This window comes from Apis laboriosa, unplaced genomic scaffold, assembly GCF_014066325.1.
Source record: "Apis laboriosa isolate Shangri-la unplaced genomic scaffold, ASM1406632v1 scaffold38_cov145, whole genome shotgun sequence".
Classification (NCBI taxonomy): domain Eukaryota; kingdom Metazoa; phylum Arthropoda; class Insecta; order Hymenoptera; family Apidae; genus Apis; species Apis laboriosa.
This window is the reverse complement of record NW_025223092.1, coordinates 1575086-1719264: the sequence shown is the minus strand read 5'-3', so window position 1 is coordinate 1719264 and position 144179 is coordinate 1575086. Positions and strand designations below refer to the sequence as shown.

The 144179-nt window shown below is 25.1% G+C and overlaps 16 protein-coding genes across 42 annotated transcripts; 4 read left to right on the top strand and 12 right to left on the bottom strand.

The window, feature by feature from the left end:
- Positions 1-1385: 1385 nt before the first annotated feature.
- On the bottom strand, positions 1386-5687 carry LOC122715549 (segmentation protein even-skipped). The gene is made up of 3 exons (XM_043937819.1): positions 5536-5687; positions 3489-3670; positions 1386-2141 (listed from the first exon to the last, which is right to left on the bottom strand). Exons 1-3 carry the CDS (start codon positions 5681-5683, stop codon positions 1386-1388), a joined length of 1086 nt encoding a protein of 361 aa, XP_043793754.1. The 5' UTR covers positions 5684-5687.
- Positions 5688-36562: 30875 nt separating this feature from the next.
- On the bottom strand, positions 36563-38029 carry LOC122715584 (coatomer subunit zeta-1). Of its 4 annotated transcripts, XM_043937868.1 has the most exons (6): positions 37949-37984; positions 37751-37860; positions 37291-37536; positions 37091-37224; positions 36921-37011; positions 36563-36687 (listed from the first exon to the last, which is right to left on the bottom strand). In XM_043937868.1, exons 2-6 carry the CDS (start codon positions 37835-37837, stop codon positions 36640-36642), a joined length of 606 nt encoding a protein of 201 aa, XP_043793803.1. In that variant the 5' UTR covers positions 37838-37860; positions 37949-37984; the 3' UTR covers positions 36563-36639. The 4 variants fall into 4 exon arrangements, with proteins under 4 accessions (XP_043793803.1, XP_043793805.1, XP_043793804.1 ...); XM_043937870.1 differs by lacking the exon at positions 37751-37860 and having other exon boundaries at positions 37949-38029; XM_043937869.1 differs by lacking the exon at positions 37949-37984 and having other exon boundaries at positions 37751-37924.
- Positions 38030-38317: 288 nt separating this feature from the next.
- On the bottom strand, positions 38318-41342 carry LOC122715582 (sulfide:quinone oxidoreductase, mitochondrial). 2 transcript variants are annotated; one of them, XM_043937865.1, is made up of 9 exons: positions 41119-41342; positions 40350-40464; positions 40131-40239; positions 39824-40048; positions 39553-39753; positions 39194-39403; positions 38930-39116; positions 38625-38871; positions 38318-38526 (listed from the first exon to the last, which is right to left on the bottom strand). In XM_043937865.1, exons 2-9 carry the CDS (start codon positions 40460-40462, stop codon positions 38454-38456), a joined length of 1365 nt encoding a protein of 454 aa, XP_043793800.1. In that variant the 5' UTR covers positions 40463-40464; positions 41119-41342; the 3' UTR covers positions 38318-38453. The 2 variants fall into 2 exon arrangements, with proteins under 2 accessions (XP_043793800.1, XP_043793801.1); XM_043937866.1 differs by lacking the exon at positions 41119-41342 and adding an exon at positions 40671-41050.
- A 3907-nt stretch (positions 41343-45249) lies between these two features.
- Positions 45250-64446, bottom strand: LOC122715581 (cyclin-T-like). Of its 4 annotated transcripts, XM_043937861.1 has the most exons (8): positions 63482-64446; positions 61371-61581; positions 61170-61293; positions 60932-60977; positions 59283-59373; positions 58994-59191; positions 55974-58904; positions 45250-46091 (listed from the first exon to the last, which is right to left on the bottom strand). In XM_043937861.1, exons 1-8 carry the CDS (start codon positions 63625-63627, stop codon positions 46020-46022), a joined length of 3819 nt encoding a protein of 1272 aa, XP_043793796.1. In that variant the 5' UTR covers positions 63628-64446; the 3' UTR covers positions 45250-46019. The 4 variants fall into 4 exon arrangements, with proteins under 4 accessions (XP_043793796.1, XP_043793795.1, XP_043793798.1 ...); XM_043937860.1 differs by lacking the exon at positions 45250-46091 and having other exon boundaries at positions 53314-58904; XM_043937863.1 differs by lacking the exons at positions 45250-46091; positions 60932-60977; positions 61170-61293; positions 61371-61581; positions 63482-64446 and adding exons at positions 60456-60580; positions 60786-60883 and having other exon boundaries at positions 53314-58904.
- Positions 64447-64635: 189 nt separating this feature from the next.
- LOC122715583 (KAT8 regulatory NSL complex subunit 2) lies at positions 64636-68126 on the top strand. The gene is made up of 7 exons (XM_043937867.1): positions 64636-65194; positions 66396-66504; positions 66588-66756; positions 66980-67280; positions 67371-67493; positions 67562-67702; positions 67786-68126. The coding sequence occupies exons 2-7, from the start codon at positions 66405-66407 to the stop codon at positions 68032-68034; spliced, it is 1083 nt and encodes a 360-aa protein (XP_043793802.1). The 5' UTR covers positions 64636-65194; positions 66396-66404; the 3' UTR covers positions 68035-68126.
- A 3377-nt stretch (positions 68127-71503) lies between these two features.
- LOC122715513 (zinc transporter foi-like) lies at positions 71504-80125 on the bottom strand. 5 transcript variants are annotated; one of them, XM_043937764.1, is made up of 12 exons: positions 79797-80125; positions 77349-78067; positions 76393-76457; positions 76007-76247; positions 75734-75903; positions 75353-75565; positions 75010-75139; positions 74626-74895; positions 74378-74554; positions 74125-74312; positions 73841-74017; positions 71504-71525 (listed from the first exon to the last, which is right to left on the bottom strand). In XM_043937764.1, exons 2-11 carry the CDS (start codon positions 78055-78057, stop codon positions 73871-73873), a joined length of 2310 nt encoding a protein of 769 aa, XP_043793699.1. In that variant the 5' UTR covers positions 78058-78067; positions 79797-80125; the 3' UTR covers positions 71504-71525; positions 73841-73870. The 5 variants fall into 5 exon arrangements, with proteins under 5 accessions (XP_043793699.1, XP_043793698.1, XP_043793696.1 ...); XM_043937763.1 differs by lacking the exon at positions 71504-71525 and adding an exon at positions 73403-73700; XM_043937761.1 differs by lacking the exon at positions 71504-71525 and having other exon boundaries at positions 73403-74017.
- A 2005-nt stretch (positions 80126-82130) lies between these two features.
- Positions 82131-84076, bottom strand: LOC122715498 (40S ribosomal protein S9). Of its 3 annotated transcripts, none has more exons than XR_006346844.1 (5): positions 83953-84076; positions 83412-83645; positions 83021-83207; positions 82467-82625; positions 82131-82350 (listed from the first exon to the last, which is right to left on the bottom strand). XR_006346844.1 is itself a non-coding variant. In XM_043937730.1 (4 exons), exons 2-4 carry the CDS (start codon positions 83632-83634, stop codon positions 82179-82181), a joined length of 582 nt encoding a protein of 193 aa, XP_043793665.1. In that variant the 5' UTR covers positions 83635-83645; positions 83953-84076; the 3' UTR covers positions 82131-82178. The 3 variants fall into 3 exon arrangements, 1 of the variants encoding a protein (XP_043793665.1); XR_006346843.1 differs by having other exon boundaries at positions 82467-82547; XM_043937730.1 differs by lacking the exon at positions 82467-82625.
- Positions 84077-84637: 561 nt separating this feature from the next.
- Positions 84638-88270, top strand: LOC122715558 (mitochondrial glycine transporter-like). Of its 6 annotated transcripts, none has more exons than XM_043937834.1 (8): positions 84638-84690; positions 85191-85283; positions 86597-86715; positions 86804-86888; positions 86964-87143; positions 87332-87503; positions 87590-87849; positions 87943-88270. In XM_043937834.1, the coding sequence occupies exons 2-8, from the start codon at positions 85230-85232 to the stop codon at positions 87967-87969; spliced, it is 897 nt and encodes a 298-aa protein (XP_043793769.1). In that variant the 5' UTR covers positions 84638-84690; positions 85191-85229; the 3' UTR covers positions 87970-88270. The 6 variants fall into 6 exon arrangements, with proteins under 6 accessions (XP_043793769.1, XP_043793767.1, XP_043793770.1 ...); XM_043937835.1 differs by lacking the exon at positions 87943-88270 and adding an exon at positions 85420-85457 and having other exon boundaries at positions 84648-84690; positions 87590-87921; XM_043937832.1 differs by lacking the exon at positions 87943-88270 and having other exon boundaries at positions 87590-87921.
- On the bottom strand, positions 85708-92821 carry LOC122715557 (luc7-like protein 3). Of its 5 annotated transcripts, none has more exons than XR_006346859.1 (9): positions 92281-92600; positions 91924-92172; positions 91585-91791; positions 91351-91512; positions 91096-91277; positions 90918-91006; positions 90154-90829; positions 88654-88724; positions 85708-85947 (listed from the first exon to the last, which is right to left on the bottom strand). XR_006346859.1 is itself a non-coding variant. In XM_043937831.1 (8 exons), the coding sequence occupies exons 1-7, from the start codon at positions 92383-92385 to the stop codon at positions 90756-90758; spliced, it is 1068 nt and encodes a 355-aa protein (XP_043793766.1). In that variant the 5' UTR covers positions 92386-92600; the 3' UTR covers positions 88461-88724; positions 90719-90755. The 5 variants fall into 5 exon arrangements, 2 of the variants coding, with proteins under 2 accessions (XP_043793766.1, XP_043793765.1); XR_006346862.1 differs by having other exon boundaries at positions 90719-90829; XR_006346860.1 differs by lacking the exon at positions 85708-85947 and adding an exon at positions 92661-92821 and having other exon boundaries at positions 88461-88724; positions 92281-92395.
- A 765-nt stretch (positions 92822-93586) lies between these two features.
- Positions 93587-96479, bottom strand: LOC122715561. Its single transcript, XM_043937839.1, has 5 exons — positions 96108-96479; positions 95285-95386; positions 94631-94822; positions 93888-94124; positions 93587-93802 (listed from the first exon to the last, which is right to left on the bottom strand). The coding sequence occupies exons 1-5, from the start codon at positions 96333-96335 to the stop codon at positions 93587-93589; spliced, it is 975 nt and encodes a 324-aa protein (XP_043793774.1). The 5' UTR covers positions 96336-96479.
- A 7906-nt stretch (positions 96480-104385) lies between these two features.
- On the bottom strand, positions 104386-107733 carry LOC122715593 (DNA-directed RNA polymerase III subunit RPC5). The gene is made up of 8 exons (XM_043937888.1): positions 107405-107733; positions 106908-107167; positions 106638-106831; positions 106384-106556; positions 106014-106218; positions 105689-105891; positions 105442-105605; positions 104386-105359 (listed from the first exon to the last, which is right to left on the bottom strand). The coding sequence occupies exons 1-8, from the start codon at positions 107453-107455 to the stop codon at positions 105092-105094; spliced, it is 1518 nt and encodes a 505-aa protein (XP_043793823.1). The 5' UTR covers positions 107456-107733; the 3' UTR covers positions 104386-105091.
- A 330-nt stretch (positions 107734-108063) lies between these two features.
- LOC122715592 (vacuolar protein sorting-associated protein 18 homolog) lies at positions 108064-113246 on the top strand. Its single transcript, XM_043937887.1, has 18 exons — positions 108064-108257; positions 108378-108561; positions 108637-108794; positions 108910-109086; positions 109479-109668; positions 109815-109936; positions 110029-110244; positions 110360-110476; positions 110603-110715; positions 110792-110903; positions 110973-111155; positions 111233-111550; positions 111624-111759; positions 111823-112038; positions 112107-112258; positions 112507-112604; positions 112667-112978; positions 113049-113246. Exons 1-18 carry the CDS (start codon positions 108177-108179, stop codon positions 113110-113112), a joined length of 2949 nt encoding a protein of 982 aa, XP_043793822.1. The 5' UTR covers positions 108064-108176; the 3' UTR covers positions 113113-113246.
- A 111-nt stretch (positions 113247-113357) lies between these two features.
- Positions 113358-116002, bottom strand: LOC122715505 (putative 3-methyladenine DNA glycosylase). Of its 3 annotated transcripts, none has more exons than XM_043937748.1 (6): positions 115797-116002; positions 115336-115490; positions 114920-115070; positions 114630-114839; positions 114356-114565; positions 113358-113765 (listed from the first exon to the last, which is right to left on the bottom strand). In XM_043937748.1, the coding sequence occupies exons 1-6, from the start codon at positions 115852-115854 to the stop codon at positions 113377-113379; spliced, it is 1173 nt and encodes a 390-aa protein (XP_043793683.1). In that variant the 5' UTR covers positions 115855-116002; the 3' UTR covers positions 113358-113376. The 3 variants fall into 3 exon arrangements, with proteins under 3 accessions (XP_043793683.1, XP_043793682.1, XP_043793684.1); XM_043937747.1 differs by having other exon boundaries at positions 113712-114252; XM_043937749.1 differs by lacking the exon at positions 115797-116002 and having other exon boundaries at positions 113712-114252; positions 115336-115543.
- Positions 115959-118387, bottom strand: LOC122715506 (putative odorant receptor 92a). Its single transcript, XM_043937751.1, has 5 exons — positions 117703-118387; positions 117299-117602; positions 116853-117113; positions 116330-116693; positions 115959-116098 (listed from the first exon to the last, which is right to left on the bottom strand). The coding sequence occupies exons 1-5, from the start codon at positions 117920-117922 to the stop codon at positions 116045-116047; spliced, it is 1203 nt and encodes a 400-aa protein (XP_043793686.1). The 5' UTR covers positions 117923-118387; the 3' UTR covers positions 115959-116044.
- A 235-nt stretch (positions 118388-118622) lies between these two features.
- On the bottom strand, positions 118623-122049 carry LOC122715511 (facilitated trehalose transporter Tret1-like). 3 transcript variants are annotated; one of them, XM_043937759.1, is made up of 5 exons: positions 121283-121390; positions 121009-121042; positions 120486-120682; positions 119673-119979; positions 118623-119282 (listed from the first exon to the last, which is right to left on the bottom strand). In XM_043937759.1, exons 3-5 carry the CDS (start codon positions 120675-120677, stop codon positions 118654-118656), a joined length of 1128 nt encoding a protein of 375 aa, XP_043793694.1. In that variant the 5' UTR covers positions 120678-120682; positions 121009-121042; positions 121283-121390; the 3' UTR covers positions 118623-118653. The 3 variants fall into 3 exon arrangements, with proteins under 3 accessions (XP_043793694.1, XP_043793692.1, XP_043793691.1); XM_043937757.1 differs by having other exon boundaries at positions 118624-119282; positions 120924-121042; positions 121283-121397; XM_043937756.1 differs by lacking the exon at positions 121009-121042 and adding an exon at positions 121884-122049 and having other exon boundaries at positions 118632-119282; positions 121283-121462.
- On the top strand, positions 121380-124108 carry LOC122715512 (the record flags this gene model as incomplete). The annotated part of the gene is given in 5 exon segments (XM_043937760.1): positions 121380-121506; positions 122922-123037; positions 123173-123362; positions 123486-123779; positions 124025-124108. Coding segments are annotated over 4 exon segments (666 nt in total), but the record flags the coding sequence as incomplete, so codon positions are not given.
- Positions 124109-144179: the final 20071 nt, after the last annotated feature.

Below are 144179 nucleotides of genomic sequence, written 5' to 3'. Positions count from 1 at the left end.
ATTATTCATTTACATTTATTGGTTATAAAATGGTCACATTATTCGATATATTTGGTACAAAATAGTCGAGGATCATAACAACCAAAAATTTATCAGGTATATTTCTATTTTCTTTTTTTTGAAGGTAGACTATACAACTTAATGATTTAACAGCTTAATAACTTAATGATTTCGTGACGTTTTCGTATAATTATATATATATATATATTCTTTTTCTTTTTTTTTTTTATGCTTATCTTACATATATATCTTATATATTTATATTTATTTTTTCTTTACGATGTTGCCTATTTTCGAACGAACACGGATACTTAATTTTAAATATTAACAATATTGTGATATAAATACTTTGGTGTATAGACGATTGATTGCGAATATACATATATACTCTAAATAATGAATGAATGATACAACGTATTCTAATTACAAAGACTTTCTACAAAAATTTATCAAATAGATAAATTGATAAATTAATTAAAATTCTTACATTCTTATCAAAAATCAAAATTAAAAAAACATTAAGCATCTAATTATATTGAAACATTTAAGTACTACTTTTATATATTACAGATTCTACCTATATAAAATTCGGACGCAGATTTCATTTAAAATTATTAACAGGTACAATTTTCATTTCGTACGATAAATCCTTAATATTATTTACATTTGCATTCAGTCTCGGTCCTATTGGCAGTTCAACTCCCAAATGTTTATGTTTCACATAAAACAATTTAATACATTTCATTAAATTAAGAATAAAAAGTTCTCGTTTCTATTATATTTCGGCTACGGTTCAATTTTTGTTTCAAAGAAACATCCCACTTATCATTCTTAATGTAAGAAATTTCAATATAACCAGATTAAAAACAAAAAAATAAATTATTCTAAATTCTAGATCTTGCTAAAAGAAATTTCAATACGAACGAATTAATAAAAAATAAAATTCCCGATCTGATATATTAACAGTTCAACTACCATCGTTACGCTTCGTTAACAGTCTTTTCGCGTATTTCTTTTTTTTTTTTTTTTTTTTCTGTTTTCTTTAATAGAAGAAACTTATAATATGACCAGATTAAGAATCAAATCTTATTTTTTAAATTTATACTAAGATCGATATTTATACGATATATACTAAATAAACACCGACTATATACAATACAATTATATATACATTTAACACAACCAGCTTTGAAGAACTTGATTTTTTTCTTAAAAAAAAAATCTCCTAAATTAATTTAAAAACTATTCAAAAATTCAACGGGAATCCCCTTTGAATTTTTCCCTTCAATTTCTCTTGCCTATTTGGTTATTATCCGAACCGAAAAAAAAAAAAAAAAAAAAAAAAAANAAAAAAAAAAAAAAAAAAAAATTTCGTCCAATCGTTCTTACGCCCTCTCGGATATATCGTTCTTGTATGGCTGGAATAACTTGGGTGGTTCCATTTTGGTGGGCGATGCCATTATAGCACTGTACGAATTCTTTCCTTCGAATACACCGATTGTTTGAATGCTGCTCGGCAAACCGTTGATACTGATTCCCGTTGGCTGTACTTTGGATGATATTTGTTGGTTGGCGTGAGTTATATTGGGTGACGGGCTCTTCCCATCCATGTGCTGCTGTCCGTTGTGGTGTGGTTGCGTCCCGACGCAGTCGCAGTCGCTCGACGCGTCGGAATGGACCGGACTCATCTCCGAGTGCAAGGTCGGTCTATAGGTGGTGGAGGCGCTCGAGGGTGGGCTGTTCATCTGGAAGGCGGTGTTCCCGACCGTGGGAACGCCCAGGCCGGATAAATGCAGGGGTTGGAGCGATGGATGAGGTTGAAGTATGTGAGGGTGCGCCGGATAAGCGGCCGCTGTGCGCGGATGGGGCCTGTGGAGGGCCGACGAACCCGTGCCCGTGACCGGCGATGGGTACGGCGTGTACCTCGCCGCGTAGTAAGCCGCAGCTGCAGCCGCGGGGTAACTCGGGGCCAGGTGGGTCGGTGGTATGCCCGGTGGCCCGTGGTAAGGGGGCGGTGGCAAGGACGCCGTCGCCGCGGCCAGGAGAGTCGCTGCGAGCGCTGGGTCCGTGTACATGGCGTAGGGCCATGCCATTGCCATCCTTTGACGTTTATCTTTCATTCGACGATTTTGAAACCAAACCTGGAAAATTCGATAGAATTGCTTGCTTGAAGTTGGAGTTGGATAAATTTATTAAAATTGAGTATTGTAGTGTAATATGTCTGATAAAGAGAGTATTTGAATTTTTGAGGTCTTTTTGTTTTTTCTTTTTTTTTTTTTTTTTTTTGGAAAGTTAAAGTATCGTTTTATGATATATTTGGAGATTTTGTTGTAGAGATGTTGTTGTAGCTAACGTTTCTATCATTTAACACCTCGATCATTTCCATCGGTAGATGGTTTTATAGCTATTGTGCGGTCAAGGTAGCGCGAGATGAGAAATTAAGGGATCCATTAAAGTCAAAGGTAACCCGGGAAAACCGCTAATTAAAGTGCTTAACACCTCGAACCGGATCGACCGGTCCTGGTCGAAAGAAATTAAGAAGTCACGGAAAAAGGATCAAGGGGGATCGAAGGCGAAGAAATTTTTGTTTGCCCTTCGTGATTGACTGTTTGCTCGCCCGTTGGAGAGAGAGAAAAGTAAAAAAAAAAAAAGAAAAGAAAAAGAATCGATAACGGACTTTTACTCTTCTTCCTCATCTCCACCTCTTTTCGAATCATAATCAATGGCCGTTTAAAAATAACTAAAATAATGTTCTCCATTCACGAAACTCGGCTCGATAATTAATTGTCTCGATATATCCTTTCATTTTAAAAATTATTCAACAACTACAATAATTTGTCTATAACGTTTCTCTTTATTAAAATCTATTTGATATCAATATAGCGATTCGTAAAATTATTTTTAAAATTTAAAATGTATTTAAAAATGCTATTGTATGTATTTAAAAGTGCGCTTATGTTTCTAATGAAATTAACATTTTTAATAATTCTAATATGTATATGAATAGCTTCATCGTTTTGAGTCTTTGATTTCTGTTGAAATATATTTATAATTTAATATAAAATATTATATAAATATATAAATATTATAATATTATTCGAAATATATAATATAATATATCGAAGCGAAATATCTTTTTTTTTATCGTTTGATTAAAATATATTTAAACAAATGAAAGAAATTTTATTCTTTCGAACGAAGGTTCGTTCGACGAAAAATTGCGTAAAAGGAAACGAAAAAAAGGAAAAAGATCTTCAAAGATTTATCCTGTGTATTTTCGTCACTATCGATTACAGATATTAATTAAACATGCTTAGGTGTTAATAAAACATTTTTCTATGTATAGGCCGGAAGATGAGCTCATTGTTTACTTCATACTTTACACTGAACTTCATTACATTTACTTATCCTCGATAAATATTCTGTCGTAGTGGATGGTATGAAACGATTTATCTAATTGATCGTTCGATAATTAAACTCTAAGCTACCTTGATTGTGGATTCCGGCAGGTGTAATTGTGCGGCTAATTCACACCTCCTTGGCCTGCTCACGTAATTCTCTCTGTGAAATTCTTTCTCTAATCTCGATAACTGTTCCCTAGTGAAAGCCGTCCTGTACCTTCTGATATTTGGGTCCATTGAGGACAATGATTGGTTCTGCGATGGTGAATCTGAAGAAATTGATAATAATACACTTGTTAACTAGATGTGTCATAATGTAAAAATAAATATCTGTAACATTATTACAAAATTAAATTTTTAAAAAATTTCAAAAATTTTAAAATTCGTGCAACGATCCTCTAAACAAAATAATCTTATTTAGAGATATTAAATTAAACAGATTCGAAAAAACCGAATCTCTTCGTCGAGAAACGAAAAAGAGATCTATAAAATATTTGGGAGAAAAATTTGGGAGAAAATCGAAAAATTTTCAGGAATATCGAGCGAATATCGTCGGACACGCTACAAAATTTGTCTCGGAAGGAATGCGGTATTGTCACGGGGGAAGTTTTCGCGATGCGGTTACACGCTGAACGCCACGGTAAATAGCAGGGGGGCCGTTATTTAGAGTCGTGTAAACGAGATGAAAAAGGACGAGAGATTGAAAAGATTTCAGAGGGGCGTTAAACCTCACCTGAACTCATTTTCGGCAGTCCCACAATTTCTTTTATCACAATTTTCCTCGGTTTGCCGATGCATTTACTCGTTTTCTGTTTCATGGGATAAGAGGATAAATGTCCCTTCTTCCATTTCCACGACTAGGTATAAACCTAAACAAATTTCTCGTAAATCTTCGAAAACAAATTTGAAATAATGACTATTCGAATAATGATATTCATCATTGAGATATTTGAAAGAGTTTCGAAAATTTAACGATTTAATAAGAATGAAGAAAAGAAAGAGCGAGAGCGAGAGAGAGAGAGAGAGAGAGAGAGAGAGAGAGAGAGAGAAACGCGAATATTTTACGTTTCAACGTCTATTTAAGAAATTATTATCTAAACAAACTTCTTGTAAATCTTTGAAAAAAAATTTGAAATAATGAATATCCAATGATACGATATTTGTCATCGTGACGTTCGAATAAATTTCGAAAATTATCTAACGATTTAAATAGATTAAGACAAAAGAGAGAAAAAAAAAACGCAAATATTTTATATTTCAACACGTATTTAACGTGTTATTATTTAAATAAACTTCCATTATCGCGAATCTCCGAAAAAAAATTTGAAATAATGAATATTCAATAATATTTGTCAACGTGATGTTTGAATGATTTTCGAAAATTAACGATTTAAATGGTTGAGATGATGAGAGATAATAAATAATGATCCCCATTAGAATGGGGAAAAAAGACTATTAATATTTTAATGTAAATCTCAAGTGATGAGAAGCTTCTCTTTGAAGACGGAGAGAGAAACAAAGGCATCGTAATCCGATGAAGATTTATTAACGTTTATACTCGATCAATTCTGGTATGACAATAAGCTAAAATTTTGAAAAGGACTTTCCATGATCAACCATAAAATAATAACTTATAATCCTACTTTTAGACGAAGGGATTATACAGTATTCGTTAACAATAAGAAACAGTATTCGTTTATTTGTTTTCATGACCGTTCTTACGATGAACAGAAAGGCCACTAGAACCTTGAAAATATATCATCATAATGTATTACAGTCAGACCCATTAACGACAAAGCATTAACGACAAATTGGATTAACTTTGTGATTAATTAACGCTTTGGTAAATATTTTATTAGCTTAAATACAAACGTCCCGTACTTATTACAGATATTATTATATAAATAAGAAGATATTTTTCTTGAAAATATTTTTACCTGCGTCGAAAGAGAGATATTTATTGTTCTTGTACCTGCCTGTCATTTGTTGTTGGAAATCGAGACATTTTTAGCGAGCCGACGAAAGAGGAGAGACGATTCTTTTCTTTTTCTTTTTTTTTTGAAAACGAATGAAATCAAAATCGATTTTCTCCTAAACTTTTTAAAACATGTCATGCGAAAATTCGTCGACTAACCTTTTTCAGGTGTTTTTGGCATATTCCCCGGCGGCGGACTTTCCGGAGGACTGAGTTGATACTGAGAGGGTACAAGGTCCACCACTATCGTCTCCTCCTCCTTCTGATCCCTTTGTTCATCTTCAAAATTCCTTTGATAACCTTGCATTCTATCCTCAGAATCAAATCGTCTCACACACACCCCCCGCACACGTTTCTTGAGATATCACTGTTTTTTTTTTTTTTTTTTTTTACTCTTTTTTTTAACTTTTTTAATTAAATACACTATCGTTTCGAATGAAATACTCGATAATGTTATTTACCTGAGTATGTCATTTCACTATTGAAAACTTATGTTAAAGGGTTATTTTTGTGAAAAAAAAAAAAAAAAAGAAAATGAAAACCCTTTCGAACGATGGACTTTTAAACTTTTTAAAAAAGCAAATATCGACGACGCGAACGATACTCCGAGAAGAGAACTGATATGAAATGAAGGGACCAACCAGGGAACCACGCAAATTTATACAACCTTGCCGTCGCTGAGGAGCCATCGTTTCGTCACGGTTCGTGATTGGCCGCTACCTTGTGCACTGACGCCTCATTGGTCGCGAGAACCCGCGGCTCTGCCTATTTTCTCCCATTCAACCCTGCTCTTATCTCCCTCTCTCCGACCAAGATGCATTTTTCTCACGAGATGAGCCAACAGCAACGGCTTATGCATGCAAGCTCACGGAAATTATCTGTCGTTATTTCCTTGCGCAAATTCGGTCGAATTGGCCCTCCGTGAACTTCCAACTTCCGCTGATGAACTTCAATTTTGCAAAGGGATGCTATGCGCATATATTTTCCTCTCTATGTAGTAAGTACACTTACCTTGGATTATACATCAGGTTCTTATATTATAAGAAGAAATTTGAAAGTTGATGTTTGAATTTGACAGATTTGATTTGAATAATAATTTAGGATTTAAAAGGAAAATATCCTTTTCTCTTTTCGTTTCAAATATTTAGAGGAAATGAATGCAGATTGATTTTGACAAAGGTTGACTTAAGAATTTAAGAATTGACAGAACTATATAATAATGATTTATAAGGATATTTAAAAGAAAGGCTTATTAGAACGTTTCATTATTCTTCATAAATGAATATTTTTTTTATTTCTTTTTCTTTGTATTATATTATAGCTTATAATTTATAATCTATAAATTAAGATATGTATCTTAAATGTCTAATCTATATTTGGATTATTAGAGTTAGATTTTGGAACAAATAGATTTAAAACTTTAATAATGAATATCAAATTTTTAATTAGAAAAATTAATTGATTTTTATATTTCGAAAATCTATAGATTAAATATATTTATTGTATCATTAAATGTGATTGTTATAAAATACAATTTCGTTATAAAGTATAATGACATTTATTATTAAAAAAATTATGAAGCTATTTAGGGCTTTTTATTAATATTATTAAATAGATCTTTCATTTATCTTATTTTGTTTATATAAAATTAAATTATATTTTCAATTAATAATTCGAATATTTTTTTATCTAGAAAATAAAATAATTTTATAATATGTTTGTATTTTTCTCTATTTTTAAGATTTTTAAGATTTCTTGGGATGATAATTCTCTAATTTGAAAGCAATTTGACATTTTATACGGTACTTGTATATAATAATTGAAAAACGATTATTGGCATGACTGTTAACTTCAAATTATCTCAAAACAAGAAACACCATATAAATATATATAAAGTAAATATGATCGACCTTTTGTATTCTATAATGCAGAATCCGTTATTACATCAGTATTTCTGTATATTTCTTCATGAAACTTTATTTCTACAAAATTTTTTCCTTTTTTTCATTTATGGATCATATTCTTTCCTTTATTAAACGTTAAATAAATAACATAAATAATCCATATTTGCCTCGTATTTTTATTTATTTTTAACTAAGCTTCATTTATTTATCGTATAAATATGAATTTTAATAAATCAAAAATCTTTATAAGACTATAATTTTATTTATTTGTTTTGAATCTATTGTGTACATTTCTATAAATCGAAATGAATTTAATTTAATTGAATTGAAAATTTATGTTAATTCGAATTATTTGCCGCGTATTCGGACTTATTTTAGCTTAAATTTACAATAATTATCTTCAACAAATCAAAATTTTTTTACGAACTTCTCCACAATTCGAAATTTATAGCTATGTATCACAAGATGTTATCATAAATCATTCGATCAATCAATTTCTTTTCAATTATCTCAGACATTATGAGATAAATAAAAAGCATAAAATATAAAAACGAGCCATATTTTTATTTTTTCATCTTTTTTTTCATTTTTCACATGCATATTCATAAAAAGCAATCGTTTTTCATTAATTTCATGATTATATTTATATTTTTATGTAATATTTATTGTATGTATATATATAATTATCATTTAAAGATTGAATTTTCCTTTCTTGAAGCAATTATAATTGAAAAATTATTAACTTTTGTACGTCGAATTTTCATTTGTTAAGTTCGAAAATTTATCGATATAAATTTCGATAAATTCTATATAACTTAGATTTTCTTAAATTCTATCTAACTTTAGATTTTAGAAGCTCTGTCTTTGAAATTCGTGATACCCACATATCAATTCTAATTTTTTCAAATTTGAAATTTCAAATTTTCAATTGAACATTAATTTAACATTCAAATATTTAAATTAGATTATTTGGAATAAAATATTTGTGTCAAAAAAATATCGACTTCATATTAATAATTTAATATTTCAATATAAAAATATGGATGAAATTGATAATTATTTTCTTATAAAGATATATTTTATTACATTTTATATATTTTATTAAAAATCATATATTATCAAAATCATATATTAACAATAAAAAAATTCGAAAAGTAATTATTTTCAATTCATAAATACATTTCTCTTTGAAAAAGCATCAAACAGCTGCAGCTATTGTAACAAAGCTAGCCTAAAGATGGTAAATTTTTCTCTAACAAATTCGACGTGCAATAACATCATAAAAAACAAAGAATTTCTGACTTCCTACCACTATTACGGCGTTTTCTTCAAGCACGATTGTCCTCGTAAAAACTTTGCTCTATTTTAAATGACTGTACGATTGTAAAAATTGCATCGTTTCGTTCCTCTGTTACGTTTCCTTTTCCTTTTCCGGTGCATGCAAACGAACTTTCGTAAAACATTTATTTTGTCTACCAAAATTTTCGTGGAAATAACAGCAACGTTAGGTAAGACGAAATAAAAGGTTGATTACTTTCAGTTGGAATAATTTTATTATATAATTTACAATGGAAAATTGTTATTTATAATATTTTTACTTATCTTGTTAGTTGTTTGTATTTAAAAATTGAAAATAGATTTTATAAAAACAAAAATTCGAAAATTAACTTCATAAAATGTAGTATGTGATAAGATATTATTGATTGTTTATCAGAATTAAATTGAAACAATATATAATGTTTTGTTACTATTACTATTTATTATTATTTTATTATATTTTATTATAATATTTTAAAATTTAAACAAACTTGTTCAAAATTTACGTAACTAATTCAAAAAATCTCGCCATTTTTTTATCACACTTCTATTATATGTTTATATAGTCTTTGTACAAGAATCTAAAAATCAAATTTAAATAAAAATAATGAGAAAAATGTGACGTCACAAAAGATAACTCAAAATATTGTTTCAAATGTATTATAATAAATATTCTACGTACAAATGAATATTATTAACATCACAAATGAAATTTAATTTCTTTGAAATTATAATTTTCGTGATGAATGAACAATATTTAAATTATAAAAATAAAGTAAAAATTAATTGATAATAAAATAAAATATATATTTCAGATTTAATTAAATTAATTAAATTATATATTCATAAATGTTATATATTGATTTGATAATAAAAACTTTATTATCACATGTGATGTCACGTGTTTATGATTTAAATCGTTAATAATATTTTATTGTAAATAAAATATATTCTAACAAATATATACATTCTAAAAAATACTAAGTTTATTGTATTTTTAAATATTCTAATTTTTTATTTGACTATTTTTATAACAGTTTTTACAGTTATTATAATGTTTTGATAATTTTGATAGATAAATTACACGATAATATTTATTAATATATTTATTGACGTTATATTTCAAAAATTTTTACCATTTATTTCATATTTAATTATAAAAGTTATATTCATGTGCGATTCATGGTCATTATAGAAAATACAATTATAGAAAAAAGCCAGTTCTCTAGAAATATTAATATTGAGATAAAATAAGTACTTAGTCGAAATTCATTAATAGGCGAAATTTCTAATAAATCTTTATTATTATTATTATTAGTTTTTTAACGATAATTTGAACATTATAATGATATTGATGATATTTATAATAAAAATTTTATTAAAATTTCGTTTTAATTGGAGGAAGTAAAACTATGCGATTGCTACGCCACCTACCAGAATGCGTACGTATTAAAATCTATTTTCATTTTCACGTGACATTCTGCAAGTCTAGAGTCAAGCATCAAGCATCTATGAACCGTTATTCACTATTTAAGAAATTTAAAATTTTTTTCTATTTTGTAATCTTTAATAAATTTTTTTATATAATAATTATATATAGTGTATTAAGTACGAATGTGCAAACTGTTTATTCCAGAATTTATAGTTTTTGAAAAAATTTAATTAATAAAAAGTAATTTTTTAAATTTGGAAATATTTTTGTGTTTTTACAGTAATACATAGTTATTCATTTGTTTTTAAAAATGATTCCATGGATTCTCTAGAATAAAATGATATGTAAGTAATTATTAAATTATATACATGTAAATATGTCAGCCATTTTTACTGATATTTCAATTTATTATAAAATTTAATACATAAAGGAAAATTTAATTATATCGTGTATATAATAAAATAGATTTTTCTACTAAAAAAACATCAAGAAAAATGATATAATTATTTTTATTTTGATATAGAATATAGAATATAAAAATAAAATATTTTGGTAAAACACGTGGTGATATTCGATAATGGCGTTGTAGCAGATAAATATGGTCGCTAATATGCCATGTGTTTTTAAATTATTTCTATCTCTTGTATAACAAAATTTATTATTGATATTAATTATTATTTATTATTGAAAATAAAAATGATTTTATAATTTTTTTTGATTGTTTTCTTTAATAAGGAAGTTTGTTCTATGATGAAATTTTCTTCTAAATTATTTATTTTAATTTTTAAAATAAATTGAAATATTAATAAAAATGGATATATTTTCTGCGTGATTTTAACTTTAATTATTATTTAAACATATTAACATATATATAATTTTATAAATTTAAAACATTTTTAATATATGCGTAAATATATGTATATTTCTTTTAATTTTCTTTCATTAAAAGTACGAGAACGAAATTGGGAATTTTTTCGACTTCTGATAAAACGTATCTTTTTATTTATATATATATATTTTTTACTTTATCTATATGAATTTTTATAAAAAAATTAATTACTCAATTTCGTTATTAAGATTTCGAGATAATTATATTAATTTTTTTAGATTAAAAAGTTAATTGAATAAATATTAAAAAGCCTTGATTTATTTAAAAACAAATCTTAAAATATTTTTTTTTTTTTTTTTGTAATAAATTTTTTTTCTAATTTTTGTACATAGAAATCACTATAATTTTTTATATTATATTATATATTTACAAAGTGAATAAAAGAATTATTTTTTTTATTTTTATATTTTTTTTATCCTTATATTTAATAAATTATACAATGATTCACTTATTTATGGATAATATTTACAATAAAATATCTTTCCATCAGACATCACAGAATAGCCTAGTTACTTTTATTTTTATTACCAAAATACAAGATAGTGTGTATATATATATACACAAGATATTACAAGAAATTAGATCAATTTTTGTTTTCTATTCTTCTGTCCTGTTTTCAATAGAAAGAAAAAAAAATAACACGTGTCACGCATGTGTCAATAAATCATCGATGAGAATTCAGATATGGAGTGGCAATTTCTAGGAAAACGAGCGCCATGTTCAAAATTGGATCAGAGATTGCTAATAATTTTTGCACGACCGGGACCGTTCGACGTTTACGACGACACCGAAAACTCTACTTCGCGTTAATCTTTAATCAGCCTTTTTCACCATCTACAAACTACGAAATACGGTTTAATTTGGTTTTAATTCCTTGGTTGCAAGAAAAATGATACATCATACTATGTCAATGGATATTTAAATTAACTGCCTATTTCGAAATAAAAAATAAAAAATAAAAATATCCGATGATCTAAAAAGTAGAATCATGACTGTTTTTTTTTTTTTTTTTTTAAATAAAAGTCATCGATAAAAGAATGTTTTTATAAGAAAATTTATGTTAAAGATTCTAATGTACATGAAATCTTTCATTTGAGAAAATTTGAATAATTTTTAAAAGAAGAAGTTTCGAGTTTATATTAGTGTCAAAATAAATTACTTTTATATTTAATATAAAATAGATATATTTTATGTATAAGGAAAAAATAGAAATATCTTTTAATAGGATAATTTATTTATTTGTTTTTTTTTTTCTTTGAAACAACTTGAAATGAGCGTCTAAAAATTCAAAATTCAACAAACAAGATGAATAGTCAGTTTTTAATTTGAAATTGGCAATTCTCTATCGCGTCGAGAAATTTTATTAATATCAAATTTTTTCAATTTTGTAATTTCATTTTTCAAGATATATATATGATTCTCAAATATATTTCGAAAATTTTTCTCATATATTTCTTATATCTACTTCCATTCCGCTTTATGCTCAATAAGTATTTATATTTGAAGTAGATTTTAGTTGTATCCTTATTATATACCTGGTGATATAACAACAAAGTGAAGAAGTTCATTTCAAACCAAATCTAGAGCAGCAGTAAGTACCATAATTCATTCTCTGGGTAAGAAAACTTATCAACCTTTAAAAAGACCGATCGATAGGCAAAATGGGATCGATCTTTTTTTCAAAAATGAGCATTATTTTCGTGCATATTTTACAGCACAATAACTTTTTGTTTTTAGTTGAAATACAGCTAACAATTAAATTTGTAGCATTTTTTCGTTGTTCTGTTTTGTTTGTTCAGTTTCTCTCAATATTCGAAAAGAAACATTTCTGCTTTCGTTGGTCAAACTTGAAATGGACGATGACCATGAAAATAGAAATTGCGAAGCCATTAAAGCCACACATTTTATGAAACTTTTATGTCAGAATAAACTATGGATTTAATAGCGTTCTAGATGAAACGGTTGAATTATTAATGAAACTTTTGATATTTACAGAGGAGAAGGTGATAATATGTCAATTTGATTCTATAAAAGTTATATTTTTAGTTTATACAGTATATTTTAATACTTGTATTGTAATACTTGATTGTATTATATAAAAAAAAATAGGAATAAAATTTTTTGAGATATGGATATTAATTGATAGAGTTAATAGAAATAGTTGAGTTAGTCAGGTTAAAAATAATTAATTTATTGGAGAATTTAAAAAAAGGAAACAATGACTGCTATAAAATATTTCTAGCTCAGCAAATTCTCCATTATATTACAAAAAAAAATTTTTTTTCAAAAAAAATAATGAAGTAGCATTAGCCGCAACGACGACATTTTTAAGAGATAGTTATACAATAATATTTAAAGATGAAGAATGATTTACAAAGATAAGAAAGATTAACTAATAAAACTATTTAATTTACAAATCTTTATTATATTATAGAAGTTAAAAGTTTTTTTTCCTTTGAAAGATGTTTAAAAAATTAATTCAATAATTTTAAAACTAAACATTAATGGAAAGATACCAAAGCGACACAATCCTTTCCAATTTTTTAATCTATTTATACAAGAAATAATTGTTTTTTATCTAAAGATTTCTTTATAGTTGAAGAAAATTTCTTTATAGTTGAATAAATTTTTAATGAATATAATTAATCATACCATTAAAATAGAAATTATGAAAATTAAAACGTTATTATATGTATACGAATACATATTGAATCTGATCGATATTTTTCTATTGGTATTGAAAAAACTTTATTTGAGATAACTTTATATAGAGATATATGTGAAATTGTAGAACAATTGGTTTGCGAAATTTGTGAAACCAGCATGGATTTCAGAGCATTTTATGTGTCAGATAATCTATAAATGAATTGATCTTTTTTAAGCGTCATAGTCATTCGAAATCGATGACAAAACGAATTTTTCAGGGGATGATTAACAGGATGCTGCATGTGAGAAGTCAAGATATTTTCAAGCCTTTATTAGAGACATTATTTTTATTCCCTTCATTGTAGATTATTATGGAAATTATAAAATAAATTATTGCAAAATTATTGGAAACAATATTTTATATTTTTTGTGCAAATTACTTTTAAATATTATTCTATTTTAACAAAAATATGAACGTTAATTCTTTTCTCTCCATTTTCACAGATTTAATAAATCTTTGTATGAAATATTTACATTAATATATATTTTTTTAAATGTAAATTTGAAAAAGAAACAGAAAAAATTAAATCATTATTTCATAATCAATACAAAATCAATACAAAAAGTGAAATAATAATTAAAAAATTGATAATAGAGAAAAAGAAGATTTTATGAAGAAGATTCTTATTATTCTTATTAAATAACCTAAAATTCTTATGTATTTAAAATAATAATATATCTATAATGCTTTACAAAATTTCATTAACGAATCATAGAAAAGAAAAAGATTTTTATAATGATGAATAAAATATCATCCTTTCTTTATCCATGAATATTTATCAAAATGGAAAATTAGCTAAATCATTATTTATCATCAATAAATTTTACAAGGATACGAAATAATAAATAATAACGAAAAGAAATCGAATCCAATAGAGATATTTGAAATTTGGAAGCGACTGTAGGTATCCATAGTAGATAATTGGTGTGAACAGCCGGTGCAGATGCGGTCGCAATCATGCCGCTGATTAAACGGTTTGATTAAGCGCCTAATTTACTTGCGTGTGCGGTGTAACGTTGGTTTATGCGAAATCTATACACCACCCCCCTCGCCATCTCCCCCTCCCATCCTGTGCGTGAAAATTACGTCCACAACGAAGATCTATAGCCATCGACCATCGGTGTGATGAGCTCGTTTTACGTGTTTTACGTTCTATCGAATAATGTTACCTATTCCGATCTATCTCCTGATCATTGTACCTCCAATGCAGTATTGTATACTTCCATAAGCGTATGTGAGTCGTATCTATTCATAAAAAAAAAAGATCGTGTATGCAGATATTGATTGCAAATATTTAAATGTTTAAAAGAAAATTTATTGAAGTTTAGAAATATTTGAGTATAATTATTTGATAATTATTTACGAAAGAGGGCTTCAATTTTAATTTTGTTAGATTTATGTTGTAAAAGGAAAAATTTTGAATGTTCTGAGTTATGGCAAAAAAAAAGTTGTACATCTTACGTTATATTTATTTGAATATAATGTACCATGTATTCTTTTGAATCACAACGTTTTATAAGATTCTCCTGCTACAACATAGCCAAAATTAAGTAAAATTGTGGTCTTTTTTTGCAAATAAGTATCAATACTTAGAAGAATGATGTTATGGATTATGTATTGCTATTCAAAACGAGTTTTATATCAATTGATACAATTAGAAGAAACATATGATATTTAAAAGAATAATTATTGGAGAAAATAAAAGAAAAGGAAAACCTAAATGTTTTGAAGATATATGTTATATATATATATATATATATCAAATTTAATATTGGAAATTTAGTATTGATAAAAAAAATGTACAATTGGAAATACTTAATGGAGATATTTTTTTAAAGAATTTTTTTGTTTGAATTTTAGATATTTTTTTTTTCTTTATTTACTCAAATAGAAATGATCAACCATTGAAGATTACACCTGCTAATACTCAGGTAATATTTTCTAAGGTCAAGCTTAGGTAATATTAGGTAGTAATAACGAGTCAGTAATATAAAATTGACCAGTCTCAACAAAATTGCCTTTATTCGACAAATCGGATTAGCTAACATCGTTTACAAACACAATAAAATTGAAAAATTTTACACGAATTTTATTTTTTGCCTCATCTTTTAACATTAAATCGGATAATAGCCGTAATTATCAACCGAAATTGCTCTTACAACAAAGGAACATCCTAGAACAAATTTCAAAATCAATATAATATATTTAAAATCCTTGAATATTATTTAGGTAGTTACTAAAAAAAAAAGAAAAATCTCCATTATCTATCCTTGAACATTTTCAGTACTTAAATAGTTTCTACTAGATTGAAAGCTGAAAATTACTTTTTACTTTAATCACTTTAGAAAAATGGAAAGATTATTCAACAATTGTAAACTTAAATATGCTATAATTAAAATATTTCAATGAATTAAGTTTTAACATTTGAATTTAAGTTTGATTCTGATGCTCGATCCGAAAATGTAAATGTGAATTTTTTGGTCCTATTACATTAAGTTATGGAGCAATTGGAGCAATTAGAAAAAGAAATAGAAAGAAGTATGATATATAGAATGAGATTCTAAATTTTCAGAGTTTGATATCAGATTCTGATCTGATAAAAAAGAAAAAAGTGGAGAGAAATTAATATCATGTGTGTTACATGATGTATTCGTGTAACTTTTAAGATAAATGTCATGATTTTTGTCATAGCATTGAATTCAGATCTAGACTTAAAAATCTAGACTTTTCTATTCAAACGCCCAAAATATACTTTAAATATTAATGAAAATGAAATTATTATAATTCAATTATTGACATATTTATATATATCCTTTATCCAATCACTTCAAAAAAAAAAAAAAGAGAAAATCATTTCTTAAAGTTCATTATCATTATATGATAATCATTATATCAAATATCATTCAAAATGATTTAAATTCTAATACAATTTGCTTATATAAAAATAAAACCATTTTAATCTATTCCTTGAATATTTCATACTTGTTACTAAAAAAAAGTAAAAGAACAAAAACTAATATCGTAAATTTAATTACAAACCCGTACGAAATTAAAAACGTTTTAATCAAAGTTCGATTAAAATCTCGGGTACGTTAAATCCATGGAAAAGCCGAAAATGGAAAAAGGAAGAAAAATACGCGAGCAATTGAGAAAGGACAGGGCAATTTGACCAGAGTGAAAAAAGGCCGATAACATTCACAGAGAACAGTTTTCGAATTAGCCGCGCAAACAACGCCTGATACACACGTATATCACGGTGAAAGCGTGTACGGTGCATCAGTTGTTCCAGATTATTGGCTGGGCACGTGGTGTAGAGTTGAATTAAGCCAATTATCGGCGAATATCGAGAAATTAGTGTATCACGTGGCAGAGGGAGGTTTATTGGGCCAATGAAATGCGGCTTTATGAGCATGCTAATGGCTTTGTAAATGTCGGACAGGTGGAATACATTGGACACAAGTCAGCTGTTTCCCCGATAAACGCTCGAATTAACGCGTTTCACGCGCAATCGACGTGCAACCCCCATAGAAACTCTTTCTCTCGATGGCCAATCTATGCGTCCACTCCGATTACTTAGGCGTTTTCACTTGCCTGTTGCTCTACTTAAAATTTAAATTTCATAGCTACGCTGTGTATTATTTGATTCAGGTAAAATTCTTTTTATCTATTTGGTACTTATAATACAGATATTGTTAAATTACATGGAGAGGTGAATTTGCGTGAATTTTGTTAAAATTAAGATAAAGTAAGATAAAGTAAGAATAATAAAGTAATATAATATGTAGAGAAATGTTAAATTTTTAATTAATTGTACATGTATTATTGTAATTGCATTTCATTTTTCTTCCCCTTTTTTCCCTTATTAAACTTAAAATTAAAATTAATCTTAAATGACTAAATTTTTTAAGATGTCACAATTGTTTTGAAATTGTAAAGAAAAAGAGGAAAATGAGATTTTAAATTCCTATATCTATTTATACAGAGTATAATAATAATTGAATGTTTTAAATGTATGCTTAAAAATTATTAATTAGAAGATAATTTGAACAAGAAAGAAGATTTATCATTGATAAACTAATAATTTTTAGGTTAAATTTTTTCATAAATATATGGAAATGTAATCCATTGATGTAACTGTTAAAAAATCTATAATTCCATTAAAAAAACAGTAATTTGATATCTATCTATCTTCCCACAAAAGAATCAATAACGAGTAAAAATATTGAGTAATAATATTATGAGAATCAAGGTGTCAAAACAACTTTGCCAAGGCTAACTGTATATTGAGAAAGTTTCTCGCAAAGATGATTTACAATGTACTCATTTACAACAATAACAATCATCGTGCTTTAATGGTTGCCGCGCTTTCTCCACCTAAACGCGGCTTATATTTGACGATAATTCGAGGGGTCGAACCGTTTACGAGATCCAGACCAACCGTCTGGTCATTAGCCTGGTATGAAGGATTCTTGAAAACGGACAATAAGTATTGCCAAATTTAAGAAGATTTGCTTTGTGCTTTTGATCAACCTACTTAACGATGTCAACGATTGATTTCAATGGTTTTGTGTATATATTTACATGCCTTCGAGTACAACCGTAAAGCTCTAGCGTAAACCTTGAACAGGTTGCATTCAAAATCAATGAAATAGGATTTCTTCCGAAGACAAATCCTTGCTTTAAGAAAATCTGCTTTAAGGAAATCCTCATTCGGAATAACATTCATTCGATGAAACTTTTACATTTAAATTTATAATCGATCAATTTTATTGTATGATAATTTGTAAAATGTATTATAATAGAATTTCAAGTAATTATTAATTATTTTATTATTTTAGGGAAAATGTATATTATCAAGATCATTTTAAACAACTTTTTTATATATTTATACATACAAAGACTAGCACGTATTAATTAAATAAAATAAAATATTGATATTTAATTCTTCTCTATTGTAAATATTTGAATTTATTTCAGAAAATTTCACTTTTTAATATTTCGATTTTGATTTTTATTTTTGAAAACATTTTCTAAAGAAATTCTATTAAATTATGGAGGGTTAAAAATAAATAAAAATAATTAGATGCTTCTACTTCTTTTTAATTAAATATATAATTAATTAAAGATATAATTTTTTTTTCTCGTGACAAGAAAGTGTTATTAATTAAATGATTTTTAATAAAAAAAAAAAAAAGAAATCGTAAGAACGGTTCATTCCCAAGGCTTTACCGACTTTGAATGAAAGTAATTAAAAAAGGAGGTGCCATTTTAACATTTGGGTAGGCACTTATACGTTGATAAAGGAAAAAAATCGGAGGAAATACTCGCATATGGATATACTTGAAAAGAGTCGTGGTGACTTCTTCGTATTCTCATTTCTATCGTTGTCTTTTGCAGTTGTCTCTCACGGTACGTGACTACTCGAAACTCTCGAGCTAATCGTTTAGAAGAATCGTTTAGGAAAGGGTGAAATGAAATAAAAAGTACATATATATATATATATATATATATATGTACTATATATGTATATATATATATATATATATATATGTACTATATTTACTGAAAATATATCCTCAATAATTTAATTTTTGTAAAAAATTGTAGAATTTTAACTTTATAACGCTTTTCCAAAGGAAAATATATATTTGGAATATATTTTACTGTAATTATTTTATTTAGTTAATTAGTTAATTATTAGTTAATTATTTTATTTGTTAAGCATATTGTTAATTTATTCTCTTTTTATTTTTAATATAATTTTGTACAGCTTCAAAAAAAGATAGAAAATAACAAGTTTCAACGAATTTAATATTTTGTCCATAAGCTTTTTGCACTTAAATTAACTATAATTTATTTTTATCTATTAATAAGATTTATACATATTTTTTAACAGATATCAATTTTTCATCTCCATAATTTATTGAAATTACATAATTATATTCAAGAAGAATTATATTCAACTTGCAATCTTCTCTTTTTAACATTGACAATCAGATTTGAAACTTGCAAACGTGTTTGGAATCTCTATTGTTATCAAAAAATGAATATTTTTTTCGTCAATTAGTATGATTTCTACAATTTTTCGTAATATTAGATTTAAAAATTCATATACTGAATTATTTTGTCATTAATATTCAATGATATTATACCTATACATTGCAAAACACAAGCATAATGGATCTTCTCAAAATATATATAAATAATCACTTTCTATAAAATATATATACTATGTATACTATATATATATACTCACAAAAATATGTACAGTCATATTAAATCTATCACACAATCATGCTTAAGTATTTAATATTTGTTTGTAAAATTAATGTATTGCAAAAGAAGAGTTCAATTCAAAATTCAACTTTCAATAATTCTACAAAGAAATGAAAGAAATAAAATCATCCAAATCTTACTTTAACAATAAAATAATAACAATATACGTTTATTATTTTATTATTTTATAGTCTTCAATATCACAGCACACTTTATATCAAATCTGAGAGAAAGTGGGGGAAAAAAGTGATCAGCTCAGAACACGTGTACGTACTCTTTTTTTCTCTTTCTCTCTCTCTGATTCCCGTGGAAACCATCGAGGAAGGTGGCAGAGTGTAGGCGGCAAGATGAAAGGGACCACTCGATCCACGTTTTTCAGCCGCACGCTTACGAGATCTCATGCATGACGTATTCGTCCACCACTACGATTACACACGTATTCATGTGTCACATCGACGCGAAGGTTGGCCGTATTTAGTGCATCGGCGCTAATTGGGAGACGCCACAAGAGGATGAAACTAGAGAACACCCGGTAGCGAGCGGTAAAACGTTCGAATTTCGAAACTCGAGAATCCGGATGTCCGTTTTTTACTCCATCCAAATCCTCTTCGTGCGTACTTAATTCCTTGACTCTCCTACTTTCAATCATTTTTCGTAGTAGATTGAAACAGTTGAAAATAGTTCTAATAATTAATTAATTGTTCCAAAATTTAATTTTATTAAAACAATTTACAGAAAAAATATTTGTTTAAACAAGTGCACAAATGATTACGTATCTGTTAAAATAAATAGCGCACCGAGGAGAAAAAAGGAAACAAAAGAATGAAAATAGAGCCGTTTTTCTCTTCCGATGTTCTCATTGCAATGGTTTCGGGGTAACTGATCACAAGTTATTGCTTAGGTACATATTTATGCGCAAGGACAAATGGTAGATGGAACAATGTTAGGAAAGTATAAAGTGATCATGTTATCTCTCTCTGTCACTCAATTTGCGCCTCCTTGAGGATCTCATTATTTCGAACAAAGAAGAGGAAGATAATATACCTTTTCCAATTTAACGTATCTTTTAATAAGGAGAAAAATATTGGGAATGAAAGGTAAACCGTAAAACGAAGGAAATAACATGGACGAATGAATAAATTTCGAAAATAGAATTTTAAGTAAAATCAATCTAAATATTTTTTTTCTTTTTTTCAATAAATTTGGTAGATAAATTTGGTGTAGATGAATAGATGAGATTAAAGAAAATTTTGCGAGTAAAATTTTGTATATTATTCATAATTTGATTTATAGCTTTCCAATTAAAAATTTTGTATCACTTTTTCTTCCCTTAAATTAATAATTCGATTTGACATTTGAATTTTTTTGAATAAAATTAATGTGTTTGTTATAATTTATATTCTTACTTATTTTTAACATAGAGATAAAAATTCATTATGTAACTCATTAATAGTTAATAATTAATTTTGATTACGATCTAGAATAGAATTCTATAAAAAAAAAAAAACAATACAAATAATTTTAAATGATTTTGGTGAGATAATACAGGAAGAGAGAGCAGATAAAATTAGAACGGAATTAGGCAAGGCACTTAAGCATCTCAATTGAAAAGCACTTCTGCATCAAGGTGTCCCTTTTTTAAGGACCGAATATCCTGCTTCCCTATTTCCTGTCCTTCCTTCTTCTTTTTTTTTTTTTCTTTCGAATGCGTTAACACTTGAGGAAAAAATTTGTTCTCATCTAAGCAATCTCTTATCGTGGCAGACAGATGCATCAAAGTGCAAGATGCACATTATGAGAAGGAAACGACTTCCTAGGTTTACACGAAATCTCACTTTCGGCACTTTCAATAAGCGACACCATGTTTAATTATCTTTTTATGAGAAAAATCTTTATCTATTTTCTATTCTACATAATTGATAATAGATGTAGCTATTACTTCTTAAAATTAGTTGCAATGTTAAAGAGAGATATATATCTGATGCTAAAAAAATTTTTGTTAATTTCTTTTCATTTCCTTTGTTAAACATTTTTTTTTTTTTAAAGATTTTTAAATGAATTCTCTAGAATTTCCGTAAAATTAGTTTCTTATGAATTGTTCCAATTTCGTCCAAAGATTTTTATACTACGATTCTCTATCGTTTTTTTTTTATTCCCTTTTCATTTCTCAAATTCTTATCTCCGTTCAAATTCGTACATAAAGTACAAAAATTTTGATATGATAAAATTTTTCCAGGATTATTTTATTAAAATTTCTCCGAATTTTATTTATAAATCCTCCAATCCTATTATTTTGTTCCAAGAATCATGATACAGATTAAAGTCGTACGAATCTATACTCATAAAACCAGCTAAATGATTTTTTTGCCAATAATATACACATCTCGTCTATTCCACGTGTTCAATAGTAAATTATATCGTAAAAGCAAAGGGTTGAACTCCTCGATTCGTTTCACGTGTTTTTCGACAACAATAACTTCTTGGGCAAAGCTGTATCTCCTCATGGCTGCCATCATAACCAGCTATGGAGTGGAAGGCGCATGAAAAGGGGGAAGAGGGGAGGAGAGGGGGAGGAATTTATTCCCAGACATAATATCGAGTTTATAACCAAGTTAGCGAAATCGGCTTCGCACCCCGCTTATTCCATAGCCGGAAATAACGACGGTGCAAGGACTATGAGAAGGGGGTGCAGGCGGTGAACAGTGGCTTGATTAAATTAGGGGATGATCGCGCGAAATTAGAGACATTAAATTCTATACTCTGGCACGGTTGATCTCGCGAACATATTCCTCTGTTAAACTTTCCCTGATTTTCCACTCGTATATCCACTTTATGCCATGGAAATCTTCGAAATCGTCGTTTTTTTTTTTCAATGGTGGCTTTCCCAAATTCTTAACTGGATTAAAGTGGAAAAAATTTGTTTGAAAACGAATTAGCACGTGTTCTCCATTTATTTTTTTGAAGATGATCGTGGAAAAAGCTGTTTAAAACTTATTTGAAAATCTATTGTCATGTTTTAATCATATTTATCAATCTTGTTGTATGAAATTAATTCAATATTTTATTATTTACATTCGATAAATTACTAACTTAAAATAATAATACTAATTTAAAATGACGAGCAAATAAATGTAAAATAATTATAAATAAGATTACTAATGGTAAAATAAAATGTAACAAAAAAAATCGATTTAATGTTGCATTATTAATAGAAAAACCACTTCAAATTCATAATACAATTGTATTTACAATTATAATACAATATAAGGAATTGCTGATAGTAAATTTGTAATTACAATTGTTCCTTAATATATTTGACCTCAAGGTAAAACATAACCTATAAATGTAGCTGTTATAGATATTAAAAAGATTAAAATTCCAATTCCTTATACTCTATTTAATTTATATGAACAATAAAATATATTACGACTAATATGAATATATATTATTAAAAAATAAAATGAGACTCCATTTATATGAATTAATCGAAAAAGTCATCCTGAATTTATATGTCTTTTATAATATTTGTAATTGATCAAAATAAAAACTCTAGAAATTTTCAATAATTTTTAATTTCATTGGTTACATTTTCACTTTTAAATTAAGATATAGAATTTTTATTAAATTGAAATTAGAGGATTAAAAGTAAAATTAATAAGAAAAATTGAAACTCAGTAAGACGAATTGTAATGATATTTGAATAATTGTTAAATATTCCGTGTTTATAAATTATTTGTCTTATTTTTTTCAATTTTTAAAAATAATTAAACCAACGATAAGAAGAAAAAAATAGGATATTAGATTTTTCTTCTTTTGAAGGGAGACTAAATGAAGACGTTTCACACAGTAGAAGCGACGATTATGAAAATAAATCGTATCGAAGTAAAAAATTGCACGAGTGGCATGCTGCATCTGGTCGAGAGGGATAATGCGAATCTCGAGACTTGAGATACTCGTGAAGTTTTCGTCGTATAAAACGAGTGAAGAGGTTACGATTGGCTGTTGAAATTGTGAAAGCTTTACGACGTACCGACAGGGAGATTGACAGACTGTTTACTGTCAGACAGACATACGACATCGCTATATAGGCTCGTTAATGGTACTTCGTCGCTTATTGCAGGTTTGCTTTTCCACTCGAATAGCTCGGCAGCCTGATAATGTTATCCGATCGCTCTGGGAACTATGCTATTATTGGGAATACGCTTTTGCAATGAAATACCTGTACGTATTTACATTTGTTATTAAATTAAAAAAAAAAGAAATATTAAATTTCTTTTAAGAATTCCCTTTTCACATCGATTTTAATAATCTTGAAATACATTGTAGAGGCTATCATTCATGGTGGCCATATTTTTTTTGCAGAGAATGTATCGATTTAGTCTTTTATGTATTCAGAATGTAATCATTCAATTTTTATCCGAAATATTTTTTAATACTATGAAAAACAAGTGAGATAAATTTATATACATCATCTTATATACATATTCAATGTCCAAGAATTAAAAAAATTGTTAGAAAGTAATTAATTTTTGGCAAAATTAAAATATTAAGATTAGACAGAATAATCTTGTTTTATTAATTACAATTTATTAATATTTTAGTATAAATATACTACTTGTATCGATAAATTAAAAATTAAAAACCAAATTTCGTTATTTTTCTAATTCTGATTTGCTAATTTTCTGATTTTAGCTCAAATCAAAAATATAGCGTAATAAGGTAAAACCTGGCGGATCAAGACCTGTAAGATCAAGAAGAAACCTAAAAAGATAAAAACGAGGGGAGGGGAAGATAATAAAATCGATCCTCGTTCTTAAAAGTCTCGTGATTTTTGCGTTAATCTTTCAAATATTTCACTTTAATTATACGCGAGGAACGAAGAAAAATGATGGCAATGTAGAAAGAAAAAGGAAAGTGGGTGGAATAGCCGAGTCGAAAGCAGAGCACTGGATTAAGTTACCCTCTCAGCTTTGGGAATATAGGTAACAGATCGTTAAGGAGGAAGATCGAGGAGGTCTGGTGGTGAAATTACATTTTTTAATTATGGCCGGAGCAAGTTCATAATTGGTGCTCACTACGCGGGGGATGAAACTTATTAGCCGGCAAGGCTTTAGCGCCCTGGGGGATATAACACGGCCGGCTTGCGGAAGGATAACGCCTCTCTACTTCCAGGGACGCGTCAGGGCATCTCGGAGAGATGCAAAATATGCACGAGGTTAATTAATTTCTTTCACTCGTTCTTCTTAATTTTTCTTCTCCCTTACTGTTTTTCTTTTGCATAAAATCTAACGAATGATAAAGAAATTTTTGTTTAATGATAGATATAATAGATATTATATGCACAATACTTATTATATCTATAATATTACGAGGTTAATTAATTTTTTTCACTCCTTTTTTTTAATTTTTCTTCTCCCTTGCTGTTTCTCTTTTGCATAAAATCTAACAAATGATAAATAAATTTTTGTTTAATGATAGATATAATAGATATTATATGCATAATACTTATTATACCTATAATATTACGAGATTAATTAAATTCTTTCTTTTTAATTTTTCTTCTCCCTTGCTGTTCCTCTTCTACATCAAATCTAACGAATGATATTTAATTGATATTATATGCACAATACTTATCATATCTATTAATTAGAGAAAATATTGTGTTCTAATTATAGCATTTGCATACTAATTAATTTAATAATATCTACTTTTGATTATTGAAATTTCTTAATTTTTCTTCCTTGCTGTTCTTCTTTTGCACAAAATCTAACGAATGATAAAGAAATTTTTGTTTAATGATATATAATAGATATATTATATGCATAATACTTATCATATCTATTAATTAGAAAAAGTATTTGTGTTTATTGTTTGCATTTGTATACTAATTAATTTAATAATATTTATTTTTATGTGATTATTAAAATTTGTTACTACGAAAGTGGAAAAATCGTAGAATAATAATAAAAAATATTATTGAAAATTAAGATTATATGCAAATATATTTATATATGTATTTATATATACTATATTACTCTTTTCCAAAATAAAATATTAAATGAACGGTACTTATAAATTATATTTCTTTAATTAAAATAAATATTTTCATAAAATATAAAATATATATTACATATTATATATATATATTTTCATCAAACATAAAATATTCTATTCTTCTGAAAACATTAGCTTAAATGAGTTATATTTCGAATCTAATATTTATAAGTAAATAGTAATTTAATTTTCTTGTAGAAAAATGTTTTAATCCACTGCAATAAATAAACGTTGGAAATCTCGTATCTCTAACTCAAATATTCAACTATAATTCAATAACAAAAATATGAATCAAGGAATTAAAGAAACGTACAAAAAAAACGATGCAATTTATGAATCTTCCAGCTGTTTAAATCACAATTCCTCGCATAGTTAACAAAAGTTCCACGATATTTTGAAAAATGATGACAAACAGATCGAGCGAGGGAAAGGGTAGTAGCAGCCCTGACACTAATCCAGAGTTAGATGGCAACATTTCCTCGTAGACGAAGAATATACGAAGCTTGTAGTTGCATGCCTTCCTACATACTCACGTATACACGTAAAAGCCTTTATATACATATTTAAACGGGTACAGTGTTGCGCGTTACAAACATACGTTGGATAAGATACAGAGGGCGCTTTAAGGTTTCTGAAAATGCATTTCATTTTTCCAGTTTCGTTTTTTTTTTTTTTTTTTTCCTTCAACGAACATTCACGAAAAAGCACAGGATGAGAAGAAACGAAAATGACTGTACCATTTGAATCCGCGATGACACGTGTTTGTTCACCGAAGAAACTGGTCTTCAAATCAAATTGTTGCTTTCCATTTTAAATATTAAACACGGGAGGTGTTAATTTGGTTGATTAACGCTAGCCAACTTAGTAACATAGAAAAGTTCTTTGTGCGTTTCAGGAAGCCACGAAAGACTCGTGAAGATAATCATTCTCGCGTTAATGCTGTAAAAACGTTTCGAAGAATTCTTTTTTTATTAGCCAGAAAACATTCTGTTGTCTTCGAATACATAGGGTGGATAGATAATTTTCATCATCTTAATATATTGATTATTTCTAATCAGAAAGAAAAAGAGATAAACTTAATGTTATTTCAATAATTTTGAACACTAAATAAACGTAGCTTTTTAATCCTTGAAAGCTAGTACGAGTGAAATTCCATCTTAAACAAATATTATCATCATGTAACTTCTGATAGTTTTCAAATAAATAATATTATTAAGTAATAGAAATTATCATTAGTGTACATAGATATTTATGCACATAGATATATGTACATAGATACATAGATTATAGTAAATCTTCGAATCCAACGTTTCCTCAAATTAAAGAAATAATCTCGTTGTTCCATATTCCATATTTGATAAGTATTTAATTGTTATTTAAATATAAAGTATCAATCTGAATTTAAATTCGAAGGAAAATCGAATATATTCCATTCTGTTGACTTGATAATGAAAAAAAGTCGACATTTTTTTTTTTCCTTCGTTATAACATTTCTCAATTCCCCTTCCCCTTCTATTTCCACAACCACCGAGAAGTTAAATGGGGTTGAGTCTCGTTACGGCAGCATTGTCCTTGTGTAAGTAAGGGGGTGCATGAAGAAGTAAATAGACAGGTGGCGTGCACATGTACACAAGGGTATCGTTGGTGAAGGGTCGATGGCGTGGTGAGAGATTCACGGGGGTTGAAAGGGTAGCAAGGTGGTAGGTAGCAATAAGGTGCTGGCCACCGCGCTGTTACGACCCCTGATCTAGTGATGTCATGTATGAGGAAACAGCTTCGTGTACTTCCACCTTGAAAATTATACGAAACACTTGCTACACGTTTCATCCGATTTTGTATCTTAATAGTTTAACGCTTTGATGAAATACACAATAAATTTTCTTTTTTTTCTTATTTTAGAGATTAAGATAAGAATGTTGATGCGATTAATTTAATTCAAGAAATAAAAAAGAAAAGAAAGACACTTATTAAAAGAAGGGGAATATTTTTAAAAATGAAATTCCTGTATTAATTCTTTCTTTTGAAAGTGAGTCTCGCGATCTTTTAAAATTAATGTTCTATGTTCTTCTATCATTCTACAAATTTCAGAATGGGCAATATCTTACAATATCTTTCTATTTTTAATTATTTAAATTTTAAGTATTTTAAATGAAGATAATTCAAAACAAAAATAATTTACAGGGATAATGCGTAGATGATAATTTTAAAACATGATTGAATTTACAACTTGCAAAATTATGACTGGAAAATTAATTTTCCATTTGATAAACTCTCTTAAAGAAAAACTTTTTTAAACGTTTAATGAATAGAAGAAAGAAATTGCAGTGATATTTTTCAAATGAAATTTTTTACGCGAGATAAAAAACTTGTATGTTGGTGGTTGAGTATTTGGAATGGAATAAGCGGTAAAGTGTAGAAGATATTGTTATAGCATTCGAGGTAGTAGCACGGTTTATGTAAACTGCATTTATGCAGCTTCTGAATTTAATTATATACGCGGCGGACGAAACTATCGCGCAACCCTGGTCCTAATTGCCGAAATGCTTACTAATTAACAAGCTCGCACAGCCCAGATCATTATATCGGTTACTGAATTCTAAACACTACGTTTTACCATCTATGTATATTATACTCATCCAATCTTTATCTTATATTCTCACTATATAATAAACATAATAGAGAATTAATATTAATAAATTTAAAAAAGAAAAACCGAAAAATTAGCGAAAAATCGATCGATATTTTCTCTTTAAAGAAAAATTTTTGTTTTACGTCTTGTGATAAATTAATATGAAAAAAACAAAATTGAAATTGAATTCGAAACATAATCAAAATTAATTGAAATGAGAAAATTCACGAATAAATAAATCAATTTACAAAATAAGGATAAATATCTAGTAACAGCAAACAACAAAGGATGATAAAAGTAAATAAAGTAGCTCGAAAACCAAGAAGTTTTATTTTGCTTTATAGAAACGAAAGAGTATTAATTAATACTCGAAATGTAATAAGAATCGAGCAAAATTCTCAGAAAAATAAATTAATTGAAACGAAATTTCTCTCTTTTAAGAAAAGAATTATATATAAATACGATAAAGATAAGTAAAAAAATTTTTAAGATAAATTATTATTAAAACTTGGTAGCATGGTGGTGGGGAATAATCGACGAAGGCAGCCAGTTTCGCAGAACGATTTCCAAGGCGTAAAATCTTGAAAGGAGCGTCAGGTAAAAAGGAACAGCCGCCGGGGGCCATGATGGCTCTGACCTTTCTCGCTTATCTGCGAGGCCAAGGAGAGAGAAAGAGAGATATCCCGGGTCAATACTTCTCGGGAGGGTTTCCACGAGAAAAGAGGGGATTGCTTCGCCACCCCTCGTTTCTCTGCTCGCCGACGATTGGCGGTGGCAGGAGGCGGGATGCTTCTACAAGGGTGGAAACAACAGATAGATATTTGATTGTACGAAACAACTTTACTGAACCATCAGACTACGCTTACGTTTGCATCCGATAAACTGGTAAATAATAGAAGGATATATCATTCTTGGAACACAGAATTTTCTAGTATTATCATTCCTTTAATGTTTTCCTGCATTTTATAATATTCGAATCTTACTAATGGTGTTAAGATCACTGTTAATCCTGATTCAATTTTTCTATTGCAGTCTTTTTAGAGAAAAGATGTAAAGAAGATATTTTATTATATCGATTCAAAAAATAAAAGGTTTGTTAACAACTTGTAGTTATCTTATAGTTTAGGAGAAATAATTTGGTCATCTTTTAAAGAATCAATTCTTCTTTTATTAAAATTAGAATATATCATTCTTAAGAAGAGAGATTTTTTTCTTTTTTAAATTTTATATAAGTTATTTTAATTGTTAGAAGATTTTACAAGATTTCCGTGTTAAATTCCTCTCAACAATTGTTATTTATTATAACAAATTTTTATGTATTGTATTTTGATTACAATTTTCTGTAAATTAAAATTCAATAATACACGTCAAGACCGCCAAAAAATATTTTTAAAATTAACAAAAAACGAAAAACGTTTAAATCTTAACAAAGTTATTCTCCTTATTATTTCCGTCTCTCTTTCCATCGAGGAATATTTAAATTTAATTTCAATGATCGTGATTTATCTTTTCTCGGTTAAGCTGGCAAGAGCGGAAAACGACTCACCACACCTCGTTTCAGTGCTCGACGACGATTGGTTCTGGCAGATCCCGGAGGATGGAGATAGAGAAGGTAGCGCAGAGTAGAAAACGTTGCGGGGTGTCTTCGAAGAAGGAGAAAGGAAGGAGCGATGAAGGAGAGACGAGGACAACGAGAACGAGGGTTGAAACGCCTCGTGAAACGCCATCATCAAGCATTCATAAGCAGCTTGTTTATTATACTTTGCACCGGATTCCTTTGAAATAATTGGTGCATACGAACTTACGCAAGAAGTATGAATAATTTTAAAAACGAATCCCTTGGAATAATTTGGATCTACTGAAATTTAATATTTACTTTTTTTGTTGTGTGAAGTTAGTATTTGAAAATGAATTTTATGCTTTGAAAAATATCTATGTCTCATATTAATAATATATTTGATAATTAAATATAATAGAATATAGATATAAGTTAGAAGTAAGTAGATATTGAAAATCATTGATTTATAATTATTTACAATTAAATAGAAATACCAAAGTCTATAAATATTTTAATATGAGAATTGATGAGATAAATAAGTATTTATATATTTAAAAAAAAATAATGTTCAGTTATATTAATAAATAATGTTGCTTGATGTTCATTCTCTTTAGAGATATTATTTATAATACAATGAATATAAAATTTTTTATCAATTTTTAAATTAATATTATTATTGAAATTTTACAAGTTACTGCAAAATTATTGCTATTAATGTATAATGTATTGCATAATATTAAATTTGTTAATAAATAATATATATATTTAAATACAAAAAAAATATTTTTTTACTTTACTCACTGAATGTAAGCAAAGAAAAATAGTTCTTTGTATCATTAAAACTCTTCTTATTTAATTATTAAACAAATTACTTTATTTACTATCTATTATTTTTGTATTTTTGGATGCAATCTTGAAATTTCTAATATAAATTAGATTCTTTTTTATTAAGGTATCTACCATTCAGCTGTTCCTATCTATAAAATTGATGGTTCTGCGAGATGACTCTTTTATCCTCTCTTTCAGTAACTAATGATGTGGGTTGAACGATGCTCCATCCTACAGACACAAGGAAAATGATCGTCATCCATCAACATCGAATCGATACCATGACACCCTTCGATTTTTCTTGCAGGGAGAATAATTCTACTTCAAAAGAAAAAAAAATTATCTTTTTTTTTTCTATCACTTATTCAATTTATTTAACTCAAAACTATATTCTTCAATTATCTCTTCAATTTACCTGTCATCACTTCTTTAATTCATTAAATTAATTCATAAAAATAATCTAAAAGATTTTCTTAAATAAAATCTTCTCCCCCCAAACTATATTAAAAAATTTATGTTTTCCAAATTGTATCATTCACATATTTAATCTTCACAAAAATTATCCAAAAAATAATACATCTTTTAATACATCTTTTTCTACGTTAAATACTAAGTACTTGTCTCTTGTTTAAAATTTATTTATATATAACCAAATCAATTTCATTATAACGAACACAAACTTTACGAACGAGAGAGTTTCAATATCGTTCATTCAAGCAATCACCAAAACCATATCGAATCCTATTCGTGAAATGATTAAATTCCACAGACGAGGGATAATTTCGATCGGTTTTAATCACGTTTCACTTACAACCGTATCGTTTCCGCTTGTCATCCATGGGTAAACGGCAATTTGGAATCTCCGGCTCGCATAAAACTCGCAAATGGTGTAGCATATGTGGGTATAACACTCCCCAATGTGCTGTATAAGGGTGTTGTCACCATCGGTGGCTGTGCTCGTTTTGTCATTGCAATTTGATGATCCAACGTCCCACCGGGGTTACATAAATATTTGTCTGGTAATCCCTTCATGAATCCACTTGCCTTCTCGACAGCGTAATCCCCTTTGTTCCAACTTTTACCATCGCACCCTTTCGTTTTTATTGCAATCCTTGTCAACGATGCTTCACGATATACGTTCTGGGATAAAAATGTTGGTAAATGTTGGAGGATGTGTAAGGATTGTATATGATGAATATCTAGTATTTTATTTTCTATGTAAAATGCAAAATGTTACACTTTTGTCTTTTTTGTATTCTTGATTTTCTTTTTTTTTTTTTAATATAAATAAAGTTAGTAAATTAATAAATAAAGTTAGTAAGTTAGTAAAATTAGAATGTTGTACTAAAATATTTTTGCACAAATTGCATAAAATAATAAATAAGTTATAATAATATATATAATTATAAAATTTAATATATATTATAATATATTATAAAAAGTTATAAAATTTCTTTTTAAAATAAATTTGAAAAATTTCCAGTATTGATTTCTAAAATGAAATAAATAGTAAATTTTGAGTAATCGAAACTGATTTAAAAAATAGTTATTATTGAATGAAATTTGAGATTAGATAATTAAATTACAATAATTTATGTAATTATTTTTTTCAATCAAGTTTATTCATTCATGTAGTTTTACTTGTAATTCAATATATCATAATAATAAAAATTAATGGTAGTAATAATAACTTTTCTAGAGTGTGAATCGTCATGGACAATAAAATCCAGGTTTTACGCTACATTAATTTTATTAACTTAACCCTTTCCACACCCTTGTTTTCCAGACAACAGCAGGTATGGATTACTCTTTTGACAAGTGCAAGATCCCCGCAAAATAATAAACAGGATTGTTACCATATGTAAAGAATATAAATGATGTCACGAGATGACAATGAGAATGAACAACTTATGTCGATCAATTTATCAATTTGACGTTATCCATTATCATTTATTATTAGAATTATAAAATTCTATATTTTTCGTTATTGATATTTTTTTAAAGATATTACAACAGTATCATTATTTATATCATATTTACATCATATTTATACAAAATATTTCTCCTTGATATTCTTTATTTTAAGATTTTCTGATATTTTATATCATTTTATGTTTATTTCATATCACTTTTTACTTTTAGTTTTTTTTTTATTTCAATGTTTTTTGTAAATATAATTGCAATATTATTTTTCAATAACAATAATACGATATAATACTAGTGGCATATGTCAGTAAATTCTATAAATCCTCATCTAATCCCATTTAAAGCGATGATCATGTATAATGCAGTAACTTCATCTATCGGATACGGAGTCATTGAAACATGATTAATGGCTTTTATGTTTCTCTCGTCTTCTCTTGACGTTATATATTCCCATAAGAATACCATGAGGATTTATATCATATATTGCCTTTATACAAATTTTGAATTTCATAGAATAAAATAGAGTTTTGATAAAGAAAATTTAACTATTTATAGTATGAAATACTAAATATCATCGATATATAAAATTTGAGAGGCTAAGAATTATATAAAAGTATAAGCTCGTATAATCGTTAAAAAATGAAACTATGCTATAATTTCACGTTATTTTAAATTACTTTATAATCAAGTACAATATGAATATGAAATTTTTCTTAAATATCAATTTATAAACTTCTCAAAATAATTTGTGTAAATTACACCATTACTATTTTCAGTTCTCCATTTCTAAAAGACAGAAATAAAAATAATATTACATATTAAACCTACACTTTGAAAATGCTATTATATATACCACAATAAAATAAATAAAGTGAATCCATTATAAATTTTTCTATTTTACCATCAAAGGATAAATCATTATCGTTAAATCAAAGAAGCAACGTTGAATCAAAAGTATTTCGATAAATATTTCTTTTCATGAAAAGTGGAAAAGTTGTAGAATTAATTTGATCGCGAGACCGGCACACGACTCTCCACGTCAAAGTGTCGTCGTTATCAACGTCCCGTTCACCTCTCAGCTGACATACAATAAATCGTGGATCGACATCCTGCCGCAAAAAAATCACGCCAGAGCGAGAGAGAGAGTGGTCGTTCTCTCCTGCAATCTCCAGGAAAATGAACGCCATAAATAAGCACGGTCGGCCAATAATTCCGTCGCGATCGAGCAACAAGAGTTTTTCATCGGTGCAGTCAGAAAGGGGTGGCGGACACGAGTGGAAGTAGCGATGGATGGAACCGACTCGATTCCTTCCTTGTTTCGTTTCATTTCAAACAATCCAAGCATCTTCTTAATAGTATTAATATTATTGGTAAAATTTTACAAATTTCAAATGGAAAAAAAATCTTTTTTCATTATAACAATAAAGAAATTTGAAACTGAAATTGAAATTGAAATTTGAAATTTGAAAATGAAATTTCATAAGTAAATCTTAGAAATTGAAAGTATTTAAGTTTGTGTTATATGAAATTGTAAAATTGTAAAAATTGTTTATACAAGAAAAATTTATAACTTATCACTTATTAATAATAATTGGCAGATTAGTGATTTATAGGTAAATTATAAATATTATAGTAGTAGATTAATTAATAAATATAATACAGTTTAAAGATAAATTATTTAAACATAAATGAAAATGATAATAAATTTTTGATTACATATATATTTATGAATAATATTTGAAGATTTGTCTAGCAAAGCTTACAATTTTACTTATAATTTTAAAATTAAATTTGACATCATACCAATGCCTATATAAAGAAGTAAAAAGATAAAGATAAAACCTATAATTTATAATATTTGCACATTAGAAATAAAATTAAAATGAGTAAAAATTAAAGATCGATGAATTTTTTTTTCATATGAATATAAAAAGTGAAAGCTTAGGACAAGAGGATGTTGATCCCATCGCTAGCAACAAGGGCAAAAGTGCGATTGTAGCAGAGGTGGAGATGCCAATGGTAGGAGGATAGTACGACGTGTATTGTAATCAAATCTAAAATTCCCAGCGCGGAGGAACCCAATGAAAGAGTAACCAACGGACACAATCGAATCGGGCTACTAGCTTGTCACCTGACTTCAAATAAGCGACCACTGTCCTGTGCTCTCTACGTGCAGTTATCTGCACACCTTTAGCCCTTCTTCCACTATAGCTCGACCTCAGATTTCCCTCGGGATTGAGAACAAAAAAATTATCATATCCCTTTGTTTCCTAAAAAGAGTTGAAACAACTCTTACTTCTTCAAAACTTCGAAAATTACAGAAAAGTTTATTTTCTTAATGATCAGAAAAAATATATTTTCAAAATTGATCGAATATTTGTCTCAGTTAAATTTTACTTATTTTTCTTGTTATTTTAAAAAATTGAATGGAAGAACAAGAATATAATGATAATTATATATACATATATACATATATATCTTGAAAAAATAATTTGTGAATTAATATTTTATTTATAATCTTTCATTAAAACTATGATATTATATCAATGTTTCGTTTCATTTAATCACTCACTATTAATAACGGTTAATGTTTAAATAATTTACTGCATGTTTTAGAAATACTTTAGAAGATTACAAATAGCGAAACAATAGATTCAAAACAAACAAATTTTCAATCAAAAAAAAATTGTTTATTGATAAAATGATTCCTCAAAATTCCTTTCTATTTTTTTTTATTGAATCAAATTTTCTTTAAATTTCACTATTGTTAAATGTTTCAACATTAAAATATTTCCGTCATATTAATATCAGGATATATGCCAAATATAAACAAGAAGAAATAATGAAAGAAAGACAGAAATAAGAAATGAATTGGATAATCAGCGTTATCTTTAGATTATTATACAAAATTAATATAATATAAATAAAGAACATATAATAATATAGAATAAAAAATAACGCCATCTTTTGAATACCAAAAATATTTTTTTAGCAGGATAAAATAGAATAAGAAATAAGAATCAGCACCATCTTTTGAGGTTTTAAAAAAACTTTTAGAAAGATGTCTTTGACATTCGAAAGATGGCGTTAATAGTCAATTCTTATATATTTGTTTTTTTTATTTATATTAATTTCATCTATGACATTGTAGATAGCGTTGATTTTATAATTTATTTACATATTTTTTAAACATAATTTGTTTTTAATGAAATTATAGATATAGCATATATTCTTTATAAAAAAAAATATTAAATCATTTGTAGCAAAAAATCAATAATTTCAGAGATATTTAATTATTATAAATAAATATTTCAAATTAATAATAATTTTTCAATTTACATGCTTAAATATTTTTTTATGGAAAATAAAATTTATAGAAATGAAATCGATTTATACAAAAATATATATAATTCTATTTAAAAAAATAAAATTTTTTATGTATCTACATATGAAAAAAATTAATATCATAATATAATTTCTTTGATCAATTCAAAGCATTTCTTAATAATATTCGAAATAAATGAAATATTCTAGATATAAAATTAAACAAACAAAAAATAATATAACTAAATAATTTTATAAAAAAAATTAAAATTAAATAATATTTATTATTTAGAAATATTAAATTTATAAAATTTATACAAAACTTTCAGAACACATAATAAGCAATTTTTTACTTTTTTATATTTTAAAATAATATTTCATACAATTGAATATTTCATACGATTTTTAATACATAAATCTTATTTTAGTAATGACCACTTGAGTTGTTCCTTTGCAGATTGCAAAACCTAGAACAAAAACAGAATATTTAATGACACAAATGAAAATTTTATAAAAAAGTGTTGATAATTCTGCCTTCTAGAATCACAAAAACTTACAATCAGAGACTGTGCGAAGAATGTAGAATGATGCATGAACACAAAGTAAAAAAATCGAAAATGTTTCTATGTGGTATAAATGGACATAAACTTTGCTATGCCATTAAATCAATAAATATACTATACCTAATACTAAATATTACCTGTGCGACTGTTTGTTCTCCAAGTGGAATGTCATCAGTTCTTAATGCCACCCTTTGAACTACACTTGTGGCATCAGCATCAAGAATTATTCTAAAAAAGATTACATAATTGTAATGTTGTTTTTATTAATGTTAATATTTTACTTCAATATATATACATTTTTATTTACCCTCCATCACAAATTTCATCCATTGCTAACATGACTATATCTAAGCTATCTAAAACAGCTTTCTTTTCGACATTTTTTCTTAAAATTTGACTTACTGAATCATATAAACAATTTAATACACTCATTAAAATCAACTAAAATAAAAATTAGAAATTATTTAAATAGAAATATATTTTATCATTAATATAAATAATATATACCTCATTTTCATGAGAACTTCCCATAACATAAAAATATAAGTCTACATTACTCCTATAAACACATGTTAAACCATCCAGCATAATAATTTCTGCATTTGCTCTGTGTGTTTTGTTGAAAAGATTTTTTTCAAATGTCTTTTGCTCTTTTGATGTAGGAAATATATTTTTATCATAATATTTAGCTAATATTCTATTGCCATCGTTGTCCAGAATGGCCATACCTTTGACAGTATAAAGCGTTGGTTCCTATAAATATAAATATTTTACATTAAAACAAAACTCATAAAAAAATCTTTCCCATGTATGCACCCATGTTGCACTCAAAATTTTGTTAATAATCACGCATGCTACAATGAATTAAAAGAGGTTAGGAAAACTTTCATTTAATCATTGTCTGTAAATAACAATAAGAAATGGGAACAGATATGGAAAATAAACTTAAAATCAATAGAAATCATACGCGTTGCCGAAAATCGCGATCCTGGTCACTCTGAAGCATTGAAGAGAGGTTATGTTGCACGACTTTCGATGATCCAGCACGATTCATGATTACGATTGCACGAGACAATACTTACATCAAGAATATATTATTAAGAAGTGGACTTTGCTATGCAATTTATGTAAAAAAAAAAACGTAAAATGCACATTAAAAACCTACCAATAACTGACCATCCATGTTTACATCAAACTTGACGTGTCAATATCCAGACAACTACATGAATTGGATTTTCTAATCGACTAATTCGATTGTTTGATATATCGAAATAGTTATAATATGATTTTTAATTTCTAAAGAATTATTTCATTAATTATGTTCAAATTAATGAAATATAAATTATTTAAATTATAAAATTAATAATTAAATATTCATTAATAAAGAAACAATATTGTAATAAATTTGATATATCATTTATAAAATAAAATATAAAGTATTTAATTATATTTTAATTAATAATATTACAAAATGAATGATTAAAATAATAATTATTTTGCAATAATTATAGAAGGAAAAATAGATATTTTTTTGTTTTATCTTTCAAATATATATATTTATTTTAATACATATAAATTTATTAATAAATAAATTATTAATTAGTAGATTTTTAAATATTATATACAACTAAATCGTATTTCAAAAGACATTCATTTCATTAAAAATTATTTTAATTTTTGACTTCTTTTCTTTTTATTGCATCTGAATATTTTCGAAGAAATTCAGGTCCATCCCATTTGCCACTATAAATTATAATAATATTAGAAAATTATATTCGCCCTTTTGTATAAGAATCATGAATTCATTTTTATAAAAATTTAAATATTTATAATAAATTTACCGAGTCATTAAAGTCCAATATAAAAGCGGAAATATATAAACCTTAAGTATAAATGTGAAAAAATATTCTCGGCCTTGATTTACTGGAAAAGTTTCTAATGGTTGTAAATTATAATCAAATTCTGCTAATATGCACTTTTTATAACCAGTAACTAAAGGACACGATGAATAACCATTATAAATCATAGTCATTGGTTTACCAGCTAAATCATCCATAATATTTTTATATAATACTTTTCCTTGAGCCGCTATAAATAGAAAAAATTTTAAATAATCTTTCATAATTATTAAAAAATTATATTATACCTATTGCTGCCATCGTTTTAGAATTTGGAGCGCTAATGCAATCTCCGATTCCATATATATTCAAATACTTCGTGTGACGCAAAGTTTTAGGATCTACTGACAAAAATCCTACTTCATTCGTTAACGAAGGATGTTTTTTCAAAACATCAGGTGGACCCATTGGTGGGCATACATGAAGTAATGAATACTAAACAAAAATATATCATGGATTATAACTTGTTTATTTATGATATATATATGCATTTTGCAAATAATAAAACATACCTTTTCGACAAATGTTTCATTTGATCCATCTAATTTTTGAAATACAGCTTCTTCAGTTACAGGATTTATTTTTACAAGGTTTGTTTGAACATTCACAGTAATATTTCTTTTTTTACAAACATCCCAAAGTGCATCAGCATATTTTTTAACTCCAAATATAACTGGTAAAGCAGTGTTATATACAACTTTTACATTATCACGTACATTTTGCTTTAAAAAATAAATATGAATATAATATACATACAATATAATATACTACTAAGAAAATTATATAATAATAAATATAATAATAAAATTATATAATAATACCACTAATCCACTAAGAAAATTTAAAATAATCTAAACATAATTATATTTACTTTTCGAAAATATTCTTCTGCAATATATGCAATTTTTTGAGGTGCTCCAGGACACTTAACAGGACTATTTGGAAAGGTAAATATTGCAGTACCATCCTTAATTTTTGTAATTTTTGGAAACACATTTGTAACAGTATCAGGTCCATAAATTGAACAAACTCTTGACATGTTATTTTTAAGACTTTCTACTAAACCTGGTATCTATACATATATATAAAATAAAAAATGCATTTTTATTCATCTTAATATAAAATAATTTGTCCAATCTCACTTTTTCCCAATATAATTGTAAACCCATTGCAACAATCATGATTTCATACTGTACAGTGTCTCCATTGCTCATAGTCACTTGATTTTGTGTAGGTTCAAAACTCATTACATTATCTTGAAACCATTTTGCATTTTTTGGTAAAGTATCTTTCATTGGTTTTTTTGAATCTTCAAAAGATCTTATGCCACCACCAATCAAAGTAAACATTGGTTGATAATAATGTATCTAAAAAAAATATTATTCTACTTAATACAAATATACATAACAAAAAAATATATAATAATTAAAAAAAAAATTAATTAAATACCTCATTTGGTTCTATTATAATAATTTGATTTTGGCCTTTAAATTTATTAACAAATTTTGCAGCCATGCTACAACCTCCAGTACCACCTCCAACTACTAACAGTTTACACCTAAGATATTTTTCATTAACATTAATTCTCATATAGATGTGAAATTTTTAACATATAAATTTTTATATATATATATATTTTTTTTTTATGTAAAGTAGCATATTACTTACGAATGATGAACATCTCTATATTTATTTTTAATTAATATATGTCTTTCAAAAGATTTCAAATTACAAATGTTTAAGCAAGACATAGTACAACGTAAATTTCTAATATGACTCATTTCTGAAAAAATATATATAAACAAATTGAATAAATTATAAATATATTTATCTAAAAAAAAAGTAAATTTATAAATTTTAGATTATAAATTATTGGGCTATTTTTAAATCATTAATCAAAATTATAAAATTATTCAATTAATTAAAATAATTGAAATTAATAAAACAATTAATATTTTAAAAGATTTTGAAAAAAAAAATAATCATTACCATATAATTAAAGAAAAAAAGATAGCCAGTGATGTAAAAATTCACGAAATAACTTTTTTTTTATATGTTTCATCAATGCGGATTAACTTTATGAAAATCATTATGATATCATCTGTTTTTAATAGATTGAGATCAATGATTAAAATCGAAAATTTGCGAAACATCAAAAATTTTATTCATTATAAAAATTCAATCGAAGAATCACAGATCATACTATATCGTATTATAGATTGTCGAATTCATTTAGTAGAAAAAAAGAAATACATTATTGTTTCATGATTATTATTGTAAATTTTAAAAATTTGATCATTGTATTACGTATAAAAAACAGAAAAATTTTTATCTTTTCTATTATTTTTTTGTAAAATCTAGCACTCGCGAAAAAAAATACTAGAAATTAATAGTGTGAACATTCTGTATATTCCTAAAAACTTAAAAAATAAAATACCTGCTTCTTTTTAACAGAAATGTCAAACACTTAAAGTTAAAAAAGAAAGCAATCACGTTTGTCGACACGTTTGTTGAAATCAAAGTTGAAATCCCTTTGTCGAAATTTATAGATACGTTGTTTTATATCTTTTAAATTATAGCTTAATGCAATATTTAATTATATGTTTTAACTATTTATTTAACTATTTTTAATCATAAACAGCCAACACACAGTTAAAATCTATTACAAGGAGCTACACACTGTACGATATATATATCTGCAATAGATCTATTTAATCTTAGAAAAAATGCGCATGCGTACTTTTGAATTTCGAATAAACATTAACCTATTCTTTTTTTTTTAAATTAATATTTAAATATTATAATATAACTATTTTTTTCGATTTATAATCATAAAAATAAATTTTTTTTAAAAATAAATTCTATTAAATTATCATTTGTTATTAATTAATTTATATCTTATTTGCAATAAAAATTCAATAAATTAAATATTGTAATATTTTCCGTTTCTAATATCAAAATATATTAATTGTTTTTGAATTGCTACTGAAAGGAATCTTTATTTAAAGGAAAAAAGACAAAAATCAATTTTTATAATACTTTCCTTCATTAATTTTTATATTGAAAAATACAAAAAAAAGAAAGTTTCGATAACTTAATGCTAATAAAGACTATAGTAAAAGATAAAAGTAAAAAGGTAAAATAATAAAGACATATAGATAGTTCTTTTAGTCATTCTTTTGCTTCTCTCTTTATTAAGGATAACATTTTAACGCCGCCTAAAACTAGGCAAGCTTAACTCAGATCTTGAAAATCATCAGTCATGAGAGAGAACACAAAGATTTTTCATATTTTTTAAAAATTTTTCTTAGAAAAGAAGAAAGAAAGAATATATATAAATATATATATTCAAGATGAATGTTCATTATGAAATAACAATTGCACTCATAATTAAAAAAATATATAAACCACTCATTAATTACAGAGCGAACTGACTTAAAGAAAACCGTACAATGTTAACATTTATTTTATTTTGAAATTAACTTTTCAAAATTCGTAATTTATTTATTCTTTTTTTTATTATTATTTTATTTCTTTAAATATAATTATATAATTATATTTTTGAATAAAGAAATTTTCTCATGACCAAAGACTTCCAGATCGAGCGTGTATCCACAATACGCAGGCTTCGTGGCATGCATATGAAATACAAATGCATGACAAACGATGATGATGACAATAATAATAATAAGTATACACTTTTCACGAATCGTCGCTTCTGTTTAATTCCTTAAGAATAAATTTATTTACATCGCAGACACGGTATTTTTTCGATTATTTTCTATTCGTCTTTTTAAAAAAACTTCTTAATCTTTTATACCGATCAAATTCGTGTTTTTTTTTTTTTATTCTTCTCTTCCGAAGAAAGAAACGGAAGCGATTGTTTCCAAAGAAACATATTTTTTGTTCTAATCGAGAATTTATAGCTAAATTTAGTCTAATGATCTCAAGCGAGTCCGTTTCGATCTACGAAAAATCGATCGATAAACGATTATTTATTCGACAAAACAATGTCGAGCATTCAATATTATTTCAATTGGAATTTTCTACATAATTATTTTTTCTTTCTTTCTTTTTTTTTTTTTTTTTTTTAATTTCACTTTCACCGTGTCGCTGAACTAATAAATGGCGAAACAGTTGTGTTATAATTATTACGCATTATTCGCTTAATTGAAAACGTTTAGCAATAAACGTCGTATGTACCACACAGCCAAGAGAATACTAGAAGATGTGAACTACCATCATTTCCTAATGATTAAAAAGAGAAATGTGTCGAAACGAAGAAATTCTTGGTGCAATCATTCTATCTGAGAAGTAATAATGTTTACATAAAAAATGTATTGATTATATATATGTTAAATTGTAATTGTAGAGCTTTGAATTATACTCTCGGCTACGGGACAATATATGAAGTCGACACGATAAAATAAACTCGTCATTCTCACCTATCGTATATAATAAGAATGAAAAATATTCTTGCAATATTATTCAATGAACGACAAGCTGGTATTATTTTATCGCGCCGAGCGAGTGTCGAAACATTTATTGCTAACATACAATTTTGTTTCTTCTTTTCTTTTTCTTCGTTGAACAATCGTGTCAAAGGCATTTGACATAGTATAGTTGAAATACGATTCACGAATCTAAGTTTACATTCGATCGGCTTATTTATAATCAATAAATACATTTCTCCGTACACGTTTTCGAACTTGGTGCAATCTTCGATATGCACAATAAAAGAAGAACGACGAAGAATGGCTATGTGTGAATTGTCATAAAGTTCACAAACGATAAAGGCATTTATCGTTTTGCCTTTTTATTTGTTACAATGTGTTGTGTGTTATTATAATTACCGTTATTTAATGTTAATTGATATTAATATTAATATTATTATTCTAACTGCTCGTTTTTAAGATAACGCAACAAATGCTCTCGGGTACGAAATACGCGTGAAAACCAGTGATAACACATTTCTATTTCTTTTCGATACAGTACGCACGGCCGTTCGCAATATATTGATACTATAATTCTATTATCAGTTTCTCTTAAAAAATAATACCTACAGAGAATAGAATCGAGTATTAACTGTGTGTTTGCTAAATATACGCGTGGTTTCTTTATTCTTTGAACGAGTGAAGATAATTAATGGAATCTGTTTCATCATATCATTGCGCGTACTGTAACTTGTACCATTACTCTGTTTTTTCTTTCTTTTTTTTAATATTCTTACGTTTGTGTGGTATAACGCGATTGTATAATCTTAGTGTGTCGAGTCATTCATTTGGTTTATTTTGGCATACAAAATAATTTTATTTACAGTCTGACAATAATATTAATTGTTTATCTATAGTCCTTTATACTAAGTGGCGATAGAATAATTCGAATTACTTACTATATTATGCGGTCTTTTCGGCTATGTACATAACAAAACGGCACGAATAAATATTATTTGACATGGACCAAGTTTTTCTTTCAATGTGCATGCTTATTGCTTCGCACAAACGATTCGTTTGTTAGGGACATTCGAATCTGTAGAAAAGTATTCTTTAAGAAATTATTCTTCTTAAAGAATCAATAAGGTGGGAAGAAGAATCATTAAAATACTAATTATATCATTAACAAGTATGGAACTATGTACTACATTTTCATCGAAACGAATCAATTTTTATGATTTTAATTCATTCAAAAAATATAATATGGAGATATGATAATAAAACGAAACTTTATTAAATGCATTATGAACGTAACAAGAATGAAATGATCTGTTATTAAAACGATGATAATGAGAAAATGTATAATTAAACAATAAAATTATTAGATTCCTTCATCGAATAAGAACATCGCTCAAAGCATTGTTCTATTGAATAACAAAGAAAAACTTGTCACTTAAAACGTACAAATATTCTATATTCAGTTCATCATCAATCTTTCAAATCTATTTAATCACGTCCCTGTCTAACGAATCGATCGACGATCAATTTTAATACTTGTGAATTTGATAATGCATTATGTTCTTTAATACATAGGAAAAAATGGCAGTTGAACGGAAAGGAACAAGTGGAAAGACGAAAAAAATTAGCCCTCGAAACGAAATCAAAAGTTCAATACATATTTCATTATAAAGAAAACAAATATCAAAATTCGAAAATCATATTTTTTTACTATGTATATAACATAGTAAATTTATAAAATAAATATTTATACAATAATCGTTTAAAAACGAAGATAATTATAGCAAATAATATTTAAACATTGCAAATAATATATCACGAAAGTTTTTAAATTCGAACATTATTTTACAGAGAAATTTATCTAATTCAAAAATCCTAATTATAATGAAAGTTTGTTTGTAAATAAACTGACTTATATATGGAATAAATTTTTTGTCGATGGAAAATTTTTTTTGAAGAGATAATATCAACTTCTAAAATTTTAATATGTTATATTTAGAATATATTTTAGAAATTTTTTTCTTTTTAGTTAAAAAGAATTGTTACTCAAAACATGAAAAAATTTAAATAAAATAAATGAAAATTGAAATTGATTTCATCTCAAAGAAATTTTCTATCGACAAAAAAATTGTTTTATGTATAATCCATTATGTTCTACATATACATAAATTTTTATTAAAATTAAGATTTTTGGATTGATTCTCTGTAAGATACTTTCATGATATGCAAAATATCATTACGAGTAGAACTTTGAAATTGATCCTGAGGGCTATATCGATACGAGACACATTCTTACGAGTATTTTCACGTAATGAAGAAGAAAAGAATTCATCTCGTATCTTATAATATATGTACTTATATAAAAAAAAAAAAATCCAATGACCAAGAATGAAGTGAAATTTTCTTTTCTCTTAGCTTACCGCATACCTAATTTCACCTGAGTAAGAATATTATTTTCCTTTCTCTTTTCTTCTTTTCGTTTTTTTTTTCTAGTCGAAAGCATAAATCGCTGATCGATTTACGTTAAACTTTGGCTAAATATTAAGGCGCCAAGCCTGCATTCTTCATGAAGTTCTATTTTTCGAAACAGCCATATACGAACCATCGCTGCAGAAATGTTCCCTCTCTTTGTGAACTTTCAATTAGAGGGCTACATAAAAAACAGCTACGAAGATATTTCCCTCTTGATCATTTGGGACGAGTGTGAGAAACGAGGACAATGATGAAAGCTTCATGGATGTTCGAATCTCAACACAGTTTCAATGAAGACGAAGAAGCAAAACAAGATGAATTCCTCCTTTTAGGTGGATATCAATTGTTGCGCTTGGTCGCTTCGGATGGCTTCTTGAAGAGATTTTTACCGACATCCTCTTCTACTGTTCCGATACTACGAGGTGTGAGATTGCTGAGATTGCGACAACTTGCTGGAACTTTTGTGATGGCTAGATGTGTGTTTCTCCTGAAAATACAAACATAAATGTGGTACTTGATTTTTTTATAATATTACAAAAGAAAAAAGTTTAAAAAATTAATATCAAAATAATTGAAATATTTGTTCTCATTTAAATACAAATAAATTCTTCTTTAGCTCCTTTAGAAGAACATAATTCTGTTCTTGATAATTATCCTAAAAAAATATCTTCATCAATTAACGATGTTATTTCATCAATTAAACATTGAAATTCTTTTCGTTTATTTTTTTCTTCTTCCCTCGTTGTAGAATAAACAAATGAGGAATGCGCTATTTGTTTATTATGAAAATTCAACGAAGAAAAATTAATGAAGTGCGAATGATTACTTATCATAGAGATACATTAGCAATTCTACTTCTACTAATAATGAATAAATTAAAAAATTAAAGAACAAAAACATATTCCTCAATACATATTTCAAACACGTAATAAGTATCCATATAATAACAAATGAATAAATAACATTAAATTAAATTAATTATGATATTGATCTAATCGATATTTTGAAAAATAAAAATCTCAAATGAGAATAAGATACATAAAAATGAATGAAATCTAATTTTTATAAATATGATCAATCAACAATTAAATAATAAAAAAAAAAATAGTGAAATAAAAATCATGAACGATGTTAAAGCTTTTTCAATATAGATAACAATTACAATAAACGAATACTATGCTTACTCCGAAAAATGAAATAAGAATTAAATACGTAAAATTGAATGATTCGAATAAAACAAGAAATGCCATAGTAATACTAATAAATTGCATCCAATTCTCAAATTTAAATTTGAACTTTTCGAATAAGATTTAAATAAAACGGATATTGAAACGTAATTCTTGAAAAAAAAAAAAAAATTGAATACATGCATACAACACAAAAAGCATTGGTACTGCGCGCATGCTCATGCAAAATTACACGCACACAATACATTCGTAACAAATAACGATACAACAATAGCATCGATGTTTCGACAATAATAATATAGGCAAACATTATAGATACCCTCCACCAAGCGAGATAAAAATCAAATAACATATTTCTTTTTTTTTTGTTTTTTTTTTTTTTTTTTTTTCGAAATTGGCCGTCATTCATATACTGAGAACCATTCTTTTTACGTATGATGGCATATAAATGAAGAACTTTTACACATGATAATAATCGTATTACATACTGATAGCTGTGATATAATGTTAGTACACAAAAAAGATGCGGCGAGATGTGGTGTGCGATATTATATCTAAAATATATTCATATATGTACGTATATACGTGCACATCATTTATATACGTATATTTGTCTATATGTGTGTATATACATACATATATTATTTTATATGGTGTGTTAAGAAAGAGAGACAAAATAATCACTAAGGTACTTTTCGTTTCCACAGAACGTTTATTTCCGTTGATTAAGTTCTTTTCTTGGTCGAACACGTGACGCGTACGATTCCTGCCATAATATGTAATAATCCGTCAACGTGTCGAGTTATATATAACAGTCTATAATATTTTATAAAATTATATATAATATTATCCTCTCTATAAAATTAAAATATTATATATAATATTATATATATATATATAAGCACCTGCGTAATTTTCTGTGCGAAAATAATGGTTCCGATGATCCAAAAAGTTTTTAATGCCATTCTTGAATAATCACAGTTCTTCAGTGATAATCTTCTTTCCTTTCGTTTATCTTCGAATACTTCAAATCGCATATAAAGATAATGAGAATGTCGAATGAACAACTTATTTTACAAAAAGATAATATCATATATATTTAATAATATTTAATATACGAAATATCCAATTTTTTTTTTTAAGCGTATTTATAGTAACACTCAAAAAATTCTATCATCACACATTTGTAAACGCAGGTGTCTATCGTATATAGAAAAAATGCAGGAAACGTACGCGACAAGTGATAGTTATACATTGTGTACAGTATTGATGCAGTGCTCGCAATGTTATACATCTTGTTCCTCTTCTATACTTGAACGTTTCGTAAACATCATATCACTCATGTCGATCGCTGGTCACATACGTGGGCTCATATTAATTATCATTATTAATATTAATTATATATGTATATGTATATATATTTATATATATATATATATAACTCTCTTTCAATTTCTCACTATCGGAGAGTACAAAACCTATATAATTTACCTTAGCAATTATTTTGTCTTCATACAACTTGTACAATTGCAACAATTTTAACTAGGCCGATCTTGATTTCTCGCAATTTTAATAATTTTTTTTTTTTTTTTTTTTTTTTTTTTTTTTTTTTTTTTTGTTTTACTAACATCACATATATATCCTGCGAATCCTACACTGAATCATTATTTTTTTTTTATTTTTTTATTTTTTTTTTTACAATATCGTTTTGATTATATTTATGATTCGATTAAAAGCTAAAGCTAAGAGGTTTTTGTTCTTTCCGTTTACTTGAAATATATTCAGGAAGAACAAAGCATTAAATGATTCAAATAAGATAATAATACAAGATAATCAAAATAGAAATATATTTTTTTGTTCGTACAATTGTAGTCGATTAAAACTAAATTCGACATTTAAATTTATATATCATCTACAATTAATAATAATTAAAGATGTAATTCTGAAAATAAAAAGTATAAATCAGTTTAATATATATACATATAATTAAATACAAATTTTTGCACACATTCTTCCTGAATGTTCTTTCTCTTTTTTCTTACTTTTTTTCTTTTTTCTTTTTTTTTTTAAATTTTTTAAATACTTTATATGTATATGTTGTTTCAAACAATTTATGTTGTTTTACGTATCGACTGAACAATTTGGTGTTTCATACTGTTTTAACAATCAATCGCGATATTTCGTAATAAATTTTACGAAAGGCCCACGATAAAGTTTTAAAAGTATACACGTGCCTTTGAAAAAGATTTTTCTCTTGTGCAAATTTCTATACACTGTATATATATATTCATCGTTCGTTTAATTCATTAGTACACATGAGAAATAGTTTCGTGATATTTAATGATATTTTTTTTTCTTTTTTCTATTCTAAATTAAAATAATAAAATTCTTTATCCTCGCTAAAGAACAATATAAAATGAAACAAAAAAATTTGATACAGAATTTTGCACTGAGAAGCCTAAAAAAGAGGTAACGATCATAGCAATCACACAGTACACATGTAATGATTTAAGTTGAAAATACTAGGTACTAATTGTGACAATAATTATAACAATAATAACAACAATGATATTGATGCGCTACACACTAGCGCGATAAATTCTTATTCGTCACAATGGCAAATCACGATACACGCGTGCATATACGTGCGTATGTGTATATATTTTACGTAAATATAAACGCATTCTTCATATATATATATATATAAATATATATATATTTCAATATATTAATCACACTATCTCTCTCGCTCTCTTTCAACACGTTCCTGAGATAATATCCATTCTATATCAACGATTATTCTTATTTTGTTGCACATATATATACACATATAATATATATATATCATATAATATATATATTATATGTGTATAATATACATATATTGTCAAAAACGCGAAATATTCATAAGAATTAAAAAAAAAAAAGAAAGGAAAAACTACGCCACGATTACTCCAAATAAATATAAAAAAAAAACAATCTAAATACATTTACAAGACGCTCAGTGATCAAAGCTCGAAGCATTATACAAGAGAATGTAAAAAATAAAAATCTATAGATAGGAAATATTCTTAAGTAATCCCTTGAATAATAGACCATTTCATTTCGATAATATTATTAAACTTCAAATACAAAAACTTCTCTCCGATTCAGTGAGCTTCATGTGAAAATCTGATCATCTCTTTATCATAGTGTAAGAAACTAAAAGGCTATGTATCTTTAATCTGTCGTGTGTTTCCATCTCGTTAATTCTTGACACATAATCTATTTTTAATCCTATAAAAGTTTGTAAAAAAATTTCTCTATATTATACATTCGTGTACATACAGCTATCTGAAGTTCGCAGAAATGCCTTTTAAAAGGAACGAGCAACTTGAAGATATGCTCATCGATTCGATGCAAACTTAACAAACTACGGAGAATTAAAAAAAAAAAACATCGTTACATCGTTTTTCTGATTTTTTAAACATTAGAATTACCAACCTATTATATATATATATATATATATATATTATATATAGATTATATTACATAAATATATTATATTGACATCCTGATTAAAAAATTTGTTAATTTCAAATTTTTTAATACTACAAAAAAAAGTTTTTTTTTTTTATATATGAAACATATTTCTTTTTTTAATTAAAAGTATTTTTATATAAATATAAAGTATTAATATATTTGTATATAAGACACCTTTGGAGAATTGATTTTAGAAGTCAAAACAATTACAAAAATGTCGATTAAAAAAATATCTATTCATTAAATTATAAAGAATTTACATTATAAAAAAGAGCTGAAAATAGAGCGGTTGAGTGATGAAAATAGATTTCATTCTATCTTAAATTTAAATTACTTGAAAAACAATTCTTAACTGACATTTATATATATTTTTATGTTTGTTTTGAATTGTAAAATTGACTCTCCAAAAATATTTTACAATATAAAAAAAAAAATCTAATATTTGGTAATTCTAATGTTGAGATTCTGATGTAGACGATAATATACGCGATGTAGACGATAATGTATATATAATAATATACGCAATTTTTCGTTAATGATGCTGAATAATTTGAGAGAAATTTATATTTCTAATGATATAGTACACAAACTTGCAATCTTTGTATTAAAAATAAATAATTAGTATACAGAACCATATTTCTACTCAGTTTCAAAATATAATTTCTATAACCTATTTTATTTTGAAACTTAAAATATCACAGTAAAATAAAATAATAAATATTAATGAAAAATAAATTTTGAATTATTTTCTATTTTCTATAGAAAGAGATATGTAAAATTTTGTATAAAAGAATATTTAATATAGAAGGATACATTTTTGATTAATTGTAAACATGTCAAATAATATTTAATCGACATGATAAGATTGCAATAATGTTATATCATTAATTTGTATTACATTCAATATTGGATTGGCAAATATTTTATTTGTATTTTTTTCAATATATTTATATTGATGATATAAATACAATGAACTCTGAAGAAAATATAATAAAATTACTTGAAATATAGTAGAAAATTATTAAAAAAAATTTATATTAAGAAAATGTAAAATAATAAAGTTTCTTATTATTACACATAGAAATAATTTCAATTCTTTTAATCTTAATTAATTAGATGAATTTTTAATCAAAAATTCTTTATCACATGGATTTTAATTAATTTTAATTAAATTTATCTTAGATTCTAGAATATGGAATAGAGATATCACGATGTATTTAAAAACAGAAAATTTCTGAATAAATAAATTATTAAATTAAAAAAAATAATAATAAATTATTATATAAGGAAATTAAATTTTTTTCCTATTAATAAATCAAAAGCAAGCAAATTTTTTAACCAACCCAATCTTTCCAATAATAAAATTCTATCCTAATGTGCAATGCATCATCAGCAATATAAATATGTTAAATCATACAGCATCATCAATGTAAAATCATAACATATAATTCAAAAATGATCAATTATGAATATTTGTTTAAATTTTGATGATAATATTCTAATTCGGATACGAGAGAAAATGAATAACGCGATATTAACAAATATATATAGTCGTCGTATACTAATAATAAGAGCAAATTCTATGAAGTCTATCAATTATTTCACTTCACGTGAAAATCATCTAATCATAATTATATTCCGCAATCATTGTTTAACAATCTGTACTTTAACAAATGGCCGTACAAACGTATCGGTATCATTCAAGAAAAATTACGTAGAAATAGAATGTCTCGAAACCTAAAGACAGTCATATCAGAAGTTGCATTTTTTTTGAGCGATCGTATTCAACATTCTTCATTATCGTTCAAATTTAATAGTTCATTCCAATGCAACTTCCTATTTCACGCAGAAGAATATAATAACCCTTTGCGTTCCTTTTTTGAATCCTAAGATAATCTAAATATGCTATAATATTGATACATTAAGCATTGTACTCTAAATTTCTTTAGATTTAATTAAAGATATATGCAAACGTTACATTGGATGGCGGTTTCGATGCTAAATTAAGAAGGAAATAGTATCCAGAATAAGAAGGGAAAGTGTACAGTAAAGAAAAGCATAATATTAGCTTAAAAATTAACTTCGATTGACTGACACGAAGCAGCAAACAGATAAATTGGACTGCAAAGGGTTAGTCGGAAAGTATTTTGTTAATATTATTCATCCGCATATAAAAAACAATGACAATTTGATACAATGTGTTAGTTTAAACAAAATTATATATATCTTTACAAATATATATACGTACATCTTCAAATTCGTATTAATAATACATTTATATTTTCTGAGCACTCTCATCACTTTCACTGCATATAATATACATTAATTCTTTTTTCTTTTTCAATTATTATTTCTTTTATTTATTTTTTATTTTTATTTTACTTAATTTTATTCTCTTAAGTAACTTTGTAAGTTGTTCTAACCGTTTATATAAGATGTGTTTAAAAAATAATGAGACTAATTCCATGCAAATCTACAATATTGTATAAAATATGAATAACATATATATAAAACATATTTCTTATTTTATTTCAGTATCAATATTAACTTGATAGAGTTAATTATATAATTATAGAATGTGATTTAACGAAAATATTATGAAAATTAAAGAAATATCAAGCAATGAATAAATTGCGAGCACAAATTTTTAATGATATTTACATGATTAGAACATTCTAAATAAAACTTTAGAAAACAAAATTTATCCTGGATAAATATAAAATGAATATATGATTCTCATCACATGTAATCATTTGACAATTAATGATAATGTTAAAATGATTGGGAATGAAATAAATTCATATCATCACACTGTTTAATCCACACTTTGAACATGCGAAAATTTTGAAAAATTTTATTAAAAAACAAAAGAAACCCAAAACTTTATGTACTTTGATCTTCTTCAATACATAAAAGATAATTCAAAGTAACAAGTGATGAAACATGAATTTTTGAATATAATTCAAAAATAAAACGTCAAAGTGGAACACAAGCAACTTACCATACTTAAGAAAAATAAAAATGAACAAATTGAAAAAATCTATGCTCTTTTGTTTTTTCAATTTTAAAGATATTATTCATAAGAATTGTGAAGAATACCAAATAGATAGAAAGTAAACCAAATATTGTCGTTGCAAGACATTGAAAAATTAAAAAGAAAATATTCAATTAAAATTGCTAAATTTAAATCATAGCATTAGGATAATGTGCTTTTTACGAATGAATTTCATCAAAAAAAAAATTGCTGTTTTTTTTATATTCTGTTTACTCTGATTTGAATTTTTTTCTTTTTTTCCAATCATCGAAATGTGATTTTTCTTTTTTTCAATGATCAATCTCAAGTATAATATAATCACTTGGTTGTGATCAATGAACTAAAACGAATTCCAAAGAAGATTTTTCCAGCAAATCAATGATAACATACAGCTTTTCGTAGAACTGTTTTAAAAGAGTTTTATAAGATTAATTTATCATTAAGTAGCAAATATTTTTAGTCTCATTAGTTTCTATACACACTTTACATATCCGAAATCAACGATTTAATTTCGTGAACGCAACACTGTGCACACCACCCTTTCTTCGAAACCCTTTGCCAGCAAAGGAATATTTTTCTAACTACTAAGACAAGTTTTATTTAAAGTAGTTTTGCAAAGATATTTACTCTTTGATTATCGTTACCATGATACATAAAGGAGAAAAGAAGAAATAAAAGAAAGACTACTTTTTCTCGATTCTTTAACATTGAGCATTCGTTAATTAAAATCTATCGACGTTTGACCATAAGCGCAAAATATAATTACCTTTTCATTCTCTGGCAGTGTTTCGTGCATTTATCTTCACGACAACTTTTTCTTATTTTTCTTGTTCCCATCTTTTTTTTTTTTTGAATAAAAAATTAAAAAAAAACAAAAAGAAAATATTCTTCAAAGAAAATTAATAAATGTTCTTGAAAATTATATCTTTTATAGAATTAGATAGAATTAATTAAATTGAAGTATAGGTTAAAATAAAAAAAAATGGTTGTCGTGAAATTCAAGGACCTACCTTGAAAATATCTCACGAAGTATAATCGAATTCTCAATTCACTTGACAAAGAATGATATAACCCAAAAACTTCTTTGATGTTTTAAGATAAAAATCTATTTTTTTTTTTTTTTTTTTTCGTTTTCTTCCTATATATAGCATGTCATTTCGCGACTTCGTCATCTTCCTGATGCAGTTACTTGATCTTTCCAAAATCGCGAATAGCTCGCAATATTATTTTTTTCTTTTTTATTCTTGAACGAAGGCTCACACTCATTAACTACTCTAAGGAGATGCGCTACAGGTACAAAGGTGGAAAGATCGATAATTTGTAACACTAGGGGAATAGAGATCGTACGATGTCATGCTGCTACTTCTACCATTCACAAACTGGAAGGGAGAAGAAGAGAGGATAGAGGCAAGGTGAAAGTGTATTCCTTTAAGAATAAAGATTGATTCTATGGGAATTTACAGCCACTTCTTCTTCTCGTTTTATCATCCTATTATTTGCTTCTTCCCAAAAAATTGTTCTAATATAATATTTATCAATAAAAAATCTATTGAAGGATTAATCTATATCTTTCGAAAAGATATTTACAAATATAATGATATTTAAACTCAATGTATGCAAATACATTTAAATATAAAATCATCAATTTTATATTATGTTAACATATTCACTGCAGATCGGATTTTCTTCTTATGATAATACAAATTCTATACCTTAACAAGTAATTATAAAATTTTATATATATGCTACATATGAATTCATTTAATTTCTTTTTGTGATTTGTAGATTTTTAATTTACATTACCCGCATTAAAGCCGGTATCATACATATTTTAAAGGTAAGTACCGACTTTGGTTTGCATTGTACACAACGTGTTAAATATCAATTTTGAATTCTAATATATAGAATTCATATATAAAAATGAAATATTGCACAATTACACATAATATCTGTGTAAAATATTAGCTAACATAAAACAGAAATGAAAGAAAGAAGACAGTTGCCGGATAAAACGATAATGAAGCAAGAAGTGGCTGCATTATGCTAGTTTGGAAACTACCTTTGAAGTCCACTACAAGACAGGATTTCCATACGAATGTTATTCCGGTGGAGGAGGTGGTGGTGGTGAGGAACTAGGAGGTGGTCCGCTCGGCAATGGCGGTGGTGTCTTGGGTTCCTGCCGAGCAGACGGAACTGGGATCATGCTCTGATTGTGTCGTATGTTCGGTGGTAACGATGGTGGTGGTACGGACGTATCAATGGCACCATCTGGTGTCATGATAACGTTACCCGCCGGATACATTGGGTATTGTTGCTGATATTGCGAGTAATACATGACAGGATCATAAATGTATCCGGCAGGATTGAATATTGAGGGTGGTGGATAATTAGCAAAGAAATAAGAATCTGGCTGCGATTGATTTACATGACCAGCCCTTGAGTAGCCTGGATCACCACGAGCTGAGGATGGATGGGGATGGTGTGGGTTACGGGCATTGTTACTATTGTAGGTTTCTTGCTGATAGTAGCCGTCGCGCTGGCCGGGAGCACTGTAATGGCCCGCCGATCCTGCTGGTGGTGGACCACGCCCGATATACTGGCGGCCGCCTCTACCGCCTCCACGTACCTTGTTATTGCTGCCTGAACTATAATGTCTGCCGTTCTGCCGCTCGCCCGGTCGATGTTGTCCGTAACCCGTCGAAGAGACCTGTGATTGCTTCTTTGCTGGTGGAACACTAGTTGGACTCTCCTTCATTTCAGAACGATCGCGTTTTCGATTCTCATTGGCGAACTCTGCAGGAACGATGGTACTTGAACTGCTTGTTGTCGAGGGTGCACCGGAACTTCTCGAGATCCCATCCGTACGAATTTTGATTTTTAACGGAGCCTGAACGACAGAATGGGCCGGCGAACTCGACACACTGTCGGTACCTTTCAGTCGTTCCTTAGGAATAATAATCTTGATACTTGTGTTTTGAGGAGATTTATTCTTATCAGTTGGCACTGTACTTCCACCAGAGCTTCCTGTCGATTCAGTACTTAGATTTAATTTATCTTTAGGAATTGTAATTTTTATAGGTACCGCAGGTACAGCCTCTTCTCCCTTCTCTTTATCTTTATCCCGATGTTTCTCTTTATCTTTATCTTTATGTTTGTGTTTATGTTTCTCTTTGCTCTTTTCTTTATCTTTATGTTTATGTTTTTCTTTTTTCTTTTTCTTTTCACTTTTGTGATGTTCCGATTTCTTCTCTTCTGCAGGAGGTGCAACTGTTATAGTTGTTGATGTTGGGACAGAAAGAATGGATTCTGTAGTAGTTTGTACAGGGCCAGAGATAGCACTTATATCAACAGTCGAAGCTACCACAGGTTCGTTGACCGATGATAAAGGTAAACACTGATTTTGAGCAGATTCTTGTTGCGTAAGCATCATCGAATGAGATATAGATGGTTGATGTTGCGGTTGTGATGTTTGTTGTTGTTGAAGCTGCTGCTGCTGTTGCTGCTGCTGTTGTTGTTGTTGTTGCAATTGTTGTTGTTGAAACTGTTCTTGAACTTGTTGTGACGGTATTTGATTAAATGGTTGCAATAATGATGGCATAGTTGGTAGAGGCTCTTGAAGCAGAGCACTTATACTTTGAGCAGATTTCATTGGTGATAAATATTCGCTTTTAATTTGAGAATGTTCAGTTTTTATCGATATATCTGTCTTATAAGATTCCTTTTTAATTTGGAATTCTTGAGGTTCTTGCTTTACTATATTATTGATATCTAATCCATTTGTCAAACCTTGCTGATTCGAAGAAAGTTGTTGATGTGTAGGTACAGTGCCAAATCGTGATATTGTTGGTTCAGAATCAAATGGTTTAATGAGTTCTGGTGGTTTCATATCATTTGCAATTTGCGTAGCTCTGCCATTCGCTGATGGATTGTCTCTAATAGGTTGTATCAATTCTGGTACTCTACCAAGCATTTTAGCAGCTTCGAAACTGGATGTATCATCCATTTTTACTTTTACTTGCTGTCCACTTTCACTAGTGCTACCTGTACGATGCCGTTTATGGGACGTTGTGGATACATCGCTAACCAATCGTTTAATTGATTGGATTTCTTGTTGTAAACCTAGTGGACTTGCAAAAGGTGATACTATATTAAAGCCTATCGATGTATCTGGTACACGTTCTTGTTTAGGAACTTTTGCAGCCGAAAGCGGCGTTTTTTGTTTAGTTTTAGGCCTCTGTGAATGAGATTCTCGAGGCGTTGGTACTTTTTCTGGACTGAACAATGATTTCGGTTTACTAGGAGGAGTTTGTAATACATTCTGTTGAATATCGGACGAACCTTTGTCTACATCATCATGTCGCGGTCGCTTTTCAGTTTTTGGATCGTCAAGATTATTCAAAGATGTTAAACTTGATGATTGTGAATTACTATTTTTAATTGTATCCTTTAATATCTGAGATACACCATGAGCAGTATGTTGACTGGATATTGTCTTCGAAGTTAACGGTTTCTGAGTAAGTAACGAAGTTGAAACCGAACTACTCGGAGATTTTTCTTGCGAAAATGAACTTTGGCTAGTACTCAATTTCACATCAGTTGTAATTAAACTTGTACTAGTCTGTAATTTATCTGATTGATTATATTTTGTATGATGTGATGGCTTCTGTGTATTTGAAGTATAAGTTACATCAATTGTTGGTTTTGGTGGAGGTAACGGTTTCTCAATAAGTTTTCTAACCTCCTCACATCTCTGTTCCAATGAATCAGATTTTCTTTGTCGATCAATTCTTGTTGGATCTGGATATTTATATGGTTTTTGTTCACAATCTTTTCTGTGCTCTACAAGTTTATGCCTTGGATCATACATTCTCTTATCATGACCTTGATGTTTATTTTCTACACCACTTAATCTGTGTACACTGTGATTATTATTACTAAGTTTTTCTTGTATATTTCCATGAGATGTTGGCTCTTGTAATGTTCCAATATCTGATCTATGAGTGGAATCATTCAAAGAATTATCCAAAGTTGGTTCCTTCGGTACAGCATGACTGTGAGAATGGAGAGTACTAATACTACTACTACTGCTACTTGTACCAGTATTTGAATTGTACTCTCTTTGCAACCTTTGTCTATTAGGATCGCGTCTTGGTTCTCTAGCTTGAGTACACGAGTGCCTCTGAGGCACTGGTTGTCCAACTTTTATATCTGGTCTATGATGATGATTATGATGAAGTGTTTTCTGTCCAAGAGGCAATGGATGTTTATTTAGCACATTTGTACTAGATACAGGTTTATGATGATGTGAATGATGCTTATTAATATCTGATACATGACTTTGTGCAACTGTTACTGGAACTGATGCCTTCTCTCTTTCCAAACGTTCACGTTCTTTCTTTTCTCGATATTCCCGATAATCTACAGGAGGTCTTGCAGGAGCAGGAGCATTTTGCTTCTTTTCTTCTTGTTTCTCCGTTTGATGAGGTCGATTTGTATGGAATGTGGGTCCACCATCGACTGTCGTCGCAGGAGATTGTACCTTGCGAGGTTCCGCATCCTATTAAATATTAAATAGAATTTATATTAATTTTAATATGAATTGATAATTATTATAATAAAATTTAATATTATGATATAATAACTTACAAAAGGTGAATTTGGTAAACTAGGATGATTAATGCTTGGACTTTGATTTGCAGATATGCTCATTATTTTTCTTTTTAATCTTGATGGACATTTATCAAATATATGAAGAAATTCTGCTGTAAGTTCTTGTAAAAGTTCCGATGTTACAGTTCTGTCAACGTACCAGAACCAATGCTTTCCTTCTGTACTTTGTGGTATCTATAAACAAATAACCATAATATTTAAATTAATCAAATACTTTTCGTGGGAATTAAAATATTGCTTTATTATAATATATAACAATATATACCTCCCAATTAGACCATTTACATGCAAGATGAATACAAAAACAGGCGACTACTGTTGGTTTGTATTGCAGGCACATGGTTGTCAAGTGTAAACTGAAAAGGAAAAATTTTTCTATAAATCAACATGAGAACAACAATATATCTTAATTTTGATATTTTTTGGTGAAATATAACCCAGGGCATAAAAAGAACTGTACTATAAAAACAATGTACTAGTTCCATTAAACATGGGTAATATCAGAATAAAATCAGAACGAATTTCTTACGAATTATTGAAAATAATTAACAATATTTCCAATTATAACTTTCGTAAACGGAATTCAATTCCAAAGAGTACGTTTCCAAAACAGTTAAAAAAGAGTATATCTGAATGTAATACTTTCAATATATCCGAATACTTGATGAGCTATACAAAAATTTCTATATAGATATTATTATCTAAATAAATATTTATGCAATATTTTTCTACATGATAATATAAATGTAAGCCCTAAGATATTCTGTTATATCATAACAAATTTACCAAAGTTTGCTCTAACATAATCCCATAATTCATAATGATAAAAATTATTTTAGTTCAGTAGAATATTTTAGTTAATATTAAATTGTATATAAAATATTCGATATGGAAATAAATTTTCAGTTATTAAATTTTTTTTAAACAGAAAATATATTTAAAATAAATATAAAACAGTTTATAAATTTAATGTATTTTCATTAAAAATTATTTCTTGATAAAAAATATATATATATTAAATATGATATAATATGCAATATATAAAAATGTTAAAAAAAAAATAATTTCAATTTTTTGTAACAACAAAAATAAATTAGGGCTTAATCTACACTAATACTTTAGTCACATTATGATCTATTTAAATATTATTCATTGAATAATATTTGAACAGATTATAATTAGACTGCATACCATACCATAATGGATTACTAATATAAAATATATTCTAATAGTATGGTTATTTATTCTTTTTTGTATTATTAAATGTTTTTGGACATTCACTCATCATTACACTACTTTCACATTCATTTCATTCATTCTTTATTTGTTTTGTGCATCTACAGCTTAAAAATATGTGTATGTAAATATAAAAATAAAAATTGGACAATATACCGTAATGTAAGAGAAAACGATCAGTCCTTAAGAATATTTCATTTACCTTCGATTAAGCAATCCTCATCGTGAACTTAGTTTACGAAATAAACTTCGTTTCGCTTTGGCATACGTTCTCTTTAGAATCAGACATTACCGCGACTGCAACGCAACATTCCTCCCCAAAAGTTACTGTTGACATTTAAACATTCGCATTAGAATTTAGAATAAAATATGAAATCAAAGTAAACTTTTGTATACTAAATTTTTATATTCATACTTTAAAATTAATAATTAAATTTACTTTTTTTTGAAAGAAAGAATGTCTATTGACATATTTTTATATTTATAAAAAATATAATAAATATTAATAAATATAACTTTATTTCACGTTTACTTTGCTTTCTAAAAAGAAAATAGGTCAGAATGTTGCGCCAGTGGCTATTGCCTGACAGTCTTAGTTTGGAAATATGCTCCAGCTGGCATCTATTTGACCAGAAGACTGCTAAGAGTAAGAGATACTAGGAAATAATGTGTAGCCACCTGTTAGATGCCATGAAGTATGAAGTCTGGGCTAAGTCCTTGCTCGCTGTAAAAAGAGTTAAAATAACTGAATAAAAGTTTTTATCAATTATATTTGAAGATCTAATAGTTATTAGTAATATAATAATTTATTGAATTATTTAAACTTATTATTATAATAAAATTTTCACATAAAATATAAAAAACTAAAATCTAAAAAATGTAATATTATATAAATTTCCGAACATAATTTAAATACCTTTAACCAGTTGACAACATCTAACAACATGTGTGTGGGGATGATCAATGGCGACATCAAACCCCAATGTTTGTAGTAGAACATTTTCATTGAAAACCAGGTCTTGAGCTTGCTCAAGATATTGCTATGAATAAAATAAATAATTTAATACTTATATTTATTATAAATATGTTAATATTAAGTTTAATTTCTTATATTTACTTCAGATCTGACATCAGGTGAGGGCTGATCTCTGTGGAGACACATGTGAGCTGTTTTGATAACATGTTCTAACTTGCGTGGTTGTTCTTCGACTTTTGCTGCCAAAAATAATGCTGCTGCTGCAATTGCATTCCTGTGGAAATGTGACAGCGAGTGGAATACATAAAACCTGTGCATATATACTATTGCTGTGTTGATACATAATTGTGACCTATATTTATCTAATAAAGGAAAATATATTTAATAAAACAATGTATTTAATATATTATTAATTGCATAATAATAATAATAATATATAGTGATTTCTTTTAATTATAAAAGTTTAAAAATTTTTGTGCTATTCAATATAGATTTACTTTAAGAATTATCATTTTTTCTTTAATGCATTTCTTCAATTATATTTCAATATAATTATATAATTATTTCATACAATTAAAAAATTCAAATTATTTAATGTTATAATAATGTATAAATAAATAGAATAGTAAAAATAATATGTATGTATTATTTTAAATATTTTTTCATTGAAGTATTAATCATATATATGATTAATATTCCAATATATATATACATATATATATATATATACGTGTATATATATATATAAATTTATATAATTATCTACTATCCAATATTTTAATTTTCATATTATAATTAATTTAAGTAAATTAAGTAAAAATTATTAAAACAATAAACATGATTAGAACATGCAACAATTTAATTATTTCCTTTTAAATAATTAAATTAAATGGTAAGATTAAAAAATAGAGGCTACAATAGATTATATGTAAAAAATTTTATTTAATTTGCTTATTACATTAATATGAAAAACTTAATAAGAAAATCACAATTTTAAAACATCAATTTCTAAATTTGATTTGATACTTTATTTATCATGATCTTCATTTATACTTTTTATTATATTATTAATTTTCATATCTTATAATATTTATTATTCTATTAAAAGAAGAATATATCAATTAAAAATTCAAAGTAAGTTATAATACAAAAAAACTTAGAATACAAAAATAAATATTACACTATATATTATGTATTTTATATAATATAAATATTATATATAATATAAAAATAGTTTATTAATATAATTATTTTTAAAATTAATATTTCATTAGTCTCTCATATTTATAAATTTTTAATTTAAAATAAAATTGAAGACTATGTTGAAGTTCTCACAACTGGAAAGATAATTAAGACATTTATAACTTTCAAATATATATCTGAAACATAAAAATATTATAGAAAATATAAAAGTTTCTACATATTATATTTATAAAAATATTTTATAATATACTTCTGAAATAAAAAGTATTATTATATATTTGCATAGTCTAATTAGAACAAGTTTAATATAAAAAATAATATAAATTTTATAATTAAATAATAATTCAATATATTAAATATTTTACTTTAAAATACTATTTATATGTTTATTAATTTATAAAAATATTGGCAATATAATTCAATATTGACAAATTTGCATTAGTTCTGATCTGATCATAAACATTATTTGCATATACATACATGTATATATATGTATGTATATAAAAATTAAGATAAATATATGTATGTATATAAAAAAAGATATAAAAAATAAAATATACTTGCATAAAAAATATAAGTAGAGATTGTAGCTTTGGTTGGTAATACTGTCAAATTTAGCTTAACAAACAATGCTCTTTTCTTGACCCTATTCTTTGTTCTCCTTCTTCATCAAAAAATTCTGATGGTCATTTTAATTCATTCACATTATTTTATGATCAATATAAAAATATTGAATAGCACAAAAATTCCGAAATTCATTGTATATTAAAGCTAACAATAAGAAGTTCAATATGGAGAATCGTAATCATGACGCGTGACCTCTTCTTTTGCACGTCACTCATGTTTACAACACGTTATAAATTTTATGTTCCTCTCGAAATATGAAATATTAAAAGATCAGTATGAAGAGAATAAAATCACATAATTATATGTATTCATTTAAAATAATTTAAATGAATAGGAGAAAAATGAACAGAAAATGATTATGGGGATAGGGGGTAAGGGAGGTTGAGAAACACGCAACTAAACATGCACTTTTAAAAGGATACACCACAAGCCGCTGTCCCATATCCTGAATGAAATTCGCTGCCTGCTGCCGGTAGCTTAGTTCCTTATCCGCGTCGATGCCGCATCTTCTGCTCGGCGTGTTTGTAAGCTGTTCTTTCGTAAAGTACCATTTTTCGTCAGCCGCCATTTATATGTACACACAACACGGTACTAATGATGCGCACTTCACGGCGGTCGCGATGGTGGCGGCGAGCACACAAGGCATGCACAACAGCAACACGTTGAGAACTTCACGTCACTACGCTAACCGGAAATTCCCCTCCAAATTCATACCAATAGAACTTTTCACAGTAAAACATTCACATATTAATTATTAAATAAATAATTTTATAATGTTGCTACTTTATTTCATAAATATTTAATTGTCTCTTCTATAAATTACTTTTTGTTTATTTTATGTATTTTGCATTTTGTGCAAAAGTTCCATTTTGAATTCCGGAAATAGTATCTTCTTTTTTTAAATTGATTGATACGTATCCAACTTCACGGCACTGCTTTAGAATTATGCAGTAGATGAAAAACCAACTTCAGAAATTCTTCAGTACTTTTATATATATGTTTATGACATTAGATTGTCGTAATTTATAGGTTAATACGAAATTTTGCAATACCGTTAAAATTATTTTATGGACGTTTTATTTGTTTAATATTTTACAAAATAAGTTTTTTTCCGTATAATAACCATAATAAATTAATAATATCAATTTTTCAAAGTGCATTACAATAATGAACCTATTTTTGATAATTTGTTATAAAAACTGCTTTTTACGTAAAGTCAATAGATTTTCTTAATCTCAATAAGATTTTAACAAATTTAAAATCGATCGCAATTTCATTATAATTTAAAACGCGATATATATTAAATATCCAGGATAATTAATTAATACCATATAAATTACTATACAGAAATATTTTCCGCATGCATTTTTATGTTATTGTACACTGATTTATGAACTTTTGGCAGGCCATGAGGTTGGTTATATAAAAAATTATATTATTATTTCAATATTAATTCACTATATAATTTAATAATTTCAATTATAATAATAAAATAAAAATTCTATATTTTATAGTTGAGGTATTTATATCCATGTAACAATTTTATATACTATTATAATTTACCCCATTTTATATGAAAAAATTAAAAAATATTACTTGTCATGTTGCACAAGAAGTTGCAATTTTTCTGACACAATAAACGTGTAACAAACTAGTGCTGTTTAATTCGAAATAAATATTAATTTTTTATGGCAAGCACGTTACATTGGTTTATTTTAATAAACACGCGTGCATAACGTAAAACCAACTTGGCTAATATTTTATGACCAACGTCATAACCTACCTGAACTTTTTCAGTCTATGATAGGTATGAATCACGTAGTTTATCAATTAGAAGTTTTGAGCTTTCAACTCCCGGAAGTGACGCAATCGTTGAGCTAGTAGTATGTGCACGCAACCAATATTACCCCTGTAGTAGCGTTCCGTTATCTTGATCCTATCGAAGGATCCAGTGTTGTCTTTCGAATATTTAGTATTTATTCAGATATAATTTCAGACTTGCACAATTGTTAATATTTTACGTTTCACAACATAATCTTTTTTACTCTTGAAATAATCAGAAATATATCGATGGTGATAAGCGTGATTGGATTGGCACTGCCTTCCTCTTTGAAGATTTGATATAAGAAATCACAGTAAGTCTCTAAAAAAATTATATTTCGCGGCTTTCTTAAGTCCCGCTTCTCTCGTTTTATTATAATTTTCACAAAAACCAATCACATGTCCGTTTCATTCGTTCGAAATCCGTACATACATCAATGAAACTTCATTCAACATCTCACGTACAAAATGGCGATTTACCACTTGTTACAAATACACATTGTATTAAAATTTTATTTAAAAAAAATGATTATAAATTTAGATATATATAATATTTTATATATATATTATAATTTTTATAATCAAAATATATTCTTTAAATTGGAAATTATTTTAAATTAATAATATTAATAGAATAATTTTGATTTCCAATGTAAGTTATCGCGCTAAATTTAAAATTATAAAATAATTATATACATTGTAACTTTTAATTTTATTAAAAAAGTAATTTACAAAATGTAATTTTTTGATATTTTTCAAAATATTATGAAAAATTAATATTTCATAATTTTTATTTATTTGATATATAATTTTTTGAATATTTGAAAATATATTGAAAATATAATATCAGAGTTTTTATCTATCTAATAACTATAATAATTGAAAATATAATAGGATTTTATTTATATATTATTCATATATTTATATAGAATTTATATTTATTGATGAGATACTCTGTTAATTTCTCGATATTATTTTGTATTCGATATGTATTCATTCGTTAGATTACTACGATATTATAATCGCAGCTTGTAATTCTTTCGTATTTTATATTTCACATTTTTTTAGATATTTCTCACATATATATTTAATATATTAATAATATTTCTTTATTTTTTTTAATTTATTAATAATGACTTATTAATATTATTATTAATAATAAATTATTAATGATAGATAAATTATTAATAATAGATACTTAAAATTACAAAATGCTAATATGAAGTAGATATTTCTCAATATAATTTATTCTGTCAGTTAATTACTTGAATTCTTCATCAAATTCAAGATTACATTATAATGTTAAAAAATACTAAAATCTAACATTGAAATTGGACAAAAAAGATATTTTGTATATACTAAATCCAAATTTAATGAATTTCATATATATTATATATTTTTTTATTATATATAAAAATTTTTTTAAATATTATATTGAATTTTAGATATTATAACTGAACTTAAAAAATCTAAATAGTTTGTATAAAGTCAAGAGCTAGATATTCTTTATTACAGATACTTGAAATGCTTTTACTTAATTTAAGCCACTATGTTAAAAAAACAGATTCAAGTACTGAAGATACTGAAGATGAAGAAGGAAAAGTCAAAGCATTAGATCCTTTTAGTAAGTTTTGATTAAATATTCTTTTATTCTTATAAATAAATTAAAATTTTTGTAAAAACTTTATATAAAAAATTTTTTTTTAGCTGAAGTTGATGCATATAAAGTAAATGCAAGTGGACGTGATATTTTGGATTATGCAAGTTCCTCTGATAGTGATGTTGAACCTACGACAGTGAATGATACTTTAAGAGGAAGTTATCTTGATGATAGTGATAATGAAAGTTTATACAGTGCACAAGAAGATCCTTTAAAGTAAGAATATTCTTATGTATGAATACTTACAATTATATATGTGTATATCAAAATTTTATTAATTTGTTTTTTCTGTAGAATATCAGCTAGCTTGCTTTGGCTTGAGCAAATTTTAAAAATGAAATTTCAATTATTTGTATTTTTACTTATATCTATTTTGTAGTTGCTTTTTGCAAAAATGAAACAGTAATTTCTATTGAATAATTAGTATTAATTTTTTAAGGCATGCTGGAATTTTTACTGCTGAGGAAGTGATCTATATTGCACGAGAAAAACTAATTAGATTACAATCACTTTATATAGATCAATTTAGAAGATTACAATACATATTAAGAGAGAAAAGAAGAAAATATTTACATGCACTTAAAAAGGAAAAGGAAACATTATGTAGTATATATGATCAACCAAAAGAAACTGCAAAAGAAAAAAAAATTTATGAAAAATTGAAAGCCTTAAATCGTTATCATAGACGTAGTGGAGTTGAAGCTATACTATATAGAAAATCTTTAGAACGTAGAGCACAAGTAAAATATAAATTTTATGATTTTATATAATAAATAATATCATATAGCATATTATATAGTAATACTAAAAATTATATATTTTTGTTATAGGCAACTGTAGGTCCTACACAAAAAATACCAAGTATATCAAAATGTATTTTTACAGAAGGTGGAGTAAAATGTGGAGAAAAAACCCTTCCTGCTGCAAAACATTGTCGCAAACATATTCTTAAAGTAATATATTTATTCAATAATATCATATCATATAAATAAAAATTGAACAAATTTTATCATCTTAATAGGATCAACATCAAGTTTTGTTTAAAGCATGTGGTGCAATTCGAGCAGATATAGAATGTCATGAGCCAGTACCAGTGATTTTTGATACAAATTGTGTATTTCATATGAATTTACCATCTGAATGTAAATTGGAAACTATGAAAGTAAGATTTTAAAAATACATTTTCTATAAATTCTACAAAACAATATGATGCAATATTAATTTTATTTTTATTATAATTATTAGTTTAAAGAATCAAAACCTGAAACACAGGAAATATCAGCAATAGATAATCAGTCTATAGAAATTGATGTAGTAGGTGAAATTCAAGAGATTGATCCAGATGATGACATGGCAGGATTAATGAGAGAGATGAGTGATGCTGCACATATGAAACCAGTATTTAATGAAAGTTTAAATAGTGAAGCTAGCACAGATACAGCGTTTAGTTTATCAGCTCAGATGAGTGATAAAGACGATCTCGTCTCTGTTTGATAAACTATCTTCTTTGTTATAATATAATTATTCTAATATTTGTATAAAACTTATTATTAACTTAAATATTTAAATAATATTTATAAATTTTATTTGACTTATATTGTTAATTATATGTTAAGTGCCTCAATATTAAAAGAATCATATTAACTCATACATATATAACAGCTGTTATATAACAGCAAAAGATTGTAAAATATTATAAATATAATTTACAAATATAAAAATTTTTTTTCTTATATATTGTATATACATACATATATATATATATATATATATATATATATATACATATATATGATAAAAAATAAGATATATCATTTTCATTTGTAAATATTCCATGATCATTGCACAATTTTAAAAATAATAAAATGATTAATCTTAAATATATACTATATATATTATTTTTTATTGAATTTATTTCTTCATTATTTGTAATCTTATTAAGTATAAAAATATTTAAATATACAATTAACTATTTAAACACTAACTATTATCAAATATAAGAAGAACATGATACATAGTTTTAATAAAAATTTTAAATAAAATATTAATTCATAAATTATTTTTAGTGAAATTTATAATAGATTTAAAAAATATATATTTATATTATTATATTTTATTTAATTATTTTTTAATTTGTATCACTTCATATCAAATGATTTTTAAATATTTGAAAAAATATAATTTTATTTTTGAAAATTTAGTCTATAATATATTAATTTTTATAATGAGATTAATTTATAAACTATAAATTATTATAATCCAAATAAATATTAATTCTAAAATAAATTATAAATAATATATTTTCTGATTTTTAAAAATATTTTGTTAAAATAATTACAAAAAAATGCATTGAATATTAAATTTATTCTGTCTTTTTGTCTATGATTCAAAACATACAATTCATAAATATTGAAACATCATTTAATTGTAAATAGGAGAATATTTTGTACAAATTTGAAACAAATATATTGAACTATATTTGTGATGACATCTCTCTACTCATAATTGTAATTTTTGTGATAAGCAATTGTATTAATAATAGCGAAGATGATTAAAATTCTAAATTAATATTTTTGCATAAATTAAGTATTTGAATATTATAATTTTTAATATTGTATTAATGATTTATTATTATAAAATAATTATTTTATATTTCATTGATATAATGATGATACAATTATTTATAATTTATTAATTAAATATCATTTAATTAAAACTTATTGTTCTTTTAATACTTATGTACTAATATTACATAACAGAAAATATTATGGTTAAATTATACCAAAATTATTATTAAATTAAAAATTTTTATTTCGTGTTAATCAATTTTAATTAATTTTCTATAATAATAATTCATATATTTTTATTTTTGTTAAAATTTGCAATCGTTGAATGTACATATATATTTCAATACTATAAAAATTGTTTAATATATTTATATTATATTGTTTGAAATTGTAGAAGTAAAATAATAATTATAATACTTAATAATATTAATAATTTTAATTAATATTAATATTTTTGCATAAATTAAATATTATTATAATTAATATAAAAATTAAAATATTAAGTATATTCCATATATATTTATCTGAGTTTAAAGTACATTTTTAATCAAATTTATGAAATTTTTCAATGAGAAAAATAATCTGGATAAATTAAATAAGTAATATTAAATTATTTCTAAGAATTTAAATTTTAATTGATTTAAATTGATTTAAATTGAAATTTAAAAAATTAAAAAATATATTATTATTTAATATATCGAGATATTTCTAAAAAATCGATTCTAGAAATGAAGACAAACACAAAAATTCATTGAGGTTTATTTATTATATTTATTGCACTTATTATATTATAGAAAGATATATATATAAAAGATTGCAGATGTTCACAGATATTATACAAAATAATATAAAAATCTACAAAATATACATGAATGATAAAAATATTTTTCAATTAAAATATAATATTTGAAGAATAAAACAAATCTCAATTTAAGCTTCATTTCTTTTTTCGTGTTCATAAAAATTTTATTTCACATAAACATTCGCATCCGTATCTATTTATTAAATTTAAATTATTTACATTATGGTTGATATTGAAAACATGGTTGGTATTATTACATTGCTATTTCATTTAATAAATAAATATTAATTGTTATTTTTATATATTAACTTTTATGTTTTCATCTCCAAAATCGATCTTCTATGAGGTATTTTATGAATATATTGACATTCTATACAGCTTTTATTATTAAAAAATTTTATTTAAGTTATAAATTTTAGATTATTTTCTACTATTCATCGTTAGTACTTCAATATATTGTAATAAATTATATTGTTTTGATAAGTGCTTATACTGAACGAAAAGGAATATTTATACAAAATTAATCAAATTGTTTTAGAGTTTGAAGTTTAATTTAAAAATTAATTATTACTCTTAAAAATTAAAAAATTTTTTGAAAGCATAAAAATAGATTTTTTAATGTTATTATTAATTATTATATTATTGATTGAGTTTTACTTTTATTCCTATTATTATTCTACTATTTGATGTTTCCACTACTTTTTATATTTAATGTTCATAAATTATACAGACAATTTTACAGACTGAATTCAATATAAAAAACAAATTGCTCAAATAAAAATTTCAACATATTTTGTATTCTTAATGTACAAATAAATATTGCACATATCTGGAATACAATTAAAAAATTTAAATTTAAATAACTTAATCCTAAAATAATAAACTTAAAATCTAAAATAATAATTCTAAAATATTTAATAATTTTAATATGTACTAAACAATTTTTTTAATGAAAACTTTTTATAACATATTCTTTAATTAATTTTAATATATAATAAAATATACTCTCAAATAATTTTTTTAAATTATCTCTTCAATTAATAAAATTATTATCAGCCATAAAATAAGTAATAATTATAAGATTGTATTATAATATAATAAAACATTTATTAATTCATATTATTAGAATCAAAATTTACTATTTTTAATTAAAAGAGAAATACTGAAATCTCCAATTTATATATATAATCCGTATTTTCTAAAATGAAATATAGAATAAGATAATAAGTTTGTTCTATATTTAATTTATGTGTATAGTATATATATTATGGAATATTATTACATAAATTATTGATAAAATTTACTAAAATTTATTATTAAAAAACAAATTTATTTTAAGAAATAATAAGAAATCAATAAGAAATCTTTTTATTTCAAATAAAAACCATTTTACTATTTTTATATTATATTATATGTAAAAAAAAAAAATCCTAAAATCTTTCAGGATATATAATAATATAAACATGTTTCAAAAAACTAATGTTTATGCTTAGCATTTAAATTTTTACAAAAAGCGCAAATTATTTAGTTAAATACATCAGTAATAATATAAGATATAATTTAAAAAAGTATTTTGCTTATAAGAATATAACGCTTTTTTTCAATTTTTACATTTTCTGTAAAAAAATACATTGTCATTGATCATGGCATTAATCATTAACATACAAACAAAATAAGTAACTTACATCATTTAATTGTTTAACACATTGAATGCCATGTAATTAATCAATTCATTTAATGTGAATAAGATTGTTAAACTGGTATTCAAAGTGTTATAGTACATTTTTTAAGTAACAAAAGAATGTGCAAAATATGTATTTTGAGAATGAATATTCCATGTCATTAGCACAATAAATGCATATATAAAAATAATTGTATGAGTAAAAAAATTTTGTTAAGATAATTTTAGAGAACCAAAGATATTTCAGTATTTTTACAATTATAAATAATAGTTTCTTTTACATAAGTACAGCTAAAAATATTTAGCTTTCATATTTTAATTATATATTATCTTACGACATGCAGATATGTACATATAATTGTAAATAATCACCAATTCAATGATTGATAATTACTGTGGCAGTATAAGTTGTATTTTTAAAATTTTAATATATTCAATCATGAATAGTGATTTACCGCCTCTATTTATCTGCATCAATATATTTGATGAAATTATTTTGTGCACAAGTGCATTTATAATTGTACAAAATTAAAATATATTATATCATAATTATCTTATTTGATAATTTGTTAATTACTGAAACACAAACTTATATATATTTTTATAATATTTAAAACATTGTGCAAATGCAGAATAATTACAATGAAACAACTTGAAAAAAAATAAGCATAGAAATTTCAAAAACAAAATTGTAAATTTTTATAAACTTATTAAAATGCATTTATAATCAATTGATAATATTTTCTATAATTTGATATTAACTTAATACCATTATTTTTTGTTTTTGATCTTATAATTTGATTAATATATAACTATTTCAACTTAAAATTATTATAAAGTATAGAGCACTTTGTTAACTTTAATAATACATTTATGACAGAATTACATATAACACTGACTCAATTATAAAATATTTATCTGAAGCATCATTTATTTAAATTGTTGTATCAAAATAAAGAATGCAATTATTAAATATATCACAATTAAACTTGTGTACAAATACACTGACAGCTCTAAAATACATACATATTATGTAAATGCCAGATATCTGACAAGTAAAGAGGTAATGCAGATTATAATTAATTAATATATAATTTTTATATTAGAGTATTAATATATTCGTAAAACATTTTTGAAAAACCGATTCTAAAGAAACAAACAACAAATAAAAATCGGTAAATAAAAATTTGAAATTTATTTATTAAGTTATAAGCAGTTTAAATTTATATTAAATGAAATAAGATAGAGATAAAAACAGTAGTGTAATGGAAAAAGTGGTTTGACTTTCTTTCCATTTCATTTCATTTAAACTTTCAATTTAATAAATAACAACATAATTTAATAAATAAACTTTAATCAACATTTTTATCTTTTTTTTTGACTTCTAGAATTGATCCTTCAAAAATATTCCACGAATATATTAATATCCTGTTATAACAATTAATACATTTTTATAGTGATTCATATTTAATCTAAATATAAAACTGAAACAATTATATCTTCTATAGAAAATTGGATAAATTTAATTAAAAATATTTTAATTAAAATAATTGTCAATTAAAGTAATAATTATTCAGTTTTTCTTACATGCATTTAGTTGGTGTTACATGTGTTTCAGTATTATTATTTTATGGTTTAATGGTTTCAATATTAGATTTCTAATTTTTTTATAATCATTAATTACTATAATTATTGATAAATTAAAAAATAAGAAAAGAAAAAAAATCTTTAAAAAAATCGCATGGCATTTTTGCAAATTTATATGATTTTAATAATAAAATATTAAACATTATCGAATAAAAATTGACTACAATTATCTATCTTTATAATAACCTACCAAAAAAATTGTAGAACATTCAAATTTTACTGAATTATCTGACTGTTTTTATTACTTTCAAAGAACGCAATATCTCAAATATAATTTTTAATAAGTATACTTCAAATATTGTCGTTGCATTTGAATTACCTAACTTTCTTTAAATTGTTTAACTCATTTATTCTTGTGCACGGAATACTCTTAGTATTGTAAAACATTTAGCATTTATTTTATTATAGTACATTCTTAAGTTTTTAACAACAGATAATGTTGTTATCAACAAGAAATCTTATGCTAAATGTGAAAAGAAAAAAAAGTAAATTTGTTTCTATTATTATAACAGTAAATATTTTCGGTAAGAATGCACAGTCAAAATTTTATTGACTTAATAGATGACTGTAAATATGGATCTATAGAAAATATTGCAAGCTTACCATTCAAAAAAGTTGTCAGTCTTTATAAATTTAATCACTGAATATATTTTTAAGATCGTGTTCATAAAGTGCTATAATTAACATTATTCCAAGGCCACATGATAGCCCTAATGCTTGTAAAATACATTGCCATTGAGAGCTACGCTCTACAGAGTGACTTGAAGATAATTCTGGAATCTATATAAATATTTAATAGTCAATTATAATTATCTTATTAAATCTTATTAAATCTTATTATTAAATAAAATAATTAAATAAAAAAAAATATATTATACATTACTTACCATGTCTACTAAAGCTATATATATAAACATTCCTGAAGCAGCTGCAAACATCCAATTACTTATAGAAGGAGTACTTCCTAATAATACACCAAATATCATACCAAACAAACAAAGTACAGAAGATAACAGATTATAGAAAACAGCTTGTTTAGCGCTCATACCGGCTTTTAATAAAACCGCAAAATCTCCTATTAAAACAGGAACAAAATTTAATTGAAAATTCAAAATATTTAATATATTTAATATAATATACCTAATTCATGAGGTAATTCGTGACAAAATACAGCTATTGCTGTGGAGAAACCACCCGCTATATTTGCTGAAAAAGCTGCACCTATTGCCATACCATCAGTAAAATTATGCAAACCATCACCCATTACTACCATCCAAGCAACACTCGACATAGATTCAGGTGCAGAATGAACATGACCTAAATAAATTTCATTCATAAAATATATTACAAATAAAATAGTATATTACTTAAATCAGAATAGATAGTACCATGTGAATGGGTATGACCATGATGTTTTGTTTCGTGTTCACGTATAATAACAGTATAACTTTCTGATTCATTTAATGGTATATCTGCTCCATCTGTATTTTTCTTAGTATTTACTATTGAATCGTCTAGCCTCCAATCTTTACTTGGTTTTTTTTCTACATCATTCGTCATAATTTTTGAAACTGAATTACAATTTGACGTTAATGGTTTTTCTTCTTCTATCACAGGAGGTCTTTCATGATTATTATGTTGACGATTATGATGATTATCTGAATAATAAATATTCTTTTATAATAGATTATTTATACTTTTAACATCGTTCAAAAAATAAAATTAAAAACTTTAAATCAATTATTAAATTTCAATGAAATTTTTAATTATACCTTGAATATCTGTGCTAATTTCACCATAACAATATGGATATGATGAATATTTATGTTTGCAAAGTTTCTCTCCAACAACATTACTATTTGGTCCATCAGTTTCTCTCATTACTCGAACACGTGGTGGAAGCTAAAATTCAAAATATATATATTACATTTACTTAAAAATAAATATATATATAATATTTAATTAATTAATAATTAATATTTTATTATTAATAAATAATTAATATTTTACAAAATTATAATTATTTATATAATATTATAATATATAATATTTTACAAAAATTTATATGTTTTTATTCATGTTTATTTCTTATGTTAATTTAAATGAAATAATTACTTTATTACGGCGTTGCCGAAGTTTTCTCCATTCTGCTAACATTGTTAAAGCTTTCTCAGTAAAAAAAAATAATGCAAGTCCCATCATTGCAACTAATCCTTTCCACATATTCATATTATGTTGTTCTTTAAAATTCATATTATGTTGCTCTTTAAAATCTAACTCAACATGATCATTATGAATATATTCATGATTATGATGCGACATCATTGCCTAAAAAAAAAATAAATCTTTTTTTTATATAATAAAATATATAATTAAATAAATTATATATTAAATATATATTAAATATATAATAAGTAATTCAAATTAATTTTGTTTATAATAAAAAATTTTTAGAATATCTTATAATATCTTATAATATCTATTATAATATCTTACATGTGGTAAAAGATGAATAAGAGCATCACCGCATAATGTTCCTACAGCAAGAGCAACTAAAAATTGTAATAATTGATGATAATAAATTTTACCCATGAAAGGTATAACAGCAACACCAAGTAAACCACAAAGACTGATTATTAGAATACTGATTGTTGAGTAGGCCCATACTAAATAATAAAAAAATTGTATACTTAAAATTATAATAATAATTATATTAATATTTAAAATATAAAATTCTTATTAATATTGATATTTATATTGATTATATACCTTGAACCATGTTACGAGTTATATCTTCTCCAAGATATTTGTTAATTCTTGTTAGCTTATAATTTTCTGGTACACGAATACATCCATTTCTCTCTGAGCTTGATTCACCAGCTAATTGATAAACAAGAGCTGGACATACACGTTCAAAAAGCCAACTTGGTAATGTTGAATTATTATTAGTACTCAAATTGTATGGTATATCTCTTGCAACGGTACTTAATAATTCTTTACTACTTAAGCACTAAAATATCATACAGTTATTTATAGAATATATTTAATTAAAAATTTAAAAACAAATTAATAAAATTCAAAAAACTTGTTTATTTTTTTATAAATATGTATAATTAAAATTATACATATAATATTAATTGTTATAATTATCTTACCCGTTCTTTTTTAATTCCATTTTCGTATTCTGGTAAACCATTATTTTGCAAGTTCTTTGACTTGTCTATAACAAAAAAATTCATATATAAATTTATATAATAATATATTATTCAAAAACTTTTATTAAATAACTTTAAATATTATCTAATATGAAAATACAATTTATATAATAAATAAAAAATGTTTAACAAATATATAAGAAAATATAATATATAAAAAGAAGATATTATCTTATTTAAGAAAATATTTTTAAATTAATTTAAAAAAATTAAAATTTTATTACTTAATAGAATTACTTAATAGAATTTTAATAAGAATTTTGTAATATGATTTTAATAAAAAGATAGTAAAAAGATGTTGGATATCTACATAGAGGATAACATTACATGTGATATGATTATTTAACCATTGATATCACATTTAATCAACAAAAATAGTATCAAATTTTGTTTACTCATTCATAATTATAAAATAAATTTTGCTGATTATTTCTATATTTTGAATATATTTTTTTTATTTTATACATTAAATGAATTTATTTCATAAAATATTATAAAAATATTAGAGTTCAATAAAATCAATAAATAATTCTATAAGTCAATTGAAAAGGAGTTTGAACTCTTGAAGTTAAGCTAAATTATAATCAAGATGATTCTTATATTGAATAAAGATAAAATATTATCAAATATATATATATAAGAATAAATAGTTTCATATCTTATTGTGATTGATAGGTTCATAATTGATAATTAAAAGTCATATATTGGTATTAGCTTTAAAAGACAATATTTATATAAGTTGATCTTGAAATAAGATTTTATTTTCATTTTTTAAAAGAATATATAATTTTTTAATAGAATACATATTCTTTTTTTAAATATTATTAAATTAATACAAAATTAAATTTAAAAAAAATATTTCTAATAATGAATAATCAATAGATGAAAAAACTTACCCAGTGGATTTTCATTGTGACTAGCAACAATATTATGATTTTCTAATCTTGATATATCAGTTAATAATCTCAATAATCCTAATTTTTTTAATAACTTTTCGAAACCTTCCATTGTTATACTTGTACCATCTCCATAAGTTTCAAAAATTTTTTTCATGAAATATTTTTCATCTAAAACATCTACATCATTTCTTTTTGTCCTGATTTTATTAAAAGGACTTTGACTTTTGTCAAATTGTATTATATTCAATTTACTATTGTGTGTAATTTCAAATTGGCCTAGTCTTTCTGATATTTCCATATCCTTCAAATTTGTAGAATCTTGTTTTATCATTGGCTTATGATTATTTTGAATGTTAATTTCTATATTTTCTAGATTTTTCTTTTTAGTATGGACTTCATTTGTGGCAACTGACATCAATAAAGTAGTTTTATTTCTGGTATTTTTATCTAATACATTATAAAATTTAACAGCACCATTATTATAACCATCTAAATTATTTAAATTTAATTTTCTCACATCCTTTTGCTGTATTTCTTTGAACTTCATTAATGACCAAGATGGTTGTAATTGTTCATTAGGTCGTAATAATTTTTCAGAATTATGAGTTGTTTGTCCTGAGGTTGAAAATTCAGTATGTGCTGAACATGGAGTATGTGCAGCACATAAAACACAAACTACACAAACTGTGACAAAATGATGTGACATGTTGTATATCCTGTAAAATAAAATAAAAGATTTTAATTTATATACAAATAATTTATATACATATATATATAAAACTTAATATTTACCTTTATCATATTTTAGTTTATCATATAATAATGAAATTATTATTATTAATTATTAATTTATCATAAAATAATGAAATAATATTAAAGATTATGTTCAAATTACATATTTTTGTATTATGATCTATTCATCATTAGAACAGAGATAATAAAATATTACATTAAGTAGTTATCTATGCACAGAATGATAATAATGATAAAATTTTAAATAATACTATCCTTAAGTTATTATACATATGTTATCATTGTAAACATAAAATTATGTAGATTACAAACATAAATTCAAAATATAGTGCAGTTAATTATCTATATTATTATATCTCATAATTTTTATTATAGAAAATATTAATTATGCTATAAATAATAACAAAATTATTTTTTTCTTTATTTAACATTTAATTTTTTTATAAATAATAAATATAATTTATAATTTTTATAATTGCAGAAAAAAATTTATCAATATTTATTAATATTTAAATTTATTAAATTTATTATAAAAATATTATAAACATAAATCATATACTTTCATAATGAAAATGTAATTCTTTTATATAAATTTTACAATAATTTTAAAAACTGTACAAGAAATATTTTTCAACCTCTTTTTGTATTCTATATAATTCTTAAATGAAAATTCTAAAAATATCATTATTTCTATTTATAAAAAAAATAGATAATTAAATTTCAATCACCATATTATTAAATGTATTATAAATATTAATAGATAAAATTGATAGAATAATTATTTACAATAATAATTAATTATTAATTTAAAGTTAAATAATAATTAATTTTATTTTGAAGTCTATTATGTTATATTTTTATAACACGATAAATATAACAAAGTTTAATTTTAAAACTTTGATCAATTTCTCAATATAACTTGAAAATTATTAGAATTATCATATTAAATGAAAATCAATTATTTTATCGTTATTTTTATTATACACTTAATTTTTTACTTTATACAAGAACTACAAATGTATAATTAATTTTTCTTACATATATTGAAATGTCATTTAATTTGAAATTTAAAAATGAAAAAATTAAAATTGCATATAAGAATATTTATGTATTTTGTCAACTTTTATTGCTAAGAAATATATAAGGAAAAAAAAAACTTATTTCTATAATAAATTATTTTCAATATTATTGTAATTCAAATTAGATATTATGATTTAAATATAAAATGAAAAAATTATGAATGCGTAATAATTAGATAGTCTTCATTCGAAATATGATTTTAACTAAACAAATAAAAAATAATTAATCACAAATATAAGAAACACATGATATACTAAAAAATGAAAAGCGCGCATTTTATAAGACAAATCTATGTAAACGAATCAGGATGCGTGCGCGTTGTATCATATCCGAAATAGTCAATGTTCGATGCTGCAGTTGCTCCTTCAAAAACCGTATTTTTAGCTGTCAAAAAGAGAAGGAGATTCGTGGTTATCGCCCTCCTTGCCCTACCCCGCATTACGGATCCATGACAGAATTTAGAATTTAGGTTAGAAAGGCGGTCTCTTGCTTTAATATAAAAAAAAAGATGTGTCAAATTTTAATATGGAACCCAGTTGTTTTTTGTCAGTATACGATATCTGATGAAGGGTTACCGGATTATAGTATGATAACACACTGTCATGTAATTACCTTTATTCGATCAGTGAAACAAAATTCCCGCTAGGAAGTAGCATATGTTAATTGATCGAAACGCGCTCACTAGCTTGCGGAAAGCTCGCGAAGTCCCACGTTAACGTAAGAAGAATCCTTCGTTATTCTCGTCTATCCCCTTTCTTCTCTCCTCAACCAACCGTCGATCACCAATCCCGCCGCGTGCAACAAGTATACTCTGAACATAGCTGAATATTAGACTTCGACAAGATCGACAAACCTTAAAAAATTCTTTAACGTTACGTAATCATAGCTAAAACAACACTATCGTATCTCGTTAGGTTTCAAATTTCAAGTCATATTGCCAACACTGTTATCATATCAACTCTTTGTTATTATGCCATGTTCAAATCAATTACAATAAGAATTTTTAATTATGTAAGTTATAACTTGAAAATAATAATGAAAAAAATAAAAAATAAATAGAATAAATATCTTTTTTTAAATTAAATTTTATCTTTTAATAATATATTGTTGTGGTATAATGTATTTATTTTTATTATTATATTTATATGTTAGATTGCGTAATCATATTAATTGATAATATATTTATTAATATATAGTAATTATTATTTTTATTATTCAATAAATAAAATATATAAAATATATCACAATGTACTTTGTACTTTTTGATAAAATTAAATTAAAAAGTTTACGATTATTGTTATGAACAATCTGTTTTATCCTGTATAATTTGGATAAAATTTTGTAAGTTTTAAAAATAGCATAATATATAATATATAATATAAAATATATATAGCCTAAGAGCATAATAAGATATAATAAATAAGTAAATATTTCTCATTTATTCATGTTGTATGTTTTCATATTATATATTTAAATTTAATTTATTTATTTATATTAATTTATATTAATTAATTTATTTATATTATTAATATTAAATTTAATTATTTATAATAATTAATATTAAATTAATATTAAATTTATTTATAAAATGGTTGTAATTGTCTTATGTTTTAACTGAATATCATAAGTTTTTGCTCATAAGGGATAAAATGCTTTACCGTCTTATCCCAACTTGCAAAAATCAATGATCTGCTAGAACATAACGGCTGCGGCTAATGCTTTTTCAAAAAAATATAATAAGAATGCCAATTGAGGAAAGAAATATATATAAATTTTGAAATGTTATTCAATTTAGTGACACATATATATTTTTATTCATGATTGTAATTTAATGAGATGTCCACGAATGATTCAAGAAATAAAAAATTATTTCTTAAAATTTAAATTTCAAAGAATTATCTCGAAAATAATTTAAAATATTATTGAATTGAATATAATATATTAAAATACAGTTAACAAAAACTTTTCAAATTGGAAAGTTTAAAAAATTGTTTATTTGAAAAATATATTATTATAAAACAAATAGCACATTTTTTATTCCAAAAATAACGTATATACCTGTATTTTTAATAACAAAAAAATTTCTGATATAACAAAAAACAACTTTCTGAATAACAAAAAAATTCTGATTTCGGATTATACAGAAATGCTCGTGTCACAAACGCTGATTGCTGCGATATTCTCATATTTCCATATGTTTAAGCATTGCACATATATATTGATATTTTTTCTTTTCTAACTTTTATTCCTTAATTCCCTATCTACTATTTTTTTCTTATTTTTATCAAGCCTGTTTTAATTAATTCTTTCAATATTAATCGAAACTACATAACATCTCGTTATAATAAAGTATCTAAACAATACTTTTTATAAAAATATATATGAAGCATTATTAGGAATTACTAGGAATTAATAAAATTGACAGATTGATACAACCATTTTATTAATAAAAATTATACATATTAAATATTAATATGATAAACTATTAGATTATTAATATTAGAAATATTTAGTATTTTGAATATTTATCAATTTTATAATCAAATTTTCATATAAAATAATGAATAAATATCTAAAAATCAATTTTTAGATATTAAATATGACATTGATACAAATAAGATATTTATTATATTAAATAATAAATTACACATTAACTATCATACTAAAAATTTGAGAATATTTTCCAGCAAAATTGAATCACTTTTTTTCATATATTGTGTTAATAATTTTATTATTATTATTATGCAAGAAATTTTTATATTAGTTAAAAAATTTATAGTATTGTTTTTTTATCTTTATATTAGGATTAAGCATTTATATTTTTACTTGTCATTGAACATAATATTTACTTGATAAAATTCTGTATTACATACAGAAATGTAAAAATATTTGTCGATAGACAATGATAAAAAATATAATCTGAAAATCATTTAACATTTAACAATATAAAATTTAAGGCATACTTTTATTAGATAAAGTATTACAAAAAATTATTTAATCTTCTTCTTCTTCTGGAGCAGCTCCTCCACTTCCTTTACGCAGATTCTTCCTTTTTACACGGCCAGGTCTGCCACCACCAAATGGAGATTTTAGTGAAAAGTCAATATGTTTCTGTGAATCCAATCTTACAATGAAAGATGGAATGTTCACCACTTGTTTGCGTACTCTGAAATAAGATATAAGATACATTTTATGCATTATATTCTTATTTCTCAATATTCTGTATTTTTAGTATTTCAAAATATGAATTTATAATGCTATTTAACATATAAAAAAATATACCAATTATTTTTAAAATGAATTTATATCCGTTAATATATAACAGACGTTAAGTGTAGTTACACTAACACTTAAGTGGCCTGTCTGAAAGAAAATATAATATGTATCCATTAATACATAACAGACGTTAAGTGTAGTTTTACTAACACTTAAGTGGCCTGTCTGAAAGAAAATATTATAATGTATTGCTTCATATTCTTGAGCATCTTAGCTCAATACTATAATATAATAACTCATCCAATATTTAAATCACATTTTTTTCTATCATTTTGAAGAAATAATCAATCAGGAAAAGTATATGAATACCTGCAGTAGTCAAAAGACTATTACTACCATATTTTATAATTAAGTAAAATTAATAAAAGCGATTGAAATACTTGTTTCACAAAAAAATAAAAATTATGTTTCCAGATATGAAACCAGATAAATATTTATTTTTATCTGGTGATTAATCAGGAGATTAATATTGCCTTAAAGATTAGAAAAAAATCTGTATATAATCAGTTATTTCTTGCCCATTTTTTAAGGCATATAAAACTAAATTTAGTAAAATTTACCTAATATGACGTTGACGAATAAGTACACGAGCATGATGTATAGACTTGGCAAGCCCTAATTTAAATACTTGAGTTTGGAGTCGTCTTTCTAAAAAATCTTCAATTTTCAAACCAAGAACATAATCAAGCTTCATACGGCTTTCATCTAGTACTCCAATTCTTACCAAACGACGTAAAAGAGCATTTCCTAATAAATATATATATATTTCAATGTATAAAATGTTAAAATATAGAGTAATAATATTAATTATATATTATATTTATCAGTAGAATATATCGTCAAAACTATCAATCAGACAAGAGGTGTCAAAAATATACATTCATCATAATTATTTTATAAGAAAGTTTTAAGAATTTATTAATTTAAAAATATATATAGTTCATTTCATACCCTCAAATAAACGTTTAGGATCCTTCTCTTCTAAAGTAAGAAGTTCTCGAGCAGCTTTTCGAATATTTGCGAGAGTATATTTAACTCTCCATACTTCACGCTTGTTACGAAGGCCATATTCACCAATAATTCGTAATTCTTGATCTAAACGAGCTTTTTCATAAGGTCTTCTTGGGGTAACATAAGTTTTTGAGAAAACTGAAGGTATTCTTCCATTCACCATTTTGTATAATCCTGAGATGTATTTAATGAAAAAAATGTTTGTCTTATATATTATATATGCATCTTTAAAAAAAACAAATTTATTATAATTTTGTGATATTAAATTTCTTATATTGATTATTAAATATAAAATATATTTAATGCATATAAAACTTATATTAACATCACGTGTACATTTAAAGATATGTAATTAAGTTTAAAAAAATTATTTAATTCGCTTAATAATTAATTATTTTTAAAAAAATTAATAAATTTCAGAAATCCATATTGTAATTAAAATAAATTGAATTTTTAAATAACTTTTAAATAAATATCATACCTTACTCTCAATTGTGCAAGAGTAGCAACTACACTGCGTTGGAAGAAAAGTCGAAATGGCCGAACTCACATTGTAAAGCTATAATTCTAGAGCGAATGCAGCGCTTAAACAGGAAGTCTGATACATTTTAACTAGCGGCTTTTTTAAAAAACATACAAAAATATTAGTGTTTAGTAATATCTTATATAATATTAAATTATTAAATATTCTGATCAAAAATCTATTTATATTACTTACATTATTATATATAAAAAATGCTTGTTTTCTTATTTATCATATTTGAATAAATATATTAATAAAAAAAAATTAAATACTTTTTTTTAAATATTTTTATAATATGGTTTTCTTTACATTATAATAGATCAATTTATATACATAATTCATTTCAATATTTAATGAATGATATATATGTATATATATTTTATCAATTTTTGTATTATAATAATATTACATTGAAAAATATATTTCGTATTTCTATATAAAATAATTAATAAATTATTTTCACTACTTTTTAATTATAAATATAAATTTGAAATAAACAATTTATTCGTTATTTATTTATATGTATTTATAAATATATTATGAAAAATATTGTAAACACATTTATTTCGAAACAATTTTTAGATAAGAAATTAATTTTATAAGCCTTGTGATATTTTTATAGAATTTTGTATTCTTCATTGTTGTTGATATTATTTTAATTCTATTTTTGTTTTAATTTTGTATGTTCCATACAAAGTATGTACAAATATAATAATAAAATAACATTTGCAATATGTACATAGTATTTTATAACAAGCAATAAAATTGTTTTTATCTAAATTTTTTAATTCTAACCTAGTATAAATTTTTATGAATATTCGAAAAATTTTGATATTCATAAATTCTTTGATTAATTATAAATATATCACATTTATTATTATACAATATTATGATATATACATGAAAATTTAGTATTTAAAATAAATATCCATTCTTTTTTTATGTAACATTATTCTAATAGAATAAATTTAAAAAAATTTTTTTTAAAGCTTTTTGAAAAATTATTTCTAAATTTTATAATAATTAAATGTATTTTGTTAAATATAAAAATAGGAAATGATAATTTGAGATTAAAATTAATAAATAATATATTTTGTATTTTTATATTTTTAGATAAAATATAATAAAACATTTCATATTCATAAATCACGTTTAATTCACGTTTCATATTAAGTCACGTTTAATTCACGTTTCAGTTTAATATTTTTTGATTTTTTACTGGAGAATGTATCGATATGCAGGGTTATTCTATTGACCCCGAACATAATGAGATGAAGATAAAAGAAGATGTAAGTAACAGTCACGTTTATAACATACTCAGTATCTTGGTGACATTAAAGTAAGCATTAGGAAAGTATCTTTTGTTTCACTATTGTGTTATATTTAGAAATAGTTATTATAATTTCAAATTCATTCATTTTTAAGCTTCCAATAAATTTTATGTTATGGAGATTTTTGGAAGTGTAAGTATTTCAATTTTATTATTTTTGAATAATAATTATTTGATATAATTTTTGATTTTTTATGTAATGAATTTTTTTTTTAATTATAATGAAAATGTCTGATAAAGGGTAAATATTATTATAGGTGAAGCTATATGACTGTTTAAATAATTTTATTTAACATATTTGTTTTGTATCAACAGTTATCTTTTAATAAAATTAATTATAATATTTTATACTTAATATTATATAAAAAATATAAAAGTATTGAAATAAATATATTAAGTAAAGTTATTTTGACAAAATTTATCTTATAAATTGAATAAAAAGAGAGAAAGAAAGAGAGAAAGAGAGATACTAAGATATTTGAATAAAAAATACCTCTAATTAGAAAAAGAGGTGTACTGGATTGGAGATGATTTATGTGGAGCAGTATCCACCATTTAGTATCTCATGTGTTCATTTGCATTATGAGATTGCAAGTTTGATGTCCCAAATTTACAAGTATAAGCTGAAAAAGAAAATAAAAAATTATCTATTCTACGACTATCATAAATATTGATCTGTTATACAATTAAATATATTAATGATTTTAATAGTATTGAAAGTAGTACTTAATAATATTAAAAACAAAATTTTAATATTTAAAAAAGTATTAAAATACAATAATTATTAGAAATGTTATATTTGTGCCAAACTATTAATTATTACTAATCTTTTTCATAAATTAATTATTATTTATCTTTTTTATAAAAAATAATCATAATTTATTATTTTTATACGTTTGAATATAGTTTATGACTAAAATAAATAATTAATAAATAAAAAAAAATATTATTTTGTAATATATTGATGACCCAAGGAACTGCATTTATAGATAACAATTATAATGACCTTTTAAAGGAAATTTATAACTCACGTGAGCAAACTCGTGCAAGATATAACATATATTTATTACAATAATAAGAATAATTTATGTATTAATATCTACATCTATTGTATGATATTTTTCATATACATTATTTTTTTGATTATTTTTATGAATATAGATACATTTGTATAGTATCTTAGGAAAGTTTATTATTAAGAAAAGTATTTAATTAGGAATATATCGTTTATTTAAATATATTTTTGAAATTAAAATTCTTTTTTTTTTTTAGTATCCTATTTTGAAATCTTTTCTCGCGGGATCATTATCTGGAACATTTTCAACTATTTTATTTCAACCATTAGATCTTATTAAAACCAGACTTCAAAGCAAAGTAAATCTTCATCTTGAGTAAGTGAAAAATTTTATTTTCTTCATTATTTTATAAAATTATATATAAAATTTCTTCTTAATTATTACTATTTTATGTTTGATCTAGTACTCCAAAAACTAATACTTTAGGTACAGTAATTCATATCATTAAAAATGAAAATATACTTGGACTTTGGAAAGGTATAACTCCGGTAAGAATTTTAAATTTTAAAAGAATTATAAAGTTTAAAAATTTTATCAAGATATATTAATTAAGAATTTTTTAGTCCATTACAAGAGTTGTACCTGGTGTTGGATTATATTTTTCATCATTACATTGGTTAAAGCATACATTGCATGTAAAAGATCCACTCACACCTACAGAAGCACTGTTATTAGGCATTACTGCAAGATCTATGTCTGGAGCTTTATTAATTCCAATAACAGTAGTAAAAACACGTTTTGAAGTACGTGAAATTATTATAAATATATTTACATTTTTTATATAATATATTATACATCATAGAAAGAAAAATATACAGAAAGTAAAATTAGATATGTGATTAGGCATAAAAATACTAATACTAATAATCTAGAATATTCTACTTAATACGAGTTGCATGAAATTACGAAAATATTGATTTTATTTTCACAGAGTGAAATTTATAAATATAACAGTGTAGGAGAAGCATTGAAAATAATTTACAAGCAGGAAGGAATAAGAGGTCTTTCGAGTGGATTAGTACCAACATTACTAAGAGATGCTCCTTACAGCGGCCTTTATCTCACGTTTTATACACAATTAAAAAATATTGTTATAGAAGCAGGTAAATTTTTCATTAAAATTAAAAGAAGTCTAAAATCAACTTATTCTTATAATAATTATATGTTTTAATATAAATTTTGTTTTTAGATTTGTCCTATGTCAAATCATCTGCTCCAATTCATTTCAGTTGTGGAATATTAGCAGGAATATTTGCTTCTACTGTAACACAACCTGCTGATGTAATCAAGACAAAAATGCAATTATATCCTAATGAATTTAAAAATGTTCGTAACGCAGTTTTTAGGATTTACAAGAAATATGGTATGTTAGGATACTTTAAAGGCATTGTTCCACGAATATTGAGAAGGACATTAATGACTGCAATGGCTTGGACCGTATATGAAGAGGTAGCAAAATTATTAAATCTTTCAATTTTTTATTATTAAGACAATATAAATTCTAAAACAAATTATACGAATTAAATAATATATTATTTTTAGGTTACAAAATTTATGGGACTTAAGTAAAATTTTTTCTATTTAATGATATAATTTTTTGATTCGTTGACATAAAATTTAAAAAAATGAAATAATTTACGCATGATAAAATCAGTCATTCAGCCAATACGAATATTTACACTTGATATACAGTATTTTAGTTTTATACAAAGATAATTTGATTATAGCAAATCATTGTATCATAGCAAATATTACTACTATGTACAGTATTCAGATAGAATATCCTATCGCTCAATAATATATTGTTCATGTATATATTTATTTAATAAATTTTATAATTTAATGTTAAAAATTGTACAGTATCTATTATTTTGTTTATAATTCTGACTATTTTAATGTTTTGTATGTTTTTCAAAATAACCTGATACTTTTATTGTAGTATTGTTTTATTAATTTTAATTAACAATTTTAAGAGTATTACAATGCAAATTATAGACAATTTACCTTGATATTTTTTATCATATGTAGCCTAGAGTAACATTTGCAAATAAGAATAAATTACTAATAAATCTGTTTTTAATTTTTTCCCTATATCATAATATAATGTTGATAACAATAATTATGTATTCAATTCTTTTAATTTTATGATTTTTCTTGTAATTAACTTCAAGAAAACGCGATGTAATAAAAATGAACCAAACGCAGGTGTATAAAATTCATGATTGGAATTTTTAGATTATGCAAAATCTTTACCTCAATATTATATTAAGCAGTGTGCAAGTGAGCCTGTTGCATTGGTTACATCTCCATGGCATGTCTTCTGTCTGAAAATAGACAATACAACTTTCAAATGTTGATGATCCTCATTATTTCTTCTTTCATATTAATTTAAGTCGTTACCAAACAGCAGGATAACGTACTCGTATATTATTTGTTAACCTTGACCTAATACATGACATATTTAACAAAAATATCATACTTCTGTCGGCTACATGTGTGAAAGGTAAATTACATAATTAAAATTGATCATCTTTGATTGTGACATTGGAAAAATAAAATTATTTTTTAACCTATATAAAATTAAAATAAAAAAAAATTGATATATGTTGCAAACTTGTATTAACTGTCACAAAAATTATAGATGATAAATGTTATTGATCTATTGTTTGTTAATAGAAAAATTTAATATGAATTAAGAAATTTATTTTTTGTTTTGTATAAATGAAATCTATATCAAATAATGTTTTATTAAATCTATTTTTAGTAATCTCATTTATAAAAGAATCTAAAATATAACAATATATAAGTGAAAAATGAAAATCTATCATGACAAAGACAGCAAATTTTAATTTTGTAATTTTGAAACAATTAGAATTTTTCATTATCAAGATTCTTTTCATCCCAATGCAACAAAATAAGATGATCGTTTTTTTAAAGTTGTTATTTTGATATTTTGTTTTTTCTTAAAAAAATTTTTTTTTTAATTTAATTGGTTCAGAAAACAAATTATTAAATATATAAATGATTTATTATGATTTAATATGAATACACAAATGTAGTACGCGCATAAAGTATGAGTTCTCTATAAGCCGAAATGAAGGGCGCGACAAAAGAATAAGATATGATTAAAGGAGATGTCCTCGGAGCACCATAAGATACATTCCACGTGACCTGTCATCAACCTTCAAATCGCTGTACCATGATACTATGAGATTTATATGTATACAACTTTCTAATAGAAAAATTTGACCGAGCTTCGCCATGTCCTGTCTCTCAAAACTAAAAATAATGGAGAAAAAATGCATGCAAAGGGAAGAATGCATCATATATGATACATGTTACTCGAACTTTTACAAATAAAGTTCAAATGACGACGATAAGACTATATGCCAAAATTACATTCTGAATCAATAATAGCCACATGGCTGTTAAATAAATATACATTTCTGGACTATACATATGAATCTGTATAAACTATTGCTTTATTGTCTTAAATTCAAATATTAAAATTGTTCCTTTTGAGTTCATAGCAGAAATCTTCCCTGACTAATTGATAATTTTTCAATTTTAAATAGAATATGCTCCAATAAATTGCAATCAGGGAATAAGGAAAGTAAGAGTAGGAGATTATTATCATAACTTTATAACTTTATAAGCACTCGAATATCGTCGAAAATAAAGATCACCATTTTGAAAATGTCTAACTTTCCTAATAAAAGGACATGTTTGGTATTATCATTCCGATATAAATACCTCAGAAATGCGTAGTAGAAGCTAGGATTGTATAGTCACAGTCACACAGGGCACTGTTGTGGCAGGTCTACGGAAGTAGGCACTGTTTCCTCCACTAAACCACTAATTTCTTTTCGACAAAAAAGCTATGCAGTCGTTGAAATTATATAATTGATTTACCCTATGAAGACATTATACCGATCAAAGCAAGCATAGGTATACCTTCTCCTATCTTGCTCTGTAGACAATATCTATAATACTACATGATAAAAATACCTTTCGTATGGGAACAATATTACTATTCCTTGCTCGACATTACCTCGATGCACCGTTTTTCAGTAATACGTTACATAGAGCAAGCTCGTCACTTTCAAAATTAAACGCTGTACAAACAGGTCCATATGAAATTTAGTACAAGTGTTTCTCCGATTAATAGGCAGGACCAGAGACTGGCTCGCTGTGACTATGCCATTCTTCAAAATTACAGATAATTATCATGTATATATTATGTGCATCTAATGAAACTCACCTGGTAAAGAACCTGTACAGTAATTGAGACGAATATGCTATATTGTTTAGTGCATACCTGGCTTACTTCTCACTCACTAACCAATCAAGAGTTGTTACTTGTGACTTCGACTTCTAGATCGATGGCGTCGCCGGTTGTGATGACTCGAGCTTCGATGATCACGATTTCCTAAAAGTATGTAATAAATTTCTAAAATTCCTAAAATTTTCTTATTTAGTAATGATTAAATTTTACAATGTATATTATATTTAAATACCTTTATCTCGTGTATGACGTCGGTGATCATCATCTCGATGTCTCTCATGTTTATCTCTTGATCTACTTCTACTTCTGTGTCCCGAATTTCTGAATACAATTATGTAGTATTAGTATTATGAAACATTTTCTATTATATTTTATATTTAATAAGAAAAACATTTTAGTAATTATTTTACCTATGACTGCCTGAATCATGTCTGCCTTTATCGTCATCGCGTCTACGGCGTTTATCTCTTTCTCTATCTCTATCTCGATCATCTCTTCTTCGTCTATCAAGTTCTTCATTGGCACGTGCTCTTTGTTTCCTATCTTCTTCTCTTCTTTGTTCTTTTTCATCTCTAGCTTTTTCACGTTTACTCTAAAATTGTTTTCATAATAAATATTATTTTATTATTTAAAAAATCTATCTTTGTACAAAAATTATAAATTACCATAATTTCTTGAAGAGCACTCTTTAATCTAGCATATCCAACATGTTGTTTACCCATTAAATGATCATCAATTCGTTGTTGTGCATCTCCAACAATAAGAAATGCACCACATACGTCGCATACTTCCATTTGTTTTTCTTGTGCAGCAGCTAATTCGGCAGTCTAAAATAAGTTAAAGTTTAATTTTCTCTGTTTTTTCTTTACAATGTTAATATGATATATAACAATATTTACCTGATTATAATGACTATTGTCATTAGATTTCCTTAATGTTTCTCGTTCTTCTTTTAATTGATCACATAATCTCATTAAACCTTGAGCTTGTTCCACATTACCTTGTATACCACTTTGTTCTGCTTCTTCTACTAATTTATTAATTTTCTCAGTTAAAAGTGCAATTTGTTCTTCATTTCTCTGAGTTTGTGCTGGTGTTAAAGTAGGCTAATAAATAAGAATTGATAATCTTTTCATCACTCATTTTATATCAATGCATGTAACAAGATTGTTATAATTAATAAAAAAGAAAAAAAATATAATATTTTAAATAATATTGATTATTAGACATTTATTTACCGCTTCAGTTCTTCCAATAAGAGCTAATCGTTGTTTTCCCTTTATTATTTTTCTTTCAACTTCATTTAACATACTTTGACAAAATCTAATAAATTCATCTTCATATTGTTGTTTTCGATATGAATATGGAGCTTTTTCAAACAGTTCTCTAGCTTCATCATCATGTACTCGAGAACATGCACCCAAATCAGCTCTCGTATTAACAAATAAATCATGAGGACAAAATTTAACTAAATATAATTTACAAAACTGGAAAATAAAAATTCAATGAAAATTTATAATGAAATGTCAATACTCCGAAATTTGACTTTCTTAATGACTAATGTCATTGAAATATCAACATTTTCAAAAACTTACTTCAGGATCTTCCCAATTAAGTTCTTTAGGTTTTTCATTAGGAAGAACATTTCTGTTTCTTCCCATAAGTTCATCAAGCAGGGCAGCAGCAGCAGCAGCAGCCATTTCTAAAATTCTTTATTGAATTCGTTTATTAATGGTATATGAAAACCCACTGATAATTTTTATGTTGACAGTATTAAATTTATCGAGTTTGTTTGTATTTCACTTGAAGAATGTGATAAATGAAATTATATAAATTCATTCCAAAATAAAAAGAGTACACAGCAACATTAAGTCACTCAAACGAAGTGATATCTTGATTCTAACCCTGAACCCTTTTTTACTTCAGAAGGCGGTAGTGTAGCAAACAATATGGCGAAATTCATAGAAATACTTACATATTGCATGAAAGCAAACAAGAGAAAATCCAAATTTGTATTCCTTCAATTCAATAAACAATGCATATTAAACGAATCCTAACTTGTTTTATATTTCTTTCAATTGTCTATTTTTTATTTAGTATAAATATCTTAGAAAATTTAAAAAAAATATTATACAATATAACGCGAATCACAATATGACGCTCTCACAATCTTCATTACTACGTGATATAACATGAAACATCAATGTTTTGTTTCGCTACAATAAATATACAATATACACATATATTTATTTTAATATTATTTTCTTTATAAAAATAAAAAATAATTGAATTATTTTAATTCCATCTGATACATAATAATTTATCAATTAATTTTTTTATATATTTCTTGTTACATAAAATTCGTTTAAACAGATAGTTGACTATTTCTCCGTACAAATTTAAATGTATTTTATTTAAATTTTATATCATTTTAAATTAAAAATTATTCGATTTTTTTTATTTTTTAAATATTTGTTTAAAAAATATTTATATGTTATTAAAAATAATGTAATAACAATTTATTAATTATCACTTTTGAATTAATGTTGATTATACATATGATTATAGAATGTACAAATATAATATATATATAATATATATATAATTTTATATTCATTATATTAAATATAATTATCAATTTCAATTTAAAAAATATTATCAAATTTTTACAGAATAAAAATATGGAAAATACGAAATGATTAATAATTAAAATTGGATAATTAATTAACTATAAACTATATTTTATTTGAATAAATAATAATTATCCCGAAGTATTTTCTTCCTTCTTTTATAATTTTAATGCAATATGAATGATGAAATCACATGTAATATAATTAACGACAAATTTGTGATGATGAATGTAACAATGAATGACAATTATCAAATAAATGTCGATTAAATTTATTCGTATTCTTCATCATCAGGTCGTACTTGAGGAAATCTTCTCACAGGTTGATGTTGAGGTTGTGGACGTCTGTGCTGGAGTGGAATGTTCACTTCCTCGGGACTACGAAAAACTTGATTCACTGGTAAACGAAATTGTGGAAGATTGGTTGGCTGTGGACGCGCTGATGGTGGAATACTATTCAATGTAGCTGATTGTGGATTTGCGTATACCTACGTACATATATATATATATATATATTTATTATTTATCTTATCCTTCACATTTCAAACAATTGTTATTTTAATAAAATCTTACTGGTGGAGTGGGACGGCGAATAGGTGCAGAAGGAGTAATCTGATAGTCGCCAATCTCACGCTCATCCGGGTGAATGTCTGCCGGAAAATATCTTTCACTGTATCTCAAGGTCACATTCGGTTTGTTTTCAGCTTCAGCCAAGTTCAATGGTTTATAAAGATATTCATTAACGAAGTGATATTGCGAGCTTTTCTTACAGTTTATGTCCCCACTTGGTGGCATGCAAATTAGATGAACCTGTAACAGAGACACACTTATTGATGACCTCGGAGTTGAAATGATATAAAATTTAAAAGAAAGAAAACAGTTTCATGGAATAGTGAAATAGACAGAGAAAAACAGACACAATACATTCATATTTGTTATACTCTTCGAGAAAAAGAATGTAAGTAAGATTAATTTGAAATGGAAATGCATAATAGTATACGAGTATTAGATAGCCGAACGATTTATGATTAGCCTTATCATCTAATCGAATGGAGAGAACCAGAAATATTAGAGTGAAAATGTAGAGTGCAAAGTATATGAGAAGTGAAATTTGCTTATCAATAAATGTTTGAATCTGATTAGTTGCACGGTCAAAAGAAATATTTATATTCGGTGAATGTTTTCACCGAGCAACTCGGATTATGTACAAAAGATCACGATTTGTGTAATTACGGAACAGGTATGGAAAGTGTTTTGCATTTTTACGTTGAAATATAATTCATTTAAAAGTTGTTATGTACACTGTTGAAAATTACCTGATGGAATGTAAATCCTTCGGGACAAATCCAAGAATGTTTCGCGTTATCTTGACAATAGTGGAAGACCTCGCAATTAAGATCTTCATCGGCATAATAACCGGTTTGTTTGTTCACACAATCAAATTTACTTTGCGGTAAAAGAAGAGTCAAACGATCGGGTTCTTCTTTTTCTTCAAGTTCTTCAGCCTCCTTTAATTTTAAGACACAATTAAACACAATTATGTATTTGAATACGAACTTAATAAATAAAATTATTTGTATAAACTGTTTTATTTTTTTATAATATTCGTTCGAAATATAGATTTTTCGAAGTATTTTTAGAAATAAAATCAATTCAATTATCATAAAATGATTATTTCGGCAATCATCGTTTTTGGAATAAAGATATATAATTATTCGAAATCACATGCAAAAAATAAAACGATTTACTTTTTCGCGAAAATTCATTTCTTTCTTTTTGATGTAATTTACTATTATGTAAGCTTGAATTGTATGAAATTGAAAATATAGATGTAAGAATTTCTTATACTACTTTCACTTATTATAAGATATAAAACGTAACAGTTTCACCTGTTACAACTTCCAAAGTTTTATAAAATTTTATACTTGGATAGATATTAAAAAGATTTTAAATTATAAAAAAATTATTACTTTTGGATTTTGTGGTTGACCACCACGAAGAATACCACGCGGAGGTCCATTCACTCTGATACCTGTTTGATCAAGAGATGCAGCCGATGGTTTGCGATAAAGCTATAAAAAAAAGAAAAGTATTTCTTGGACGTGTTTTAAAACAATTTAATCTATATTTATTTTATGTCTATTATTTTAAGTCCCAATATGAATGTCTAAATGACATTTGAATTTTCAATAATTATTTATAATATAATTATTATTCATTATCTTATTATGAAAAAAATAGATAAATATATCCAGCCTGGAAATATATTTAGCCTGGAAATTTTTTACTGTAAAAATTTGCAATATAAAAGTTCAGAAATTATCTTCAAGTTTATAGGTTATCATCAGATGTCTTTAAGACTTCCAATAAGAAGTTTTTGTACTGTCTAGCTCATAAATGAAATATACTCGTATTCTTTCATACTTGTGAATGAAAAGTAATCGAACTCTTCCTCTTCAAATCATTCAAATGGAAGAATGAATGGAAGAAAGAAATCGTACGATTTTATACGATTATTTAATAAATATATACGAGTCGATACTTTAAACCAATTGAAAGTAACTTATTTTTACGTAAGTTGTTACATAATATGTTACGATACAAGTAATTGCAATATAATGGTGTAATATACTTTCATTACAATTAATAATATTAATCGAAAAATATACGAATTTATACTTATATTAATATATATATATATATATATATGTATAATAAAATGTATAATTTATAATTTATATTAAATTAAATAAAACATACTTATCACAAATACGTTATAATTTTATTGCTTACAGATGGTTGACTGCTTGGATTTCTGTAGGCAGGCGTTGGGGAAGGAGTAGGTGTTACAATGTTATCCTCGTAACTGTTATCGCGAAAACCTTGACCAGCGTTAAGGCCAGACGAGTAGAGTGGCCCTAAGCTGGACGATTTGCCGGGAAAAGACACTCTTGGTTCCAAATCGTAAGAACCTTGCGCTGCCACGGTCGCAGTTAATGCCGCAAGACACAGCCAATACATTCTACATAAATGGAAAACGAGAGAGTTAAGTGATGTCCATGTCGATTTTTCACTCTCTAAGACGACATGCGAGATGGATCTTTATAAATATATATTATACAGAGAAAATTTATCCTATTTACGGTGAACATGCGCAAGGGAAAGCGATCTTGGTTTTTATTGTGCCCTCGATAAAGTATGGTGATCGGGGAACGAAGTGGAAAGCGACGATATTTCATTAGATTCACGTAAAACGATGTTAATCTTTCGTATATATTACGAACATTTAATTTATCTTTTTTATTATCTTACAAACGTGTCTCAAATCGTCAAGAATTCTATGCAATTTTTTTGTATTCGAATTGATTGATGATGATTTCAAGTATGATATTCGATATTAAATAATTAAACGTTATAATTTCACTGGCAAATAGATATTAAAAATGAGGAACAGCTGTTGGAGAAAGAGGAGTATAAGGAGAAATGTGATGAATCATCGTTTAGAGAAAAGTGATATTTGGTTAAGTTTTAGCGAATTCATTCGCAGCTGACATCGCAGTGTGTAAATGCATTGAAAGCATAGATGTCGATGACCTAGAAATATCTAGAGCTAGGAGAAATGTGGTGAAATATTTTAATCTATATATATATATATATATATATATGTTCAAAGGAAACTGGTTAGCCAACAAATGTACTTCAACAAATGAAATTATCATATTTATCAAACACGGAAGAAATTCATTGCGCCTGTCAAATCTTTGGTAAAGATCTATTGTTTGTCTTGAATGAAACACGTGCGTTTACACTTCTATCGATAATGATTGTGGAAAGCACCTTACTTTCTAAGTACGTAAAACATGGATAGTGGTTTCACGAATCGTTGAAAACATCTCATTCGTAACGGTGACGATGATGTATGAGAGATCTGGGGCTTTCGATAAAAAATTTGAAAGGCTTGATATTATATACTAATTTCTCGCTTGTTAAAAGAAATTTCTTGTACATTTTTTGTACAACTATAACAAATATTAAAAAAAAAAAAAAAAAAAAAAATATCAAAAAATTGAAAAATTCAAACGATAAAATTGCAAATCAAATATCATTTTATTCTTTATTTTCATTTCTTATAGATTAAGTGTTTTAAAAATTTAAAAGTTCATTAAATAAAATTAAACAAAAAAAAAGTTAATTGAAATCAATTAAAAATTCTTTTATTTTATTCAAATAAAAACAATATTAATATCTGTAATTATTCACTCAAATTAAATTTAATTGTAAGAAATATCAGTATAAAAGATTACGCGCGAAGATAATCACAAGTAAAAATTAAATTTTAAGCTAATGATCTATATTTATCAGAGAAATACTAAAAGTAGACGTATAGATCACTGGATATTACTTTCTTTAAAACGAAAACGCGATATGGAAAATAGCGCTATATAAACACGTTACTTAAACACGTCGAATACAAAGGTCGAATGTAACCCGGTTTTTTCTCTGCTTTTTTTAATACAACTTTTACGCAACCTGTTTCTCAAATGATCTCGGGTCATCGGCGTAATTTCTACGCCGATTTACTTGATTAAGCCGGTCCATTTAAAGAAACAAAGTGACCAATAAGCGGCGACGATAGGATACGGGAAAAAGAATGTAGTTGTTGCTCTTAATGAGAATCTTGTCTTTACTAGGCGCAAGTTCGCAAACCGGCCGATCGTTAAGATATATAGTCGCAAACTTGGTTCGATCGGTAGCTCGAGTGAAAGTGAGAGGGTCTGCGTGTAAAAATGTATACTACTCAGAGAAAAATGGGAGCGTATATCTGTCTTGAGTGTTGCGAATTAAATTATGGTGTAAAAATATGCAGATCGTGAAACGATATCATACAAGGTTCGCGAGTTGGAAAGGAAAATGATTGCGAGTAGTGATACAAAAGAGGAACCATCAGGAATTCGATCATTTCGATTAATTTTTCGTGCTTTGTTTCTATGTCAGTTTCTCCTATATCGTTGATCAAAGAAAATAGTAGAAACTTTCTCTGCGTGTTGGATACATGATCAAACGTCTTTTAATAATTGGGGCAATTTTGGAGAAATTATTTTGAGCGAGTAATTGCGAGAATTTATTTTTCTTTTTTTTTTTTTCATTAAGACGAATTTATTAGGACAACCAGTTTCGTTTAATTATGATATTTTCTTTCGTGATGAATTACATTTTTTCAAGATTAATCTTTGAGAAATTAAAAATAATTGTAGAAGAATTAATTATGTAGCTTTGAATATGGATTTAATTGAAATTAATTTGTATTTGATTCTTATCAAGGTATATTAATAAATTAATATGATATATTGAATCATTTTAAATGTGAAGAGATGTAAGTAATTAGAATTACTTATATCGAACAAACTTTAATGATTTCTTAATGTAAATTTATTTTTTGTTTTTGATAAATAAAATACAAATAATTGAAATTGAAAGTTAATTAATGAAGGTTTTTCAAATCGTATCAAAGAAAGCAATTGCATAATGAGTAGAGAGATAGTTGTCAGACAACTACAAACAAGAAGAACGCGGTGGTATAATATAATCAGTGGAGGGTACACATAACTGGTCGGCCAGTTGTCGCACTTAGATATGCTATTAATGGAAATCTGGAACAGATTTTATATGTGATGACATTTTTTCCGATTCGATGAAAGAAATCTCTCCTTAGATCTGTCTTTAATTCTCGTATATCGAATTACGATGATACATAATTCCAGAATTTCAAATATGCAAAATATATTTTCGATTGTCAAATTTCAAAGCCTAGAATAAAATGAAACTTAATTATTTTATATTATATAAGTGAATATAGTTAAAAGTTTGAAAAGTACGATACAATTGAAAAATAATATTATAGAAATTTACATTTTATTTATAATATTATTTGAATAAAATATTACACATTTTTAAAATAAGTTATATTAAACGAGTAATTTATAAAATAATATCAATAATATAATGTTATTAATAATGATTTATTAATATTATTAAAATCTTTCATAAATTCTTAACTGCAGTTCCTGTTCGCCCTCGCACAACCGGTTTCCTTTCCCGTTTCCAAGGCACGTGCCATAATCTTTGTTCCTTCGTGCATAACGATAATTTCGCAAAATTTTTCATATTTCATGAGACGTATGTAATATCAAGATACATTGGTATTCAAATTTATTACATTTATTTGGATCGTTTTAAATTCATTTCGAATGATTATATCCGCACGTTCAAAAAAAAAAAAAAAAAAAGAAAAGAACACCAATGATACACAGATGAAAATTCAGATGATAATCATCGGATATAAAGAAACACTTTCACTGTCAAAGTTTTCGTCACTAATCTCACATTTTTTTTCCTGATGTTCCTTCATCCCTTCTTTATTTTTTTTCTCTCTTTTTTTTTTTTTTTTTTTAGAAACGTACTTTTTACCCCACTTACCTGTCAACGACGGAGGTAGAGGAGTAACAGCACGAAGAATGGATTGACAATACACAAGCTTTATCTTGGCCGGCCGGTTCTTCATTCTCTTATATAGCGTGTCTCGCTGAAAGTTACCTCCACCAAGTAATATCTGGATTTACTTTGGGGTAGTGGGAGATACTGACCGATGTATATTGTAAAACAAACATGTTCTTGAAAATTTTTGGTTCCAAAGATGATCTTGAACGAGAAATAATTAGATGTATAAATAATATACATAATAATATAAAAGCATAATTGTAAACTATGATAATTATTAGATTGATAGATTGTGAAGTCGTCTTAATGATGTAATTAAATAATATGGAATAATATGGAATAATAACATGCAATTTATTTCAAATTTAAATGAATTGATATATAATTGAAATAATCTGATAAAAACTTTTTAAAAAATTTTTGAAAGAAAAAATTGAAATAAAACGCAATATTTCAGAATTGTTCTTAATAAAGAAAAGGATTTTGAGAATTTCATGGAAGAGTAGTTATTTTTTACTATTTATTATTTTTTTGCTTGTTAAAATCTTTTCTTTCTAACTTTCTATTTTCATTTAATCATTAATAAACTGTTTTAATTTTATTTGTAAAAAAAATTTCTTTCATCCAACTTTCATCCAGTTTTTTTTGTCCATTCATTTTACAAAATGGATAGAATGTATAAAAATCTCAAATAATATTTTAATTTCTATTTTATGATTAAAAAATTTTTTGAAATATAATTCATGAGATAGCTTTAATTTGTAGAATATGTGACATGCAGATCGTAAAAAATCGGAGGTAATTTTAATTATGTTAAACATAGAATTTTCATGTATGTAATAAATCAAACATCATAGTATAAACATGTTTACAATATGCAGATGAAACATAATAAATATTTACAATTCTACAAAGTGAAAAAAAAAATTGTCATCAAGTTGGAAACTTTTAAATGAAATTCCTCACAATTTTTTTTTTTTTTTTACATAAATGCCGACAACTTATCAATAGAAATGGAAAAATAGAGAAGTAAATAATGTATAATTATTAGCAATATATACATATTTGTACATTAACAAATATTTTTTCGTGACTAATGAGATTTTAACGAAGCATCGGAAGAAAAAGCAACAAATTGATTGCACGCTTGAATGCAATTCTTACATCACCGATAGCTAAAGTCTTTTGATATTTTTTATCTTCATATACATAAGACTTCACACCGGATCGTTTCCGTAAAGTACTTTCAATACCAATGGGATCCCAATGAAATCGAATGAATTGACTTTCAATCACGCACTACATGAAAATTTCTTTTCAATAGTAGGTCGTATTTCGACGTCAAATTTTACAATGTTGGCTTTATTTGCATTCAACGTGATTTTAATTCTGATATACAACAATGAACTTTTATTTTCAACATATAATGCATAAGTCTTATTTCATCCATTTTTATTCTATACATTCCATTTCATTCTTTCATTTCTTTATAATTATGATAATTTTATGATATAATATAATTAATATACATAATATTATATTACATTATTTATAATAAAGTTTTATATATATGTATATTTATGATAATTATTTTCTTCTTTTTCTTTTCTTTATAGTTTATATGATTATAATTTTTAAAAAATTTTAAAGCTAAAGATTGACAATTAATGAATTAACATTACTTTTTCGCATATAACTTAATCTATTTTCTGTGCATTTTTAAATTTGTTTGCACATACTGTAAACATAAATTTTAATTGCTTTTCATTTAAGTATCGTAAGTTGTACACTGTGCTACTAAAATGTTGAAAGTAGGTGGATCTGTACTTAATTTGATAGCCTTTCACGCAGAATGCTATTGTATCTTAATCATATTTATAAAAAATCTTGTATTCTTTTTATATTTGTTTATTTTTATTTTAATAAAAAAATTCAATTTATTATACCATATTATACCAAAATATTGATTCAACGTAATATTATGTAATAATATTATAAAATATTAATACTGTATGATACGATCGATCGTATAAATGAATCATTTTAACATTATTAACTGATTCAATTAACCGATCGAGAATGTTAACCGGAAGAGAAAAATTCACATCCGCTAAGAAACTTTCGATCTCTTTTCTTCATTTTCTTGATTCTTTGGGAGCGTAAATTGTCGCTCCTCTTCGTGGAATTCAATACACTGTTTAGCGTGTAATTTATTGAAATTGTATGGAAATAGATCGCGTGGACTTTCTTTCTTTCAGAGACGTCCATCGAAGGTCATTGTTTTCACTTGACGGAAATCGAGGGAGTGATTACTTTCGATTGAAGCCATCGACAAGATCGTTCCAGGATTCGGCTGTCATTCACTTTCTTTGTCTCTCTTTGTTCTTTGTACAGTAACTTTTCCTTTTCTAACTTTTTCTTATCAACGAAGCACGTAGCTTTTAATGTATAATTAACTGTATATCAATATCTATATGTTTTTATCTAAATAAAAAATAAATATCAATATTAATTTTGTCAAAAATATCTTTGTTTATTTATTATATATTTTTGTAAAAAAACTAACAAAAAAAGATACTTTTGTTGATACTCGTTTTTATAAGCTATGACAAATAAGTGTCAATAATAAAGATATCTTTTGTTGTTGATTATAATTAATTATATAATTCTAGCATTATGCAATCAATTATTCAATTTATTATATATTTTTGTAAAAAAACTAACAAAAAAAGATACTTTTGTTGATACTCGTTTTTATAAGCTATGACAAATAAGTGTCAATAATAAAGATATCTTTTGTTGTTGGTTATAATTAATTATATAATTCTAGCGTTATGCAATCAATTATTCAATTCATCAAATAATTAATATCGCGTATTTTTGAATTTGTTCCTTGAGTAAAACAAGTTCCACCTACGCATTCGGCATTACTTTGTCCGAACGATCAAACTTTCAATATATAATATACCGAACGGTTAACTGTCTGTTTCCTCCTATATACTTCAAACCTCGGTGCGTTCGTTCCTTAGAAAATTGACCTCGTCGAAGAGAATTGACTTTTTTCAGATATCGAACCGGTTTCTACTAACTGCAACTGAATTTAGATCGCGAAGTTAAAGAATAAAATGCATTCTTATATACATGATTAACGTGTACTTAATCATATATGTATCGTTATAGTTATATAATGTATTAACTTTTCATTGTTCTCAATGAATCGTTTCTTTTTATATAACTCATCATTAAATATTTAATCTTAAATCTTTAATTTTCATATGGTTAAAGTTTAACTTTAAAAACTAAAGTAACTATATGTATATTCATTTCTTTACAATGCAAAATGTCGAAAATAATACAAATGCCATTAACGAATGCTTAATAATTAAAAAATAATTTATAATTATATATTTTTTTATTGATTAATATAGTTTTAACGAATAAATATATTTGCTTATCAAACAATTTTATCGTAATGACGATATAATTTGTATTACATCATAAATTATTATTTCTTCAAGAAAAATTATTATTTATTAGGAAAGTGATATTGATTAGATTAACAGATATTTGGATGTTTTAAACGTATAAAAGTGTAAGAAATACTTTCACCAGTTGTCAGATCTATAGGAGAAAGTGTGTTCGCCCTCCGTTTCGCCCCTATAGTAAGCAAATGGACCATTAAAGAAGAAAATAAGGAAAACGAGATGAAAATTGTAATTAATAATAATAATAAAGCGGAAATATACTTATTGTTTAATATTAATGAAACTCGTTTCATTTTGTTTAATTTTGTCAATTTTTTTTCATTTTCTATTTTATAATAATGATTAGGTGAATGATTGCCATCTTATACATATGTAGATAATATTCTTCCCATTCATAAGATTTTAATTTACGTTAACGCTTTGTGATAATTCTACAAAGAATATTATAAATATTATAAAATAAAATTATAAAGAATTGAAATTAATAGTATATTGTTTTATTAATTTCGTAATTTATTTTTTAAGAAATATGCCAGAATTTCTTTCTTAATTTATTATGAATTTTGTAATTGAATAAACAAAATTATGAGAAAAAAAATCTTATACTTCTTTTTCTTTTTATATTTTTTTTTTAGAATTGTTCTACTAAATTAATTGCAATAATGTATTTTGACCAATATTTTGAAAAGATTTGAAGAAAAAATGAAACCTATTAATGTATTAAAGTTGAATTTGTAAATGAATCAAAATTTTTTTTAATTTTTTTAAAAAAATTATATATATAATATATTTATTGTCTATGATTAATAAAATATTTGCATAACCGTATTGAATTTTATTAGAGTTTTACATAAATACATTCTATATATATTAAAAGAGAGAAATAATTTTTAAAATATAATAAATAAAATATAAGCAATTTTCTTTAATACTTATTATACCTATTTTTTAAAAATATTTTATATTTATTTACATATTCAAATTTGAATAAAATTAAAATTAAAATTTTATATAATATTATTAAAACAAGAAATTAGAATAAATAGAGGATGTAAGGAATTCATGGAAATGTTTTTTATCTACAAATGTGTAGTATTGCATATCATAAAAGTATCATAATAATAAATAGAGTACATATTGAGTAGATTTTGTCAGATTTTGATATTTTATATATATTTTTATGCAATATTAATCATGATTTCACATTATACTCTTTTTATTGGTAAAAATATTTTTACTAAAGTAAAAAACATCAGTCATTTCTCAGTCAATGCTTTCAGTGCCTCATCGATCAACGATGTGCCGGAACTATTGGAAATAATAAACGAATGTTTTTTACAATTTTGTTATAGTAATCCGGTATTCACTCACTGTCGACAGTGTAACATTTCTTAATAAATTTTTTATGTTCATCATACATAATTGAAGAAATATTTATCATATTTTTGTACATCTTTCAATAAACAATATTGTTTAAATAAAACTGAAATTTACATTATATACGACATACAGAAACCAAAGATACACTTACTAATTAAATAAATAAGTAAGGTAACAAAGTATAAAATTTTTCTATAAATATTTTTTGGAATCTGTATTGTCGTTTGCTATGTTAGTTAATGAAGACTAGAATATATTTTCTAAATAATTTAAGAATATAAGTATATCATACAATTTTGTAATGTATCGAAACAAGTATCTTGTAATAACATGATCCAGATGATTTTTCATAATTTTAAATACATTAACAATATATGTATAGTAATATCATACATTTTAATGACGCAACTTTGGTCACGTGGTCTCAGATATTTTGCGAGATCGAATAGTTTTTTTATGTTTCACTGGTTCCGTTGCACTATCATTATCAGATATTGAAGAATCTCTTAACGTTTTTCTTCCGCGTCCCACATTTCTTTCTTCATTTTCAGATCCAATAGATTCTCTATTTGATTTCCGCCTTTGACGTTGTGGAATTTGATTCTGAACTTCCATAGCTTCGCGGATATGTTTTCGTTTTGCCTCCCAAAACATTTCTTGTCTTTGTGTAATTTCAGGATATCTAAATAAAAAAAATTAGTAAATGGAATAAATTTAATATCTTTCATTCCTATTCCTATATAATAATATAAAATTATTGATACCTTTCAATAAACTCTTTAGTAGGTGGAATAATTAAATGCCATCCCTTTTTAGGTTCATGTACTGCTAAATTTGTAAATATTTCTTTAATTTCGTCAGGAGGTAATTTAATAACAGATGAAATTGTTTTCCGATCTAGGAATTCATGTTCCGTGAATGATAATAACTGAAATTATATAAAATAATAATTTTTTTAAAAATACAATAATAATTTTTTTTTATAAATCATTTAATAGATATAACAATTACAACATAATCCCTAGCTCTACACATAAATTCTGCCGGAATGCCATTCTGTGATGATACAGTATCCTTTGGATATATAAGTTCACTATTTACAACCCAGTTTCCTTGTACTAAAACTGCTACTTGTTGTAAATATTTTAAAATAGCTGCTGTTTCTTGATCTGGTGATAATATTGATCTTAACTGTGTAAAGGATATTACTTTAGCTATAAAAAAATTTATTATTAAATTTATTAAATAATAATTTAGATATTAAATTTTAATATAAACTTAAAATAAATTAAACTTTAATATATTAAATTTCAAACATAGATTTTAAAAAACTAACCATCTTTCATAAGTATTCTAATTTGATCAAGAAGAGGTAAAGTTCTAATATAATTGAGAGATGTAATATAATTGGAAATATCTGATTTTAAATAATGTTCTTCCTTTATACGTGGTGCTAATAATTCTAAATATTGCTCAGTTGATACATTTAATGTATTTACAGTTTCTTCAGTAGCAGAACAAAACATTTCTAAACGTGTAAGCTGAAAATGTATATTAGCAATTAATACAATAAATATTTAATATATTTATTATATTAATAATATAATATATTTATAATATATTTATATTTATAATATATTATATTTAATATCTATTATAATAAATATTTCAATAATAAATTTATAAAAATAAATAAAAATATTAACCTCTGATTGAGTGCTATTTACTGGAATATAATTTGTATGAATCCATCTTTCTTCTAAACTTTTTTTAGTATGATGTTGAAAAGATTGCTCTTGCATTTTTTTCATAAATTCAGGTTTTTGTCTAGCAAAAGTTACACTAACTTGCTTTGGGCCTTCTTCTTCTTCATCATATTCTATATATATTATAAATTATTATTAACAAAAGATATCATATATAAATTAAACTAAATCAATAAAAAATTATTAAGATTTACCTTCACCCATATTTTTGGCATCTTCTCTTACACGTTTATCAGTTTTATCTAGATAACTAAATTGGGGCCGCATTTGAATAATTCCTCTCAATGGTGTTATATGTAATTCTCCATCTTGAAATATACCAACTCCATAATTAGAACAATTTGGTAATGCTCGAGAAGATTGTAATACTGTTTTGTCCATAACATTACTATAACATAAAATTTATAATATATATAATAAAATAATTAAATAATTTATTTATGTAATTATAATTTTTCAAATACCTATCAAATGCTCTTTCATCATCTTCTTGTTCAAGTAACTTTGAATCTCCATCTGCATTTATTGCAATTTGCTCACCTTTACTCTGGTCATAATTGACACTATGTGTATCTATTGCTACTTCTATGAGAACTTCCTGATTTTCTGGCTTTATTGAAGTTTTTAAGAACGTTGCATTGTCATAACCTTCCTTTGTGGGACGGACGGGATATTGGAAAATAAATAACTTATCTGCAAGTGTTTTTGATAGAAATACTGGAATCTGAAAGAAATTCTTTTCTGCATATCTTTAAATGCATTTGTATTCTTTATATTTTTATTTTTTTAGTTTATATAATAAAATATAACTGTGTAGAAAAAATTTATTTAAAAATAATAAAAATACATAAATCGTTATTTATAATAATAATAAAAAATTACAATTATAAATAAAATATAATTTAAATACATAACCTAAAATTAACCTAAAATTAAACAATATAGAAATGTATTTACGTACCTCTTTAACCACTGGATCGCTTTCATTTTCCATTGCATTAATATTAGACATTTAAATAATAGATATTTTATATTTATCGTTTAATGCTATTTAATGCTTCTAATACAAACACTTGTTTTAATACAACACGTTTTTAAAGTAGATAGTTGAGATAAAACATATGTAGTAGGTAGATAAAAACAGTATATGCTATCCAGAAGTTAATGCAATGAAGTGCAATATTTATATAAATTTTCTCATTAATTATTTATGTATAAAGCTATGTAATAATAACTATAAATATTAAATAATGTATAATATTAATTAATTATTTAATTTTCGTATACATTTTTATCTAACGTTTTTATAAATGTATAATTTCGTAATGTTTGCACTTTATCACTGCTACCAATGCAACTAAATTTCACAAGTTGTCAGATACTGTTTCGTATTGGAAAACGTGAATTTAATGTTTGTAAATTTAAATATAGTGATTTAATTTGTTATAAATCATATTTAATTTAAAAATGATTTATAATTATGTGTATAATAAATTATTTAAAAAAATTCAGATTTAAAATTTAATAAGACTTATTATTATGATCATTGTCATAAAAGTGCACTAAAAATTCAATACGGAAATTTTATATTATATTAAACAGTAATATTATAATTATTTTAATTATGTTTAAGTGTAATGTTATAAAGTATTATTTTTTGAACTATCAATTATAATTATAATATATTTATTTTAAATTATAATTAAATAAAAAATATTAAATAAATTAATAAAATGACATCAATGTTTGATCAGTATGAACAAGCATCTCAAAGATCAAAACAAGTACATATGCCACCAATTCGTCCAGATATTGTAAGTTTATGTGTAATATAAATTTTATTTAATTGAATTAACTTTTCTTTTTTGATATTTATAATGTTTTAACTTTTATATTAAAAAATCATGTAAAGGGAAGTTTTATTTAACTTTTAGAGTACAGCTGGATTTATCCAAATGAAATTTCAAGATGATGGGCCAATATTTATTAAGCAAAAAGTTAATTTTTTACCATCTGACAAAATTTTACATTTTGTTGTTAACAATAATATTATTGTTATTGCCATGGCTAATAATATTCTTTTACGTATTGACATGAAACAACCAGATTCTCCTGAAGGTTTATTTTTTTTGATATTTTTAGTAAAATTTCATAATATAAAACATAAATTCATATAAAGATATTTTTTCTCAGAAATCGATATATCTAAATATGCCATAAATATGGATATGTCAGGAATGTTTCTTGATCCTTTTGGTAATCATTTATTAATAGCTTTAGTTTCAAAATCTCAAGATAATCCTCCTCCTGAATTATTTTATTTACACAGAAAATCAACAAAATTAAAACAGGTAAATATAATATAAATGTATAAAAAATATAATATATCAAATATATGTTTATATATCAATTTATATAAATGTTCATTTTTAAAAGAAATATAGTTTCCAAGATTTATTCATTTAGGCAAGTAAATTCAAAGGACATGAGATTACTGCTGTTGGATGGAATTTTTCAAATTCTTCAGATACTACTACAGGTCCAATCCTTTTAGGAACTTCAAAAGGTCTCATTTTTGAAACAGAAATTGGTTTAGATGGTGATAAAATATTTAATACAAGCTTGGAACAATATTGGCGTCAGGTATAAATAAAATATAGAAATAAATTTTTAATATCACTGTCAGTAAGCATTATCATTTCATAATAATAGAAGTGTTTCCTTTATACCATTATTCATTATGTCCAAAGCTTCCTAACTATTTACCTCTTTATGGTGTCAAAGAGGTAGAAGGATTGGTGAGTTAGAAATTATACTTTTTGCATGTGCAATACATCTGTATGCTAGAAACACAGATATTTATGAATTCTTAAAAATAATTTGATAATAATGAAATAAATATTTATAAAATTATAATCTTTAATTATTTTAATCTATGCTTATTATAAATTTTGCTGTTTTCATATCATAATCATATTTTATATTGTGTTGTATATATTTTTGTACAATTAATATTTAATTCTTATTTATTTTAGGTATTTGATATAGGAAAAGATAGTAAACCACCAATTACTGGTTTAGAATTTCATAAAATACCAAATACTGACAAATATGTGATTATTGTTACTACTCTTATGAGAATTTATCAATATATTGGGGCAGTACAAAATCCAGAAGAAAAACCTTTATTGCAACAAATTTTCAATAAATATTTAAATGTGCAAGGTAAATTATTATTAATATATGTATATAATTCATTAAATTATATTTATAATATTTATAATTTATATTTATAATATTTATAACTTATATTTATAATATTTATAATTTATATGATTATATGATATATAATCAAAATAATTTTTTTATAGAAAGCTTCAATGAAGTAATAAATCATTTGTCTTATTCTAAAATTCAATTTTATTATCCCACACTTGGTAGTTTACCAAAATCTTTTGGTTGGTTAACTGAAACTGGTATATTATATGCTCAGGTAATTTTATTGTTATTTATCTTAAATACTTATTTTTTTTATAAATTTTGTATATAAATTTTATTTTTAAATAATTTATATTATTTATTTAGATTGATCCAAAAATAGATCCAAAAAGTGTATTAACAAATCAGCAAATGTTAATTTTTCCTGAAGCAAGTCTGATGGGAAGCAATATATCAAAAACAACTTCTGCACCATTATCTTTTGTTTTTACAGAATTTCATGCATTATTACTTTATACAGATCGTGTAAAAGGCATGTCACTTTTGAATCAAGATTTAATATTTGAAGACATTTATAATGATGTAAGTAATGCAAAATACCAAAATTATAAGAAAAAGAGTATAAAAACTAACATTGTTGATGTAATTATTATAAATTAATAATATGAATTATAAAAAAAATATTTAATTTTTATAGGCAGTAGGAAAACTTTTAAATATTACTAAAGATTATGTAACACGTTCTATATGGGCTTATAGTGAAAGAGCAGTATTTAAATATAAAATTAATAAAGAAGATAGAAACGTTTGGCAGGTAAAATGAAATATAATGAAATGAAATGTATATAATATTCATTCATATAATGTAAACTAATAATTAATAATATGAAATAATAAATATATATATATATATATATATATATATATATCATTTAAATAGGTTTATGTTGATAAAGGCGAATTTGAACTTGCAAAACAATATTGTAAAGATAATCCAGCACATATAGATCAAGTGCTTGTAAAACAAGCGGAAATGCTTTTTAAAAATAAGGAGTAAGTTAAACATATAAAGAAGTTATATATCATTTATTTGAAACATTATAAAATTATTTTATACTTTATGTTATAGATATGAAAAAAGTGCTCTTATTTATGCAGATACTCATTCATCATTTGAAGAAATATCTTTAAAATTTTTACAAGAATGGCAAATAGAAGCTTTAAAAACATTTCTTAAAAAGGTGTTATATTTATTACTTTAAGCAATTTAAATTTTAAATGTTTAAAATAATTGAATTTTTTACATCCAGAAACTCGAAGGATTAAAAACGCAAGATAAAACGCAAATAACCATGATTGTTGTATGGGTAATTGAATTATTCATGAATCAAATGGGCGTATTACGAAGTAACAATTCATCTTATTTACATGATTCACAATATTTAGAATTGCAAAAACAATTTGATAGTTTTCTTGCAATACCAAAAGTTGAGGTATTAATTAATCTATATCTTCTAAATATTTTTCTATTGAAAAATATTTGAAATAAAAAAAATTATTTTAATTTTAGGAATGTATAAAAAGAAATCGTAGCACTATATATGATTTAATGACAAGTCATGGTGATAAAGATAATCTTATTCGTTTAACAATAATGCATTGTAATTATGAAGAAGTAATACGTCAACATTTATATAAAAATAATTATTTAGAAGCTCTTGAGCTTTTAAAGAGTCAAAATAATAAAGAACTATTTTATCAGTTTGCTGGTATTCTTTTACAAGAATTACCACGCCCTACAATGACTGCCTTAATATCACAAGGTTCTTTATTAAAACCATCTAAGCTTCTTCCAGCTTTAGTATCTTGTAATAGTGATGAAAAACATGTAAGATATATTTTTTTTTAATTTTATCTAGATTTTAAATTTTATAACAATCAATTAGTATTTAATATTATAGGCGAAAGAAGTAATCAGATACTTAGAATTCTGCGTTTATAAACAAAGTTGTCAAGAACAAGCAATTCATAATTTTTTATTGTCTTTATATGCCCGTTATAAACGAGATGAAGTAATGCGGTATATTAGTTCTCAAGGTGATTTTTTAAGTGATATATTTTCATTAAAAGTATAATATTTCTAATGAAAATTTAAATTAGGACAAGACATAAATATGGTACATTATGATGTGCATTATGCACTACGATTATGTCAAGAAGTTGGTTTAACAGAAGCTTGTGTACAGTTATCTGCTTTACTTGGATTATGGACAACAGCAGTTGATTTAGCTTTAACAATTAATGTTGATCTTGCTAAACAAATAGCTGCTATGCCTTCAGATCATGAATTAAGGAAAAAATTATGGTTAAAAATTGGTAATTAAGAATATAAATAATTTTAAATTTTATATTTTAATTCAAATTTCTAATTGTTTTAATTTTAGCTGAGCATGTGGTTAGAGAAAAAGATGATATTCAACAAGCAATGGAATTTTTACAATATTGCGATATAGTAAAAATAGAAGATATACTACCTTTTTTTTCAGATTTTGTTACTATAGATCATTTTAAAGATGCTATTTGCAATTCATTACAGGTAAATAATTTTATAAATAATATACATGATAATATAATCGTAGTTTTGATAATTTCCTTAATAGTTATTAATATAAGTTAAGAAAAGCAAAATCAATTTTTAAGAAACTCAGAGTCTTTTTATCTATTGAATGTGATATACAAATGATTGAAAAGATTTAGTTATTAAATATAATGAATATAACTAATTAAATATAATTAATTAAATATTCATTATACATATAAATATATTTATCTTATATTTGATAGGAGTACAATCAGCATATTCAAGATTTAAAAGAAGAAATGCAAGAAGCAACAAAAGCAGCAGAACTTATTAGAAAAGATATACAAGAATTCCGAACGAGGTAAATAAATAGAAATAACAATAAATTATTTAATGATGTATATATTATTAAAATTTTTTTAGATGTACGTTCGTAAATACAAAAGACACATGCAATACTTGTAATGTTCAATTACTATTACGACCTTTTTATGTATTTCCATGTGGACACAGATTTCATAGTGATTGTCTTGTAGCTGCATTAACACCTATGTTGTCAATGGATCAGAGAACAAAGTTAGCTGATCTTCAACGACAACTTACTGCTCTTTCAAACAGACCTGAAGATACTAGATCAGTTGGATCTGTATCTTTATCTACAAAAGATCAAATAAAAACTGACATTGATGAATTAGTAGCCTCTGAATGTTTATACTGCGGAGAACTTATGATAGAGTAAGTTATTTTATTAATTCATATTTAATATTTCAGATAGATTAATGTAAAATTCATATTTCATATTCAGATCTATAGATAAACCATTTATTGAAGAAGAAGATTATGAAAGAGTAATGAAGGAATGGATATGAAAAATGTGAAGTATTTTAAAATACTTTAAAACTTTCTATATTGTATAAATGTATTTATTTAATATATATTATACTTTATTCATACTTAAAGATTATTTATTTCATACATGCATTATAATTATTTGTAACTTAAAATTTTGAGTATATTATTAAGTGTGTACATTCAAAATATAAATTTTTAAAACACTAAATCACATTAAAAAATATTAATTTAAATATGCCCAAAATAATAGATTATAATAATAATTTAATAATAATAATTTTTTAATTCAATCCCAAATGTAATTCTGCTTCTTTATTTCTTTTACTCACAGCTTTATTCCCATAAATATAATATCGTAAAGGTTTATTTGTCCATTCTTCTCCATAATTATCTATACCTATTCTACGACATTTGACAATATTGATTTCTTCTATTTCATCATTTTCAATCCACAAACTTTTCCAAGAGCATAAAGAATATTTACTATGATTTTTATGAAGCTGGAAAGCTATACATAACTTTGATGGGCCATTACATAACTCATATGTTTTTAAAACTTTTGAAAGTTTTTTAGATGTATTTGATAATCCCTTTGAAGTTCGTTGATTAGTCATGTATTCAATACCTTCTAAGGGTTCAACAGCTCTTATTAAAACAGCACACCCTTCACCTAAAATCTTACCAGATTTTTTTTATGGAAGAGAATTAAATATTAAAATGAAAATCATCATTAAAATAATTATATTTAATTATATTTTTTAATTATTATATATTATAAGCATGTTCTTCACATTTAATATCTCTATGACTAACACTAGAACTTCCTAATACATAATATCTCCACATTTTTTGTTCATTATTTGAATCATCAGAATTTGCTGCTACAATAGTAGTTGATTTTATATGAGGATCACATTCTATCCATAAATCACTACATTCATAAATCTTTTTTTGATTGAAGCTATCTTCATCAATAACAAAAGCTGTACAAATTTTAGTTGGACTGTTACAAAGTTCATATCTTTTAAAGCTTCTGACATTTTTTACAATTTTCTTTTCTTTTTTATTTTTCTCTGATTGCATATTTCTTAATAATTCCATATAATCAAGGCCAAGCATAGGTTCAACTGCTTTAATTAATACATGTGCTCCTGACTCTAAATATTTTTTAATACCAACCAGTTTTTTTTATCATTTAGAATATAATATTATATTGATTTTGTTTTTATTTTTTAAAATTAATTTTTATTTTTCACTCACCTTGGCTAGATATGTTGAAACAATGATACATTCCATATGTCATATATACATATATAGTACCTGGTGGCATATACATTGGTATATTACGAGGAGTAACTTTATTTTGATATGTATGAGATGCTTTATCAATTACTCCTAAATATCCTTCTGTTTCAACAATTCTACCTTTTAAAATAGTTCCATTTTCTAAACAACGAACTAATATTTTTCCTGAATGTATAAGCATACATTAATATTAGATTATAATATTATACAAAAATTAAATAATTATTACCTAATAAACTTTGAGCTAATTCTTCACAGGGACAATCAAAAAATGAATATGGTAGTCTATTTGAACATATTTCTTTTTCCCATACAGTCAATGGAGGATCTTCCAATTGTTTTAATTCTTCTTTCATCATTTTAAGATCCACAACTGCTCTTGTTTTATTTTTTGGAGGAGGTATACTTAATTCATATTCTTCATTAACTTTTTTTTTTCCTATATACATAAATTATATAAAATATATATTAATGTAGATATTATAATATAAGATATAGATATTATTCTAAAAAACTTACTATCTCTTAAACTTTTTAAATTAAGCTTATTTTTTTCATTCTGCTCATGATTTTGAACATCTTTTGATGAAGAATTTAATATTTCTGCTACATTAGTTATTTTCTGATTTTGTAAATTTTTATTTTTGACCAAAGAATGATGTTCAGTATCCTAACGAAAATATTTAAGAATAATTTAATTATTTTATTTAAAAATAATTCAAATAAATAATCAAATAATTATATTAAAAAGTACAAGAAATTATACATAATTTAAATTAAATAATTTAAAAAAACATTTTTAAAAAAAGAGAAAATTTTTATTCAAATTTCTTATTATTTTTATAATAGAAAAAGAGATATTAAAAACTAAATGTTAAAAAAACTGATATTTAATTATCAGAAACAATAATTTTAAAAATTAGAAAATAACAAACCTTTAAGTTATTTTCCAATTCATCTTTATTAAATTCATCATTTTTTTTTTCGGCAGAATATATTTTTGATGTTGATCGTATTCTCTTCATTAGTAAAATACAAATCGCGGAATGAAACGTTATACAATTGTCAAACGTTTGCCGATTAACGATTTCTATAGAAAATAAAATAATATAATATAATTTTTAATATTGCTAAATTGTTAGGTTAGAACGATTTATAAAGATTCAAACATAATGAAGTTTTCCCGCAAAATATAAACATCAGTATTACCACTTTAAAAATGGTTCAAATAATATGGATAATCATAGATAATTTTTATCTATTTTTTTTTATATATATCAATTCTCATATTGAAATGTAAGAAAAAAAGCATTATTTTAAAATTTAATGTTAAATATAAAATAAAAAATAATATATGCGAATATAGTTTATTTATAGTAAATTAATTAATACATACGATTGCTTAGTATTCCACGATTGACGAACGTTTTTAGATTGGATATTATGGACAACATTCGATTGAAAAATAACGTCAGGTATGATAAGAAATTAAAATTTACTTCTTTAATTAATTACAAAATAATATCCGAACTATTATATAAAGATTCTCGGTTACACGGTTAGAGGTGTACATTTGATTATCTTTTCTAGCATTTGTTTTTAATGAACAAAATCGTAGATAGCGTTTATCATTTTTTTTGAAGTTTACTGTTGTATTTGTCGTAATAAAGTAAAATATGAAGCACTAGAGTTGAATACCTGAAATAATTTAATTTTTATATATTTTAATTTTATAATATATATAATATATAATATAATATATATATTTATTTTAATTTTACTAAAATTAATAGTAAAGTAAAGATAATATTTTCGAAATTCAATAGTTTGAAATTTCTAAATTTCTAAATTTTCACTATGAAATTTTTTTATTTTGATTTTTTATGTTTTTTCTTTCTTCTTTAAAAAAATTGATAAAATATTACTTACACTTGTCAATGTACAAATAGATAATGTTTGGAAAGTTAATGCTGTGATACGACAATATTGTTGCGACCTAACAATCATAAAACAAAGATATTTCTGATAAATCGGGGGAAGATTATACCACGGTATATTGAGATAGATTACATGTCCTATTTCTTGGCTTTCTTGAATAAGGATTTCACCAGGCCAACACCATAATAAAAGTTGTATTCCCATGGAAATGAAATAAGATATAAATTTCAGTAGATCAGCATTCGCTGAATCATTATCAAGTATTGCGTATCCACTTAAACAAATTTCAATTCCGCTCGTAAGAAGTTGAATGAAAATGATAGGAGTAAATAAATTATTCATTTTATTTACCACACTGTATAAAATTAATATCATTATTAAAAATAAAAATTAAAAGAAACTGTTATAATTTAATTATATTATATTATATATTTAATAATATCTATAAATATATATATATATATATAAATAAAGAAAAATAAAAAACAAAATTGAAATTGGAAAAAATATTCACTGTATTATTTGTTGATGATGACGAATACATTTGATTAAATCTATTTTTAATTTTTGTATGTAATTAGGATTGCAATTTATTTCAATTCCAATATTATTGATCCAAATATTGATCAATTTAAATTGTCCAGATACATGTAATATAATAGTCATAAGCGAAGTATCCAAGCCAGAAATGACAGCAGCACAAATTGAAGATGATATAATTTGATAAAAAAATGCAATTTCGAAGCTTGGAGATGTGGAAATGTCTGTTCCATACCTAATAATAATATTAAGATATTATAAATTAAATAGGACAATTACTTAAAATGTTTTAATATCCATATGAAATAATATTTATATAATAATTTATAATTATAATAAATTAAATATTTGAATGTAATAAATCTTTTTATTCAATAAACAAGGAAGACAAATATTTTAATGGAAAAGGATGATTTGTACCAAACAATAAAAGGTAAATGTCGATTATTTTCAGTGTTATTGGCATTATATTCGAATTTAAAATAATCAATAGCCGCAGCAATAGAGAATGTGAATACATTGCACATGCAAGATGAATAAAAAATTATCGAAAAAATTCGTGCCCAATAAGCGAATTCTTCGTAAGGTCTTTCTTTAGAATCATTAGAAGAATTCCACAGACTTCGTATTTTGTAATAAAGTGAATATGTTTTTTCTCTTCTCGCTATTAGATATATCATTTTAAATAATACTTGTGTAATTGTTGTTAAAACACAGCCTATCCCTAATTTGAGAAAAAATTTAATTTTTATTATTAAAAGAAAATTATTCAAAGAAATGTGAAATTTAAATTTAGTTAGTTATTAACTCTATTAAGTATTTACCTGCTATGATTTTTATATTTTTCCAATTCATTATTATTATTATAATTTCAGGTATGAAAAAACTACTAACTACTATTAATCCAAATATCAAACGAACATATGCAAATATTTTACTGAATATTGAACTTTTCTCATCGATAGGCCACATTCCAGCTATACTACAGAAAATCTTATTTGGTAGTATATAATAATCAATCGATTTATTAAACGGTTTTTTCATATTTCCCCTTTATGCAAAATTTGATGTTTGCAACTAAAATATTTCCTTATATGCGTATTTCAACGAAACTTCTTCACAGGAAATTCTTTATAATTTAAACTAGATAAAATTAGATACCAAAACATAGAATTTTATTTCCCCTTCATTCAAAACATGTTCAATATTATTGTCATCGTTTTGTATATCCTTCTCTATTTCATATAATTTTTTATTTACAGTGTAATGAATAGCTAACGTTGTAGAGGGAACGAACATTGTTGTAATATAGTTGGAACTTCAACTGTGTTTAGTGCATATCGAATTATAATATTCTATAGATTCTTTAAGAGAAGAACAGTAATAGTATAAAGTTATTTGTAATTTTTTGTGATATCTTTTAAGAAAAATATAATTTCATTACATTACACAAGAAAGGTAAAATAATATTAATAATAAATTTAGATTAATTTTTAGATTTAAGAACTTTTTTCATATTTCTTGAAGATATATTATGTAAGAATAAAATGAAAAATAATAAAAAAAAAGAATGAATTTTTTATAATCTAATTTATAAAATACTAATTTATATTTATTTGTATAAATATAATATAATGTATATTTTATATGTACAAATTATGTACAAGATATAATTTTTTGATTTTTATTTATTTTTAATTTATTTATATTTATAGATAATATTAGTATTAGATAAAAGAATATAAATTATAAAATTAACAATTTTTAATGTATTATTATTTTTTTATTGACTGTTGTTGAATTTGTAAAAGACTTTGGCCTTTTGTTTCTGGGATGAAAAAATAAATATATGGTATTGAAAGTGATAGGCAAATACTATATGTCCAATACACAAATTTATCATCAACCAAATCTAAAAAAGGCTGGTAAGTTTTTGTACTTGCGAAAGATAATAAAGCGTTCATACAACTTATAAATAATGAAGCTATGTTTTTCAATTTTGCATTGAACATTTCACCTAAAAGTGTGTTTGGAATTGGCATTAATCCAGAATAAATGAATAGATTAAACATTAATAAAGAAATGATCGGTAACCATGTCAAATTTTTAGAATCATATTCTAATGAAAGAAGATGGAAATGCAATCCTAAAAGTGCTAAGGATACTGATGTTCCTGTACTGGATATTATTAATAAATATCGTCTACCTAATTTATCAATTAATAATGTAGCTAACAAACCTGAAAAAATCGTAGACAATGCAAGAATTGTCACTATTAAACTAGGTGTGATGCTAATTTTACTTTTTGTTAGAATTATTTCTGTGTAAGAGTTCACGGCACTGTATCCACTTACATAGGAGAATAAGTAGAGACCAATTATGATGAAAGGTTTCTTTAAATTACCTGAAATAAAATAGAAAAAAATTTGAGGTTGATCATATATTTTGTCATTAGTTATTAGTTTTTTTGATATTTTAAATTTTCAATATGACGAGAATAGAAGTATGAAATTTTTTAAAGTTCAAAATTTGTTTATAGAAAATTGTAAGAGAAAATTAAACTATCAAAAATATCACTTTTAATAGATATGACCAAGATAACGATATTATATATATTAACGATATTAATTTCAAAGAAATAATTTCAAATATTTAATAAATATATCGAAGTGAAGTGTTAGTAATGAAAAACATGGAATTTCTGAAACAAATTAAACTTGTTCTTTGTAAACGGTGGATTCTTTTGTTGTTAACTTTTATGAAAACATTCAAGTAAAAAGAGAATCATGGATACTTGGTGTGAGGAACTCCTTCAACTTTAGGAAAATATTAGTTTCAGCTCCGTCGACGAATTCTTGAAGATCTTGCATCTCGGCTTTGACGTCAGCTTCTCGCCTAAACCACTTCAAGGATGCCTCGGCCTTGTCGATATCCCCGTGCAAGAGGTAATGGTATGGCGATTCAGGTATCAAACTGAAGAGGATCATGAAGAGGATATTCGGAACGAGGCTCACGTACCCGAACATCTCCATGGACAGATAAGGACCCATTGCATTGCCCAAGAACATACCAATGGAAGATGCATTCACGTTCATGGATATCTAAGACGTGACCATAGATATGATTTTATCAAATAGAAATATTCATATGAGTAAAAAGAAGTGTATATCTTAAAATATCAATTTATGAAATAATTTTTGATTCCTTAAACGTTATGATTTATCATCAAAAATACTATGTTTAATATAATAGCTAGTAAATTTTTTATATACAATATTATTTATAGTAGTTATAATATTATTTATATAATTTTTATTATTTATTATTATTTTATTATATTATTGTATATATCAAATTATATGTGCATATATGATATATTCATGCATATATGTCAATATATGATATATTCATATTTTTAAAACGTGAATATCTCTCATTTTTATAGAGTATTGATTTTGATATTACGTTTAAGAAGTTCAATTAATTTAATTGAAATTTAGGAAATAAGATTATTTAATAATTTTTGACAAAAATAGAAAGAAAAGAAAATATTTTTTATTCATTTTAATCTCATAAGTGAATTATTTTATACGATATATGAATTTACCAGTGATCCACGAATTTTGGGATTGGCAATTTCACTTAGATATAGAGATATTGAAGACCATATCATTCCTGATGCGATTCCTGAACAGAATCTAGAGATGTAAAGCCATATGACCGATGTAGCACATATACTGAATATCCAACTGATTGTCATTGGTAGTGCACTAAATAGAAGCACTATTTTTCGTCCCATATATTCTGAAAATTATGTTATGACAAATTAAAATTACATTTACCTGAGAACAAGATGACCACAACTCAGTCACCACAATTAGTGGATCACTGAAATTTTTAATTTATTTCTTACACATTTTATCTCGGGATTTTTGTTTCAAAAATCAGGAATATGTTTTAATATATTTCGAATATATGTACGTATTTCAATAATAATTTCCTATCGATATTACAATTATTTGTTTGCATTTGCTTTTCTACGTACCACAATTTCGTATCATGTTTTTCTACAAGTGCTGAGTCGTGGCTGCCTTGTTCTTATTCAATTCTCGATTAACAATGTTGATCACCATTGTTTGCCTTGCTTGGTTACTTGATCGTGTGCTGCAAGAGAGTATCGATCAGGTCAACTATGAATATATACATGTATATGTGTTTATGAAAATTATTGAACATTTCTGATATATTGAACAATTTAAATTACACAGATTTCGTTTACTAATTTGATCTAATACATTATAGACATTCTTCAAGTTCAAGTATGTCTTCATGATTTGCGATTGAAGAGGGTAAAATTAATAGATCAAATGAATCTTCTTTCTGACAATGAAGAAATGGCCTTACCTTGACACAGTGCACTGAGCAAAGCCCCGACGAAGCGACCAAGATTTAAAAGGGATGCTACCCAGGATGCTTCGGTATCTGTCAGTCTCAAAGGCATGTTCGCTTCCGTTGATGTCAGTTGAGCCAAGTATGGCGATGCCCAACCATTCGCGAGACCACTTCCGATAATAGCTAAGCAGACTGTCACAAACGGCCATGAAACAGTTGTGTCAACGGATGCGAGAGTAATTTCATTAGCTCATTCATAGACATAGCTCTACAGGCATCTTGTGTATGAAATACGGCGTATTTTGATATATACCAGAGATTGTATTAGAACGTCTTGATCAAGTTTAATGTTAACCAAATATTGCTTTTGTAAACTTTCAAAAAATGTGACTTATTTGATTTGACAATAATATATAATCGTTTAACGGAATTATTAAATTTATAAAAACTATAAAATTATTAAAATATTTTATTTCTATAATTATTATAACACATGCAGTTAATCAAAATTTATATTAATTTTTATTATTTGTTTTTATATATCATTCTATTATATTTACTGTCATTATTGTTAAATTGATAACTCTATTGTTATTTTTGTTTTAATACTTACGTATAAATGCAGTTAACTGTTGTGGCCAAGTTGTGATCTTTTTATCTATACTTTTTTTAGGATTTTCAATAGACATTTTGTTCTTGGGATCAAACGAGATCTATCCTACTAAGTTGGGTGAAGTTATCCAAACTGACTCATATAATTCGTGAATCTTATAGCAGGAAGACATTAGTCGAGATCGGAAGATTTGCATCTCGATAAGATACTTGATATATTTATGCCATGCCCATGTGATGTATGCCATGCCTTTATGTATGTATATTTGTTTTGCGAACATGAGGCATAAAAACTCATTATCTTGGAAATTTCTGTTACATTTAGTTAGATTTTTCTTATCTTCGACTATACTTTCCTGGTAATAATCAAAGTACGCTTTGAAATTTCTGAAAGATATCAAGTCATATAAATATTCATCAGCCAGGATTGACAGTTTTATCACAAGATCACGTTACAAATAACTAGTAGCAATATTAAGAATTACAGTTTTGAAATTTATTGCAGCCATAGAGAAGATTAATGTGTAAAGATAGAATTATATCATTCGAGAACATTGGAATTTAATTAAAATTATTTTACACAAAAAAAAGTACAAATATTATAAATTAGATTAAAAATTTTATATGTTATATTATATTTTATGAAATATGCAATCAAGAAAAAGATAAAAGTGAAAAAATACAAAAATCTTTTTAATTTTATATTATTTCATTAATATATAATGCAAAATAATGCAAAATAATTAAATTTTTTTCATAAGAATTTTTCATATTCTTGATATAATTCTTGAGAAGATTAATATATCATAATCATCACTATCAATGTATATTTTATAATTATAATTATAATTATAATTTATCATTCACTGTATATATTTGCTAAATGTGATTGATATTAAATTGAACGAAAATTTGACGATTCAACATTGTTTTACTGCAAATTCAATATATATATATAAATAATTCAATCATATCAATAGTAATTAAATTTGATAATTAATAACATTTTTTCTTTTCTAATTATTTTTTATCATTTTAGAATTAAGAACGTTTAAAAATGAAGAAGGAACAATGTTTATCAAGCGATACAAGTATTCCAGATCCTTTAAATTTTTTTGCGAAGAAATACAGAGAAACAATTCCTGAAAATAAAAGGTAAGATTAAATTTTTTAATTGTATTATAGACAAATTACGTTTTATTTATCTAATATATTTTATTTTTATCACCATTATCTGTAATTTATCGTAAAATATATAATTTTATTTACATTATTTATTATAATTGTCAGTAAATTAACCGCCAAAGAAATGTTAATGCTATTGACTCCAACTTATAGTCAGTTAGATTGTTTACCAATCTCAGAAAGATATAAAAACAAAATAAATAATAAGGAAAATCCTAAAATTTATAATGATAATTATGAAAAAATTGATGAATCTCTTAAAAAAATATTTGGTACGTTAAATAATATATTTTTAATTATATATTTATATATCATTAAATTGATATTATATATATATATATATAAAATTGTATATCATACCATAATTATTTTCATTAATATTTATACCTTAAAATATTATTTGATAAAGTATAGTAACAACAAAATATTATAATAAGATAATTGCAATTTAAAAGAAGAAGAAAGTGAAACACTATGTTGCACAAGTATAACAGATGAAGAATTGTCATTTGATAGTATATGGCTAAAAAAATGTTTAAAATTTCCATTAAAAATGGCGATAAAAGAAATTATATCAAAGAAACCTTATGATCCTGTTGGTTATCTTGGATTTTGGTTATTAGATTATAGAAAATTTCAAGAACGTAATCAATGGCAATTAGAGAAAGATAATGAGCTACATTATCTCCGATCTTTAATCAAGGAAGAACCAGTATATTTTCTATATTTATTTAATGATTTTTATATTTTATTTTATATTTTATTATTTTTTTAATTTATATTTAGGTATATTTATTAAGCACGTTAAAAATATATTAAGATATACTTATAAATTTTGTAAACTTATATATAATGATATTATAAATTATAATATCATTATTTTTTTCTTATTAATAATAAATAAAAACAAATCTCATATAAATAAGAGCAAAAGAAAGATAGTTTAAAATGTTTCAGATACCTAAAGAAGAAAAAGTTTCAATAGATAGAAGAGAAGAAGAAGAAGAGGAAATGCATGATTGGAATTTTAAACATTACGAGACTATATTGAAATAAAATCATAATAAAAAAGTTACTTTATCATTTTATAATCTTTATTATCATTTTCATCATTTATAAAATAATAATATTAATATATTTCGATATTAATTAAATTATACAAAAGTAAATTTTCATTATAGATAATGAAATTAATAATTTGATTATTAAAATAATAAAATATTAATTGCAATTAAAAAGAATAATAGGAAGTTTTGAAGATACATTTTTATATCACATTATTGATATGAAATTTTATTTATTTTTCTATATCTATTCATTTTATAATAATATATATATATATATACTTTTGTATTAACAGGTCACTGTCTGACCATATGATAGTGTTCATCCCTTCGATCGACGGAACAATCCCTTTAAATTTCAATATATCGTTCCTAGATGTCTCGACATTCGACTGTTCAGGAAATCGCATTCGTATAGTCTCGTGTATTTCCGTCGTCGGGTCGTGGTTCCCATGCGAAATTGTGCTCAGTTCGAATCGCGCAGCCGCCCCCATAGTTTGGTGCGCGGTTAATCGAAAAAATGCACTAAATCGCGAGTTTGGATGGAAAGAAAACATTTCGATTTTGTGCGATCAACATTGCTCCAGATATGAGAATTGGCTAACAAGAGAATGACGTTAGCATATCTCGATGCGAATGATATAGCGAAAATCGCCTTGAGTGCGATTCGATTGTTATTGACGCGAGGGTTGGTTGCGCGGCCATGCCAGTTGTTGGGTCAATGGCTTAGCCGTCAGATGGCGCGGTATTCGTTTCGGTCCACCCTGCCTGCGCTGGAATGCCCTCAGCGAGGAGCTTGTCGACGCTGCCGTCTTTCGTGGAGCTTTTTTCCACGCCACGATCAGGTGATTGGGCCAAAAACCTTTTTAGACCCTATCAACCGTTTCCTAATCACTAAGGAACATTTGTGAATAGACGTGTAATTTGGGAAATGGATATGTGAACGCGCCAGCCGGGTGGTCCACTTTACGCGTACGGAGGTGCTGTGTTGTGTTGTGCACCAGAAGGCGGTTCCAGTGCACTCTACTTAATCGTATCTTATCATTTTATCGTTCGACAGTGTGATTATGTTCAAGATCCTGTGTTACTTGTATTTCAAAGCTGTGTTATGATCGACAATTATTAGCTAAGAGAAGAAGACGAGGACGCGGCGGGCGACCGAGTTAAAGCAGAACACGGGAGTGTCGTCCACCATTTTGGCTGCGCGAGGTTATTCGATGTGTGCACCATTCTCATTGCACGTTCGTTGTTTTCGTGCTTTTCATCACATCAAATCATTCACGATGCTTATCGAATTATCTTGTGAATCGGGGAACAATTGGAAATAGTGTGTGAAAAAATAATTGTAATAAGATGATCTCCTAAAATCGACGCTAAATGGAGCAAGGCGAGGGCTGTTTTCCTCGTCGCAATCTCGATGCTGTCAGCTGGTCATCGAGTGGCAATGCTGGGAATTAACTGAGATCGTGGAATTCAATTATTGTGTGATCGGTACGTGTTACGAGTGATCATAATATTGGAAAAAATATCGTGGATCTAGGAAGTAAACCACAGCGGAATAAAACGATGTCGCTTAAAAGTGGGTTACTATAAGTGCCGTCCCTGCTACTGATGAAAAGCGACATTCATTATAGGATATCCTGTGCTTCGTTATTGTCATTTATACTTGATTTTGTTGTATTTCTCGATGCTGATGAATTTGTGAGATCGTTTCGGGATTGCAGCTGATCGCATACGACGTGTCCGAGGTGGCAAACTGTATGGAGCATCTCGAGTGCCATTAACCTCGTTTCGTGGCCACCTCGCGGCGAAACGACTCCCGTTCCGCGATTTTTCTGCGGACTTATGTTCTCGCGGCCCGCGTTTTAACGGAATGGGAAATGGGCGCCGTGATTAATGATGAGAAATCTGTGGTGGGACGAGTCTTGGAATCGTGGCGTTTGGACACGATCTATATAGTAAATTCTCTGTGTTAAAACGCGGGAAACGATGAAGACATTCGCGTTACTTGCGGATTCATATCGAACTGCGCGCGTGTTACGACTGTAAGACGATAAAAAGAAGCATATTATCGTCGTTCTAGTGTTCTTAACGATTTTTTTTTCTTTTGATCATAATGATCGAATATACATGGATGATGCTATTATGCATGGTGAAATACTGTTTTGTAGGTAGGAATAAACAGTGACGGAAGGAATGGTGAGGAAGGAAGAAGGATAGGATGAACTTATTGTATCGCTGACACGGATGAAACGAAACAACACGATGGAAACGAAGTGACTATACTTTTTTTTTTTTCTTGATCTCCTGGATGGGTTCTCCCATCGGCGTAGTTTTAGATGTATCGTGCGATTATTCGACTGAAGTGAACTGGTTCGGTGTGCTCTCTCTCTCGATCAGTGTTCCGTGTGTGTGTAGCGTTTTTGCAGCTGTTTTGACGAGGATTACGTGTGCTGTGCACGTTACTCCAATCCATCAGAGACATGTGAGTAATGTTATCAGAATTTCTTTTTTTCCCGCTGTCTTGATAACACTTTCAATGGATAACGTACATTGCTAAATATAATTAAAGGATTACTTAGTCAAATATTTCCCGTTTGATATTTCAGATATTTTATTTTTCATTTTTTTGATACTTACATGAAATATTGTAAAAATTTATGACATATAATATATCAATAAATTAAATTTGTAATTTATTCGAATATATTCTCGTAAATTATAAATTTTTTTTTATATATCTAACAATATGGAATTATGTAATAAATTAATAGATTTTTTATTTTTATAATAATTTTTATAATATTTTTATATAATAATTTTTAATAAGTAAATAATTAATTTATTTATTAAATTGGTTAATTGCATAATTCGGTATTATTAGATGTATAAAAAAATATGCTTATAATTTGCAAGAATATATTCGAATAAATTATAAACTTAATTTATTAAATTAAAATAATGAGTTTTTATATAAAAGCAAAACTATTCTTAGACAATAAATTGAACGAGAAAAAAATAATAATAGATATTAAAGAAAAATGATACAATTATGTAACAGAAGAATAGAACACAATTATTAACAAAAAATAGTTTTTAACATGTTAATTTTACTCTTGTTCAAAAATATAAACAAAAGTAATATCCACTCAAATATTCATAAATTTTTATGAAAAATTGTTATTTTATTTTTTTTTAGAATTAAGTTAAATTTTTTAATTGTCTTTATAGTTTATTCTTATCTTTTTCTTGTCTTTATAGTTCTATTTATAAAATTTTGTAAAGTGAAAATTCATATTTTTTCATCATTTTTTTTAATATTTGTGATTTGTATTGAATTGAACAATTTTTATTTTCTAGTTTTGTTGTCTTATTAATATTTATTTTAAAATTAAAGTTTAACTAGTATCAGAATATTTTTTTTTTGATTTATTACATATTTCTAGCAATTAAATAATATCGATAAATATAAATACGTGATTTAGTGATGATCTAAATTCGTTTTTATATTAAATAAAGTTAAATTGTTTAATATCAGATGTTTTTTTAAATTTATCATGATATATTTGTATTTTTAATATTTGTAAATTTAATATTTATAAATTTTATAAAGAATTTCATTTTAATTTTTAATCGATATTTTTGAATAGCTGATTATAATAGCTTGGATTAAATATATAATATTAAATATATAATAATTTGAATTAATTTATTTAATGTAAAGTTATTTAATTCTATTCTTATTTATATTCTATATGCCAAGTGATAGAAGATGGATCTTTATCATGTAAAATTAAAACGAAATATTGTAAAAGTAAATATTTACTAAATTTGAACTAATCATTATCTATTATAATATAATAATAATATATAATATAATAATACAATAATATAACAATAATTTTAATTAAAAATAAGTGAGAACAAAATAAATCAAATTATGATAAATTATAGTTAAATTGAGTTGTAGAAGAAAAACGAAATACAGTAAGGGAATTTCAAAGGGAAATAATCTGTTTAAGATCAGACATATGATAAGTTGGAAACTTATCGAAAGTTTTGCCATTTTCTTTTTTGGATTATTTTTTTCACAATTCTACATCTCACTACTTTTACATATAATTATCAAATGTTATATATCATTACATTCATCATTTATTTATTTTTAGAATATTATACGAGAGTTGTAAAAGTATTAAATATGATTTTCAGAAATACACATTGCATTAATCAAAATATTTGAAAATTAAAAATAAAAAGTTTCGTTTCATTTATCATAATTTATTTACAGATTATCAGGTTTTTCACAATTTGAAAAATAATATGCTTTAAAAATAAATCAAACTTTGTATTCTAATTTTTTTAAAAATGAAGAAAAATTACATAGCATGTATCTGGAAATTTTTTCTTTTGAAAATATAAATAATTTTTTGTTCACTTTAAAATTTTATATGAAGTATCATATAAATAAGCTCATTATATGTAGAATTACAAGGTAATACTTTACTTTGTTAGAAATAAATACTGTAATAGAGTAAATCTTCTCTTAATATTAAAGAAAACTTATGCTTATTAATAGTAAATTTATTTTTATCTAGAAATTTGATAATTTAGTTTTATTAGGATGATTTATTCTAATATTGAATGAAAAAATATTCATTTTATACAAGATCAAAAAATAATAGAGAATATCAATGTGATATTTATTATTATTCCAAAAGATCACATAAAGTTTTTATATATCAAAAAGAAAGAACCTTTTATATCTTTTTTTTATCTTTCAAGAATAGAATACAGCATTAAAATTTGACTATCTCTTATTTTAAACAGAAAATTATATTATCAAATAAAATCATATATCAGTAATATAAGATGAAAGATTCTAATCTTCTATGAGATTTGATATTTTAATGCAAAATAATTTCGATTTATTATAATTCTTATATAGTATAACAAAGAATTAAAAATACTTATAATGTATAACAAAGAATTAAAAATACTTACAATAATTACAGAAAGTATTTGCATTTGTTCTTATTTTCCAAAAAGTATTTCTTTAATAATATTCTATATTTCATTTCCAAAATAAATTTTTATATAGTTATGTAAAAATATATCAATAAAGTATATGAAATACAATATAACCTGAATCTTATATGAACACTTATTATATAGTACATCAACATAATATAAGATAAATACCAGATGTAATAATATTTTGCAAATACTTTTCGTAATGACACAGTATTTTTATTTAAAAATTAATTTTTATAACAATTTAACGATCTTTCCTTACCGGCACCGGGTGTCTTCGAGTGCTCGCCAAAATGTGAAAAAAAAAAACTTGTTTAAAAACTTTTCCGCCATTATCCCCAACCCATACTCGCCAAACATTGAAATATGCATGGGGGAAAAAAAGTTCATACCAGACTATCCATGTGGAAACAGCCATCCATGCACTCTTTACATAAAGTGTTTCTCTGTTGCGGGAGTTGAGGCAGTTGTTACTCCTTTATGAACGCGGATGGCTTTTATAGAACAACTTCCGCGTATTGTCTTCTTCATAATGTAACGATGGAAATGTTCTCGCGGAAAGACTCTTTAATAAAATGCCCGTTTATCGCCGCTTTGCTGAACCTTCGTTTGTCGTCCTCGCGACATCCGCCGACGCGATCGTACATTGAAAGTTTAATGTGAAATCATCGAACATGGAAAGTTGGCGGCATTCCAGTTCCTCCTACCGTCTCTCAAATCCTCTCCCCTACAACCCTTTATACAGTACCGGTTCACGTAACACGTGTTCAACTGTGTATGTGACATACGTTGCGGGATGCAATAGGTTGTGCTGCACAACTGCACATGGGACTGAATTATTCGAAATGTAAATTGAAACTCAATATTATTTAGGGCTCTCGATGGCTAGATGGATCATTAGCGCATTATTACGTAAAAAATTGTGCGTAAAAATTTGTATTTTATAATTAAAATATCGTCGTATATACATTGATTTACGCAAAATTATATTTTTGAGTACTATTTAGATTTTGTTATATTTAAATTTTATATAAAAGCATCCGCACTCTAGTTCATAACCTGTTCTTGATTATATTATAATTATAATTATTATAATTAATGATTTGTGAAATTTTATCGATAACATTGGTTTAGTTATTCAAGAGGTTATTAACTGAAAGAATTTATTTTGTTAATTATCGTAATATGAAAAATGCTTTAATATAGATATAAGTATTTTTTATTATTTAGTTTATTATAGCGTATATAGAAATTTATTTGAATCAATTATTATATTATTCAATATTATAATGTTTCAAACTGTTGAATTAAAAAAAATGTTTTTATATTATATATATAGAGAATTTTTTTTGATAATAACATTAAATTCTGAAAATACAAATTAATGTAATAAATTAATATAAATGGATAATAATAAAAAGGATATGAAGTGAAATTATATTTTCTATTCAGTTGTAAAACATATTAAATGATTAAAGAAATGATAACTTATTTTCACGTTTTATAGTTGATTGTAGCAAGTTAAATAACTTTATCTAGTTATCTGAGTTTGATATTATTCGCAATGAAAAATTTACATTCATTACTTTCAAAGGATAATAATTAGAGAAAGAAGGCTATAACGAGATGTAGCCTTTACATCCATGTTATAGGGAAGTCTTTCAACAAAGCAAATTTCTTCCAGAAATTCACTTAAGATTGCTATTATTCAAAAAGTATTAAGAATATAACAAGTGGCATGTAGAAGTTTGCAACAGATTTGCATTACTTTTTTTCTGATAGAAGTTTTGAACCAAAGTTGGGAAGTTTTATGTTTTGCATAAAGTGTTTTCAAATTTCCTCCCAAAAGATACACTAAAATTTTTTGAACCTAATTTTCATAAATAGCATGAATTTGTGAAAAATTTCTATCGCAATTTTTCTTTTCTTTTTTATTAATATAATTATTAATTATATTCGTTTAAATGAGTTTAATAAATTGACAAGTATATTCAGAACGTTCAGAACTGAAAATTACAAAAAAATGTGATTTAGAAGACATTTATTTGTCTTGCTTTTTTTTACTATTATTACTTGATGTCTGGAAGGATATATTAATGTAATGTTAATTGGAAAGAAATATAATCAATTAGATTATTTAAAAATTTATTTAATTTCAAAATAAGAATTAAATAAAAAATAATATATGTTGATATAATTATAAAAGAAATGAGAAATTTAATTGCCAATTTATTATTTGCATGACACATTTTCAGATTGATAGTTTTTTATATCGTGTCCCTTCATTAGGACGAATATTTTTTTGATTAACAATGAAGTTAATTGCAGGAAATAATTAAGTTCTAATTATGAGGTTTTCAGATTTTAATAATTTCATTTGCGATATATATTAGCACTCTTTTAATAATTTTTTGTAAGTATTCTTTGTAGTGGAAGAATAATTGATATCTATTTAAAGATACAATTGTATTTTATAATATTGTTTAACTTCTTTTTGAGGATATTTATTAGCAGAAAAATCTCTTGATTCAATTGGCTGACCTACTTTAATGTTAACTACTGTATTCATTGCATTGCCCATTCGTCCTTGTTAATTGTTAATTTTTTGATTTGATTATTTTTAATAACTATGGATTGAATTCATGAAAAATTATTGTATAATTATTGATAAATTTTTTATCAAAAGTTTTTTTTGATATTTTTTCTTCGTATTTCACAATGGTAATAAAATTAAATTGATTGATTTTTAAATTTTTTAATAATTTTTATCACTTTGTGCTTATTCTATCCTTTTTCAATATATATATTTATTATATTGCAATAAATTATATATATATATATATATTGCAATAAATGGGCAAATTGTAAAAAATTGGATTATCTGTAAAATTCAAGAAAATATTATAATTATTTTGATATAAAAGAATTTCATAAAAATAATGTTTGAAGAAAACTATATTAAAAATATAACAATAATATATATATAATTATATATAATATAATATAAAATTTGATTAAATTTAGAAATAAAATTTTCCAAGTATCTACAAATAGATTGAATATAAACATTGAACTCGATCTAATATTGAATCTACCTAAACGAATTATTTTTTTCTTTAAAGTATTTGTGAAACTTTTCTAAAACTCAATTCGAAATTATTTTACAATATACAAAATATTTTTTATCCTATTATTATTCTCTTCCAATTTCGTTTCATAGAATATATATTTTTATTCGAAATGTGCGAAAGATACATATCGAGGGAACGATGAGACTTGACATTTAGATGATCGTACCTTTGAGACTTGACATTTTGCTTGCATTTTCCCTTAGTATTCCAAGAACTACATATTAAAATTTCATGCAAACTTTTCCTCCTTTCCTATAATTTGACAGAAACAAATCACTGTAGAGAAATATTCACACGAGAAATATCCTAACGAGAGGAATAATGGTATTTTTCTCATACATCTTATTCCATACATTTTCACCAATCGCTTTAATTACGCAATCGATTATAATCTGTAACAGCAATGAAATTAATGATCGTTAATGCATTGTGTCACATATAGTAATGATTTAAAAAATCAATGAAAAAACAACTCGCGTGTTTATTGCCCGTTCCCATAATGAATAATTTAACATTATTCTATCGCGCATAATAGTTGATATCTAAATACCAACGATGCAGGCATCGTTTCATATGCATCAAAAGTGTAAACAAGAATAGCAGTAAAAATACTTTTACTAACATTATTCTTGGATCGATATTTAGTTTCAAAGAGCTATGAACCAATAGAAGGTCTTAGAACTTTTTTTTTCTAATTTCTTTGTAAGAGTTACTAGATTTTGTTAAACGAGATGAATAGGATAATATTAGAGATATGCAAATGAACAGTATATAGAATCTAGAATAAAATTAATGATTGAAGTTAGTGTGTGAATTAAACGTGCATGATTAATTGATATTGATGATTAGTTTTGCTTTGAATATTTACTTTTAATTTAATTATTAATTACTGTATTGAGTGAGTTTTAGAAAAATGAAAGAGAAAAAAAGAGAATTTATATTTTCTACTGTTCCCTATTTTTTAAAGAAATCTTCCAAATCTTTGAATTATTCATCAATCGATTTCATATTTGAAAAAAACTCAAGTGTCTCTTTTTCTAAATCAAGCAAAATAGTACGACGAATATTTCAACTACGTGAGATCCAGGACAATCTATCTTTTTATTAACATTTGTCATCGACACTATTCCTCATCGACCACAAACTGTCCACCCCTCTTCATCCTCGAGTATCGTGGTCGGCCAAGATTTATGAACGGTCCAAAACAGACATAGATAGCGGGAGGAAAAAGAAAATATTTTTCAGAACAAATTCTTTCTCTTTTCCTCCCATGATATTTGAAGTTAGCAACGTTTGATGCAACGTTTCCTATCGATAACGACGCAAGTGCACATTTAGCACGGTATTCAAGCGGATAGGTGTCAGATGGAAATGTGGGTGGGTTGGATGAACGTTGGAGGGTGTATCACGGCCCGTTTTCATTTTGCCAACTGAATATGATTTGCCATGCGGATGGGTATATAGGTTACCGCTTTCGTACTTTCAACTGTGCTGTAAACCATTATAGAGGGTGGTTCATAAGTATATGTCCATAATTCAAATCTATAAAATAAATAATAAGATATCGTGTGAACATACGTATTTTAGTTATAATTTTTGATTTAACTTGTAATTAATAACATCCATTAAGAAGTTGATTAGTTCTAATACTGATCATTTCGATCAGAATATAAAAGATTTGAAATAGAAGTTTTCTTCTTTTAATTTGTAGTTTTGTATTAAATTACGAATAAATGAATTTCATTTCATATAAGTTTCAATAAATTATCGTTGGATTCATCCCAAATATTCAATTTTTAATAGATATTAAATATAAATTGATTCATAAATGCATGTTTATAAAGAGATAAATTTACACATTGAAAAATGTCATGTGAATATTTCTGAGTTAATAATAATAATAAGAGAAAAAGTTTCAAATATCTACTTTGCGCTTCAACTATATGTTATTTTTGTGTATATAATCTTAAATTCATTTTTTATCATTTTTTGTAAATTTTGCACATTGTTCGCTTAGATTAAAAAAGAAATTAACGGATCAAGAGATGGTGGATACAACATTCTCTTTAATCATCCATAATTCGAAAACTAACAATAATATAGATTAAATAATTAGAATATACGTTAAAAGTTAAAATTGGAATTTTTCTAATTGTGATTACATTGAATCCTCAACAAATATTCTTATTAAAAATTAATATCATAGATATCAATAATAATTTTTAATCTAATTTTCGAGATTACAAAATTTTAACCTAACTTCAATCTTTTGAATTTCTACATTAAATCCTCAAAATATTGTTATTAATACAAATTAGCGATAAATTAAATATCGTTATTAATTTATTAATGATATATGACACTAATAAATTACATTTATATATGTAAATTTCTATTAAAAAAGTTTTTCGAGGTTGTTCAAAATTCTAACCTAACTTCGAGTTCTTGAATTTTTGGAATATATTAGTGATTTTCAACTTTCAACTAATAATATATGTTCACGTAACATTTATTAGTTATTTTAATATGCAAATTTAACTCTTCAAATTATGCATTTATGAATCATCTATACGGGGATGGAGGATGCTCGTTGGAATTTGGACCAGAAACCTTCTTTCGTCGGTTAACGATATCATATGATTCTTCGAGAATAAAACGAGCGATGCTTCCTGTTCGAGGTCACATGTGAAACTTCAGAAAAGATTCTAAATATCTACTAATGATTCTAAACGTTCTATTTTTGAAATATCAGGAGACAGATTGGAGAATTATTGGAATAATGATCATTTATAGTTTATAATCGTTCTAGAATTTTGGCATCCTATTTCTTCTAGATTTTTTTATTCCTTTTTTTGAGAAATGTCAGTGGTGTATGTAAAGGGTAATTAAGGTCATGTTGGTAATTGGATTTGAAGAAAAAGTATTAGTAGCGATAAAATCTTTAATTTGAGAAAACTGTGAGGTAAAGTTAAATTTTAATAGAAAAATCTGTATACTTCCATTAATGTTGAAACACATGTTATTCGTATTTATAAAAGCTTGAAATCCTTTGAATTTATAATATAATTCTTCAAAGTTCTTTCGCATTAATAATTTATTATTTTGTAATTTTTAGTATGATAAATTTTATTATAGAGATTTTATTAAACATTTTGCAATTTAATACCAAGTAGAATGATTTAGCAATAATATTCAATATATTTTAGAATGAATATTGTAAAATCAATATAAATTAAAATTATATAATTATATAGTTAAGAGATTTAGCTATTTTATTTTATTAGTTTGAATTTATTGTTGAAGCTTATGTAATTGGAGAAGATATTTAAGTAAAGTAAAAGTAAGTTGTTGAGGTGAATTACTTATATTTTCTAAGATTTTACATTTATATATGTATGTTAATTTAATTTTAAAATTAATTTTTAAAAATTATTATTTATTATATATTATTAATTTTTATTAATTAAATCTCATAACATTCCAATATATACATATAGTTTTAATAATAACAAAGCACAAAATCATTAATTATTAAAGTTTTGTCAAAATTAAGCAAATATCCTGATGCTAATTCTTAGATTAATCATATAAAAATAAAAATCTTATATGTATTTATCTTATTTTTAAAAAAGACAATTTGTGTTACTAATTTCCTCAATCATTTCAATCGAGTAATTTGATCTTTGGAGACGATGGAACAAGAGATTCTTGTAGAGATTAGTCTTAAACAGTTGTGTCGATACAAAGGCGTTTGACCCCAACTTCTGTGGCGATGAACTTTGGAGGGAGTTATAGATCAGTCAATTCAGTCAATTGAATAAGAGACACTCCAGTCCTCGAAGATATGGACTTCAAAGAAACTCATAGCTGAATCGCTTGGCTTGATGTTTTATTCGAGATATTGTATTTCTCATTGTCGTATTGATTGTGTGCTATATTTCAAACATATCGTGTATTATTATTAAAGTTTCTAAAATTAGATAAATTTCAGAGAAATTCAAGAGTGGATAATATATTTTTATAAAATGAATTTTATCAAATATCGTTCTTAAGAATTTTCTATCTATTGAATAGTTTCTATGGACTTTTTTTGAAAAATTTTTTGACTTTTCTCATAATTAATTCCTTCAAATAACTTTTGTCGGTATTCAATTTCTGTGTGCATCATTCAATTTTTCTCTATTAAAAATATGTTTCAATGAATGGAATAAATGAAAATGGAATATCTGATGAATAGGAATAAAAAATTTCAGTTATAGGATATAATATTTTATGAATGATAAAATTTTATTTTTAATGTTATCTTTTCACTGATTAATTTTTAAATATTTCTCTTTAATTGTTTAAAAAATTAAAACTATAAAAATATAAATCTATAAATAACGTATATATAAATATTAAATTTGAAATAATACTATAAAAATTATATTTCAAGTATAATTATATTTTCGTTTCAATGAAAATAATTGTGGAAAATTAATATTAATTTCATCAATACAAATTTATAAACGTCGTATTAATAATTGCAAAATAAAAAATCTGAAATCCATCATTTTAATTTGATGGCTCTATTGTCATTAATCTTTAATTTTAGTAAAACTAATAAATAAAACAACTTAAATAAATCTAAACACATAATAAAAGTTAACATCATTTTTCAACAAATTTTTCAAAAGGATTTATCGTTTCTCTAAGAATTATTTTGCAATGCAATAATATAATTATATAAATGCAAAACTCTTGCATTTATAAACGTCGTATAAATTGTAACAAATATTAATTCGCGTTAATTATAAACTTCTTCGATTTCTTTGGGAATAATTTTTCATTTGATTTAATTATGAATAAAAGGGGAAAAAAAGAAAATTATAATTTGAGTGGAATCATCATATATTCCTCGTGAATTTAATTAATAAATAGTCTGTTGGTGCCTCTTTTCCATGCCCTTCCTCGGTAGCTTTCGTTTTTGCACGCTCGTACAGAAGTAGGAATACGATTGCAGCAAATTGAATGCTTCTCTCTTCTCTCTCTTATTCCATCCCCCGTTCTTCTTCATTTCCTTTCTTTTCTCTACCGGTCGGTCTTTCGTAACGCAAGCACTTCTCGTCTTTTCGTTCTTTCATTTTCCACGAATCTGGTCCTTTCTTTTAATTGAGACTGCAAATCTGAACAGCCGGTCCCGAACTTTACGACTTCGCCTGGTAATTCCGTTTCTGTTTAAATACAATTTTAACCCCTTTGTTTATAACTTTTCAACTACTTTATTTCCTGCTTCGTAGATGTTTGAGTTGTGATATAGCGAGTCCATTCCTGACAATTTAATATTAAAGTTGGAAACTATCAGTTATAGTTAGAATACACAGCTTTGTTCATAAGTATTAGTATTAGTTAGAATATTTGATTTTCAACTTGTAGTTCGCGAAAAGATTTTTAGAAAGTCGCTTCTGTCACTTTTATTATTTAATTAATTTACTTTTAGCATTAGTTTTAATATAAAATAAATAAATATAAATATTAAAATTATCATATTCTAGAGAAATATCAAAATTTATTTTCTTGCTATTTAACTCTTAGATAGTAATGATAGTTACTATGGATTTTTATATAAAAAAATTGCGAGTTACTACAGAAGAGATTTTCAATTAAAAAAAAATTAAAAAGCATATTATTAAAAAAATAAACTTGAATATTTATTAAGAAATTATATCAACGATTCAATCAAGATTTTGGACTACAAAAAATCTATGTATACATTATTATTTTATTATTTATTTACTATATTATTTATTCATGTATATATATGTTTTTTACTAATTATTATATTATTTACAAATAACGAACGATTCATAATTTAATTATTATAAATCACAAAAAAAAATTCACATAAATTCATGTTTTAGCATATATAACAATATATGATGAAAATATTTTTATGATTTTTTAACATAAAATATCTATTAGTAATATCTAATAACAGAACTAAAAAATTTAAAATAAAATATCTAGTAATAATAGCAAAATTCTAGTTATAAAGTAAAATATAATTTAAAATGAAACATATCTTAATTAATGATCAATAGAAGATGTTCTTTTTTTAATTTTAAATATATAGATGAACAATTATTTTCACTTTATTTTGATTATTAATTTAGATTATTTATTTAGATTATATTATATTATAATATATTATATTATATTATATATTATATTATATATTTATTTATATTAATATTTAATTATAATTATTTTCAGTTCAGATTATTAGAAACTTTATACAGCGTCGAAAATAGTGGAACATGTACCTTTCTATGATATCGATTACGTACCAAGACAATCCCGACTTTGCATAGTCTCTACATTTATGTACATAACCTCGCTCGTCCTTCGTTAGCAACGTTTGTCTAGATTAATAATCCCTATATCCTAGTCTAGGAGTCTTTGTTGGAGTTGCATTTAAATGTTTACCGATTGTAAATATACCGATATACGAAAGAAATGAAATGGATTATCGTTCCTTTCTACTGCGCCAATATTTCAGATATCGTTTTTTTTTTTTTTATCTATCGTCTTCGATATATTTGTCTTATTCGAGAAAAGAAAAGCATCGAAAAAGGAGAATTTATTGATAAGGAAATTTCGAAACAGAGAATGATTTCAATTGGAAGTTTTGATCAGATGAAATTTGACTGAATATAAAATTCTAATTTTTCAATTTAAATGAAATTGTTTGAAATAATTATTCAAAATATTATTTTAAAAGTTTCTGCAAATCTGATTTAGAAATAATATTATTTCAGTCTAGCTTACATTGGTATTTTTCTACTTGATTCTCTAAAGATATTGTAACTCTATAAGTGAAAGAAAAAAAAGAGAGAATGCATATTTTTTCTTAGCCAGACAAAGCAATAGACTATGTTTAATGTATGGAAGTAGTAAAAATTAGATTACAAAATATATGTATGTGTAAGAAGAATAATGAGGTAAATCCATCTGGTGGATATTATATAATATAGGAAGTTATATAATATTGCAATTATTGGCATGCAGTTTGATGATTATTGGCAATTATTATTTTTCTTTTTTAAATTTTTTTATATATTTTTTTTTGTATTTTGAAAATAATCGTTTCAATTTCGAATAAAATTGATCGAAATCTAATAATTGTATTCATTTGCGTGGAAAATTGTCTTGGAAAACTCAGCGAAAGATTTCAAATTTTTGACTGCGAAATATCATGGCTTCCAGCCTATAATAGCTTACAATTCTAACGTAAACTGGAATAATAGTAAATTGAACGAGCACAAGCGCGTTATCTAATTTCGAAAATAATCTCTCGTCGTAAAGAGGAGTAATGAAACAAGTTCGTCGGTAGTTGGCCAAGGAAGTTGGCCAGCGTCGTAAAACACGTGGAATTTTAATGAACAAGTTGGAAAATTTCAGTGAGTAAACTACGCCTCTCTCTCTCTCTCTCTCTCTCCCCTTCTCTCTTAAGCGTTCGTAGATACTCTCAAATTATAGTACTGGCGAGTGGAACTCAAGAAAACGATGCCAGATGGAAAAGACCATATTTTACTTTATTACAGAATATGTACAGGGGATAGCGTTTCTATCCCTCGTTTTTTATCCAATACTTTTTCTAAACAATACTTTCCTCGTTTTTATTTTCTTTATGTTTTTCTAATATTTTATTTCGATCGACTATATATATTTGATCTTTCATTTTTCAGATATTTTTCAACCACGATTCTTTAGAAATTTCGAAATTGAGTCTTTGTTGAATTTCAACGTGAATTATTTTATGGAAATAGATTGTGAAAATCTTCTAATTCATTTTGTATTTATTTTAAATAATAATTTTCAGAATAAATTCTTCAAAATTATCATCAATATATAACTAAATATCTGTATATTCATTTTCTATTCAATAGAATTAAAGATTCAATATATCCATTTTAATTATATTTAAGATTTTAAATATTTCTTCTTAATTCACATCTGATTAATAAATTACACATTGCGCGTACCTCCAGAAATAAATCATTATATTTATTTCATCTTATTAAATATGCATTTTAGTAAGAAAGTAGAGTTGGTTATTATTGAAAGGATGTCACGTCCCAAAAAGATCGTGACGTGTCATATTGAACGAAGGAATCGATAATTAATTTTGTAATTTTAAGAAATTTCTTACGCCGTTTGTAAATTATTAAAACGGTTGGATCATCGGAATGGAAGAAAGTCTGACAAAATCATTAAGGAAGTATGGTTCAAGTATCTCGAACAACACCGTTATTAGATTCTTGAAACGTTTCCTTGACCTGTTTACACTAGCAGTTTAGCAGTGGTACGAAGAAGCGATGTAGTTAGCTGCATGAAACTATTTTGCACAGTTATCGCAGGCTCGAATGGTTTCTTGAACATTGTGAAACGAGTATATCGTGTCCCCGTATCATTTTGAGTCTTTAAATTTCTATTTCTTCTGATAAAAAGTCGAGCTTTTTCACTATGAAGATTTTCTCTTCAATCTCTCAACTTTTGAATATTTCTCTCTTTTTTTCTTTTTTTTTTCTTTTTTTCGTTTCAAATTTCAAACGGACTCGTGACAAGATTATCAGATTTGAGTGGAAATGTTGTTGTTTGTTTCAAAATAAAAATATCAAAGGGATGGAACGTAATTTTAAAGTTGGGCTCTTCCTGTTTTTATCCGGTAATACTAGAAACGTTGGATTTAGTTTAAATATTTTCTTTTTTTTTTTTTTTTGAAAAAAAAAATGCTTTTATCATCAGTCTATAATTTTAGAACAATTTTCTATTGGCTCTTTTTAGACTTTCTCCATTTACTTAGTGTAAATCGATATTCAAGAAATCGGTAAAATATTATTTTAAGAAATGGATAGTAAACAGCGTACTTTATTTTGTTATGTGTACTTTTGAAATATTTTTAAAATATTTTAAAATATTTAAAATATTTTATTTCTTGGAAAAAGTTTTTAAAATAATATTTCATTTGAAGCATGTTTGAAAATATTTTTGTTTTATTTTAAATATTACTGCTGAAAATAATAATACATATTCAATGTATTTATTTTATTCTTTTTAATTTCTTTTCTAATATTATTAATATTTTTCTAATATCTCGTTACTTTCTTAATTAATTCGTTATTGATTAAGGCTGTTTTTTTAGTTTTGCTGAATTCATTTTGTATTCTTAAAAAAACAGTATAAATATAAATATAAGTAAAAGATAAAAATTTTGTACGATATATATTATTCTCTTATTCAATTATTATAATTATTTCTATATTCTCTTTCTTATTTAATTATTTTTATTTATTATTTTTTTATTATTTCATTATTTCATTATTTTTTTAAAGCTAATTTCTGGAGCTCTCACGTAGAATAACTTGGAATCACATAATTAAATATTGTAGTAGTAATAAATATTATGCTTAATAAATTTTTCTCTTATGAAATTTATTTTTTTAAATTAAATTATTTTAATATTGAAAAGTATTTAATTAATTAATATTAATAATTAAAAACTGTTATATTAATATTTTAATATTTTTAATACATTTAAAATGTTAAATTTTAAAAAAATTCATCTTAAATTCATCCTGATCATTAATCTTACATAGATTTTATAGAACCTTAGGTTTTTTAAGGATCAATTTGTATTATGAAAAAAATTCAAAAATAAAATGAAAAATATTAGTAGGTACATTATAAAATCAATATCTACTTTCAAAAAGAAAAAAAAAAAATTATGAAGGAAAAATCCAATTCACCAACATAATCGTTCGATCAGTCTAATGCTTTTCCAAAAGGTTAATGACCTCAATTACTTGGATGATTTCCAATTCAAACATTTACCTGTGCCTGATTCGCGAGTTGATTGACACACGTTCAGTATGGAATATTGTACGGTTCGAATACTATTATTAGGCAAATCAAACGCATCGTTGCATTGACGATATTCTGCATTGAGTGTCGTTTCTCCCCCAAGCGTGTCTCGGTCTCGTTAGCTTCGTATAATCATGTTTGTCCAGATTGCAGTCCAACTGCAACCCGTGGTTAGTGTGCATTAGCGTACGATTCATTATTGCGAGATAACGATAATTTGACAATACAGTTAGGTTACAATGATGTAAACGAAATTTGTTTTAAACGTGTTTGCTCTTCCCAATGAACTTTATCATTTGCAATTATCTTATTCTCTTTCATATTAGCAACATTTTAATTCTTCAGTGGTATTTAAAGCTCATAGTTTTAAACATATAAATACATTATTTATACTTTTACAAAATAAATTATATGTTATCATTTATTGTGATAAAACATTTAGTAAAAAAAAAAAAATACATGTAAAAAAATACAAAATAAATTAAAGTAATAAAAATAATATCTTTTTATTTTAAAAAAATAAAAAAATAAATGTAAAATAAGATACAAAATATTTTATTTTATATAATATAATATCATATTAAAATATTATTAGAAATTTAATCATGTAAAGCAAGATAGATGTTCATTGGCTTAAGACAATCATGGATTAAGCAATCTGTATTCATTATGTAAGTTCTGTGACAGTCATTTGGGGGATTAATCTTAAAAGTATGAATAAAATTTAAACCTGATTTTGGACTATTTTATATTATCTATAATTTAATTGCATAATTTAAAAATTAATACAATATTCTTTTATTAATTGTAAATCCATAAGAGTTAAAATTTTTAAAAAAATAAATTGTAATAATAAAACGTGATTAAACAAAGAATTTTTCAATACTACGAATTTGCATAATTGATGTGATTAAAAAAAAACAACGATTTTTAAATTCGTCGGCAATGATTTCAAATAACATCATAATTGTATCTGTAAATACACATTGCAAAAATAGATGGAATGACTGCCATCGAATTCAAGTTCTCCTTAACTTGAAAATTTGCTAATAATTTAATAAAAGCCTGGTTGCCAATTAAGCCGATTTCCTGTAAGATTTAACCATAATTAGAAAACTTTGTCATGTTTCTCTGTTGTCATGTTTATTATCAAGTATCTTTCGATCTACTTCTTCTTTTTTTTTCAACTTCGAACGTGAATTATGAAAGCTTATACTTTCGCTCGAAACACGAGAGAACCGAATCTTCACGATCTCGAAACTTGTTTTTTTTAGTCAACATCATTTTTTCGAAATTTTTATATTTTTATCAAGCAAGCACGGTTGTTAAAACTGTGAGAAGATCTTTTATCCTTATTAGCGCGACGAATTAATATGCTATTTTTTCTATTATATATAAAATTACTTATTCAGATACTTTCTCTTCTGTAATTATCCTGGAACCTTTAGTTTTCTTGTACTTACAATATTATATTTTAATTGCTCTCTCGAAATATGATTTATTCTTTTTCTAGAAATATTATAGGGGTTGAAATACTTTTATATTCATTCTTTTGATAAAATTATGTTATACGAGTAGAGAATTTTAAAAATAAATTGAAGAAATTAATAGTAATATAAATATAAAAAATATTAATATAAAAATAAAAAATAAATAGAGATATATTTTGTTAATTTATAAATTGAATTATAGTTAATTATGTCTCTTTTATCTTTTTAAGAATTTAAATTTAAACGTAATAAAAAATAAAATGATACGATTTTACATAAAATAAATATGTAAAAATGTAAATATGTAAAAAATATGTAAAAATAAATATACATAAATATTCCTATATCTTGAAAAATAAATAAAATAAAAATGTTTATTTATGATTAATAAAAAGTATTAAAAGCAAAGTTTGTGTTTTTATTAGGCTACAAAAGAAGAGTGTGTAAGAAGATATGAATGGATATTTTTTTAGGAATGTTTGCAGACTTG

Coding starts and splice junctions, on each gene's coding strand:
- LOC122715558 (XM_043937832.1), top strand. CDS start 85,230: ATGCAGGGTTATTCTATTGACCCCGAACATAATGAGATGAAGATAAAA. Junction 86,716..86,803: donor AAAGTAAATCTTCATCTTGA/GTAAGTGAAAAA, acceptor TGTTTGATCTAG/TACTCCAAAAACTAATACTT. Junction 87,144..87,331: donor TAGTAAAAACACGTTTTGAA/GTACGTGAAATT, acceptor TTATTTTCACAG/AGTGAAATTTATAAATATAA.
- LOC122715584 (XM_043937868.1), bottom strand. CDS start 37,837: ATGAATCGTGCTGGATCATCGAAAGTCGTGCAACATAACCTCTCTTCA. Junction 37,537..37,750: donor ATCGCGATTTTCGGCAACGC/GTATGATTTCTA, acceptor TTATATTTATAG/GAACCAACGCTTTATACTGT. Junction 37,225..37,290: donor GAAGTTCTCATGAAAATGAG/GTATATATTATT, acceptor TTTTTATTTTAG/TTGATTTTAATGAGTGTATT.
- LOC122715581 (XM_043937860.1), bottom strand. CDS start 63,627: ATGGCGGCTGACGAAAAATGGTACTTTACGAAAGAACAGCTTACAAAC. Junction 59,192..59,282: donor GTAAATGGTCTAATTGGGAG/GTATATATTGTT, acceptor ATTTGTTTATAG/ATACCACAAAGTACAGAAGG. Junction 58,905..58,993: donor GTTTACCAAATTCACCTTTT/GTAAGTTATTAT, acceptor AATATTTAATAG/GATGCGGAACCTCGCAAGGT.
- LOC122715511 (XM_043937756.1), bottom strand. CDS start 121,959: ATGTCTATTGAAAATCCTAAAAAAAGTATAGATAAAAAGATCACAACT. Junction 120,683..121,282: donor GCTCAGTGCACTGTGTCAAG/GTAAGGCCATTT, acceptor CATAATTTTCAG/AATATATGGGACGAAAAATA. Junction 119,980..120,485: donor CCAAAATTCGTGGATCACTG/GTAAATTCATAT, acceptor GTCACGTCTTAG/ATATCCATGAACGTGAATGC.
- LOC122715593 (XM_043937888.1), bottom strand. CDS start 107,455: ATGTCTAATATTAATGCAATGGAAAATGAAAGCGATCCAGTGGTTAAA. Junction 106,832..106,907: donor GATGAAAGAGCATTTGATAG/GTATTTGAAAAA, acceptor TTTATGTTATAG/TAATGTTATGGACAAAACAG. Junction 105,606..105,688: donor GTAGAGCTAGGGATTATGTT/GTAATTGTTATA, acceptor ATATAATTTCAG/TTATTATCATTCACGGAACA.
- LOC122715498 (XM_043937730.1), bottom strand. CDS start 83,634: ATGGTGAATGGAAGAATACCTTCAGTTTTCTCAAAAACTTATGTTACC. Junction 83,208..83,411: donor TCCTAAACGTTTATTTGAGG/GTATGAAATGAA, acceptor TATATTTATTAG/GAAATGCTCTTTTACGTCGT. Junction 82,351..83,020: donor ATTCGTCAACGTCATATTAG/GTAAATTTTACT, acceptor ATCTTATTTCAG/AGTACGCAAACAAGTGGTGA.
- LOC122715592 (XM_043937887.1), top strand. CDS start 108,177: ATGACATCAATGTTTGATCAGTATGAACAAGCATCTCAAAGATCAAAA. Junction 109,937..110,028: donor CTGGTATATTATATGCTCAG/GTAATTTTATTG, acceptor TTATTTATTTAG/ATTGATCCAAAAATAGATCC. Junction 111,156..111,232: donor TTGCAATACCAAAAGTTGAG/GTATTAATTAAT, acceptor TTTTAATTTTAG/GAATGTATAAAAAGAAATCG.
- LOC122715583 (XM_043937867.1), top strand. CDS start 66,405: ATGCTTTTACTTAATTTAAGCCACTATGTTAAAAAAACAGATTCAAGT. Junction 67,494..67,561: donor GTCGCAAACATATTCTTAAA/GTAATATATTTA, acceptor TCATCTTAATAG/GATCAACATCAAGTTTTGTT. Junction 67,703..67,785: donor GTAAATTGGAAACTATGAAA/GTAAGATTTTAA, acceptor TATAATTATTAG/TTTAAAGAATCAAAACCTGA.
- LOC122715506 (XM_043937751.1), bottom strand. CDS start 117,922: ATGAAAAAACCGTTTAATAAATCGATTGATTATTATATACTACCAAAT. Junction 117,114..117,298: donor CATTTACCTTTTATTGTTTG/GTACAAATCATC, acceptor TATTATTATTAG/GTATGGAACAGACATTTCCA. Junction 116,694..116,852: donor CATCATCAACAAATAATACA/GTGAATATTTTT, acceptor AATTTTATACAG/TGTGGTAAATAAAATGAATA.
- LOC122715582 (XM_043937865.1), bottom strand. CDS start 40,462: ATGAGTCATATTAGAAATTTACGTTGTACTATGTCTTGCTTAAACATT. Junction 39,754..39,823: donor TACAATTATATTGGGAAAAA/GTGAGATTGGAC, acceptor ATATATGTATAG/ATACCAGGTTTAGTAGAAAG. Junction 39,117..39,193: donor ATGAAACATTTGTCGAAAAG/GTATGTTTTATT, acceptor ATTTTTGTTTAG/TATTCATTACTTCATGTATG.
- LOC122715557 (XM_043937831.1), bottom strand. CDS start 92,385: ATGGCTGCTGCTGCTGCTGCTGCCCTGCTTGATGAACTTATGGGAAGA. Junction 92,173..92,280: donor TTAATTGGGAAGATCCTGAA/GTAAGTTTTTGA, acceptor TTTATTTTCCAG/TTTTGTAAATTATATTTAGT. Junction 91,513..91,584: donor ACAATAGTCATTATAATCAG/GTAAATATTGTT, acceptor AACTTATTTTAG/ACTGCCGAATTAGCTGCTGC.
- LOC122715505 (XM_043937747.1), bottom strand. CDS start 115,854: ATGTTGTCCATAATATCCAATCTAAAAACGTTCGTCAATCGTGGAATA. Junction 114,566..114,629: donor ATTAGCTCAAAGTTTATTAG/GTAATAATTATT, acceptor TTATACATTCAG/GAAAAATATTAGTTCGTTGT. Junction 114,253..114,355: donor TTTCAACATATCTAGCCAAG/GTGAGTGAAAAA, acceptor AAAAATATTTAG/AGTCAGGAGCACATGTATTA.
- LOC122715513 (XM_043937764.1), bottom strand. CDS start 78,057: ATGTCACATCATTTTGTCACAGTTTGTGTAGTTTGTGTTTTATGTGCT. Junction 75,140..75,352: donor TTCGGCAACGCCGTAATAAA/GTAATTATTTCA, acceptor TTTGAATTTTAG/CTTCCACCACGTGTTCGAGT. Junction 74,896..75,009: donor AATTAGCACAGATATTCAAG/GTATAATTAAAA, acceptor TTTATTATTCAG/ATAATCATCATAATCGTCAA.
- LOC122715561 (XM_043937839.1), bottom strand. CDS start 96,335: ATGTATTGGCTGTGTCTTGCGGCATTAACTGCGACCGTGGCAGCGCAA. Junction 94,125..94,630: donor AAGGATTTACATTCCATCAG/GTAATTTTCAAC, acceptor TCTCTGTTACAG/GTTCATCTAATTTGCATGCC. Junction 93,803..93,887: donor TTCGCCGTCCCACTCCACCA/GTAAGATTTTAT, acceptor ATATGTACGTAG/GTATACGCAAATCCACAATC.
- LOC122715549 (XM_043937819.1), bottom strand. CDS start 5,683: ATGCAAGGTTATCAAAGGAATTTTGAAGATGAACAAAGGGATCAGAAG. Junction 3,671..5,535: donor GCCAAAAACACCTGAAAAAG/GTTAGTCGACGA, acceptor CAATTTCTTCAG/ATTCACCATCGCAGAACCAA. Junction 2,142..3,488: donor TGCCGGAATCCACAATCAAG/GTAGCTTAGAGT, acceptor CGAATTTTCCAG/GTTTGGTTTCAAAATCGTCG.